Below are 119,837 nucleotides of genomic sequence, written 5' to 3'. Positions count from 1 at the left end.
ATTATTGTACTACATAAGTTGCAACGAATAGTGATTTGGCCGAATACCGAATATTCGGCATCGTTCTCGCCCGGAGTGCCGAATATTATCGGTTAGGTTATTAGGTTACAGTTAGTTTTAAAAGTTTAAATATTTTTTAAGGTTTTAACGAACGTGACCGGTGACGTCACCGATGACCAGTCTGAACAAGTCTGAAGCCTTTTTTTTCAACCGGTGCTGTATTTCGTATGGGAGTCGAGACGTTTTTTATTCTTAAAATTACCCTCAGATTACCCGCTTTTAACATCGAAGAACACCAGGTAAAATGTTAGCATCTTGTCACTAATAAAATTGTATTGAATAACAATTTCCCGTTTTGTATTATGTGTTGTACCTGCATTAAAATATTTTCTTCGGTTCGAATTAAGCTGGGTCCAGACATGTTCTTTTGTCCGTACCGTACCTCCGTTTCGTATCAGCGTCGCGATCAAGAACGCTAGTTTGGACGCCCGTTCGGTACGGTACGGTGGTACTGCGTCTCGATACGGATAGAGGTACGCTCCGATCCATCGCGAGTCGGTTTTTCGACCCGTTCAAAGGCGATACGGTACGGGTCTGCGCCAGTCTGGACGTGTTCGCGGCGTCTTAAGCTCGGTCCAGACATGTTCTTTTGTCCGTACCGTACCTCCGTTTCGTATTAGCGTCGCGATCAAGAACGCTAGTTTGAGCTGGGTCCAGACATGTTCTTTTGTCCGTACTGTACCTCCGTTTCGTATCAGCTTTACATCTTAAGCTCGGTCCAGACATGTTCTTTTGTCCGTACCGTACCTCCGTTTCGTACCAGCGTCGCGATCAAGAACGCTAGTTTGGACGCCCGTTCGGTACGGTACGGTGGTACGGCATCTCGATACGGATAGAGGTACGCTCCGATCCATCGCGAGTCGGTTTTTCGGCCCGTTCAAAGGCGATACGGTACGGGTCTGCGCCAGTCTGGACGTGTTCGCGGCGTCTTACATCTTTCTCTGTTTTTGAACAATTCTAACTCCCACCAACGTCGCCTTTTTTGTTTTTTTTTCGTTATATTATTGTGAATAACAATGAAGGACGCGCAAGCAATCGTCAAATTCTCAAACACTTCCGCAGTCGACGACATGGTGGGAGGAAATGAACACGCGATGATCGCAGCGACGTTACGGAGATACGGGCTCTTGATCGCGACGCGGATACGAAACGGAGGTACGGTACGGACAAAAGATGATGCGTCCAGAGTTTTTGGATCGCGACGCTGGTACGAAACGGAGGTACGGTACGGACAAAAGAACATGTCTGGACCCAGCTTTTGGCTGGGTCCAGACATGTTCTTTTGTCCGTACCGTACCTCCGTTTCGTACCAGCGTCGCGATCCAAAAACTCTGGACGCATCATCTTTTGTCCGTACCGTACCTCCGTTTCGTATCCGCGTCGCGATCAAGAGCCCGTATCTCCGTAACGTCGCTGCGATCATCGCGTGTTCATTTCGAAAGACAGTTCCTCCCATGCATCTTGCTTTATATTTTTATTGTAATAATTCCTGTTTCCGGGATCCCACAGAACTTCCCTGGCCCTATATCCATCGATAAGCTTCACAATATTAAAGTTATCCCACTGCATTTTTCACGCTGATTCGGGTAGTGACAGAGAACACGACCAATGCACGCCGCGAACACGTCCAGACTGGCGCAGACCCGTACCCTATCGCCTTTGAACGGGCCGAAAAACCGACTCGCGATGGATCGGAGCGTACCTCTATCCGTATCGAGATGCCGTACCACCGTACCGTACCGAACGGGCGTCCAAACTAGCGTTCTTGATCGCGACGCTGGTACGAAACGGAGGTACGGTACGGACAAAAGAACATGTCTGGACCGAGCTTTTCTCTGTTTTTGAACAATTCTAACTCCCACCAACGTCGCCTTTTTTTGTTTTTTTTTCGTTATATTATTGTGGATAACAATGAAGGATGCGCAAGCAATCGTCAAATTCTCAAACACTTCCGCAGTCGACGACATGGTGGGAGGAAATGAACACGCGATGATCGCAGCGACGTTACGGAGATACGGGCTCTTGATCGCGACGCGGATACGAAACGGAGGTACGGTACGGACAAAAGATGATGCGTCCAGAGTTTTTGGATCGCGACGCTGGTACGAAACGGAGGTACGGTACGGACAAAAGAACATGTCTGGACCCAGCTTTTAGCTGGGTTGATTTTGACTGGCGCAGACCCGTACCGTATCGCCTTTGAACGGGCCGAAAAACCGACTCGCGATGGATCGGAGCGTACCTCTATCCGTATCGAGATGCCGTACCACCGTACCGTACCGAACGGGCGTCCAAAGCTGGGTCCAGACATGTTCTTTTGTCCGTACCGTACCTCCGTTTCGTACCAGCGTCGCGATCCAAAAACTCTGGACGCATCATCTTTTGTCCGTACCGTACCTCCGTTTCGTATCCGCGTCGCGATCAAGAGCCCGTATCTCCGTAACGTCGCTGCGATCATCGCGTGTTCATTTCCTCCCACCATGTCGTCGACTGCGGAAGTGTTTGAGAATTTGACGATTGCTTGCGCGTCCTTCATTGTTATTCACAATAATATAACGAAAAAAAAAACAAAAAAGGCGACGTTGGTGGGAGTTAGAATTGTTCAAAAACAGAGAAAGATGTCGCACGCAGCGAACACGTCCAGACTGGCGCAGACCCGTACCGTATCGCCTTTGAACGGGTCGAAAAACCGACTCGCGATGGATCGGAGCGTACCTCTATCCGTATCGAGACGCCGTACCACCGTACCGTACCGAACGGGCGTCCAAACTAGCGTTCTTGATCGCGACGTTGGTATGAAACGAAGGTACGGTACGGAGAAAAGAACATGTCTGGACCCAGCTTAAAGCTGGGTCCAGACATGTTCTTTTGTCCGTACCGTACCTCCGTTTCGTACCAGCGTCGCGATCCAAAAACTCTGGACGCATCATCTTTTGTCCGTACCGTACCTCCGTTTCGTATCCGCGTCGCGATCAAGAGCATCCATCTTCTTCTTCATATCGTCGACACCGCACTCCATTTCGAAAGACAGTTCCTCCCATGCATCTTGCTTTACATTTTTATTGTAATAATTCCTGTTTCCGGGATCCCACAGAACTTCCCTGGCCCTATATCCATCGATAAGCTTCACAATATTATAGTTATCCCACTGCATTTTTCACGCTGATTCGGGTAGTGACAGAGAAGACGACCAATGCACGCCGCGAACACGTCCAGACTGGCGCAGACCCGTACCGTATCGCCTTTGAACGGGTCGAAAAACCGACTCGCGATGGATCGGAGCGTACCTCTATCCGTATCGAGACGCCGTACCACCGTACCGTACCGAACGGGCGTCCAAACTAGCGTTCTTGATCGCGACGCTGATACGAAACGGAGGTACGGTATGGAGAAAAGAACATGTCTGGACCCAGCTTTAGAAGTGAGTCGTTCGCGAACGAGTCGGCTCAGTGAACCGGATCTTTACGCGGATCCGTAAGATCCGGTTCCAAAATCAGCCGCTCACTCGTTCGGGAACGGTGAGCCGGTTCACTCGTTCGCCAACGATGAGTCGGTTCAACTCGTTCGCGAATGGTGAGCCGGTTCACTCGTTCGCGAACGGTGAGCCGGTTCACTAGTTCGCGAACGATGAGTCGGTTCACTCGTTCGCCGCGAGTGGTGAGCCGGTTCACTCGTTCGCGAACGGCGATGTAAAAATGTAAAGGTCGCCGATTAGGCTATTTTAGTTTTTTTTAATTTGAATGGAAAAATTTGAGGAACTTTATGAAACGGAATCCCGTAGCCACCCCCCCCCCCCCCATGGATTTCAAAATTTTTGCTGGGAGTACGTAAAAAAAACGTTTCCCTTTGTGCGGAATTATGTTTTACAGAATTTCTCTAACAACCCCCCCCCCACGGATTTCAAATATTTTGTGGGGAGTACGTACAACCCCCCCCCCCCCCCGTGGATTTCGAATAATGAAGGGGGAATCAAGCTCACGTAGAATATTTGTGGGGAATATGTGGGCAGAATTAGTGCAACTGAAAAACGGCGACATTAGGCCAAGATCCGTTGGCAACACTGCCGGTGACCCGCTCAATCGAGCCGGTTCACCGAAGCGGATCTTTCAAGTGAACGGGAACTAGTGAACCGGCTCCCTCAACTGAGCCGCTTCGCCCATCTCTAGTTCGAATGTAAATTTGGACCAGAGTTGCCAATGCAAATGTTCGAAAATAAGAGATGATGGAATTTTCAAATTCCCCACAAGTTCATTTATCTCCAAGATCTATTGTTTTTTTTTCTTATGTGGTGATTTTCGGATTTTCTTTTTCATTTGAACTTTAAAAATAGACTTCGAAATTTTGCTGCGAAATAAAATGAAATACATATAATGCGTTCTCACAAATATTGTAAATATTATTTTTCAAAATGTAATCTAGAAATGCCCAGATTCCACAAAAACCCCTATTATTCATGTATTTAATAACTAAATAAAAATATACACAAATAAATTCACCAGTTTCCAGAATGGATTACTTCTCAACTCAAGTCCTGTTCGTATCTTGACATTATCTTTATTGTTTTTGTGCTGTATTTTTGTCACAGCTCTAATTTTTTAATTATCCTGTATTGTAACGTGTCTTTTGTACAATATGTAATGTGTTGTAATTGGACATGGTCCTTCAACAAATAAATAATTAAGTGAAAACCAAGTGCTATTTGTTAATTGGTTGCGTACTTTCATACCCTTCAGTACGTTCAACACTTTTGTTCAGTTTGCTGTTTTCATCTTATTTTTTAAGAAAACTTTTGTTACTTAACTTTTATCTCGTTCGTATAATAAAAAAATATTTTTTTAAGATACCAATTGTTACAATAGTGATGCAAAATATGAAATATTCATTTTGGCTATTTTATTAATGGCATCGAGTAAAAATATTTGAGGCAAACTGGAAAGAATTATTATTTCTCTTTCTAATGTCAAAAAAATATTTCCACATGATGACCCTAAAACGCTGGAGGGGTTGAGTTTATCGTGGATATATAAAAACTTTTTTCCTGTTTTGACCACATGCATAGAAAAGTTTAGTATCGATCTTTAGATAGCCGTTCAGACATTTCAATTTTAGTTGATCAACTTGACACTTCAAAGTACATTGGCAAGTGTGAACCTTTCAAGAAAGTTGATCGTTTTCAGTTAGAAATCCGAAGTTGAAAGTTTTTAGTTAGAAATCCTGTCATTCAACAAAAGTTGATCAACTAAAATTGTAACATCTGAACCGCTTTTAAGAGATATTTACATCAGTCAAGTCGCTCTCAGGTAGGAGCCGTGGCTAGGTGAGCCTAGTGAGCAACTGAAATACCTGGACCGCTTATTGCATTGTTCAAATATTGTAACATTGGGTCTCCCACAACAATTTTTTTTCAAAACGGACAAAAATGAACCATTTTTATTTTTGAAAATATTTTGTCACAGGAGACACCTTTAAAATTCATTTTAAAAAGGTGGCTAGAGATACCCTGTAGGTCCAAAAATGAGTCACCCATACGCACAAGCGGGCCACAAACAAATCCACAGCCACGATTGACATGAAAGCTATGTGGCTTGATACAGCGATGTGGTCACACATTGCTAGCTGAGCTAAACCACGAAAATGCCCATTTTCAGGATGCTTTATCAAATAAAAAAACACTCAAGCGCTTGCCAAGTTTCAAGAGTGTGAAAGGCGGGGTGAGAAACATGCATAACGTAGGTCCCGCAAGCTACGCTCAGCCAGCACATATGTGTACCTATTAAGTTACATAACACAGCAGTGGCCCGCTATATGTGGCAGCTCACAGTGAATAAAGCCTAATTGCATGTGAAAATTAGCCCTTGCGCAGCTTTGTGTAGCCCACGTTGGGCTTCTCATAATAGTAATGTTGGCCTGGTCTATTACACCATATCGCTCACTATACATTAATTATCATTGGGAATGTGTGGCAAGCAGAATGGTGAATAATTTTAAGTACACATGATTACGAGAGCATATCGCATATCATAAATGGTAAAGCCCAGTTACACTACTCGCGAAGTTGACCGAATACGATAGTGTGGGCACGAACTTCACTTCGCTTGGCTTCGGCAGAATTCCGATTGTTGTCGGTAAATGCGCCTGAGTCAAAGGACTCGAGTCCGAGAGACTAAGTTACTCGCGAAGTTGCACGAGTGTGTGGGCACCAGAGATGTGCAAAATGGGTACCCAAAACCATTTGAAATGCAAAATGGAAATGGGTCAAAACTTTTCCATTTGAAAATGCAAAATGGTTTTTAGAAAAGCATTTAAAATGCAAAATGCAAAATACCTATTTTCAAAATGCATTGAAAATGCAAAATGGTTTCTCAAGTCAAAACAATTGAAATAATTATGGAATTTTTAAACAGTTTTGTCATTTAATAATGGACATCAATGTAGAACAAACATATTACATGATGGTAAATCAAAAAACACCACGACTACAGATTATGAACCACAAAAAATTTGCGCGGGACAAATGTTGCCAACGTAAAAACATAGAAACTGCTATATAACATTTAATATTACAGCGTCATGGCCCCATGTTCAGTATTTTTTGTAATGGTATCACTCGATTGCCAGGGCTTCTACCACAGGGAGCAACTTGAAAAATGTAAATTATCTCTCATAGCGAGGTTGAGGACCGACTGACATTTGGGGCTTTTGAAAAAAAGATGAGTGGAGATAGTAGGAAGAATGTTGCAAAAAAGCATTTAAAATGAAAAATGCATTGAGAAAAGCATTTAAAATGCAAAATGGTTTTTAGAAAAGCATTTAAAATGCAAAATACCCATTTTGCATTTCCATTTGAAATGGATTTATTTGAAATAAAGCACATCTCTGGTGGGCACGCACTTCGAACTTCGGCTAACTTCGTCGAAGCGAGTAGCGTAGCTGACACTTTTAGTTCCAAGTTCCTCGTGCCCTTTAAATTCTGAATGGTAGTTTGACTTAAGTCTGTTTATACCAAGTGGGGTAGGTACTCATAGCGTATTTGAATGTTGGGAGTAAAAATCTCAATATTTGAATGATTTGAAAAATGCCTCTTTTGTGAAAAATCACCTCGAGGGCACTGCACAAATATATTTCTACAATGCTCTATATTACTAACTATAGACTAGACAAACTATTATCAATGTATGGTTAACAGATTACTATACATATAATGCATTTGACCAATAAATTTGATATGAATGAATATTTCGGACAAGTAGACTAAATAATAAATGCGGTGTAGACTAAATCAGTTAATCCTAACATCTGTATTTGTGCAAAATGCAAAGTTTAGTAATATAATAGGAGGAAAGGCTTTTGATAAACATTTAAATGAAAGAATAATAATTTGTGTCCACCAATTTATTTCCGCATAAAATGTACTAAAATTAAGCGGGGGCAGTGGTGGTGGTAGCGGCAGCAGCCGTGGCGGCAGACTCTTCCTTCAGCCTGTCCTTCTTGAAAGTTCCCATGAAGGAGTTCTTGTCCAGTGGGGTCTGGAAACGTCCGTGACCGAACTTGGATGATGTGTCGATGAACTTCAGGTTGATCTTTTCCAAGGCAGCCTTCTTGGTGTGTACCCTCAAGGACTGAAATAAGTTAAATAAATGTTTAGCAAAATCACACTTTTTCATGTTAAATCAATGACATTGTCTATTTATTTTTGTCATTATTGTACATTAGATATTACATCCAATATCGCTGGTAAGTCAGCTATTATATGAGACCTTAAAACAACTTTGTAAAAATATACGACGCTCGTCTTTCGAAGAACACGCGGGAAAAGATCTTAGGTTAAGATAGACTAGATTTTGACAGGTGTCAAAGACAAGTTGGTGTTAACTGGTTCGACCTACTCGAGAATAAGATTCGTTCGTTTTTCATAATTACGCGCCTTATGAATTTACCCCACGAAATCGGCTACAATCGCATGTAGCTGATGTTAGTATTAGGTCTACCAACACAACAGTGACAAAATATGGCAGCGGACTGTCCTAATATGGTCATAATATCAGATCGCGAAGTGCAATTTTATTAAACTTTGATCGGCTGTATCTCCCTCAATTTATTCTTCCGCGCCTTAATTCTTTTTTTTTAACGAGTTTCTACACACTTTTCCCATCTAGAAAGTGCATTTTTATTCAATTCCCAGAGTTTGGCGTAATCTGCATTTCACCCTCGATTTTTAATAAATGAAACAAATTTATTTTTATTAGATACTATAATTGGTGTGTTTTAACACGACTGATCAACATTTGGTATTTTATCTGTCTGAAGATTTGTTACATTCCCTTTCAATATGGGCCCCAATTTAAATGATTCGGTAAAGTCTTTTTTTTTTTTTTTTTTTTTCAAGTGTGAAATCATTGTTTATTAAAGTAGGTGGGTATTTAAGTACCTACACACAAATCTTATGATTTCAGAGACCAATTTGAGTTTTGATTTAAAATTAGCAATTGAAGAAAGACATTAGCAATAGTTAAGCATTGCAAAGTCCGTGGTCAAAGGTTGTGAATAAAAATCTAATTCCATACAGGGTTCATTTTGCATAAAACAAAAGATACAAATAGTCAACATACCTTTCTGAGAGTGATAACCCTCTTCTTGGGTCCCATGCAGCATCCCTTGATCATGATGAAGTCATTGTTGACTTCTCCATAATGGGGGAATCCTCCCATGGGGGTGATAGACTTTTCAGACAGATCGTACTCAGTGGAGGCGTTGTTCTTGATAACCTTTCCATCCTTGGTGTGAATTCCTGCTCCGATACGGTAGATCTTCTTGTTCATCTCGGTACGGTGATGGTATCCTTTCTGACCAGCTCTGGCAACAGTGAAGGACACCCTGGAAGGATGCCACGCTCCAATACAAGCCACCTTCCTCAGACCCTTGTGGGTCTTCCTGGGCAGCTTCTTTGTGTGCCAACGGGATGTCACACCTGGAAATTAACACATTATTGTTAGGACATCTATATAAATATTTTTTTTAATTGCAAGGCAAGTAATAAATTTTGTCGGGTGGTTGTGGGCTGGTATTTCAGTTGCTTCAGATTCACAACATTAGCGAGAATATTCATTTGTGTGGGTTATTTAACTCCTAAAATACAGGTTATATTTTGTAAATATCTCTAAAGCCAAATATAATATTGAAAATCATAATTGACAGACTTTTAACCAATATCAACTTTTTATTTTGGAATTTTCTCGAATTGCGTTAAAAACTTCTAAATCCTAGCTCTACTCTACACAACTTAAGGTCATGATTTCACTGGACTGCTATCGGTAGCTTGTCCGGCCCTGGGAGTTAACGACATTTTGTCACTATTGTTTAAATCACAGTTCACAATTTTGTAGGAAATTTGCGTGAATAGAAGTAGAAAATAAGCTTACCTTTGTAACCCTTTCCCTTGGTAATGCCAATGCAGTCAATCATCTCATCGGCAGCAAAGACATTGTTGATGTTGATGGGCTTCTCGAAGTGTTCCTTGGCCCACTTGACCTTATCCTCGATGGATCCACCGTTGAGCTGGATCTCCATGACGTGCGCCTTCTTCTGACGTTGCTTCAACAGCTTCATCTGGGTATGGGCGATCACGCGGACGACAGTGCAGTAACGGACAATTTTCTTGAAGTCCTTTTCGATGGACTTGCGTCCGAGGTCATCCTGCCATTTCTTGCAAGACTTGGTAAAAGCCTTCTTCTTTGACTTGTACCTAATTCAGAGTAAACATTTTCCAGATAAGCCAACTGTCAGACTACCCGTTCACCTCTGTTTCAGTAGAGCTGTAAAACAAGCAGGGGTAGCATCTTCTACGAGCGGAAGCTAACACCCTTACTGGCTTTATACAAGCCAGTGCAATACTCTCATGCTGCCATAGGAGAGCTGATTGTTTTTCAATTAGTACACATAATACATCAATACAATGATTAACAGCACAGGTTCTTATCGAATGGGTCAAGAATTTAAAATTTAATTGATAATGAATGACTGGTTTGTTTTACTAAAATAGAAAATGACTTGATTAAACAATTTTTAAATCTCACCAGTTCTTGTAGAAGCGTCTGCGGCAGTCCTCAGACATATGCTCAGCCCACACGGTGCAAAGGGACCTGAGGCCATGGGGGGTCTCAATGTACCCTGTTACTCCCACCACCACCATGGGAGGGGTCTCCAGAATGGTGACCGCCTCGACAATCTCCTTCTTGTTGATCTCTAGAAAGTTGAATCACTATTAGTTAAATCGTTAAGTGGCTGCACAAATAAAATTCTTGCTCGACAGTTTGGCTGGATAAGACGTGTCGACTTTGAGGGTTTGATCGTCATTGCGTCCACACCTTTCAACATAGTCAATTCGTAGTGTCTCGAGCCATGGACATTCATCGCTGTATGACTTTAATCTTCATGATATAAATTGTTCAAGAAATCTATGAATAACCAAATAGGCACTTTTAATATTCCAACGGCATAAAAATAAGCTCTTTCTTCAACTAAATAATAGTGAGGCAAATGACATATGTGTGTCTGCTTCCCCATAAGAAATACGCAACAATCACATAGCTCCCTCTAACGTATTTTTCATAAGAAACGAAAGGCTGCATGCCTGCAAGTCGCCGTGGGAATATTAATAACGCAAATTAAAAATAATCGAGTGAGACATGTTCGAATGAGCGTAAAACCATCAGGCAAGAATGAGCTATACTTTTGTTTTAAAAAATAGCTGGTAAATAAGTTTGTGCAGGGCATGGCCGTTCCACCTATTCATCGTCCAATGGACTGTAGTAGGAAAATGGAATATGACAGGCTTACGCCTGCCCAAAAGGGCGGCGAATTTAATATACGACACGGAGTGCTTATCACTGCATTGAGGGCAGCTTTGCACACATTGAGAACGAGCATCTGGGTTGCCCCTAACACTCGCAATCACATGTCGATAGCATATTGACGGTAGGTATTTGTTGTACTTACTGGATCCAGGTCTGTCAGCTTCTCTGACCACATGGGTCATGCCAGCTTTGTAGCCAATGAAGGCGGTAAGATGCACGGGTTTGGAAGGGTCATCCTTGGGGAATGCCTTCACCTTACCACGATGACGACGGGACCGCTTCTTGGGGTAGAATCCCATCGAACCATGCCGAGGCGCCGAAAACTTACGATGAGACTAAAAAGAATAACAAAAACATTTAAAATAACTATTCACTGTTAACTTTGCACAATAAGAACTACATTTTCTCATTATGATTGTATAGATGAAATGAAATTACAGCGGAGAACTGCTTACCATGTTGGCGGAAGCGGAGAAATGAACGAGAAACGTGTGGCAAAGCAAAGCAGGGTTGCCAACCGTAAAAAAAATTCCCTCGTACGGATTAGCTAAAAATCTCGTACTTTGACTTTCAAACCTCGTACCAAGGATGGTATGCATAAAATAATTATTTCCCCAGATTTCGAGGCGAAATTTCCCTAGAATTTCCCTACATTTCGCAAACCTTGAACAAAACAAGATCTTGGCAAACAAAACCCGCTTTATGGGTAGGATTTAGGACTTTTTACTCAGTGAAATAAAGTATTGCAAGTTTCCTACTAAATAAAACATCCTTTTGTGTGGTATTAAAAAAAATCTTTATTCTTATTGTTTTCGTTGTTATCACTCATAGCGATTCTTTTATTACACCGCTAAACAATTGGACGAAACAACGAAAAGACTAGGTATTTAACAATAAAAATCTTCTTCTTTTCAAAAACTTCAATTAGCTACACGTACTAACGTAGTACAACTAAACACGGCCGGCATGCAACAAATGGAACTCGTAAAAAACAGAGATAGTAGAAATTTGCGCTCTGTGTCACAGCGACGACTAATGCGAAGAACGAACGAACTGTTTTATTATTCAGGAATTTCAATAATTTTATTATTCGGGGATTTCTCGGTTGATGGGATAACTACCATAGACAATCATCGCGCAAATACGGCAATGTAATTTTTGGTGTAAGAAGTTCCTACAAGTTCTGATGGCACTAGTTTTTACTGTTATATAATAGTAAAATGTTCGTATAGCCATAGGTATTATCAAAATCTCGTACATAATTGTACGAGGTTGATAGTCTCCTCGTACCTCGTACGGAAGGCCACAAATCTCGTATTTGTACGAGGAACCTCGTACGTTTGGCAACACTGAAGCAAAGTTTGACTTTTCAGTTTCAGTGTTGCCGCCCTGACGGCACAAAAATGCTGCCAGTAACGAAATAATTGATATGTTGCATGGACCTAATTTATTACCAGACTCAACCGAAAATTAGTATTTTTTAATAGAAATCTAAACATGTCAACTATTTTCTACAAAAAAAGCATAAGGTAAGCGACACATTACGCTGTAAGCATCATGGCTTGGCCTATTTCAGCATATCACTCTCCATACATTCCAACTGGTAGCCACCCAAATAAAGCGCACTTATGACTTGGTCTGTCACAGGCTTTAATTAATTTCGAAATATTGTAATTTTATCTAGAGAAGCAACGTTTTAAATTTTGGAAAAGTGTGTATTTTTAATTATAATTTTGTTACACCGTTGGTTGTTGCACAGGAGAGGAGGATCAGATCGATCGATTTTTGCGGGGAGAACCTTTATGTGGGGAAACCTTAAATGATGATAATTAAAAAAAAAAAATTCAATCAGGAATTTGAAAATCTCTTCATCTCTTGTGATTATCTTAGAACGTATGCTTTAAGGTGGTATATAATTGTATAGCACGAACCCCTAATAACATTATAGAAACATTATTTTAGTTTGTTGTTCTCCTGTAGGTTTTTGGCTTTCCAAAAAAGCCCCTCCAAGCTCAGTGTGCCCATGGGCCCTTTCGTGGCTTAAGTTGATACGAAGGATAATTCAATACATATAAATATATATTAATTTATATTGAATATGCCATTATTCATTTGTGTTCAGGAATTTTCGTTATAACATCGATTTTAACGATGAGATATATAATGCATCTTTACAACCCCCCCCCCCCACCACGAAATAAGTAATTGTTTATTTTAGTAGCTAATTAAGTTGTAATCAAGTGCTATTTTTTTTCAATTTTGCATTCTCAACTCTTTTTTATTTCATTACTTTTTATGTGAAACCTCACAAGAGCCCCAACTGCTCCCAACCGTCTGGAGCCAGTGAGACTATGAAATCCCCAATTGGGGTATGTTGTGAGGCAGAAGATAGTGGGGTGAGGAATGAGATGGGAAAGAGGAAGGTAGAGAAGTTCCTGACTATTCAGATATGGTCATCAAACACGGCAACGTGTTCAAGCAACTTTTCAAAACTTTTAATGGTGGTCTTATGTCAGGATGATACTTAGGGTATCTTCCACTGAAATAATAATACTAATTAAATAAAAAGAATTTGGCATTCTCAGACTATAAAAATATTACCATTCGTTATTTCGGCTACTGGCATTATACCTAGCTCTCTAATTAAAAATTTAGGCGTATTAGATCTATCAAAAAATTTATATATAAAGATGCAAAAGTCGGTCATTTTGAATACATGTAGGATAACAAAAGATTTTTTAAATATTTATGTTGAGGGATCAGTAGGATTTATAGGCCCTGTTAGAAGTTCTACCGAGCCGAACCCTCTGATATGAAAATATCTGGAGACGGTGAATTTTTTTTTTCCCATTTGATATCTGGTGATTTGACGTGTTGTTGTTCTTGTATTGTTTTGTATTTATTTTACTTATATAATGCACTTACATAGTGTTGATTGACTAGCTGATCATTTGTGGAAAAGTGAGTGGAAGGGTTAAGTTTTTCCTTTGGGGAAGACTTAACCCGGACAACTAAATCGGAAGTTTAAAAAAAAAAAAAAAAATACTTCTTGTTCATGGTTCTGATTGTTTTAATTTTATTTTTATGTCCCATTTCGAAAATAATACTAAATTATTCACATTTTTATTTTTTCGTATTGCTTGTTTTTGATCCCAAAGACAGGCATCGGTACATTTCAAATAAATTAAAAGTAAGACCAGTTGTTTTGAAGCAAATAATTTATTATTATCGTTGTCTTTTGGGGGGTCAAACACAAATTGACTTAAGGGAAGAATCGCCACTGCAAAGCACCTCGCTGCAAACCGTTGTCTTACTTTCGGACTTTCTGGAGTGGCGCGTGGTACCGACGCTCCGAAGCATAAATTAACCACTTAAGGCAAAGCAGCAGCATATTCAGTCGACCGCATAAATATACCACTCTCGTCGACCGGTTTGCAGAACTGCTAGTTTTTCCTTGCGCATGCGTACTGGCATAAATGAACCTACACCCGTACTGGTATATACTGCAGTATTTGCATTATCTTTGTCTATTAACCATAACATGACCATAACCAATCTGAGAGTGGTTTGTTTATGACTAAACTATTGTCTCTGCTCACGTTTGCTGTCATTTCGGGATGTGGGAGTAGGAGTTGATTGTTTTCCATTTGTTTCTGTCTTTTCTAACGTTAATACCAGTGTTATTAGTGTTTATAGCGCACACTTCTCGAGCAGTAAGTAAGAAAATTTTGTTTTTAGGTTTTATATTATAGATGCCTGCTAATTAGTTGGTCGTATTGGGCTAACAGATCTGTCATTATAAATTTATTTTTATATATTTATTCATTACTTTTTGATTAAAATAAATATTTGAACAGGGAATTAAGTTATTTGAACGCTTTAAATAATAAATAACAAATTGCGCTATTCCCCTCAAAATATTACGTGCTTTAGTAATTTTTATGTTTACATTTTTCCTTATTTATTCTCTATTTAGTAACTCCCAGTTAGTTGAACTTAATAAACAGCTTATCATGTTATGTGACATCTTTGAATTCAACACTATCTTCGCATCCTGCTTTGAGGTCAATTGTTAACCACACATTTATATTATCACTATTGAATGAAATTGACAAAACCTAACTAGGTAGTTATGTGATTCATTTTGAAGGAAGTATGCTATGCAGTGCTTTATTTTTTAACAGAAAACATTCCAACAAGTCTTTCATGTTGCCTGACTTGTTTTTTTGCGGAATAATAATATTATGGTTCCTAGAATAGCTAATGGCTGATTGTTTATTTTAGCGTATAAATATGTATTGATCATTTCCAAGTATTTACATTAATTTAGAGAAGAACGATTTCTTTGGTAAACTTTGTCTGTAATTTGATTTAAAAAAACACATTATTTGTTTTCAGCGAAGGCGGGGTGGGGTGGCTAGACAAGTAAATTACAATGAACCCGATGGACTTTGAAGGTTTTGTAGCCAAAAATAAAACCATTTTACATAATGACTCACTGAGGGAAATATTGGTCTACCCCACCGATGATGTATCAGTGAGTGCTTAAAATAATATAATTTTTTTGTTTTTACGCTATTATATTTAATAACTTTCCATGTTACTATAACACATATTTACCATACTTTCCATGTTAATATAACACATATTTTTTCTTTAAGCTAACCAGCTGAGGTCTGACAGCAAGAAATGTTGCCATTTTTTTAACCTGGAATTTATGGGTCAATGAAATTATTTTTAGCTCGCATCGTCACTTTGTTGGAGCTTAGATGTTTCTATGTAATTGTCAAAAAATAAGAGTCAACGCCATTTATTTATTCCACTCCACTTCAGTCTAGAAATTCATGGAAAGCCGTGTAACAACTAGTAGTGATATAAACAGGATAGGACTGATTTAATGAGGAACTGCAGTACATTTTTTAATATATTTTTTTTTTATCAATAAACCTTCTATCTTAAATACCTGTTTATATATTTTTTATTGTTATAGTTGGTTTTAATAGTAAAATTAATTTTCTAAGTTTTAATTTTTCGGGTCTCCAAAAAACGCATCAAATCTATTTACGTGACCTGTGACATCACCGATGACCAGTCTCAAGAAGCCTACTTTTTTTTTCTTTCGTCACTGAATTTTGTATGGAAGTCGAGATGTTTTTTATTCTGCGAAGAACACTAGGCAAAATGTTAGCATCTCGTCACTAATGATATTGTTTTGAATCAAAGTGCAAAGTTACATCCATGACCACACTGACAATTTACCGGTGTTTAAAAACCTACATATTATTTTCATCAGTTTAAATGCGAATGTGGACCAGAGTAGCCAATGAATATGTTCTAAAATACACAACAAGAGATGTAGAGATTTTCAAAATCCCCACAAGTTACCTCAAATTACCCTCAAAATGAAACAAAATTCCATTTAAATTAACATTTATTGTTTATTATTCCCTTTCGTTCAGCCTTTAAAAATAGACATTTTTTTGAAAATATGCTGTGTCGAAAACAAAGTATAATGCGTTCTCACAATAATTGTATATATTTTTTTCAATATGCTTGGATAATTAAAAAATGCCCAAAATCCCTGCATTTTCCCTGCAAAAGACCAAATAATTAAAAAAACTTTAATCTTAGAAATTCCCGGAATTTGGGGAATTTTACACTAATTTTTACAACCCTGATGTGGATGTTTTAAACCATAGATAAATTACTTAGGTAGACTGGTTGTGATGAAACTGTAGGTTCAGTAGTACCAACCAAACAGCGTGTTTTATTCATTTTTAAATGACGACTTATGAATTCTATCTATAATAAAAGTTAAATATTCAGATCAGCATTTGTTGATCTATACTAAGGCTTTAACCTTTTTAGCAGTTGGGGGGGGGGGGGGGGGGGTGTTATGTACAGTGGCGACCCCACCAACTTCACGGTTTGTTGAGAAAGTCAGTCCGTAAATCCTTGTATTTCGATTCTAGTGCGTGGTGTTGCCCATGAAGAAGATGATATTTTTCTTTTCAATACAGGAGCACATTTCTTTTTTCATTGCAAAACCAAACGAAATATCATCACGATAATTCAAAATGTCAACGATCTTAGTTTATTTTTACATGGGTTTAATTTACGAGTTGATTGGACATGGAGCTATATGAAAAGATACCAATTGTAAATAGTATTTCATGAAATTATGACGAACTAACTGCTGAAAATAAACTTTTTTGTTCAATGGTTAACGTCTTGTGTTATCGATCCACCCATCACCTGGTGGTTCGGATTACAGAGACTATACTGTATTATGATTCCAGTTAGTGGTGTTTACCAGAAGATGGCGCCTTATAATGTACCAAAATATGTACAGCGGGGACCTCACCAACTTCATATATGTGGTTAAAAAAGTCAGTCTGTTAATCTTTGTATTTGAATTCCAGTGCGTGGTGTTGCCAAGAAGATGGCGCACCGTCAACACCACGGTGCCGGACGCGCGCGTGGCTGCCACGTGTCCGCTGCTCACCCGCCAGGCCCTGCTCAGCTACGCGTCCAGCTGGAACCTCGTACACTTCAAATACAACGCATACTCAAGTTCCTATCTCGACTTGCCAAGGTTACTATATTATTTTATTTTAACCTGATGTATGCGGATGTCGCGTACATGATCTATCAGCGGATGACGTTTAATAATATGATCTATGACAAAATAGAACATTGAAGAAAAGTGAAGAAAACGAACACAAAACACACATAACCTATTATTTCATCATGTTCTGTTTTGTCAATGTTTTTTTTTGTCACTGCTCTATTTTTTCACGGTTCTGTTTTATCCGGTTACCGATCTACATTCACTTAAAAACGTACATTGTATCAAAATCTGCCACGTGGTTAAGAAGCTATATTCTGTAATTTACTGTACAGACCTTTTCACTAATCATAATGTCACAACTTCGACGGTTCCGAATTACAATGTTGGATGTACAACTTTTGTAGTTTAGCAGTAAAGCTGTTTAAAGTTTTGTTTCTGTATTTTGACTGGTTTTGATACTATATTTCTCCAATTATATTTAATTATAAGGGGTTAAGCCATTTTATGCTATGTTTTTCTTTTGCATCTTGAATTTAAACCTTATCGCCATCTACATAAGGGGTGATATTAGTGAATAGCGGATCGCCTTAATGCAAAATATCAAACAACATTGTTCTTCGGGACCGTCGACTTGTTCAGAAAAGGGAGTTAATTCGTAGGGGCCACAGACCAAAGAAGACGTAGACATGCCCTAACGCGAAATCACGATATCATTTCGACGAGCTGGAGGCAAACTACGTAACCATGTTACTGGCACCAAGAAGGTTCAAGCATGTCTTAAATAAACTATGACATCATTCATACTTTGACCTCCAACGAATGCACATCGAAAAAACAGTACACAACAATACAACAGCACATTGAGTAAATTATAAAACATTTGTAAAATTGTCTAACTGAATACTCTTAATAAAATATTCAATTTTGGTAACGAGCCGAATCTTTGTTCGCCTGATGTGATTTTCAATTTTGTGATTTGTTATGTGTATTTGTTATTTGTTACGTGTTATGCAGCGTGCAAATCTAAATAGTGATTCTAAAATGCTCAATGCCTGTAGACTGTCAGATTTATTTATTGACAAATCACTGAAAGGGACATGCCCACTCCACTTACCCGCTCAGCATAATTATATATATTTTTTTATCATATATTCACTTTATATTAATTACTACTAGCTTTTCGCCTGTTGCAGGCAACTAATGGGTAAAAATACTTTTGAATGTATGATTTGGCGTTGAATGCGGGTGAAGCGAGAGGTGTGTGCCTACTTTTATATTTATGATGTGATGTAATGCGTAAAAATGTGGTGAAAATGTTGAATTAATATATATATATAACCTAACCTAAATGTGATTTTCTTTAAAAAAAAATTGCCCCTTTAATAACGCCTGCTCGCGTCCCCTTTAGAGTTACATCCCAGTTTTCAAATAGTATGTGGGCTACGCTAGGTTTGTATAGACTGGTTTGTGATTTCATTCTAATACCAATTTTCCATGTTATTTTCTGTAACAAAAAATTGCCCCTTTAATAACGCCTGCTCGCGTCCCCTTTAGAGTTACATCCCAGTTTTCAAATAGTATGTGGGCTACGCTAGGTTTGTATAGACTGGTTTGTGATTTCATTCTAATACTTATTTTCCATGTTATTTTCTGTAACAAAAAATTGCCCCTTTAATAACGCCTGCTCGCGTCCCCTTTAGAGTTACATCCCAGTTTTCAAATAGTATGTGGGCTACGCTAGGTTTGTATAGACTGGTTTGTGATTTCATTCTAATACTTATTTTCCATGTTATTTTCTGTAACAAAAAATTGCCCCTTTAATAACGCCTGCTCGCGTCCCCTTTAGAGTCACATCCCAGTTTTCAAATAGTATGTGGGCTACGCTAGGTTTGTATAGACTGGTTTGTGATTTCATTCTAATACCTATTTTCCATGTTATTTTCTGTAACAAAAAATTGCCCCTTTAATAACGCCTGCTCACGTCCCCTTTAGAGTTACATCCCAGTTTTCAAATAGTATGTGGGCTACGCTAGGTTTGTATAGACTGGTTTGTGATTTCATTCTAATACCTATTTTCTGTAACAAAAAATTGCCCCTTATATAACGCCTGCTCGCGTCCCCTTTAGAGTTATATCCCAGTTTTCAAGTAGTTTGTGGGCTATGCTAGGTTTGTATAGACTGGTTTGTGATTTAATTCTAATACCTTTTCCCATGTTCTAACCTAACCTGACTGTGTGACCACAAATGTATTAAAATATATGTATGGTTAGAAAGAAATGGAAATTTTGAGAAAAAAAAGTGCCAAGGATTTAACTGATCATTTTTTCACCGAGCCATTCGGATTCTGTAAGTCGAGACGCGTAATTTGATACCCATATCGTATGTACGGTTTTTGTCACCAACATTCTTCAAAAGTCCCAGCGAGTTTTATTTTGGAAAAAAACATTGCTCTATAAACACGTAAAATGTAAAAACTTTTATTGGAAAATATTTTATTAAAAAAAAAACTTCAAACTTAATATATTCATTATCATAAACACCGCATACCTCGATTTATGTCAGGTCTTTTACAAACCTAGTATTCATTCAACTATTACTACACTAGTAGATATTTCTTTTAATTATGTATTGTTTAACTGCACTTCTATTAACAACTGTATCACTTGCAATAATATTTTTGTGTACACATTACTTGTTCTGTACTCTATTGTAAAAGCCATTTTATGGCGTTTAAATAAATAAATAAGTTGGTTTGTTCCTCTAGCCCTTAAGGGAAGGTCTATCTTTTCTTTGGTCTTAGTAGTAGCGTTCAAACTGTAGTAATTTTATAATTCAACTGAGTCTCGTTCGCCGTAGTTTTTCTCTGGGAGTTCAATGTACAACCGCTCATTAGAGAAAACCGCCACTGCCCGGGAATGATGCATATCTTGCTAGATATTTTGGGGACACTGTGACTTGTTAATCAATGTATTACTAGTGCTTGCACACAAATCATTATACAAAGGATTTTCCACAAATCTAAACTTAACTCGAGGTGCATTGTTTATACACGCGCTGTGCCAGCCCGAGCTTCCTCTTTTTTGTATCAGCGATATAAGTTTATTCGCATACTTTAGTCAAATGACCTGAAGATTTATCAATGCAATTTTTTTTTATGAGACATGTTTTATAAATTTTGCAGTTCTTTGATAAGAGTGACTTTAAATACATTATTTAAAATGCACATCACTTCAAAAAGATAATAATAGTAATGTAGAATTTATTGATGGATATAGAAAGAATTCTAATATTGTAAGGTTATTTGTGACGGTTATTTAAAAGGTTTTTAAAAAATAATTCATGTGTTTTGTAATGCCTTCATCTATTCATAATACAGTACGCTCTCGGTAATCTTCCTCTAGATTAACTGACAACTATGTACAATCTGCTGTTATTTATACTAGTTGAAAGTACTAAATCAAGCTCTAAAATTCACAGATATTTATGTAAAACTCATTAGCCCGCCGCATGCCAAAACTAGAGCGCCAAGCTTTGTACACTGACAGGTCGAGTTATCTTATTACATACTCAATTACTATACCGCCGTCTAGCTTGATCTCACTGTCCGTTATACCAGTCACCAGGGTTCATTATTGTTGTTATAGGACATTTCGGTTAGTCCTCTGTGTATTCTAGTAACTGTTGCATGCGTTTTTGTTTGTTTATTTCTGCCACATTTTTTGTTTGAATAAGTCTACAAAAAGGGGTCTTCTTGCAATCGTAAAAATGACATCTCAACTACAAACAAACAAAAAAAATTTTGATGAAAGATCAATAGCTGCATTTGTTTGTTTTTACGAAATACCTGTTTTAATATTTAGCATATTTTGTATGTGTGCTCTATAATTCGCTGCTTTCACTAATTGGACACTTGCCCGGTTTTTGGGAGTGACATATTGATTATACATTATTATTTTTTTAATAAGCAGGCAGTTTCTTTTTTTGATTTGATATTACGGATTGTATTTTTGTTGATGGTGAAGATTTCTTGGATGCCAGGGCAACTTTATAGTTGTTGTTTAGAAAAGGGAGTTGTAGAGATAAAATTTCGAAAGTCTCAATTTAGTCCCCTTTCCCTTGCGTTGGTAATCTTAGTTCCTTGAGTCTATCTTCATATGATGCTGGTCTTTCAAAACTCTTTGTATTTTTGTAAATCTTCTTTGTACTCTCTGTAATAGAGCTACAATATCCTTCACAAAATATGGACTCCATACTCCATATTTGGAAAGCATATTTCAGGAGAGGTCGCACTTATGTTTTGTATATTTTTAACACCATGTCCCGTTTTAGGTCAAGGAAGGCTTTCCTGATTGAATATGTTATTGGATTTGCTCTTTTGACAATCCCAGTGATACGCGTTTCTCATTTCAAGTAGTAATTATATTACACAGTTCATAAAATTAAATAAAATAATTGTTTATTTGTTACAGATTACCAAATATCCTTTCGATAAAAGAAGATATTTATGAAAGTGATATAGATGTCCAGATCCTTGAAAAGGACTCCAATAATACCAAGACTGCCTGCATTAAGAAACAGGGCTACCTGCTCAAAGGGCCCGAGATTGGGTCTGATCGGATGTTTATTAATTTAGCTTCAAAATCTTTTAAAAAGCGCTATTGCTATTTAAGGCAGCATGTAGATGGCTCATATATATTAGATATTCATAAGGACGATAAGAGAGAAGATGCTAAGCAGTCCATTATTTTAGATCTTTGTACGGAAATTGTAAAAGTAAGTTTGACTTTTTGTTTGTTTTATTTTTATTTGACAGTAACAATGTACCCTAGGACAGATTTGAAGCCACTTGTGTGCAGATCCAAATCGGAAATAATTTGTATTTAGTGTGCCACATTTCACTGACGGTTCCTATTCCTAATTCAGATTTGAGTATAAAAGTAACCAGCTACAGTATGATGCCTAGCTACTTTTATACCCGTATCTGAATGGGTTATTATGTATTGATTTTTGTTAGTATTGACACAATACATAATTGCTTTAATATTATGTATAAAGTTTAATATTTTACGGATAATGGTGTTGTGCTATAAGTTTGTATTGTTATGATTTCAGAACCCTAAACGCACACGCAACTGTTTTGAAATTCGCGTCGACACAAGCACAAAAGGATACACATTTGCCACTGAAACTGAATCCGAATTGGAAAGTTGGATGACTACTTTGAATTCTATTCTTCAACAAAATAAGTTGGAAGAAGTTGTGAATAAGGAAGATTTGGAACAAGGTTAGTGTAATTATTATTACTGTTAAGTTATTTAACCCTCAGCTGGTGTTCAAATACGGGGGTCATATATTTATCACCTAAAATACATAAAAAAAAACTATGGAAGCATCTGCCACCAAGACCCGGACAAACCTCACCACATGAACCAAAACATAGAGAACCAGTTGGGGTGTTGATTATCCAATAAGTGCTTCCCGAGGCAGCAATACCCATTCCTGCCTCCCAAATTATAATGTAATGTTTCTTTGTTTAAATATTGCTGGAATAATGTATTCTTACATGTATCAAGTGATTATTTTGGGAAGATCATCATTTGCTGCCAAACCATTAATTTACAGTAATTTATTTGTTTTTCAGATATTCCTCCTGCATCAATTTTCGGAACTCTCAAGGGCTTAGAGCACAGTATGAACCCACAGTTGATTAGTTACGCTAAAGAAACCAGCGCTACTATCGCCTCAGCCCGCGCCTATTCTCGCCGAAATCTCTTCATGCTCGCAAATAACTCTTGCTCCACCCCAGAACCTCAAGTGGAACCATTCAAGTTGGTATTTTTTAATAATGGTTGGTAATACTCCCCGACCGTTCCCCATTGTATCCTCTTCCATCTTAAACCATTCCATGGGCATCCATAATCTACCCTACAAAATCCAATAAATTATAATTTGAAAATATAAATATGTAAAATCCAACATGCCATCATAACGTTTTCCAAATATTATCTTACTTTTTGATTTGAACCTAACCATTTTATCAGCTCTACATTCGTAGCAAGACTACCTAGAGAGAACACAAGTGCTCGTCTCTCTTCGTCGTTCCTAACGTCCCCTCATTGTTCGGTCTCTCGGTCAGTTTTTTGTGTTCTAGTCACAAACCATCAGTGTGGAGGCTTATTGGTACAGTAGAACCCCGTTAATTCGAACCCCGATAATTCGAAAAAACGCGTAATTCGAAATTTTCGCAAAAAAAATTTCCGCTGAAAAATTTTTTCATACAAAATTTTTTTTAATTCGAAATTCGTTAATTCGTAATTCGAAATTTATTTTTGTCCGCGCACGAAAATTTGTTCGTGTAATTCGAAAAAATTTGATTTTTGCGAAAATAAATCATAATATTTCGTAAATCTGAATCTAAAAGTCAGCCGTGGCAGTAAAACGCCGAAAATTGTATTTTTACGTGGTTATACATCGTCCTAATTAGTATTATTATTTTGTAAATCTGAATCGATTTACACTGGAATGTCGTATTTTTTCAAATTTATTTCGAATATCCGAGGTTAAAGGGCCGAGAAAATACATTTTACGCGGATATATGTCGTAGTTTTACGAGTTTACGCCCAATATCTGCATTTAAAGTGTCGGCCGCGACGAAACTCGGCCGCGTAATTTCGATTTACGCGTAAATATATCGTATTTTTACTAACTTTACTTCGAATATCCGCGTTGAAAAAATACGGCGCGACGGAAATCGGCCGAAAAATTTCCATCCATGCCGAAATATGACATATTTTTACGAATTTACTTCAAATATCTGAACTTAAAAGGCCGGCCGCGATGAAAAACTGCTGACAAAATTCGATTTACGCGGAAATATATAATATTTTTTACGAATTTATTTCGAATATCTGAATTTGAAGAGCCGGCCGCGACGGAATACGGCCGCGAATTCTCGTTTTACGCGGAAATATATCGTATTTTTACGAATTCAAATTCAGATATTTGAAATAAAGGGCCGGCCGCGACAGAAAATTACCGCGAAATCTCGATTTACGCGGAAATATATCGTATTTTTACGAATATCTCAATTTAAAGGGTAGGCCGCGACCGAAATCGGCAGCGAAATCTCGATTTACGCGTAAATATATAGCATTTTTATGAATTTATTTCGAATATCTGAATTTGAAGAGCCGGCCGCGACGGAATACGGCCGCGAATTCTCGTTTTACGCGGAAATATATCGTATTTTTACGAATTCAAATTCAGATATTTGAAATAAAGGGCCGGCCGCGACAGAAAATTACCGCGAAATCTCGATTTACGCGGAAATATATCGTATTTTTACGAATATCTCAATTTAAAGGGTAGGCCGCGACCGAAATCGGCAGCGAAATTTCGATTTACGCGTAAATATATAGCATTTTTATGATTTTTTTTCGAATATCTGAATTTGAAGAGCCGGCCGCGACAGAATACGGCCGCGAATCCTCGTTTTACGCGGAAATATATCGTATTTTTACGAATTCAAATTCAGATATTTGAAATAAAGGGCCGGCCGCGACAGAAAAATACTGCAAAATCTCGATTTACGCGGAAATATATCGTATTTTTACGAATATCTCAATTTAAAGGGTAGGCCGCGACCAAAATCGGCAGCGAAATCTCGATTAACGGCGTATTTTTTTTTTTTTTTTTTTCACAAAATTTCGAATTACGTGGGAATTCGTTAATTCGAAATTTGATTTTTGATGTCCGCTGGATTTCGAATTAACGAGGTTCTACATGGGTAACGTAGCTACTACAAATAATAATAATAATAATAATTGGATGACTTGTACAGAGCCGTTTTTGTACAAAATCACCTCAAGGGCGCTGTACAAATTTATAATACATTTCTACAGTGATCGAGATAATATAAAGTACAATACTTACCTAGTAGGTCACTTGAGATTAACACTTAATTAACATTATCTAATTGTTTATTAGCGAAATTTAGATACAGGATTTAGGACATAATTGGAAAATTGAATATAACTGGACTTTCTCTTAGGAATGGTATATTTAATTTAAGGGTATGACAGCTTAAAAAGGTAAGTTTTTAGTTCAGACCTGAATTCTGTTGGACTTGTTATGGATCTTAGTTCCGGAGGGAGTTTATTTCAAGCTTTCGCCCCAGATACTCCGAAAGCGCGATCACCAAACTTGGTATTTGGCTTTCGCTTAGGTTCTATCAGTCTGCCTATAGCTGATGATGTTGCTGATCTAAGAGTTGACTGCCTCAGACCAGTGTTTTCCGGGACGCATAGTTGAGAGATGTAGGGTGGGGCCATTTCACTGATGGATTTAAACACCATCCAGCACAGTTTGTACTGGATTCTTTCAGGGCACTTGAGCCAGTGAAGGTTACGAAGGTGTTTTGAAATGTGCGAATATTTTGAAACCCCGGTTATGAGCCGTGCTGCTGCATTAAACACTGACTGAAGTTTGTCAATTTGATATTTTGGAAGGCTGGCATAAATGCCGTTACAGTAATCGAGACGTTAGACTACGTACGTTGATAAGTAGTTTTGTTGCTTCTGTAGGAAGGTTTCTTCGGACAGACTAAAGTTGTCTTAGGTGAAAAAAACCGGTGCTTACAGTCCTATTTATTTGACTTTTAAACGAAAAGTCTGAATCTAAATTGACACCGAGAAGTTTGACTGTTGTTTTTGGGATGATATTGCTGCCGGAAATAGTTACCAATAAAAATCCATACAAAACAAATAATAATCCAAACAAAAGCTGTTCGAATAGAGTAGCTCTGGAACTTCCTCGCCCGGGCACTTATCTGGGGAAATCTTCACTCAGCAGGCATACGGGCATTTTTGCCGTATTTTGCGTTTTTGTCTAGTCCCACGATTTCATTTGGCTTTTTCTTAGTTACGTATTATTATATATCGAAAAATTATATGTTTTTAACATGAAAATTTATTAATTTACTTTACTAGTCAGTTAACCCCTCAGACCTCTGGCATATATGAAAGTAGGAGAATTTGTGTGTATTTCCGCTTCGCAATAAAATCCAAATAAATGGTACATTTCTGGACGAATCTGAAAACTAAAAACTTTCTGTGAAAGGTAATGAAATATGCTTTCCAATTTTATTATTCTAAATAAACACATCATTTCTGAAATGAAACATGTTTTCGTCTAAACACTGAACTAAAATTACTGATAACAAAAAAAATATATTTATTTAATTTTATTTATTGATTTCGTTTATTTATTTATTCATTTTAAACATTATTGCCACATCACTTTTTTTTTCATTTCATGAAAAAATAATTGAAAACCAGTTTTTCAAATTGCAGTTGGAACCTTTGGTAGAGGTGTACATTTTAATTATTCTGTAGTTAACTTCTAGATTTGAGAAAATTACAACTGTCAGTTAAATTCAAAAAGGTAGTTTTTTTTTACCATGTCCCATTTCTACATTCAATGAAGTCTGATTTGGTAATTAACTTTGGGTGTGCATGATTAATTTGGAGGTTTCTTAAATAGCTTACATAGTATATAGTAATAAAAAAATATAAGAAAATAATTGAAAAAACATTACGTTTAACATTTCTGATATAGAATCCGTTAGTTCCATTCCATGACCATATATATTTTTTTAATATATGAATAGTTTATAAAATTACTTTATTATTGTACAGTTTTTTTTTAATATTTTTTTTTGTACATAACTGAACTGCCCCAGCAATAATAAATTGGGCATTAATGCCCAAGAAATATAAAAAAACTATTTAACAATTTCTAGACATTTTTATTTTATTTTCCAATGTACATTTGTTACTTAAATTTTGTAATTCAAAAATTAATTTAGTTAACAAAATAATAGCACCCTGTAAGTCATCTTTATTCACGATGTTTCCCTGTTTAGTTGACTCCTCCCACCTTTCTCGCCCCCTTCCCCCTCCCCCAAATTACCCCACCCACTACCCCCAGCTAATAAAATCTAATCTTTCTGTACTTGTTTAATTTTTAAGTTAGTTTTAAGATTGCTAGTAAAAAAAATCATTTTGTATTCATGTAATGAATTGAAAATGCTAATTGAAGTATTTATATTTTAACCCTTCATTAGTATTCTGAGCAATGAGAAATATGTATTATGGTAGTTAGTCCCAGAATTTCTGCTCTGAAAAATATCCTGACTACCAAAAATGTGGTTTTTGTTGGAAACTTAAAAATATAATGGAAAGCATAAAAAATGATAAAACTTTGGCAAAAATGCCCATAAACATTATTTAAAAAAATCATCTTGGAGTTACATAAATTAATATGTTATTTTTAGGGAGCAGTTTGGTCAACGCATCCTGCTGAAATGTGAAAGTTTAAAGTTTCGACTGCAAGCACCAATTGATGGTGATAAGGAGCTACTCTGCCAAGTGGAACCGTACTATACCTACTTGTCCTTATTTGATGCCAGAAATGGGAAGAAATTGTCGGAAAACTTTTATTTCAATTTAAACCATCCAGCCGTGAAAGATTTGATGGTTGAGGAAACTAATTTTGGATTGGGCCACGAACATTCTGAGATAGATCCAAGATTAGATCTGAAATTATTGCCTGATGATTGGTTTAAAAGCAAAAAGCAGGTAAGAAGAAGTAATGTGATCATAATTCCTGCCACTACTCTCTTTACTTTACTTCAAGATTGCTATTTATTATATTCATTTTGTGTTTCAGGCAATTCTATCAATTAACAATCCTCATCCTGATATTTTTATTGTGGTGAGAATTGATAAAATCCTTCAAGGAACCATTAATCAAGTGACAGAGCCATACGTCAAAGCTGCCAAAGATCCGAGGCTTGGTCTCAAAGTCCACAAAACTGTGCAGTCTTATGCCAACAGGCTTGCTTCCTATAAAATGCCATTTGCGTGGGCTGCAAAACCATTATTCAGGTATAATAATTATTTATTTTAAGAACTCACTGTTTAATGCATAAATGCATAGTTATTGTTTTGAGATATATTATTTGTTAATTATTTGTACAGATTATACAGCAATGAATTGGATACAGGACCTGATTTTCCAGCCATTTATCGCCAAGAGCCTGGCCGGATGTCAGACGAAGATTTGCTTAAAGTATTATCTGACTATCGTAAGCCTGAAAAGTTATCGAAGCTGACTCTGATTCCTGGTTGGATAAAAATCAACATTCAGTCTTGCTTAGAACAACCCCCTAGTAAGTTTCTTTACATTATTTTAATATGTAAAATCACACTCCTGAAATTTAATAAATGCAACAATTTTTTTCATTACTATGGCAACACCGATTTTAAAACAAACAAATATTTTAGGTTCAAATGTGATATTGTTACTATTGATTTCTGAATCTGGCAGGTTGACTGGAGGGAAAAAATGACAACTCAATTTTTATTTTTATTTAAAAAAAAAAACTCAAATTGAGCTCTTCTTCCGTATGGTTTTTAAAATTTTTGATTTAACATCTATTTTTGATAAGAGTTATGTAGAATCTTCTCCTATTTTTCAATCATCCTGGTGTTGACTTTTAAAACAATTTAAATTATCGCAGCACCCTCCGTTTTCACCTACTTTATTTTGAGAATCTGTACTTCAATCGTCTTTCAAGTGCTTAATAAATTTTTTCAGACAGTTTAACTTGCGGATGGGCTCCGGTGAAGTCATTTCCAATGCCCCCAACGGCTCCTTGCTCTCTAGAAGTGTCCACAATTAACACGGCCCTCGAACATCCTTTCACCTCTTACGTTAATCATCTGTATATTTATCCAATGATGTTGAATTTTGACTCTCAAAAATCATTTGCCAGAGCTAGAAACATAGCATGCTCGGTGGAATTGAAAGACAGTGATTCGAGAGAAGCAGTACCACTAAATGTGAGTTCAAGCGTACTTCCATTAACAAACAAAACATTTACTCACCATCAAAATCTTTTTCAATTGCCTACTTACCGTAGCTCTTTTGAACTACATATCAATGAATGTTTTATGGAAAGTGGTTAGTGTGTTTAATATGTAATTATTTCATTAGGCAATTTACGGGAGCAATGGATTAATGAATAAGAAGATGTGTTCCGTCGTCCATCACAATACGTGTCCAAATTGGTTTGAGGAAATCAAAATAAGACTACCTGTCATGCTAACCACCACACACCATATTCTATTTACCTTTTATCACGTTTCTTGTAATATATCCAAGAAGCAGGATTGCGGAGTAGAAACTTGCGTTGGGTAAGAACTAATTGTAAATATTTATGTCAGATTTAATCAGATAACAATCATATGACAAATAGACAGAACTGAAATTAATGGTTTCAGTAGGTATTATATTATGTACTCCTTTTAACACATTTACAGTTATTCTTGGGTATCTCTTCTCAACAAGTCTGGAAAATTGGTTGAAGAGATAATAAACCTTCCTGTTGCAACCCACCTGGCTTCGGGATACCTGTCAATTCAACCCTTGGGTTTGGGAAAAGGGGTAAGTGTAGTACATATTAAACAAATTCTCACCCTTTATCAAACGGGATATAATTTGTTGGCATATCGCTGATGGCTCTGTTATGACCTCTACCTCCTTATCATAAATGAAGCACTGTCAAAAAGGAACATACAATGGAGCTCTGAGCGATCAGGATAATTTGTGGTTTTTCATAAAATTATATGAACTTCGTAAAGATAAAAATACTTATTTAAATTTTATTTTTGGAATAAATTAATGAATAAACCTTCAAATTGTAATATTTCATCATTGGAAACAATATTAGCGACTCTCAAATGAAAATTCAGTATTAAAATTAATAAAAAAATCAAACCTCTAAATAGTATAAAACAAAGTCGCTATCTGCATCTGTCTGTTTGAGTGCTTAGTTCTTCTAAATTATGCAATGGATTTTGATAGGGTTTTTACTATAATTTAGAGAATTTCTTCCGTAAGTTTTACATATACAGTTGAACTTAGTTATAACGATCACGGCAATACAGTAGAACCCCGTTAATTAGAACCCCGATAATTTAAAAAAACGCGTAATTCGAAATTTTCGCCAAAAAAATATCCACTGAAATTTTTTTTCATACAAAATTTGTTTGTGTAATTCGAAAAACTTCGATTTTTGCGAAAATTAAAATATATAAAATGCCGAAAAATTTATTTTTACGTGGTTATACATAGCCCTAATTAGTATTATTATATTGTAAATCGGAATCGATTTACACTGGAATGTCGTATTTTTTTCCAATTTATTCGGAATATCCGAATTTGAAGGGCCGAGAAAATTCGTTTTACGTGGAAATTGACGTATTTTTACGAAATTTACTTAAAATATCTGAATTCAAAGGGTCGACTGCGACTGAATTCGAAAGCTAAATTTCAATTTACGCGGAAATACATCATATTTTTACGAATATACTTCAAATATCTGAATTTAAAAGGCCGGCCGCGTCGCAAATCTGCCGAGAAAATTCGATTTACGCGGAAATATATCGTATTTTTACGAATTTATTATAAATATCTGAATTTAAAGGGTCGGCCGCGACGGAAATCGGCCACGAAATTTCAATTTACGCGTAAATATAACGCATTTTTACGAGTTTATTTCAAAAATCTGAATTTCAATGATCCGGCGCGACTGAAATCGGCTCTGAAATTTCAATTTACGCGGAAAATATCGTATTTTTTACTAAATTTACTTCGAATATCTGAGTTAAAAGATCCGGCGCTACGGAAATCGGCCGCAAAATTTCTATTCACGCGGAAATTTGACGTGTTTTTACGAAATTTACTTCAAATATCTGAATTTAAAGGATCGGCCGCGAAATTTCGGTTTACGCATAAATATATCTATTTTTCGAATATCCGAGTTTAAAAGACCGGCCGCGACGTTAATCGGCCGCGAAAATTTGATTTACGCGGAAATGTGTGGTATTTTTATGAATTTGCTTAGAATAACTGAACTTGAAGGGCCGATCGCGACGGAAATCGGCTGCAAAAATTCGATTTAAACGGGAATAATTGGTATTAATACCAGTTTACTTCAAAGATACCACCCGAATTTGAAGGGGCGGCTGAGGAACTCACGAATTAACGAGGTTCTACTGTAGTGAGTTCACGGCTCACTTGTTGATGGCAACGTTATGCTGTATATATGAAAAAAATAATAGAGATCCCGAGTTCGATCCTGAGATCCTGGGTTCAATTCCTAGATGCGACTGAATCTTTTTTTTGTTTCAAAATTTTGTTTGAGAGTCGCTAACATATATTGTCTTAAAAGATTATGTACGTAATTCCTACAATTTACAGAAATTTATTCTATTTTTCTTACCATCAGAATTCAGGACCCGAGACAGTGTGGATCGATGGAGAAAAGCCACTATTCAAATGTTCGTTAATTTTGGACTCTACAATTTTATCTCGCGATCAACATCTCCACAATCTGTTCAGCCACGCTGAGAAATTAGTGAAATCACCAACAGGAGCTGTTCCTTCAGAAGTGGAGACTTGTAAAATACTTAAAGCTGCGCATGCGATGCATTCATCAACCCTGATTCAATTCTTACCAACCACATTGAACCAACTGTTTGAGCTTTTGGTAAGTACACAGTAAATAACCTCTTTTAACCTGATCTATGCTGCTGTTGCATATCTGTCCATCGGCAGCTATCCCCGTACGTGGATGTCGCATATGTGATCCATAGAGTTTCACTAAAACTCATACAATAGGTTAAAACCAATGACATTACAATACATCTGGACCCATGTTGTGGTCTGACAATGTAAATGTGACAAGTAACAAACACTCTGTTTCCAGTAAATTCTTAATTTATTTGCTGTTAATGTATGACAAAGATAAGCATTCAAAGAATATGTGCATATGAACATATTATACATGGCATCTGGCGGCGTTTTCGTATTTAAAACGATCTTCTTTCTACATCATGTGTTAAGATGACAAGATATGCTTACAGTAAGACGAATACGGAACCATGTACATACATATTAGGCAACCTACTGCCAATAGGTTGTCCTTCTTATACTTGTGTGTTGCTATGTTCACTATCTTGCTGTCTCTAACGGCGCTTCTTCTGGAAAATCTTTATAATAATAAGTAATTTGCATGTATTTACAAATTAAATGTTATTCCTTGGCTTTACTAGTGTTTTTCTTGTAATGGAAACACTTTCTCATCACACACAAAGACATTTTGGAACTTATTTACACATTTTGGTTAGAGATAGCACACAACCTCACGCAATGCATGACAGTTTGTTATTAAAACCACTAAATCAAAAGTACGACAATTACCGTGTCTTATGCTTGCCACTTTTGAGATCTCTACAACATGTCTATAGTTTGTAATGTCATTGGTTAAAACCGGCCGCATTAAGGGATTGCTTTGAAACGGCCAGCATTGTAAAAGTTAAATATCATCCGGTGATATATGATACGATGCTGATTTAGTAGCTTTTTTTAGTGTGAGTTTTTTTTGTTGATACATATACGTAGTTTAGAAATTAAAATTTTCATATTTTCATTTCAGGCGACAGTCAAAGGCACATCAGAAATAGGAGTTCATGTAGTCCGTTTAATGGTTCACTTGGTGCACATGATATACGATGTTGGAAGAAAAGATCTTCTGGAGAGCTACATCAAGGTAAAGGACTAAACCGCATCTACTCCGTTGTATCATAATATTATATATATATGAGATTTTTAAAGCATATAGTATAGACAACTTTTGCATATTTGATCCATTAAGTTCACAGTCGGTAAAACTGAAAATCTTTGACCATTTTTTACCTGGAACTCTAAAATCTGCTAAAATACGTATGAATAAAGAACAATTATTTATCGTTTTGTGCCCTTGGAACAACAAGGTTCCATCAGACCAAGCAATTTCATGCGATAATGGGCTCTAGAGAGAGTACTACTTTAGTGTTCAATATTGCATAACATTGCCAAGTCAGATGGAACAATTTCTTTGTTTGAATTTTTAATGTATTATTTTGCTTTATTTCAGTATGTATTTGTGTGTGTTGGTAACGGGGTTCACGAACACCTCATGGCCCCACTCTTTTCCTTTGTGGAGCCTTCCCAGCAGGACTTCCTCCTTGGCCACAAGTTCATGCAACACTCGGAGTTCTTCTTCCATATCATGACCAAAAGTATGGCACAGTACTTGTTTAACACTGGGAGAATCAAGGTACGTACACACTTTAGATTTGTAATAACTAATAACCAATCCCTCTTTCTTTAGCTCTCAGCTGAAGGACCAGATTTTATGTGAAACTATGACAATGTGCTTTCATTTTTAGATGTGCCGCAGTGAAAGATTTCCAGAGATCTTCAATACGCACATAGAGAAGCTAGTCATTGCTCTGGAGCCATCCTATATTCTTCAACAGCCAGTCCAAACTCACAGTATAAACAAGAATATTGCTATATTCTTAAAAGTATGTAACTTTAAAAAATAATTTCATTGTTTGTTATGCAGTATTTTAAATTGCAATGAAATTCACATTTACTATTTATTTATTTACAGAGATGTTTAACATTCATGGACCGTGGATTTATTTTCAAATTGATAAAGATATACATTGATAAGTTTAAGCCCGGCGATCCGAAAGCACTCTTTGACTTTAAATTTGCCTTTCTCCAAATTATCTGCCAGCACGAACATTACATTGCATTTAACCTTCCCCTGCAACACGATCGGCTTGCTGCGTCAGATTGGTGCGTCGGTAAGTAAAATATTAAATCAATATGTGAGTAAAATAAGTTGCTGTAAGTAGGAACCTAAACTATAGTGCTTATCTAGAAAAATAATAATGGATTTGTGAGCCACATTCCATTTTCAAAAATGCTTCAAACCAAATGATGGGGAGTTATGTCAGATTGAATATTGGGTGCGGAAAAAGGTATATCACAATGACGTTACAATATATTTAGATGCGCTGTAGAAATCTCAAAGTGGCAAGCAAAAAATACAATTGAAGTACTTTCGATTTTTGTAGTTTTAGTAATACTTTGGCATAAGTCATGTGTTTGAAGGACAGAATACGAAAACAGTGTGCAATATAGTTGTGATTGATGAATACTTGGAGCAGGTGGATGAGTTTGTGTATTTGGGAATTTTGGGTATGTTTACGAGAGATGGGAAGTCTGAAACAGATATTAAAAGAAGGGTAAATGCAGGTAAATCCATTAACGGATTTGTAGGATGCAAGGCCAAGGGTAAGGAATGGAGAATCAATTTCGTTTGAAATTGTGAATCAGATCGAGTTTGTCACAAGATTGAAATTCATTTAATTCATTCATTCAAGTTTTTCAAAGTCTGGTTTCCAGTAGTAATTAAGTTGAATTCAAGTGCTATTTTTTTTTAAATTGCGTGCGTGAGGCGGAATTCGGCAACTTTACCTTTTTTAAATGCATTAAATTTGCCATAAATATGTTTATAATTTATAGATACAGAAAATATGGCACCAAGTGAAGCATTTATCCAAAGGCATTTCTTGGCGGGAACTCTACTGAAACAAGTTCATTTGTCTCTGAATGAAGCTCCCCAGAAGCGGAAGTCGGCTTTATCCATTCTTAAAGAACTGCTGATAAAACATGAAATTGATGACAGGTATAAATGGAAAACTGCTAGAGCAAGGATTGCATCACTATACGCACCATGGTTACCCATAGTCTGTGGTCAGTATATATATTTTTTAAATTTTCTCAATTTCGCTAACATACAGGTGATAGCAGAGGGACATGAGAGAGCAGTCACCAAACCAGCGAATTCCATACATCAGCATGTTATGCCATCACATTGTCTTTTCGAGAAATAAAAATAAAATATTATTTAATGAAATAAATTAAAACACTTTGTTTTTACCACGATAATCTTTATTTTTTAAAAAATCGACATGTTTCGAGAACGATGTCGATTTTTTTTAAAATAAAGATTATCGTGGTAAAAACAAATTGTTTTAATTTATTTCATTAATAAAATGGTGCCACAAAGTGAATTTGCAAAATTTGAAGAAGAAAATATTATTTAATTATTCTTTCAACAACAACAACATTGTAACAATCTCAGATACCCTTGATAGTAAACTACAATTTAACCTTCATATACATCAAATCACAAATAAAGCTGCTAAAATGTTAGGCTTCTTCATAAGAAACACAAAACTTTTTAATAGCATCGATATAATGTAGAGTTGCTTAATGAAGCAACTCTACTTTGCCTAAGTACAAAGTCATCTGGAGTTTGCATTAGTTGTTTGGTCTCCATTTTACAAAATCCATATAAAAAAATGAAGCAATTCAAAACAAATTCCCAAAATATCTTTGTTACAAGTCATTTGTATGATTTAATAACTATGCAGAGGCAGCTTCATACTTTAAAATTGATTCACCAAGTGTACGGAGGCATCATAAGGATGCACTATTCCTGTATAAAGTAGTTAACAATAATATTCAATGCTCAGAGTTGCTAAATAAGATTCAATTCAATGTACCTGAGCGTTCAACACGCTCTTCTGTCCTGTTCAGGGTGGATCGATGCAAAACGAACTCTAAGCAGAATTCTTGCCTGAACGGACTCTGCAATAATTACAATAGCGTATTATCCAAGGTGGATATTTTCAATTGCGAACTTACCAAATACAAGAGGTCCATCAAATAATATTTCTCTGATGGTTTATGAATAATGTTATGTCTCTATTGTTTATATTTCCATTATGATTTGATTTATATTTACAACCTCTCTCTATGGGTATAAATGTATTGATAAATGTTTTGTTTGTAATGTTTCGTTTTATATAATCTTTTGTTTAGTATAAATTTTTGAATTCATATTCCGTTTTTACAAATTTAATTTAATTACATATTCCTTATTATGCTGTCTCAGTAGAGGTAAAGTCACAAGGAGGAAATCCATAATTGATTTTATTTTGGCTATATAATACTTATGTACAAACCGAAAGAAATGAAAACTGTCAATTTCCCGAAAATTAATAAATAAATAAATAAATTAGGCACATTGGCTACTTGAGTTCGGTGAATTGGTACATCGTCATCATAAATGTGGCAGTACGGCGCATGTACCAGTTTTAGTTTATTAAACCCCTCAAGTACATCTATTTGTATAAAGAATAGTGTTAGTGGCGGGTGGCAGTTTTATTTCGACATTGATGAAATTTTGCCCACTTGACCTTCAAAACTTGAGGAAGGTCACTGTCTACATTAGATTTTAAAAAAACTGCATAAAGCCCAGGCAATGCAAGGCTTTACGCAGAGTACGCAAAATTTTAGCTAGTGTATCATTAAATAATCATGCCTTCGTTAAATATGTACCTACATATTATTGAACTAAATGGAATTTTCTTTTCAGATAATATCCACCGATTGATTTTGAGAGACCCGTCTATTGAACACAACGGCAGTTTGAAAAAATCAAACGGTGATATAAATATTGTGGTTTCCGGAGCGCCCAACTCTTGCCAGCCTAAAGATTCCACTATTAATAGTAATATTTGCACACCAAAGAGAAATAGATTAACTTTACACTTTGACGAACCTAGTCCCGTTAGAAATTCTACTCTTATCAAAGAATCAACGTTTTTTATTCCATTGACTGGAAATCATGGCAACGGTAAGTCTGCAGTAAATTAAAATATATATTATTAACCACTGAACAGAAATTCCCCAGAAGTGTGATCTCTACCGATTCAAAAGAATACTGATGTCCTCAATTTACCTTTCGATTACTAGACCCAAGGCAGGCTAATAAAATTATTTGTTCAGAGAAATTCTATGTTTGACTGATTCCACCCGAAGTAAGATAAAATTGATCTTTCTCCGGGAACACCGGAGACACATCCACAACTCACTTCTATCAGTTTATCTCTTCAGTGTTATGCATTAAAATATTAATTTGATATCTTCTAATTCGGATGGAAGGTTTCTGTAGATATTGCGATTTCAATGTTTCATATTTTTCAGGCCTTTACAACGGAGCATCTAATGTTTCTCTCGAATCGGATGTTTCGACAATGTCAAATGATGGTTACACCGCTAACCATACTTCTGACACTACACATAGAATATTGGACAAAGAATCAGATTCTGTTAATCGGTATGCATCCAAAATACATATATATTTTCACTACATATACAAATTTCAATACATATACAAATTAATATTTTCATATCAAATTCGTCAATTACATATTATTTTCTTCAATTTATGTATGTATGTAAATTTACACAGGCATTTTGTGTACCCTTTGTTTTGCTTCATGCATATTTACAGATAGCTTTTTTTAAACAAATTTGTGTCTTTTGTTATCCAGTTTTGGGGTATTGTCAAAGAGTGAGATTCAAGATGTGTTGTTCTGCTTTTTGTTTGTGTTGAAATACATGGATGATGAACAATTACTGGAGTGGTGGAAGCAATGTTCCCAAAATCAACTTCATTCATTCTTCAGTGTACTCGAGTAAGTAATTTAAAAAAAATTGTTATTTTTTTTTTATAAGAACATTCCCGTGTTACGAATAATCTGAAGGGGAAGTAAGGGGAACAAGTTGCTTGTGCAACGATGGCGGACCCAGCTAGCAGCGGATCTAACCCGCAGCGCCTGGGTGGGAACTTCGATGACATTTTCCACTAGACTACTAATCTCTCGATCGGTTCCACACCTTCTCATCAATAAACTTATATTTCTACAAATTTTCATGCAGTTTTATAGAATGAATTTCAAAATGTCTTCTAAAAAAGTTTCAATACTTTATTGCCTTTTCACATTTTTTTTTATTATTTCAGAATTTGCATAGATAACTTCCGGTATGTTGGAAAAAAGATGATAATGGCTGATGTGAGGAACGGAACCCCGGAGAATGTGGCTAAAAGTAAACCATTGAAAGCGAGAACATTACCGGCCAGAATGAGTCCGCCTGATTTCTCTAAAGAACCTCCGTCACTTCCCGAAAAGAACAACACTGTTAACAGAGAAAAGCTTCTCTCTGTTAACAAAGGTAATTTTAATCTCTTACTTTACTTACTTTTTATTACTTTTCGGCATAAACAGTTGTGACATACACAACAAAAAAACAGACATAAATAATTAACTGATTTAAAACCAGCCTAGAAAATTTTATTTGCCGATTTCCACTGGCCAATAAGGATGCTTCATTTTTCTGTTACACTTCTGAAACAATCACAACTGGAATTTGAGCCGCTGGCATACCTAGGGTTAAGTCAGCTTGTATGTTAGGCCAAGCATGCAAGTCATGGCAACAGTTTCATCACTAAAAATATATATAAAGAACACAATTTTAAACTTTTTTCCACTTGTTTTTATTTGACCGTGACCGGTTTCAGCCTGTTAGGACCATCTTCAGACTGGTACAATTTTTGTCTTAAACTAGGGTTTATATACATAGGCAAATTACATTGAGGGGAGGGGTTAACATAATAGGTTGGTTTGAATTATGAAGGGTTTTTCGTGAAATATGATATTTCCCAAATAAGTATTGTTATTAAAATCAAATGAATTTATCTATAGAACTATGATAATTATGCCTATTAGGACTATCAATTCAATTCCACCACGAAATAACAGTTTCAAATATTAAAAAGTTTCATCACTGTTTTTAAATCCGTAAAATATCAAGTGCCTTGTGCGTGCCCACGGAGGGTGCTCCTCCGTATACTGCAATGGATTTTGAAACAGTGTCAAAACTGTTGCTGTGACAAAAGTCACCCATGTGCGCATGACCTTATTTATCTTAATTCACACGGTTAAAAAACTTTCAGATAAAGATAGTGGCGCGGAATCAGTGGTCAACATAGCTGGCTGGCTGGCCACTGAGGTGGGTGTGCTGGTATTGGACCGTGTGTGTCTGTACACGGAGCAGCGGGGGCCCCTGGGGGGCGTGGTGCTGCGCCCCTACCTGCGCCTGCTCACCGTGCCTCAGAGTGAGCTGCTCTACAGGCACCTGTTTGCTGCCATGCGGGCGTACATCAACCAGTTCTCTGAAACTCTGTTTACTGGTAAACCTACTTTATAAACCACCTACTTTGCTTTACCATACAAGAGTCCCAACAGTTAGATACTAACCGGATTCAGTGAGAATATGGCATTCCTATTAAAGAATGTTATTTGGCTGAAGGTAGTGGGGGGAAAGGAGATGTCGAAGTTGGGAATTTCCTGGCTATTCAAATCAGTCACAAAACATTGCTAAAGCCATTTCAAGCAATGTTTCGATTATGAATGGTGGTACGTATATCTACCACTTTAGTCACCAGCCCGAGATCTACACCTTATTGAACAATTAAAAAATATGAAACTAACACTACGGAGTCTGTGTCTTGTATTTTGGTAGTTAAATGTATATTTCAAACCCTATATCTCATGATGGAACTGATGTTACCAGTTGAAGTTATAGTTGCATTGGCATCGTAATCCCAGACATTCAAAGCCGTGTAAATCAAATAACAAACAATTGTCTCTCATTTCTAATATTATAAAATTATTGTAGAATTAACATAATACATATTATACTGTTGTTTAGCAATCTTCTAAGAAAGAAACAGTTGCGTATCTGCAAACATATGCTGTACATAATTCTTATGTTTTTTTAATATCTATTTGTTTTACATTGTTTGCAACTTGAAGCACGATTTTCATAATAACAATTTTTTTTCTGAATACCAAAATTTAAGATAATTTATGAAAATATAATTTTGCGTATTAATGTTTTAATGTTATTTCAACAGGTAATGGCCTCCTTTGTGGAAATCTAGTCAGCGTATTACTTAAAGGATGCGATAGTCATTTAGCAAGCCTCAGACAAGAGGCCACAGCCTTGCTCTACCTCTTAATGAGGGGGAATTTTGAATATACCCACAGGAAAGGGCTCACAAGAATTCATTTACAGGTAGATTATTTCATTTAGTTCCCATAAAAAAATAATTGTTTCCTTTTTAAATATACAGAATATTGTTTTAATAATATAATATGTATGTATTTGTTTTGTATTTCAGGTTATAATAGGAGTATCAGAAATGCTTGGGAGTGTAGTGAGTCTAAACAATACTAGGTTTCAAGAATCTCTATCCCTTATAAACAGCTACGCGGCCAGCGATAAAGTAATGAAGGGATCAGGTAAATAATTATGTATTACAATTATGATGAAGATATCTGGTTTCTCTAGTCATCACATGGACTCCAACTCCTGGCTTAATTGTACAATTTGTAAAGCTGAAAGCTAGTGGGCCCGGGCAGACGTTGTCCTGCCACAGACAGCCTTCTGTGTAGGGAAGTTAAAATTTGTGGTTTTATGTATTTTTGTTAACTGTTTTAATTTATGCAAGAAAAAACATGGCCAAAAAGTGCCTTTTATTTTATTTTGTGGATGTTTAGGCATGAATATTTAATTTTTTTTCAATCATTTTATAAATAACTTAATTTGCCACATTATACAATAAAATCATAACCGAAAATGGGTTCGTAAGTAGGAGATTTTGAACTTGAATTTTGAAGCAGTTTTCATGGGTCTTATACATTATTTTTTCTGGGCTTATAAAAAGATTTATCTAAAAAATACTCGATTATTTCAAAGGCCAAGATGTATTCTACTAGCAGTATTTAATTAAAGCATCTGAAACATTTCTAGGCGACCAAATTTTCAAACCAAAAACACATGATTTTGCATCACTACGTATGGCATCGCCTTAAGATCATTGGGATAATTGAACTGGATGACTTAAATTAAAGCGATAAATAAAAAAATTATATTTTGTACACAAAATTATAGTTTGCATAAATATTTTGGTTTGTACACAAAATTTGAATTTTTATTAAATATGTGTACTATTTATTGTTTCAGGTTTCCCTATAGAAGTGAAAGAATTAATGCGCCGCATCCGCACGGTGCTGGTGGCCACCGAGGAGATGGCGGTGCGGGGGGCAGTGGGCGGGGCGGAGCAGGAGAGGTTGGCCGAGCTGCAGCACACGCTGGCCGTGTCGTACAGGGCAACACCGCGCCTGCGACACGCGTGGTTACACACCATGGCTCAACACCACTCCAGGGCTCTCAACTATGACGAGGTAGATTCTTTATATTATTATAATTAAATAAGGTTTCCACGTAACAGTTTTCATTCTTAACCTTATTTACTCGGCTGTCGCATACGTGATCCTTCGGAGACTATCCCCGTACAAAAATGTCTCATATGTGATCACTTGAGACAAAGTTTCACTGGAACACATACATTGTTTCAAAATGTGCCGTATGGTGGGGTGGGATAGTTTGCGTTGAAAAGGCCAGCATTGAAAACTTTAAGATTTTATATTTGTTTTTTCGGTCCCTTTTAGAATGAAATGCAAAAATGCCCCAAATAATCCCACATGTATAATACATTATCAAACATACGTAACTTGAGCACACAGCAAAAACTGGCAAAGTCAATATTCTTGTTTGTTGGCCTATTTCGATTGAGAATTTTTGAATGGATGCGGGTTGATATTTCTGAAAGTTTTTTATTTATATTAATCCTAATTGTTTGCTAACAGACAGGGATTTTGACTTGGCCACTTTTCGCTGTATGCTCACGATGTAAGGTTTTCCAACATAAGAAGTTTTCTTTCCGATCCCTAGAAAAACTTTATAAAAGAGTTTCACTGTATTCTATTTAGCTTAACATTGATTATGTTTGTGTGATTTTGCAGGCAATGTGCTGTCAACTGCACATAGCGGCCCTAATAGCGGAGTACCTGCGCCTTCGGGGCTGCCAGACTTGGGGCGCCGAAGCTTTTAGATGTATTTCAACTAATATACCCAGAGATGAAACTGGCCTGAAAATAGATCCTGGTAAGTTTTCCATTACTGCCATTTGTATGTGTAAATTAAAGTGCTTCACTAGTTTATTTCAAACTGCAATACGGGGACGCCCGAGGAATACTTAACACAATATCTCTACACCGGAATGAAATGCAGAGTCGAATTAAAGTCAATGTAATGTAGTTTTTTTAACAGTAACATTATGGTATACAGTAGTGAATGGTGGAAGAAGTCAGAGACGCCTGAGAAAGACATTAGCAATTGCGGGAACCACTAGTACAAAATAAGAATAAAGAATGCAGCGAGTTCATAAGTTTGAGGCATACTAAAAAAGAAAACAAATTGACTAAGTATCATATTGATTTATCAAAATAAAAACATGATTGATTTGTGCTATTGGCAATCGGATAATTAGCGTAATTAGCTCTTCACAGTCAGGAGATATAAACTACCTTAAGTCTCTTGTGAGATGACTTTAATTTACCATAGCCTTGGCTTAAGGGAACTGCTGTGCGGCTCTTTTCATACAAAACATAAATTTGTATTTGAGTCCAAAATGCCCAGCTAAACTGAATTTTTTTTAATGTATGTATGCTACATTATGTATTTCTGTTTTAAATTACAAAATATAGGCCAATAAAGAATAAAAAAATTCATGATTTTAAAGGTAACTCGGGAGATTATTTGTGAGTTAATGATAATCGTTTAAAAAATAATTATGCTATATTTACAACATGAATACAATGAAATATATAATAAAAAAATGATTAAAAAAAAAAGCATTTTGATGGGCGTAAATTAAAATTACAATAGACCGATTTACTTTGGAAGACAAATTCGTTGTATATAAATTAAAATGTCTACCGAAAAAAAACTCCTTTTTTTGCAATTTTTTTTATTTATTTTTCATCATGCAGTAGGTAGGGCAAGATTAATTTTTAATAATTACAATTAACCCACATAAAATTCCAAAGTTGTCTCTAAAATCAAGCAAAATTAAATTCTTTAATGACCTGTATATCATAATTTACAATGCAAACAAATAAAATTACACATATTCTTTCTAGATATTTCAGTTTGAGTTTGAATGGGTGTTTTGGTCTTATATCCAAATTTAAGTTTTGTATGAAAAGGGCCACACGGCCGTTCCTCTTAACCCGTAAGAGTCGGTGAGAATATTCAATAAATAAATTACATAAAGGCTAACGTGAAGACAAATACCATACTCGATAAAGTGACATTTTGATGTTTGTATTTATCGAACCCAGTAGAAGTAATATCCAAAGGCAAAATAAATGTATAAGGTCGACACTGCAATTGCAGTGCTTCATAACGTGCAACGGCACAATTCTTCAACACTGCAATTGCTGTGCTCTGGCTCCTAAGGGTCAAAAAGCGTGTAGGTACCTATGTATATTTAAAACCAGTTTAATTGTGAATATGTAATAATAAATTTAGAAATTGAATAACAATAACAGTTATCCTAGAAGGTAATACATGTACTAAACTGGGTACTAGTAAAAAATAAATGTTTTTAATAAATAACGCAAAGTAAATAATTTAATATCAAATTATGTACATACATTGTGATTGAAGGTACTCATTTTCATTAGAATCACAGCTCATTTACTTTATTACTCAATCTTGTTTGCATTCTCCCTTATAATCTTTAAGTAAAAATGAACTCATAATTTTTTCAAATTCATCTACAGGACACATTTTTCCACAATTACCAATTTCTATGTCAATCGTCTCACCGTCTGCTCTGTAGAGAAATATCTGTAAATTAAAAATTAACTCCTTTGTAGCCTCATTTTGATTGTATGAAAATAAAATACTTTGTATACACCACTATTTAATCTAAAAAGATCCACATGTTTCGAAACCAATGGTTTCTTCGGCTCTTCATTTTATTTATTGAATATAATTTTGTATAATAATAACTAATTAATCACCTCTCATTATAATATTTTGTCTACAGGTCAATTTTTCAACTTGTCTAATTTTAAATTTGTTAATTTTCATTATATTATGTTTTTTTTTTTTTTTTTTTTTATATTAACCACACAGGAGGCCCTGAAAAAAATAATTTGGGGATGCTGTGTGGAGGGTCTTTTTGTGGAGAGGAAGGAGTGAACATGGGTCTTGAAGAGTCCCATGTTGTAGGAGGGAGGAAACACAGAGGCCGGCAGTTCGTTCCACAGCCGAGTTGTTGAACTTAAGAACGAATCGTAGAAGCGACCCGTTCTCATGTGACAAATTTCAACCGTGTACAAATGTTGGGCGCGCGTTTGGCGTGTATCCCGACTACGCACCGGTGCCGAAGGGATCAATGACGCTAGTTCCTCAGAGCATCTTCCATTGTAATACCGATAGAACAAGGACAGCATACCTACCTGACGCCTGTGCTCTAAAGATTGCAGTCCGCTTGTTAAGATTGAGGAATCTATCAAACGGACCGCCCGTTTCTGCACAGAGTCAAGGGTTTTTTTCAGGTATTTAGGGGCTCCGGACCAGAGATGGCTGCCAAATTCGACAGTAGGGCGCACTTGCGATTTGTACAGGGTCAGCAGTTGTGTACTATTAAAGTATCTGCGGGCCCTGTACAGTACGCCCAGCTTCTGAGAGGCCAACTTTGCTCTGGCTTCGATGGAGCCCCCGTACCTGAGCTGGTCACTTATAGTTACACCAAGCATATCAATGGAAGGCCTGTTCGGAAGATTGCTTCCGTTGAAGGAGACTAGATTATCATTTGGATCCCTTTTAGACGTAATCAGACAGCATTGGGTCTTTGAAACATTAAATTCGACGAGATTATTTTTACCTCAGGAGGAAATACTCTCGAGATAACCGTCCATTCTCTGCTTCAAAGCCCTCCGAGCCGTTGGAGTTTGTGTGCCCTTTGGGGGCTTGTCAAACAAAAAGCTATCATGAACTGTACTGTGCACATGTTAAAAGGTCATTGATGTGCAACAAAAACAAAGTCGGAGACAGAACCGATCCCTGTGGGACGCCAGCATTTATGGAGTGTGAGGAAGAGGTAAAACCGTCAGCAACCGCCTGAATCGACCTATCCCTTAAAAAGTCAGCAATCCACGTACACAGGGATGCGGGAAGTCCGTAAGAAGGCAATTTGTTGACAAGTCCTCGGTGCCAGACCCGGTCAAAGGCCTTGGATAAGTCTAGTGCAACCGCTTGGGTCTTACCGTGACGTTCCAGGCACCGCCCCCAAACATGCGTCACATACGCGAGAAGATCACCACACGAGCGGTTCCGCCGGAATCCGTATTGGCGGTCATTTATAATTTTGTTCTTCTCGAGGTATGTGAGCAGTTTGTCGTTGATCACACGTTCCATCACTTTGGACAGAACTGATGTGATCACTATGGGGCGGTAGTTGGCCGGGTCGGAGCGGTCTTGTCGGACCTTTCTTGGGAATAGGGTGAATGACCGCTTTTTTCCAACCAGAGGGCACAGTGCCTCACTTCAGGGACATTTTGAAGAGCTTTGTCAAAACTGGAACTATTTCCGCAGCACACCTCTGCAATACCAGGGCAGGTATTCCATCAGGTCCACTAGCTTTGTTAACATCGAGCCCCCGTATGACGTGGAGTACATCCCGATGCCGGATCCTCAGCTTTTTCATATAGAAGCCGCAGTGAGGAACCGACGGCGGAACAGCACCTCCGTCATCGAGGGTCGAGTTTTCCGCAAACATTTTCCCTAATAGGTTAGCCTTTTCGGTGGCGGTGTTTGCTAGTGAGCTGTCAGGTCTGGTAAGAGGTGGCAAACTGGGTTTGCAAAAATTCCGACCTATTGAGCCCGCAAGCGACCAGAATGCTCTGCTGCCATGCGGGCAGGCAGCCAGCTTTTTGCTGATCTGCAGGTCGTGTTCGAATTTTGACCTATTAATGATTCTCTTGCATTCCTTTGCCGATTTGTTGTATGCTGATCTGCTTTCGGGCGTTCGAGATGTGTTGTAGGCTCGGTAAGCCGCGTTTTTTCGTCGAACGGCTTCGGAGCATTGTCGACTGAACCACGGCTTTGAGCCCACACCAGTTTCCTTAGTAGTCCATTGTATGAAGTCATCCATCGCCAATTTGATGACTTCACCAATCTCCTGGGCACATCTTGAAGGGTCCGAAGTCCGAAAACAAACAGCTGACAACGGAAAAGCGTTGAAATGGGCCCGCATACCAAACCAATCTGCTGACCTATAGTGCCACACTTCACATGTTTATGCTGACGAAGAAACCATTGGTTTCGAAACATGTTGTTCTTTTTAGATTAAATAGTGGTGTATACATACAAAGTAATTTATTTTCAAATGATAAAATTTAAGTGGTCAGTAATAAAGATTTTTTTTTAATGCATTTAGTCATTATGCAATGTCTTGAAATTAATATTTGCAGGAATCACTCTGAAATCCCATTTGTGAGCCACAATATATGTAATCAGATTTTTAAAATGTATGGGAATAGTCCTATAAGTTTCCAATGTCTTCTAAATGTATAAAATCCCCACCCATCAGTCAGTAATTAATTACCACCATGTCAAAGAAAAACTATTCACAGACAAAATTATTATTAGTTAAAAATGATTTATTTACCTTCAATGCATAGTCGGTTGTCATCAATCTCAAATGTAATTCGATAACAAGAGATGAGCCAAAACTCTCTTCGTAGAGGTCCAAGTTTTCTGTAGCTGCCAAAACTGCTGCTATGTTGTGTGAATATGCGGAATAGATTAACATTTTCATTCCTTCAACTCCCTCGTCGTCTAATTTAATTTTTTCTTTAGAATCGTCAAGGACCTTTTCTAATATAGAACCTATAACAATAAAAGCAATACTATGTATGTATAATGTATTTAGTTAAAAGTTTTGATCAGTGGGGGAAGGGGTGCTATATGAATGTTTTAGGGGGCAATAAATAATTATTAATATTTGTTACAATGTTTTTTCTCTTTTAAAAAATCTTCTGTCATTTAAAAAAAAAAATAATTTGCAACCCTGACTTTCTAAGAAAAAAAGATGGCAACACTAGCACAATTATGAACACGTTGCGGATTGAAGTTATAGTTAATTTGTGTTTTTGGCAGCTTGTACTATATTCGTAATTAATGAACCTGTTGTGAACTTCCCCTTGTAAATATGCAAATTTCACTTAAAAGGTATTTTTTGACTCTGAACTAAGAAATGTTCACCTGCGGCGCTTTTCCCTGTGGTGCCGAATTATTTTTTTTCCTTCAGCGGGGTGCGTAGAGATTAACCTTTTGAACGCGTTAATTTGCTCCGTTTTATCTATACCCGTACGCGGTACATATTTTCAAATACCTATGCACGCAATTAAATGTCAAATTATAGCATTCTGGCATGATTTATTGGACTATATATATGTTTATAAAAACAAAAACATATAATTTCATACAAAGACGTACCGTATCTTTTGAATGTGGTCCCGCCATTCACTCGGCGTCATAAATAAACCACTCTCGGCGTGTGTGATCTTAGGCCACTGCGTTGATAGACACAAGTGGGACACCATGATCACTTATCATTCTTAGTTATGAAAAGTTGTGAATGACATACTAGTACTAACGCCATCCGTTGACAAAAATGTAAACTAAAGGACTAAAAGGCGCGAAGAGGCGCACTTGACTATCGATCTTTTTTTATGAAATAAAATTTTATTTTTGAGAAATTCTTGTAGATGTCAGCATCGTGATAGTTCTACGAATGTCCAAGTGAGCAAGAAATACATTTATGACGAAAGAGCGCTGGAATATCGGCCGTCAAAGTTTCCGTATCAACTGTTGATACAGCCGCGTGTGAGTATAGACTTTTTGCCGTAACAACAGTTGATACGGCCGCGTGCAAAGAGTTAACAAGTGGTGCTACAATTAGAGGAAAAATAATATCTCGTTGAAACTTGTTCCACTACTCGAATGCGATAAGCAGTGCTTGTAGACCAGATTCATTAGTTTTAGTTAGAGCGTTGGGAGAGTTGAAGTCAGTTGGAGGTAAAAAAGCGGAACTTATTTATTCACTTCATATCTCATCTAAATATAATACATCAATGGTTGAAGTAGGGCATTGTAAAAATAAGATTGAGAAACACTGGTTTTGATGAATTGTATTCTTATTTACCTGCACTCAATCTTCTCATATTTGTGTTGTAAAACATATTTTTATATTCCAGCTTAACAACATCCATTATCTCATGTTCTATTGTTTTAAACCACTCAGGGCCCGTGATGTCCATATTTTTCTAAAATAAACAAAATTTTATCAGATAGTACAACGATGAAATAAAATGGCATTAGTTATAATATGTAACAAGTTTGTTATTCACACCTCAGCCAATAAAAGGTTCCACAATTTCTTCACTTGAAATGGTTCCGTAATAGTGGCACCGGTATAATTACTTAAACCTTGGTACAGATCTTCGTATAGGAAATTGGTTTTTTCCAAAAAGTCTCTGTTCACTTTTTCCCTTTCTTTCATATATTTACCGCAATTTTCTGGATACAACATCTGAAGAGATACAAAGTAATCATTCCTTTTATTAGATTATAAAATTATTGGGATGTAAATATTATTACTGAATCAAGTTTAGTGCTAAGAACAGCCTAATCTTTGCATCAGTAATTATTTTCTTTAATTCATAAGATGAAAATATGCATACATAGTCTTCGCTCTTTTCCAAATTGAAAAAAGGTACCGGCTGCCAAGCCAAATCAGTCCACATTTCTTCACTGGGAACCGGCCACAATCCCGCAAGAACAAGTAATGCACTCATTTTGGTAATATCGTTGTCTGTGGTCTGCATAGAGAAAACGTTTTGCACATAGTCCTTGGTTAAAAAGTCATCGTACAACTTTCGTAATGCTGTTCCCGTTTTAAACATAGTCATCTTTCCTTTCTGAAAATTATAATTTTTATGATCTTAATAATATAAAGATGTTCCTAATTGAAGCATTGGATGAAAAAATGGTGTTATCGGCCAAACGCTGTTTATTTTGTTATTAGCTCAAACGATAGTCTGTTTTCTGTTTTACCGCCTGACAAAAACTCATCTCAATCTGACATTAGATATGTATTTAGATAGATTAGTGACGTACGCAGTTCTTCCGTCCACCCGGTTCACCGCAAAACTTCTGCCGGGCAATCGGACGGTGTGAAGTCAACTTGTCATTTCTTGCGATGTTTTGTTAAAACCAAAAAAATATATACATGTCAACTTTTTTGTTTTTATGTTAATGTTTATTTTGCATATTGTATACTTCTTTATTTTTGACTCTAATGAAATAATGTTTCTACTTTCTCATTAAATTTGTTTGATTGTTGGAAAAAGTGCATATGGGGCCGTTCAAGTATTACGTAAGCAGATTTATTACAATTATTTACCCCCTCTCCCCCCTTGTCACCAAAAGTAAGCAAAGCTCTTACCCCCCCCCCCATGCTTACGTAAAAATTGGTACCTATATGCATTTTTCTGTAAATGTATTCTGTTTTTGTATTGATTCATAAGCAGCACTTATAAAATAGACTTAGGGTAGAGGACTTTAATGCACATAATATTCATTTAAACAAACTAAGCGAGTACCTAAACGTATCAATTATTTGTGGGAATCCCCGAATATGTACATATTCGGTTTTCAAACATAGACAATGTGTGGGTTGCCAATGTGTAAAAAAAAAATAACTACTGCTGAGCAGTGCTGACGTAATCACTATCTCGACCCCCACACCCCCCATGTCATCAAAAATAAGCAAAGCAAAGACCCCCCTGCCCCCCTATAGTGCTTACATAATACTTGAATGGTCCCTATGCAATAAAATGCATTTTGTGAATATTTAGGACGGGTTGTTTCGGAGAATTTGAACAATTCATCAAATTTCCACATTCATTTCCGGGTTCTGTGAAAGTCCTATTCAAGTTCTGTTATTATATCATTATAGGCTAGTTGCTTGACAGAACTGAAATAAAAACAGAACTTGAAAAAATCTTTCGCATAACTGGAAAGTGAGCATTGAAAAATATTTTCAAAAAAAGTCAAATTTGTTTTCATTTTTACTCCAAATATTGTCAGGAATGACTGGTTAAAGTATGTCAAATACGTCCCTTAACTCTTTGCACGCGGCCGTATCAACTGTTGTTACGGCAAAAGTCTATACTCACACGCGGCTGTATCAACAGTTGATATGGAAACTTTGACGGCCGATATTCCAGCGCTCTTTCGTCATAAATGTATTTCTTGCTCACTTGGACATTCGTAAAACTATCACGATGCTGACATCTACAAGAATTTCTCAAAAATAAAATTGTATTTCATAAAAAAAGATCGATAATCAAGTGCGCCTCTTCGCGCCGTTTAGTCCTATAGTTTACATTTTTGTCAACGGATGGCATTAGTACTAGTATGTCATTCATAACTTTTCATAACTAAAAATGATAAGTGATCATGGTGTCCCACTTGTGTCTATCAACGCAGTGGCCTAAGTACACACACGCCGAGTGAATGGCGGGACCACATTCAAAAGATACGGTACGTCTTTGTATGAAATTTTATGTTTTTGTTTTTATAAACGTCTAAGAGTGTTGACACACGAGGATTTGTTTTCATATTGTGGAGAATAATCTGTTCTGTCTATATAGTCCAATAAATCATGCCAGAATGCTATAATTCGACATTTAATTGCGTGCATAGGTATTTGAAAATATGTACCGCGTACGGGTTGTTTATTGTTTATTGTGGTATTTTAAGTAGGTACATAGTTATCTATGTCCTAATACAATCCTTATATACATATAAATATACATATAATTATGGTAACACATTTAAAATGAATCAATCACATATTTTCTTAATTTAATTTTAAATGTTTTTATGTTTTCTTCTGATTTTATTTCTTCTGATAGCTCTCCAAATATCTTCAACGCTCCGTACATCAATGACTTTTGACTCTGTGTTTTTTTCCTGAGGGGAGTCTCAATTCATTTCTTTTCCTAATTTTGGGTATAGATAAAACGGAGCAAATTAACACGTTCAAAAGGTTAACACCCTGTATATCGAATAATAGATAGTTTTCCCTTGTTTTGGAATCATTTTCAATCACCTAACATAAAGATTCATTGAAATGTAATCTGGTAAAAACTTTGAATGCGACTATCTCAGAATGCAATTTTAGGTGACTCCTCTTTTCCGCCCAATGCTTCAATTGATAAGATTTACAAACATATTATGTTTCTTTCAATATAACTACAATCTACCACTTACATTAGTCAAAGCATTGTATCCATGCGGGTAGAACTTGTCACTATGATTGTCATTACGTGGAAATATTTCCACCTCATCAACAGTCGGCGTTCTCTCTCCATGGCTGAAGATCTTCCAAATTCAAGTAAATTATTAATTTATTTATGCACTTATTTTGATTTGTATCACATTAAAAAACTTAATTAAAAGTAATTATTATTCTTACCACATGGACCTGGCTCAATTTAGTGTTTTCCCCTGAAGATCTGTTCACAATGAACACCCCACATAGAGCTATAAAAATTGTATATATTTATTTTTCATTTCAATATTATTTGTGGCATTGTTAAACGTAACTTGCATTATAACAACAATTGAACAATAATTACATAAGCGGAAGTCTGCATTATAGGTTACACATTGATAGAACATGTGCCGTGTTTGTAGTTAATTACTTTATACTTTGTTGTTAGCATGTGCTGTTTTATTTCAATAATTTTTTAAATATTTTTAGTACATTTTTTCATTAAATGCTCTCGCACTGTTGTGAATAAATTTAATATCACTACACATTATGTATTAATTTGAACAATAAATTAATGAACAATCACATGGCAAATAATTAAAAAATTCCATCATAAGAACATTGCAAAGTTGTTATTTTTACTGTTCCACTGCATAATAATGTGATAAATACTTAAAACTTGTAATGTAAGATCATTGTTTACTTAATTGGTATTGATCAAGATGCACAAACCTCCAATAATGCCCACTATAACAAGTCCAGCCACAAAATAGCACGAACGGTCTGCTTTCATCACTGCTGTTAGTAGCCAACTACTTCCTTTAATTAATCATCACTGCATTTGACATTCGCGTCCCTGCTTCAGGGTGACCATCCACTATTCTTCTCTCTTGCAATAAATTATTATGAATACACAGATACGATGATGTTTGTTACGTCATGTCATCAACTTATTTAGGGCTAGCTGATATTTATACAGTTGTCGAAAAAAAATGCTGACAACAAATAATTTTATTTATTGAAATGATTGTTTTCTTTATTGACTCATTACCAACTACTCATGTATGTCTGGCAATAAATTAATTCACAATGCGAGATTTTTTCCTTTGCTAAAAAAAAATTTTTTTTTTTCTTCATTTTTAGAAAAACTTTCTGCCAATCACAATCTGTGTGAACAACTTGATGAAATCTTCTTGGTTAAAGATTTATGAGCTTGCTATCACAATGCCAGGCAATTGTGTGTGCAAATAGAAAATTAAGCCTGCTGAGTGTTATTTTTGTCGCCTACAAGCTGTGGGACATAATTACTACTGAATTTTAAAAACTTTAAGTCAACAAACAGAAAACATTATCTTTTGAACTATTTGTTCAACTTTATTTTGCAAAAACCATTTCAGATATCACAGAGATAATATCTTAAAGTTTCTTTTATGAAATAAATCCGTGATGATGTTGTGATGCTACACTGTGTTTGAAAACTGATTCAATAAAATAATTTTTTTGCCCGGCATTTTCGGTAATATGTTTACTTAAAATTTTGTATAAGTACAATTTGATTTAATGTGCAATACACTTTTGAACTAATTGCCAAATAACACAAATAATAAAAAAAAATTTTTAAGGAAAGTGTTTGTAACCTTTGCAGAAATGCATTTAATTTCCTTTGCCTGTATTTGGTAATTTGTACAATTCAATTTTGAAAAATGATTAAAAAAATCAGATCGAAATTCTTCCAATGTCTTTCCACACTTTTCGCAGTGCCATTGCAAAGCAATGTAGAGAGATTGACAACTGTTGTCAACCCAGGTACTTTTTCATAAAAATCAAATTGCAAAATATAACTTAAAAAATGTATTTTACTTAAAAAAAAAACTGACTTTTAAGTTATATGTACAGTGAATATATAAAAAAAGAAAGTTGACTGGAATTCCTCATTGTCTGGAAAACATTATACTTCATCACTAACCCGTTCACAGTTGAAGTAGGCTTCATGAAAACAGGGCGCTTCTTTGACTCGTTTTTGTGTAAGACGGCTCGTACGTGGAACGAGCTACCGGCATCTGTATTTCCTCCTTCATATAATCCGGGCCTCTTAATGACCTGCCTTAATAAATCCCTTCCTACAGCCCCCACCTTAACCTGCCTCACAGCGCTGCCCAACTGGGTGGCCACATAGCTCACCTTTACACTGTACAGAGAGGGGCACTTGTGAGGTGTCACGTAAAAAATAATATAAATTTAGATAGTGAATTGTTTCTAATTCATTGTAGAAATCAAATTACATAGTAGACGTTAATACATTGTTAAATAGTGAGTTACGGTCTTTGTTGTGGTTTATTACTTATACATGTATGTTTTATTAGAAGTATCCTTAAAGAATATAACCCTACATGAGTCAACCAATATTGCCGTCATTAGCAAACAGGCAGCTAGGAATTTGCAAAAGTCACATTCTGATGTACTTTTCATTAGAATTTGTTGATAAATTAACAAGCTATTGAAATAATATAAAATAAATTCTTATTTTCTAAGTTCTAACACTTCCAAATAAATATATATAGTTTTAAGAAGGGTATTCCAGCAATTTGGTTGAACTATAACAATCTTTTTAAGCATATTCATTTATGACAATTTGTCAGACAGATGGATTTTCACTGACTTGGTATTTCTATATAAAATTCTAAATGATGTAATACTAGAAGTCGGGATTTATTTCAGTGCAGAAATTCTGGGACTAACTACCATATGTATTCCTCATTACCCAGAATACTGATGGGAAATAATTATACCGAGTCATTGGACATCTTCAACTTATCACTTAAAAGATACAAAAGATTGTTACCAATTCAGTTTAGTTATGTATAATTTTTTACTATTCATATGTAAAAGCCCCTAAAAAGGGAGTTAATAAATAAATAAACACAAAAAGTCTTGTATGTCAGAATGTGACAAATTCCTAGCTGCCTTTTTGCTTATGACGACAGAATTATTGATTAGATTTCTATGATACATGTACATATCATGAACTTGTATTCCAATTAAGCCAATTAAAATAATATGTCATTATTTAGGTAGGGTAGTAAAAAAAATAAACAGTTATAAAAAAGTTTTATTTAGGTAATGAAAATAAATTATGTTTAAAATTTCAATTATAATAAATTAATTAATTATAGAATATGAATATGGCAAGTACTATTAATTCATTTTTTATGCACCCCAAAGGCGAAGCTTGTATAGTTAAACGTTTTTGTTTTGTGGCCCTATGTGAAGAAAGAATGGGTGTTGAAATTTCTGTTTGGTAATTACACAGATATGACGGCACACATGAAACAGCCAGTGTGTTGAATAGTTAGTTGGTGGTAAAGTTCTTGACCAATTAATAATATCTGATTGAGTCAAATGGTATACGATTCAATTGAAGTCATTCAACCATGTTGTAGCTCGCAGTCTTTTTTTATTGTGTTTGTAACTGTATTTTTTGTAAGTTGAACAAATTTATCAAATGGGCAAAATTCACCACAATCCGGAATTTGTAATACTTCTGCTGGTTTCGATGTGTCTCGGATGTATAATATCTGCAAGATAAAAAAATAATTAGTTTTATTTGGTAACTAGCTGTACCCAGCCATGCATTGCTGTGGCTCAGTTTGTCTGTGCAGATAGAGAAACAACAGCGCATTTTACTTTTACCTCCTACAGATGGGAGCGTTTAAAAAAAACATGTTTTTACTTGTCACAGGTGACTTTTGTTTGATATGGGTATATAAAAACATGCACGAATTTGAAAGCAACGTTGTGTCAAAATTTCAAAGGTGTCTGTGAAGAAATTTCGTAGATTTAAGATTTTGAACATTTTTATTTATATTTATTTATTTCTATACAAACATTACAGTGTCTACCAAATATTTACATTTGTATATAATACATAAATTTAGAACTGTTGTTAATATGGTGTTTTATGCTGGGTGTGAGGTAGGTTTGAGTAGGTGACACTGTGGTGGGTAATTAATGTTATATGTTTCGTGAACACCTCACTGGGAGAACCTGTGATGAGGTGTTTACGTGGTTATGATTAAATGGTACATGTATTTATGTGTATTGGTTAAATTTTCTTATATAAGTGTAAGTTGGGATTTTAAATTATTATTTTTTTAAATGGTTATTGTACATTGTTATTTAAAGAAAAAGGAAAAAAAATATTTATTTATATGCACATATATACATACACCCATGTATACATACATAAATACACATATATGCATGCATACACACATAAGTAAACACATGCATACATACATACATACACATTCATCCATGATTATGTTTGGTTTGGTGTTATAATGTTTTGTATAAAATGGATATCTTGTTTTTTGATCCAGGCTGTGATCAGTTTTTTGTGAATGTTATATAATATATAGATAGATTATGAGCATGCTGTTGTGATAAATGAACTTTTTTTCATTTTATTGCTCTTAATTTACTTTATCATTATCTTAATTGTTATGCGGCAGATTAGGTGTACCACCCTCCACCCAATTATATAGGGGTAACAAAAATTTTTTGAGTGTGCACTTTTGGATAATATATTTAAAAAATAGTGATTATACAACATTTAAGTACCTTTTTTTCGTATTCTTACTACTCAAAATGAAAAGGATCGTTTTATATAATACACATAACTAGCTTTGCCTGGGCTTCACACAATGTTTTTCGAAATTCATGAGGACAGTGACCCTTTTCTTGTTTGAAGATTAAGTGTGTAAAATTTAATCAAAATCGGAATAAAACTGTACATTTGTATCACTTATCAAGCTGCCAACTGGCAGCTGCTTTATTAGGAGAGTGATTGAAATATTGGTGTTTATATTGTCATTAAATTGTAACCTTGTTTATGTTTCAATAAAAAAAATAAAAAATTTAAAAAAATCAACTATCAGCCTGCCCAACCACTACAAACGGACATTCTCTGTTATATATTAATTATGCACATAAATATTTATAAGGCAAAAAAAGTCTGATTAAAATTGCCTCTTTTATTTATAACTAGATGACGTGTACCTTGCGTTGCTTGTCTTTTCTCTACTTTCTATAATTAGAATACGCATGACGGCCGGCATAGTCCAGTGGTAACGCATTGGACTGCCATTCCGAAGGTCGCGGGTTCGAACCGGGCGTGCGCAAATAAATTTTATTTGATTAATTTGTGTTATTTCACAATTAATTAATTAAAATAATATATAGTATATTTGCGGCACGTTCCAGAGTGGAAGATACTACCAGTATCGCCCTGGTGTAAGACCACCATTCAGAATTGAAACGTTGCTCCAAATGGCTTTAGCCGTGTTTAGTGACTAGATCTGAATAGCCAGGTACTTCCCCACCTTCCTCTTTCCCTTCCCCACTTACCTTCAGCCTCACAACATCCCCCAATTGGGGATGCCATAGTCTCACTGGCTCCAGACGGGAGCAGTTGGGACTCTTGTGAGGTATTCACTATAAAAAAAAAGAAAAAAAAAAGTATTATATATATAAACCATCCTGAAGAAATTCTCTACATGATAGTGAAAACCCTATTAAAATTCATTGCATAGTTTAGAAGAATTGAGCGCAAAAACAGACGGATGGATTGGTTGTTTCACACAATTTCAAAAATTCATCAAATTTCAAAATTAAATTTCTGGTTCTGTTCTTATTTCATTATGGGCCAGTGGTTTCTCAAAACTGAAATAAAAACAGAACTTGATAAAAACTTTTGCTGAACTTGAAAATTAACTTTGAAATTTGATGAATTGTTCAAATTCTGTAAAATAACCCGTCCTGTACATTCATAAAAATGCAATACTTACTCTGAAGACGTAGGCTTTGGACCTGATTTGTTGGTGTAGTTCGAGAATATAAGTAGAAGCGTACTGAGGCTGGTGCGCCTCAAATACGCCGCTGCAAGCCAATAAGGCTGCCACATTGTTTTCGTGCCCCGAGTACAGGAACATCTTCCTTCCTTTTGGCTCCTGTGTTCCCTTAATCGTGGCATATGAGTCCCTCAGCATCTTCTGCAGAAGTGTGCCTGTTGGGCCATTCTCGTTACTTTTTTAATATGTATTATAATGCAAAGATATATTTATTAATACAAATTCCATTTATTCCTCCACACGGCAAAAAATAATAAAATAATAATTAACCCCTTGGGTTTTTTTCGTCCTTTTGTACACAGAATACCGACAGTAGTAGAGTATTCGTATGTATTTTACGGCACAAGCTTATATTTTATTTTATTTGGTTTTACGCCCAGACGAGCTTTTACATGGATTTTAAGAACAGAATATACCTAGTGAGCTATCGAAAATTACACTTTTTTTTTTAAAGCATGGTGATATGGCCCCATAAAAGTCTTATTTCATGTGCCAAATATTTGCCAAAGTTGGTGATTTTTTTTATAAATTTTTTTTTTTAAAAAATCAACGAAAAGGGTATTAACAAAAACCTTTATATGTAATGCGTTTGTGTAATTAACATGTTGTATTTATAAATAAAAGTGGTATTTTTACAATTTACAAGAAAAACCACAATTTGTAAGCGACAAAAAAATCTATTTAGAAATCAAAATATAATTGGTATTTTAAATAGCATATTATGGCCAATTATAATATTATGATCTGAAAGAGTCTTTCAAAATTATATCTCGTTTTGGAATACATTAAAGAACAGACAATCTATTTGCAAATGAATCTCAACTTGAAATATTTCTAAATAACTAATGAATCTGGCAAATCTTTTAAAGTAAGTTGACAACAAAATTTCAAATGACCCCAGTGGTAAAGTTCTCATAAATTATTTTTTTTTAATTCTTGTAAATAATTCACTAGAGAGATGCCCTAAAAATGCGGGAATTATATAGAATATATGAATCCTATAATTTCTATACCCGCTATATCCGATTTTTTGACAAAATGATCTGAGTATGACATCTTGTTCACATTTTTGCGAGCAACAAGAGGAGCCTAAAATTGAGTTTCAAAACCCTCCTTTTCGCGACCAAAAACCATGTTTAAACTGCGAGTGAGAAACCAAATCCGCTATATCATACAGAAAGTTACTATCAAAACCCGCTATATCGGATTCAACGAATCACAAGCAGTTATTTTGCCAAAATACAATATGGCCGCCGCTCTGACGCCACGCTCGTGTGTCAAAATGATCTACGCGTGAGTTTCTAAACCCGCCATGTCGGCTCAGTTGACTATCAAAATCACGAAGTGAGTATCAAAATCCGCTATATCCATTTTATTTATCGAAATAACTTAATTATTGCTAGACATATATAGAAAAATAAATGCTTTTCGAAATTTTATTACTCCAATTCATTATATAAAAAATTGTAATGCTTTTACTTATGTACGCTAGAGATGTGACAGTTTTTTGCAGTTTTCTCCAAATCAATGAAAGTTGATATAGCGGGTATAGAAATTACACGACTCATATAAGAATTGCACTTGGCACATTTGTGTGTTATATTATATTTTTGATATATTATGTTTTGAATGTTATGTGTTTTTTTGAATTGGCAAATTAGATTTTTAACAAATTGTCCAAGGTTTGACCCGTGTTAGTAATTATTACTTGACCATTATTGAATTTGAACTCACCTCCTGAAATTTTTTTGAGTTCATCTGTTGCAAACTGAAGCTGGTACTCGATTACTGTCATCTCCTTTATCTGATCCATCAGAGGTACAGCCCACTCTGGCGGGGGAATATTGTAGTTTTTCTACAAATTAACATGAACAACATTAGAAAAAAAAATCACATGTATTTCAAACATTTTCATGTTTAAGATGTGTTTTTTCAAACCCAGAAGTCCTAGAATTAATTTGACATCGCTCTTAAAATGATGATAACATTATGTACATACCGTTAAATATTACATACTAATTTTAGTACAGAACACATGACATTGTATTCCATTAATCTTTATTTATTTCTGGTTTTCATCTCCCCCAGTAAAATGCTGCTCTATGTGTGCTATGTTTCGTTATTTGTTCAAAGCAATTAAATAGATATACACATCACGTAATTGGAAAATATTCAATTCTTTTTACAAAAGAGATATTCAGAGACAAAGTTGTTTTCTGAACATTGAATATTCTCTAGTAAAAGGTGATTGGTACCTATGAAGTTTTCAAAAAATTCAAAAGTAATATTATAGATAGAATAACAGATTTTGTAAAACTTTTTAATTAACCTTGTATCGCATTGCATTATCAACCTACTAAACAGTATCAATAGATTTATTCAAATAGCACAGTGCCATTGCCATTGTGTGCTTCTGAAGGCCTAATCATGAATCTAAGCCCGTCGTCCCACGGGTGGGTAAGCAATCGACATAAACCAAATGCACCCTGTGCAGAAAATGAAGTTTGCTATAGTAAGGTTACGGTTTGCAGCGCAGTTCAGTGCAGAACTTTTGTGCGCAGAGTCTTGCAGCATTCGGTTTATGTCGATTGCTTACCGACCCGTGAGACGACGGGCTAAACGATTTAATCGAATAGATACATTGTGAAACCATTAACAATTACCTCGGCCTGAAATAAGTTATCTATATAAAATATCTCTTCAGGTGTAGTTAAGTTGCGTCCTGTGTGGTAGTTCATTTTGTCAAATAAACCTTTGTAAGGCTCTAATAGCTTTTGGAATTTGGGAGAGTGCAGCTCGTCTAACCTTGCCTCCAAGAATCTGGGACATGTATAGTAATACAGCATCTGAAATTAAATACATGATATGAGTGCCTTTTTTTGTTTTTCACTAACTCCGCACGTAAGGCCCTGAGGAGAATAATTTCCCTCAGGCCTTATGTTATTTTTGAGGATGCTGTGTGGAGGGTTTTTTGAGGAGAAGAAGGAGTGAACATCGGTCTTGAAGAGACACGAGAAACATAGAGGTCAGCTAATCGTTCCACAGCCGAGCTGTTGAAGTCCAGAACGAGTTGTAGAAAAAATGTGACCGATGTCAATCGTGAATAAATATTGGATGAACGTTTGGCATGTTTCTCGACTATACACTGGTGCTGAAGGGATCAATGACACTGGTTCCTCGGAGAATCTTCCTATGAAATACAGGTAGAACAAGGACAAAATTCCTACCTGAAGATTTCATTCAGACAGGGGATTCAATTGAATGTATTTATTCGAATCTAAGTAAATTCAAAAGTAATATTATATATAGAAAAAATAAATTTAAATGAATTCTGTGTAAATATTACCTTTACTGTCGTAATATATCATATACGCCGCTACGTGTAACGCTACACCAACCACATTATGTTTTAATTTTCATATAAAATGTTTGAATTTCATAAAGACGTGCCTCACACACCCATATCGTATATATTCCAGGAACGCTTGATAAGGTTAAGTACTTATTTCCATCATATTTAATTTTTTTGATAAATTAGTTTGTGATAAAATTATCATAACTCTAAATATTATAAATTGTATGTTAAATAATATGAGAGCAATTAAATCAGGAGCCATTTTTCTGTCTAATGAATCAATTAAATATGCTCAAACCAGATTTGTGCAGTTCGCTAGTTGAATAACTTGCATGTTTGAATGTTTACATAACACACATGTGTTTTGACTTATTAATCCAGCAATATTCGTATATATGCAGAGTTAAAAAAATATATTTAATGAAATTCTGAAAGCCACATTAAGTTAACTAATCAATTTACCGAAATACCGGCCCTAAGATGATAGAACCGCGCAACACGTATCACCTCTACATACATAAACACACACTTCCTCACAATCTACACATCTGCTCTGATGATGGACACCGTAAAGCTGTCCGAAACATTGGCTAAAGAAGGGGGGAGCAATACGGCATAGTAACAACAAATAATCACGGTAATACTTTTGGCCCTGGAACTCTCAAATAATTACATATTGAAAGAACTTTGTAATAAATTTACTGCGGAGTAAAAAGTGGTTATTATATTTTTATTTTTTAACAGCAAAATATTGTTATGTTTTTGACAATAACATTATCAACAATTCTGCTTTGAAATTATAAAAACACTTTTAGTATTACATATTTATTTAAACCTCGCAAGTTTCCTAGAAGTAATCTCCTTAGGAGGTCTGTTTTTTTAACCATTATCTAACATCGAAGCCGTCTACCGAATGTCTGATGATAAATAATGTCCTTAACACAATGATCTTAGATGACATTGCTTTTGACCTTTACCAGGAAAATGATATTACAAAAACACGAAATGGGTTGACCCAACCAATGTATTTGAAGGTTCCATTGTGATTGAATAAAGGGAAAAAAAATAATAAGAAATAACAATATATTGGACTCTCTGTGTAACAAATCGTGATATAACAGGAAATTGAAATGTTATTATTACATTCAACACAATTGCTTGAAGTGAGCATTCGGCATTATTTAAGGAAAAAATGTTTTTCTGCTTGTGGTGTGGTAGAAGGAATAATAATATCATGAAATCATGAAAACTTAGCCCACTGAATAGATAATACACACTAGAAATGCCTTCAGTGTAGATTTGAGTGGAAACCGATCTTCCCACTACCTTTTGCTTCTAGCGCTTTTAACATACGCTCTGTCATTACATTTGATCAAAATGAAAATTTCGTAATGATGAAACACAGTTCTACATTTATTTAAATTTACATCCAAACTGTCTGACTTTTGGATCAAGAAATACACCCCCATCGTATTTCTCGTGTTCTTCGTTATTCTATAATTTAACCCTACAGCACTTAAAGAATCATCAGCTGCTTCTGAAACTTCTTATGTGTGAAAACCATGTGTTATGGGTGTTCCGAATGAGGTAATTTTTTAATTTTAATTTTCAAGGGATTGGAAAAACAAAACTTCGTACTTATGGGAACCTGGTAAATGGAATGTTAAACTTGGTAACTGATAAAAATAGAATAGTGACAAAACAGAACATGATAAAAGAATGGTTTAAGTTATTTTTTTTCAGTGTTCTGTTTTGTTATATAAATGTAAAACTTACATCATCGTCTTCAATTGGAGGTGTGTTGTATGGAATGGGCTGCCAGTTGATGTGCGGATGCCACTGCTGCTCCTCCTGCGGTGGGTAAAGTCCCGCTAGACAGGCCAATGCGCTCATCTTCGTCCGGTCAAAGTCCGTGGTTCTCACGTAGATCTCTTCAGGAAGATAGATGCCGTTCAAGAAATCTTTGTAGAACCGTCTTAAGATTTTTCCAAGCTTATACTCACGGAGTTTACCTTCCTGAAATGCAATGACATCTGTGAGAAGCACCACATATATTGGACGTTATTTATTCAAAGGCATTCAGGCTCTGGTAAACGAGCAACTTTATACGTATTTCTGTCAAAACTGTCATCATTTTGAACTCGATTATTATTGATATATAATTTCGCAATTATTTTTTCAAGTTTGTACGAAGTATGGTGATGTTATTTGCAGGAGATCGTTTTTTGTGTTGTGAATTTGTCCTAAAGGGAAATCTCGACGGGACACAACGATATTGATTGAAATTGCTGAAAATATTGTCCTTATAGAAACCATAAGAATTGTATAAATCTTCTATCTATGTACTGTGATTTTCCTTGATAACCATGATTTTCTATTTCTGTCAATTAGAAGCTTGTTAACGATAATCAATCATAAAAGTGCATAGATTTGCATACATAGGACACTCTTAGTACAGCAGGCTTTTAAGATTACTTATTTAAAAAAATAAAAAAACAAGTGCATCTATTTTATTATTATTATTTTTTATAACTGGAAAAAGTTTTAAATTGTTTCACCATATCAATGGAAAATTTTGAAAGATTTTCAGACAGCTAATATTATGATCACAATTTAAAAACAATTTTATTCTTGTTGCATAAACACACAGTTTGTCAAAAAATTTTTGCGTAATTCGCTTGGAAATTTTCCAACTTATAAATTAATCATGTTAAACAGCCAGCTAAAAAAAAAAACATATTCATACTGCATTCCCTGCAGTTGTTCATTCTATGAAACTTAAAATGTACATTTTTTAGTTCTGTAGATAACGAAGTTTGCATTATCACGCTAAATAACAATTAGTTTGGACATAGGTAGGTATATTTACGTTGGTGAGCGCCTTGAGCCCGAATGGATGGAAGTGATTGTCAATGTTGGGGTCGGCCGGGTAGAGCTCCATCTCCTCGCGGTCGGGCGTCCTGTCTCCGTGCCGGAAGAGCTACAAGTACATCATGTCCATCATTGTAATTTATCTATTAGCTCTTATGGGGTTACGTACAAGCAGTACAAGCCCTGGTACAAGCAGGTACACACTCCATGGCTGAATATAAGCAGTCCGCCAAAGAACGGGAGCGAATTCTTAAGTGTTGGAAAATCAACCAATTTAATGTCCTTTTCAGTCATCAATGTTTAGGCCTTACAAATCAAGGTGTGATAAAATAATAATTGATTTTTTATGTAAAGATTCAAACAGTATTCTGATCAATGTACTGTATGCAAACATTTTTTTTTATATTCCTCCTACTAATAAATGTGTTTTAAATTTTACACAACTGATGGAACATTTTAAAAACTTATTCTCGATTTAAAAAAAACATTTTGTAGAAGTGACATCATTAAAAAGTTGACACGCTGAAAAAAATGGAATGTTTAAAATTTCATTAATAAATAAGTAATTTAAAAAGAAATTCACATAAAACATGAGCGATTCCACATACAATATTCCAACAATATTCATGGACAGATTATGTTTCCAATGATGGATTCAAGGCAGCAGTTTCCAATAGAAATCCATTCATGGTTGTCCACGCAGGGTTCTGGTTTCGGTCGAAAATAAATATAAATATTTTTAAGCGAGGTTAATAACTATGAACTATCCTGTTCCCGAGGATCTTATTATTAAAATTAATTGTTAATTTTTTTTTAATTGTGCGTTCACTCAAGCTCGAAATGATAATTCGTATACTGCCGTCATAAGGAAAAAGGCAGCTATTTGACAAAACTTATTAATTGAACTAAATGTGAGAAAGTGTCTGAAACCCTCGTAATAAAGCAAATAACAGTATATAATTTAATTAATTATTTTTATATGTAATGAAAAAAAAGTGAGGTGGCAGTAATGTTTATAATACATTTGTCTAATAAAATTTGTATTTTTTTTCATTATCAATAACATAAGGTGAGCCATTTTTAAAACTTTTTGTGTTTGTTTTCAAAATTATATGTATTTAAAAAATTATATGTTTATTCCTAATAATAAAATTTGAAGCCATATTTCATCACTTATTTAAAAAAAAACGTTATTAGTTTTCGGATAAATTCAGAAATATCCCATTTATTTGCATTTTATTGAGAAGCTTAAATACACACAAATTCTCCGACTTTTCAGACATCATCTTTAAGAAGTATAACCGTCATTATGCCAGAGGCCTGAAGGGTTAAATCAAGGCTGCCCAACCTTTTTAACAGTTGGGCGAAATTGACGATTTAAAAATCACTGGCGGGCCACTGAATACTGACGGTTCTTAAATCCATGGGGGGGGGGGTGGCTACAAGATTCCATTTCGGACGCAAAAAATTTATATCAAAAACCGTTGTGTTTTTTTGTTTGTTTTTTAAATTACTATTTGTGATTTGGCTGATTTAAATAACTTGTCTCTGAAGTAGCCTAATAGGCGACCAGTCGCCTTTTAGATTTTTTCGTCGCTGATTCTCGTTCTGAGTAGCCTAAATAGCGATAAATCGCCTTCGTTGGCAACACTGGTGACCGCGCGCAAGCTGCATTGTTTGTTTTACCGCGGGCCCGCTACACTTTTTCAAATTGGCGGGTTTTTTGAAAATGGTTCACGCGGGCCACTTATAATTCATTCACGGGCCACAATGTGGCCCGCGGGCCTGGGGTTGGGCAGCCTTGGGTTAAATAATCTTTATTGTAATTTTTTAACAATGTGTTTTTCATATTTCCATGGTTGTTGGTTCTGGTAATTTGGTTTTATAACAAGATTGTTTGTGTTTGACATTCGTGTTGGTGAACACTTATTTAAAACGGTTGACACTGCTCGGAAATGCAGATCTAAACGACATACATTGTAAAAAAAGTGTTAGTAATTGAGTCCTTATTGAGTATCTATTCTAGAAGGTCGTCACAACTCATAATGTGCATATATTATCTAAAATTGTTGTTTTGATTTAGATTTATTATCTTAAGTACCCGTGACAAGTGCTACGCTCAAGATAAATTACTTGATTGCCGAATAGAAAAATATCTAACTACATAATGATGTTGAGGTGTGTTTTAGGTATTTTGCTACGGTATAACTACATCCTCAATTGGGACCAACTTCCAAATCAAAACAATGTAATTATTTGTTGTGTTAATTTCATTTTTAATATTACTCCTATCACACCACTTTGAGTGACTCCTATGATAGCCGATGGAATCATTCTTTGACAGCACATCGGATGATTTCTATGACACCACATCAAATGGTTTTATCAATTGCAATAAGTATTAATTGAGTGACCTTGAACCCTCATTTAGACGGGTTAATGACCTCAAATTGTTATTACATTTGTATTTTTCAGGCGGTCTGATCAGATGTGGCGTAACTCACAAAATGTCGAGCTGAGATTATTTTGTTTAAAGTTTTAAAATGTGGAGATGGTTCAAATAAAGGTGGAAAGAAAGAAATCGAATTAACATTAAATAATATTTTTTTGGTTGATTTATCCATTTGTATTTGATGAAACATATCGAATGTGTTTTGGTAAAACCCTTAAAGCCACATTTTTTTGGGAATGTCCATTTTCGGTGGTTTCGTATAGAATAGTTTTCAAAGCACAACATGGTAAAGTAATTTTTTCTGATTAAGGCATTTTCAACACTAAAAACTAAATTTATACATTATTCTTTTTAGAGTTTTCGAAAAAACCGTAAATAAAATTACGTGTTCCTCAAATTTCACAAAATTATAAATATAATTAAAATATTTCACATACAAATTTTAAAAAAATCATATGGACTAGAAAGATTTTTGTGTGCTAACCGCCTCAAATATTCATTTATAGTTTTGAAAGTTTTTTTTTTTTTTAACAGAAAGACAAACATTCCAGGGTTACGAATAACCAGACAATATTTGAAAATCTCCTCCTACCACCATAGTAAGTGGAAAATGTTGCTTGTGTTGTGATGGAGGACTTAGCCAGCCAATGAATTGAACACACTACACCTGGGTGGGACCCAAACGCGATGCCAACTCAGCCACTGACCGGTAATTGATTAACCGTGAAAGAAATTTTTTTTTGATCAATTTCACCCGAAGTAAGATAAATTTGACCTTTCTTCGGGCACACAGACACACCAGCAAAACATTTCTATTAGCTTATACCTTCAGTGGTGTTTCTAGGTATGTTTCAGAATCAAGTATAATATAAAATTAATGTTTTTACTCCTTACTATTTTTCCAAGTAATTCAAGTAAAACAAGTATTTTGTTTTTATGTTCTTTTGCATATTTAAATGTTCTGTCTTAAAAAAAATTAAACATGTAAAAGCCCAGCTGGGTATAATAAAAAAAAAAGTACATACATAAAATAGTAACTAAGTATCACAAAATAATGATTTTTTCAGATTGTGTCTGAAATTGCTTATTGTTGCAATATTTCATTGTAAATAGTACTGTAAAATAATGCTTATTTCAATAATGTTGGCAAATTAGTAAACAAGGTTCATTATTTGTATGTATATACTATTTTCACTTCAAAGAAAATTCATGACACAAATCAATTACTAAGAAATAGTATTGACACGAGAATGTAATAAAAATTACGTTCAACGAGTGTAAACACAGATATGGAACTCACCACATGCACAAGTTTTAATTCTGTTTGGTCTTGTTGGTTGGCGTCATCGGTGGGTTCTGCTTGGTAGTTGTTGTTGTGGATAGGAGTGGAAGGCTCCCCATCGACGTGACACACTTCGTTGCCCAACACCACCCACACGGCCAGGATGTAGCAGACACAGATAGTGTGTACTTGCACCATGACTGCCAGGAGCACTACTCGCAAACCTGCCAGCCGACACAGCTATATTTATACACCTTTGCAAGGCAGCATGCTCACAGCTCACATCGCTCTCAGGACAGTTTGTCAACTGCTACTAGCAATGCCTGTGCTGACAGCACAGCTAATGTTGGCAGCTAATCATTCATTCCACTACACTCTTGTTCAATGCATACATAAATCACCTTTTTATGAACATTCATTTGCAATATTTTGTTTGTGTTTTTTTTCAAGATTTGCTATAGAATTTGAGTCTATAACATCCATGTAGTCCAGATTATTTACTGAACATTCTTTAAAATATTCATAATTCCTTGGTAGGTATATAGTTGAATGTATATATAAAATCTTGATATGTAAATTTAGAGCACTGTTTCTCAAACTAGAGACATCAAAATATTACAGTACCTATTTCATAATTAAATCTACTATTATTTTATTTTTTTAAACTACCACTCATAAAATGACAACACACGCACCCATTTTAACCCCTTAGGTTAATTTATTCAGTTTAGGGAACAAACAGCTATTACCCAAAGAGCTAATTTGTTCGCTTTTGGGAACCGCTCATATGGTCACTCAGAAATCGTGGTCTCCCTTATTGTCGTGGTGAGAAATATGATATAAACGGTATTAGAAAGAGAAAACACCCCACTTTATATTCAAATCTAGAAGTTAACCGCTGAAGAATTTAAATGTATACCTCTACGAAACCAAAGGTTCCAATTGCAGTTTGAGATAAAATTTTGAAACTTTGCAAATTTTTTATAAATATTTTTTTATATGAAACGACAGTAATGTTTACAATACATTTATTTGTCTAAAGAAATTTGTGTTTTTTTTTTCATCAGTAATTTTAGTTCAGTGTTTAGATGAAAAACCATTTTTTTTTTTAAGTAAAAATTTATGTTTACCATAGACATATGAATATTAGTAGACCTGCCCTAAGTGATTAAAAGCGTATTATCCCCACTCCCCATACCGGTTCCATTGAGCCGGCTGGGCTCGCATATGGCCTCAAGTGAAATTTGAAAACGTGACGTCATCATTCTTTTGCGAACTATGGTCGAGGCATCATCGGTTCATTTTACGAAATAACATGGCAAAATGTTGACTTGTACTATGAAAACTTGTAAAAATAGATGTGAAAAAGAGAATAAACCCAATTGTCGTATTACATTCCATATATAAGAATTATTTTACTTTATTTTAAGCATATTCACATCGTATAATATGAATCAGTTGTTACTATCACATCGAGAAACGTCTGGACGCGAAACACAAAGCTGGTGGGTTGCTGGGAAGTAAATTATGAACATTTATAAAAGTGTCTTAACTAAATACTCTGAAACTAACTACGACTCTGCAAACAGAAGAAATTTACTTTGCCGAATTTGGACTTCGCAAATTAGTTCATAACGTGGCGAGTAATTTGCGCTCCCATGTAAAAATGTCTATTCATTCAAAGGCAGATTTTACTTTTAAGAACTAAATGGTGATATTATAATGCGAGATGCCTATTTACTGTCAGATTGATTTATTGACGAATCACAGTCAGCTTAACCCCCTTCGTTCTTCAACAGTTGATTTTACCCCTCGCCATTATCTTCTCGTCTATTAATTCCTATGTCTGTGATGTTTACTAATAAAAATAAATAATAAAATGGATAAAGCTTATTCCACCACCTAACAAAGACAGTTTTTGGTTTTCGGAAAATTTCAGAAATATTTCATTTCGTTCGGTTGATTTTATTGCAAAGCGGAAGCACACACAAATTCTCCAACCTTTTGACATTCTCGACTTTAAGAAATATTTAGGGAATTATTCCAGAGGCCTGAGGAGTTAATTTTTCGCAAAATGCAGATTCGATTGTTTTTGTGTGTACATGAGGTAAAAAAATATAGTAAGCTAGTTGTATTTCTCCAAGTTCTCTCTGACAAAACCACATGCTATTGGCAATATTAGAAGTCAGTAGGTATTGGCTGTGATGGTACGGCATTAATTATTCAAAAAGATTATTGGTTTCTGAAGAAATGTCAGGTTCAAATAATGTACCATTCTAAAATAACGAATTATCTAATGTTATAAAGCTAATTAACTAATTGACACTGTCTGCATAACGTACCATACATGCTTTTTAACTGTTTCCATTTTTGAACCATCATTTGTCAGGTTCAAATAATCTACGATTCTAAAATAACGAATTATCTAATGTTATAATGCTAATTAACTAATTGACTATCTGCATAGCGTACCTTACATGCTTTTTAACTAAATATTAATAAAGATATGTGATTATTTTTATTAAAAAAAATTATTAAGTTATTGAGACCAACTATGTTACTGTCAATCGCAAGATCTGTAGATAAATTCATCGTTATTAACTTGGAAGTAGATAATTTACAGGTTCTTCAATTAAATCAAGACTTCGGAGCAAATTCTGAGAATCAGATATTCAATCTTTGATTTGTTCACAATACAAACACTTAACTAGCTGTAACTTGTTTTTGTGAGCTATTATTAGAATATGGGATATTTCTCCATCCTCTTGATAGTTTTTCATAACATATACAGTCGAACTTGGTTATAACGATCATGGCAATAGCGAGTTCACGGCTATAATGAGCAATTACAAAATGATATTTTAGTTCAGGCTTATCTTCATGTGATTGACTGTTATAACGAGGTCGATTCACTGATATACGAAAGTCATGCGAAATTTAAGCTTAGCAAATTTGTTCCCTTTTTACGTCTTCTTTTGTATTACAACTCATCGTCAATTTTGTTTTAAAAACCAATAAATGTGTTAATGAAAGTACATTGTTACGCGCTATTATCCCTCCACGGGGTAAATTTATGATAGCGATGAACATCTTTTTCAGTACAGAGGCCGCATTGTCTATTTTTCAAAATATGTCAGCCAGGGTTTTCAAGAATTACTCTAAAAATTTTGATTTTTCTCTATAGCCAAGTGGGCCGTATGAAACTGACACTGGTTTGTGACAAGTAAAATTTTACAGCCGAAAACTAAAACAATCCCGCAAGCTAGTTATTTGTGACAAGTGCGATTTTACAAGCGGTAGGTACAGTACGCGTAAGGTAGTGATAATTAGATGGACAATTTAGTGATATTTTTCTTGGAAGCCTTGAACCAGGTGATGATAGTAATAATGCGTTGATTGTTTTGAAGAGGAAATTGAGAAGTATGAAAGTGAAATCTTTAAAACAATCATTGATGATAAATTTGATAAATAAAAGTGAATTTTTCTAATTATTCTTTTAATAAGTAATACCTTCTCGTATTTTGAAAATGTATTGTAATTTTGAATATATTGATAGTAGAGGCAGGTAGGTAGGTTACATACGACTTCTAAAAAAACCTATTTTGGATATAATGATTAATGGCTATAAGGAGCAAATTTAGTCAGTCCCCCCGTGCTCGTTATAACCATGTTTGACTGTATCAATAAATACTTGCAATAGCTAGGAAACCTGGCTAACTTATGCAATATATAGCCACTATTCATAGGGTTGAGTACCCAATAGCAAACTCCGACTTAATAAATGAATGTTATCCTGTGGATAAGCTATCAAGAGGATGGTGAAATACCCCCTGTGTAGTTTTACTTTATTTGCCAATATGTTATACAAAAATATAATGCTCATTTGGATAAATAAAATAATGTTTAAAATTAAAATTAACAATTTTGAGAAGCACTGATCTAGAGAAATAGAGTAAAACAGTTGGAGGTTTTTGTGTAATTGGACTTTACCCTTTCCTGTTAAATCTTTTCATAGTTTGTTGTATGTTATTTTGTTTTTCTTATTAAATAATGCAATAATAGTATATTTTACTACGCTTTTTAATACACATTATCATGTTTGTATTAAAAAATCGGTACTTATTTTTTTAAGTACAGCGTTAGTTCATAAAACAATATTTAATTAGTTGTTGATTAGCCATGTGATGTACTAGAGTACATTAACATTTGTGTCAGACTGTATTTGTTATCTGCCCGCATCACGCCATCTATTATATGTCAGTGTTTTTATAGACATAAAAATTATTGAGCAATTTGAATGCATAGTTTGTTTCCTGTTTAATTTTTGTTAAATATAACACTTGTGAAGGAAATAAAATAGATCATAAACTTTAATTTTTATCGACATATTAGTCCCTTTTTACATTGGAATTTAAAAAAATATATTGTGATAACCCAGTGGGAGGTAGCTCGGTTTGCTAGCCATGTCTGAAGGGTCGAGTTTTATTCACATTGGGTTCTGACTTGTTATGGTTGTGAAAAATTGAACTGTAAGAGCCTGAGGTCATGTCTTTAAAACCCGACCCAATGTAAATGATGTTTTATTGGGGATCAATTTGATTAAGTTAGTAATAATACTGTCCTTGAATCGAATTTAGGAGGCGGGTTTGGGTACCGCCAACCCGGCAACCATTTATTAGATAACCAACACCTCTGCCATAGGTCACCCCAAGTGGTTCGCTGCGTTTGGTGGTTTAGCAGGGGTGCCCTGATTCAATGGGTGAGGTGTGTTCAGGATGCGCCTACCCATCAGTTGTGTGGCGTACCAGATCTGGAGAAGCTAAGCCCTGAGGGAAAATATTTTCCTGTGTGGGGTTGATGTTAAAAAAAATAAGTTCAAAAGATGTTTTTGTAGAATGTCTAACTGTAAAAGGGGTGACCGGATAAATCATCAAAATGATAATTCATCACATTTTTAAAAAGTTATATAAAGTCATGGAAAGTGATAAAACAAAAACTTTTTTATCTGGGTTAAGTAGGTTAGGTTAGGTGAAAAAAAATCATTTATTCATTGTTTTTAATGACTTTATATCACTTTTTAAATGTGTGTTGAATAATATCTGTGTTGAGTTATCATGGAACCTTAAAAGGATATGGGTAACAATTCAACAACAAAATTATTTTTCACAATAAATATTGCATCATATGAATAATTAATTCTGCTTTAATATATCTTAATTATCTATGATTAGTGATGTAGACCCGGGAATATTCCCCGACCTGAAATAAATTCCCGAAAACGGAATTTATTATATTTTTAATAAAATGGTTTCTGCACTTCACTTGGATGCTTTATTGAGTGTTAGCAGTTATCTAAGACGACATCCTCTGATCTAGGGACTTCCCTACCACTTATGCCCCCCCCCCCCCTTTGAGGATATTGAGAGCAGTCTAAGTAAAACTCTTCCAGCGTCTCTACTGTCACATGCCGAAGAGAAGCAAATACTGGAAAAGGCGGCGCAGCGCAAAGAATTTGCTATTGCTCCAATATATCTGGCTGCTGCCCTACTAGATCCAGGTTCCCAAGGACATCTGCTAAGCCACGCACAGTAACTTGAAGCACTTGAATTCATTGACCAAGTAGCAAGTCATATGCAGAGGCGGCTCGTGACAGAATTTGCCACCAGTGCATTTCACAAATAATGGTAACATGTAAAATAGGAAAATATACCCAGTACAAATAATTCATTTGTAGAGAAAATCCATTTGTCGCTCTTTCATTTGAGAAAATTCTTCAATTACAAGATTATTAAAGTCTGGTATAGACGAGATCAAACTTTTTTCGATGCTCATCATTGATAAAGCAATGAGACGATCTTGGGACATTTACAGTATTCCTCAGAAATGTTTTTACACGTTTCAACGTAGAAAAATACCTTTCGCACTCGACAGTTGTCATCGGAATAGTACAAATTATTTTTAACAGTATCACTATTTCACTAAAACACTCCACCAAGTTACATTTGTAAAATAATTGTAAAATTGATATTGCTCCGTCAGCAATCGCAAAATCATCTCTAGTTTGTTGGGATTAAATGAACTTCGGTTACTTTTGATAAAATCAATGTTAACCGCAATGTTTTCATTAGCACTCATTTTTAAAAACCTTTTGGCAGAGCAAAACTCGCAAAAACCGTTAAAACGTCGCGTCAATCGCCAATACTGAATAGTGAATACTGTCAAGTTTGCAGATATGTAGATCGCGCCGGTACCGCTAGAATATTATAACATTGTTAATTAGTTCGAAATCTGTCAATCCTAACTAATGCATTCCAAACGTTTTACGCATGTTTAAGGTATTTGATAAAGATCAGGATGTTTCGGCGCATGCGCCGATAATGCACCGACCACCTTCTATCTCCACTGCTCTAACACATCAACAGCCGTTATGGGTCTCTACCTGTCTCACTCATTTCACGGTTCCGGCCTCTAGAGATAGTGCCTATAGAAGGTACATGGCATGCCTCGGCAAAGCGAAATATGCACGGGTTGATACCTATATTACATTGTTTTTCGCATGCGCGGGAGTCTAGTACAAACTTTGATTGGTAAGAATATTATAATGATCTGGCGGGAATTCTTCGTGAGTGGATATACGATTTTACATTTCTGACGTATATCGATGTTTGGCAGTGCAGTGCACAAATGCACTAAGGCAGGGACCGCCTCTGCTCATATGGAGACTGTTGTTAGTGCAAATGTTCTTGTTGATTTAGCCAATTATAGGGCTAAAGAAGAATCATGGAGCAAGGCATTCCTATGGAAGTGTGTCGATAAAATCACGCCAGTGACCTGGTGGAAGGGGATGTGCGGATTTTCTGATTTGTCACAGGTTGCCATAAGAATATTGACTGCTCCCATTACTTCAGCAGCCACTGAGAGATCTTTTAGCATGTTGAGTCGCATTCATACAACACGGAGGAATCGTCTAACAACTCAAAGAGCAGGGAAAATAATATTTGTGGCACACAATTGGAAACTTCTTTCCTCTGAAAGAGGCTCTCAAGTTGCTCCCAAGAAAACCCTTTCTTCCACGGATGAGCAGATTGCTTCGCATCATAACGTTTCAAACCTATCTGGTAATCGCAAACGCAAACATCCAATTGACTGTGCTGAGGAAGAAGAAAACGTAGATAATCCTGAGTCGGCAACAACTTCGTCCGGGTCGGATGAAGAAGAAGAAGAAGAATATGAAGGTGAAAGTGGAAGCGAAGTTGATAGTGTCAGTGTCCAATCGGTATCATCAGATGAATAGTAACGATTTGTGAAGTTGTGTCATTTTTACAGTTTTACGATTGATTTTTTTATATGTACCGTTTACTAGCATAAAGTGTATATAGGCTACTAATACTGTACAGTATACAATTATACAGAGATACTACTCACTTTAAAATAATTTTGATCGGTGTTTTTTTGTTATTTTTCTCTTGGATCCTATTCCTATATATATGGGAATAGTTTTTATGGATCTATCCTGCTCTATATGTACCATATGTGTGTATATATATATATTTTTTTTTTGATAAATATTATTCTTTTTGAGGTATTATGTTGTTAAAATCAAAATTCCAAAAATTTCCCGTCCAGGGGAATATTCCCCAGAAATAAATTCCCGGGAATTTATACATCAATATCTATGATTAATTATTTTAGATATGCCACAGTTTGGTTCTGGAACCATAAGTGAATAATAATTTCAGTATTGCCCTTTTTATATACCACCATTCGGAAATAAAATCTTACTTGGAAATGGGTTTGGCTATGTTTAGTTACTGGAATCGAATAGCCAGACACTTCTCGACCTTCCTCCCTTTCCTTTCATTTATTTTCTTTCCATCAGAATGTTTCCTGTACAAGAGAGCTAACACACCAAAGAAAAGATGGATCGTATAATTCCTTAGTTCCATTACATACGGCAATTGATTGTGAATATTACCATTATTATAGCTTATTCTGTCAAGATGTTTCGAAATGTCCAAGATTGGAAGAGAAATAAAACTTAAATTTATTATCTGGTGGATCCTACTTGACACCAGATTTTCAAACAGCCGTACGTAATGGATATAAGAAATTGCACCATCCATCCTTTCTTTGGTGTGTTAGCTCTCCTTGTGCAATATTATACATAAATAAATACTAATTAATATCACATCACATACCTTAACTAGTTTTAACTTAACTCAATTTCCATAATTATAAGGAATAAATAAATGACACAATTCATTGCGAAGCAGTAAATTATGAAACAATTGTAAAAAGGTAAAATTGAATGTTAACGAAGTATTTAAATTTTAGCATAAAATATGGATTTTATTACAAGTTCAATTTTTATTAGTTCTCGTGTTAGATTTTTTCTGAATATAAAAACTATTCAATAAATCAAATGTAATTGTGGATGAGTACCTACGTGTCTTGTTTACTAGATAAAATACTACTGCGCAAAAGTCCCTCAGACCAGTGGATCGCTTGTTGATATGTTCTATACCCCTCGTCCTTCCTGTGTTGTCCCATTTCCTATTTACCCGATCTCATTTACTCTCGTTTGCTCCGCTGGAGATACTATTCACTCGGGGGAGCCTGGCTCCGGGAAATGCAATTCTTGCATTATATTGACTTAACACATCACATTCCTCATGCGGGCAAAAACAAGGGTCTATTCGAGAAAATGGATTTAGTTTTAAACTATATCTTTGAAAATAATACATGATTGAATGAAGATTTTTTACATAGTACTACAACTATAAAATTATTTGTCTGAAATTAAAGCCTACTTTTGTAATAAGACTCCATAGACGATGTTTTATGCCACGCACCGGCAGCTGAACTTTGCACTACATAGTTTTTTAAAGTTTAAGTTATTCCTGTTAGTTATACCTAATATTATATAATGGCGAAATATAGTGTTGTTTACATAAAAAAAAATGTTGCGAGTTGGTGTGAAAAAGGGCTTGAAATTAAAAATCAGAGAAATCTGTAAAATTTGATGAAACAGGTTTATACATAAGTCCTCTTGATATTCTGAACCTCCAGTGAAAAAGACCACGAACCGCCACTGGTCAGAATACTTAGCAGTTCCCAATGAGTCTAAAGTACAATATTGCCACAAGATTTTTATCTACGTATTCAAGACCAATACTTAATAAGCTATAAAAATGGGTAGCAGTTATTAACACGTGGTGATTACTACTCGAATCTGTCATTAATATATTATGCATATTGAAAAAATAATAGTGGCATAATGTATAAAATTAATTCAATAATTGAATGTATTATTTTTCCAGGTATGGTGGATATCCAGTACACTGAGCAGGGTCTGCTGGAACAACTGGAAACCTGTACAAGTTACGTGGACAAGGCTGAGCGATATGAACTCCTGGGGCCGTTCTACCGGCTGATACTCCCCTTCTACGAGAAACAGAGGAACTTTGAATCCCTAACACGATGTTACCGACACCTTGACACGGCCTACACCAAAGTATTAGACATCCGGGATACCGGGAGGCGATTGCTGGGAAGATACTACCGAGTTGCATTCTTCAATCAAGTCTACTTTGAGGATGAATGTGGGATTGAATATATATACAAGGAACCAAAAGTCACATCCCTCAGCGAAATATCAGAACGCCTCTTTAAATTGTACGAACAAAAGTTTGGCGTAGGTGTTGTAAAAACAGTGATGGATTCTGCCCCGGTAATTATTCATTTTTAAATAAATTATATTAATTTTACTTGGTCCTATTATCTTCCAGTATGTATTTAGGTTTTCCATTAGTAATTACTGTAAAATACACAAAAGGGTAAACGCAACATATGTTATAATCTAGACGTTCATAGATAGCGTTAATTGAATTATTTTATGAAAATATACTTTTTTCAAGTTATCCTTTAAAAAATTAAGACATTATTTGTTTGCGCCCGTACATATGTAATATGAATATGAATAAATAGTTTTGGCTGTGTAAAAACACAATTTTTTCAGTAAGGATTCCCAATACAATATTGTAATGGTGATTCAATCCAATATTGTATTTGTATGCTTTAAACACATTATTTTTTTTATTTCTGCACTACCATTGGATGATGTATCCAGGGGGTTAGGAAAAAACTGGGATTCTAACAAGAACTGATATTATCATTTTCCTTGGTAGAATGTATTTTTTCAAAATTGTCTAAAAACAGAATTGACCATCCAAATTAGCTTAACCACTCGAGAAAACCGGTTGCCATTTATACATACAGGTTGGTATACATACATTGTGGCCGGGGGTAAAGTGCGCTAACTTCGGGGGGTGATTTTACATGATAGTACAAGTAAATAAGACAAATAACGATTTTTTTCATGATACATATTAATTAGTTGGTTTTTAATTGCTGTGCAGGTACTAATATTCCTTTGATTACATGATTTATACACTGGTATTACTGTGCCTAGTTTAAGTAATGATGGGAATAAGCTTTCTTTAATGGATCTATATATTTTATTATGAATGGGGTCAATGAGTTAATCTCGTAGATATATATATATATATATATATGAATATCTGTTATCACTGATATATATATATATATATATATATGAATATCTGTTATCACTGATACGGTACGCACGTCTTACTGTCGCGCTGTCATTAAAAAAATTTTTTTTCGCGAATTTTGTTCACTGCTGGATCGAATAATGAGTGACGTCGTGCTCCTAGAGCTGAAGAGCATCATTCTCGAACAAAGTAGGACGATTAACGAGTTGTTGGACCGTGTAAAGGCCGTGGAAGCGACATTAAATCGGCAGGTAACAAGCAAAAGTGACAACAAAAATGCACTACCTACAAATCCCGCGACTCAGCGCTGGGCTGACGTAGCGGCCCCCGCTGCACCGCACACCGCGCCCGCTACCCTGTCAGCAGTAACGCAAACCAAGGAAAGGATGAGAACTAGAGCGGCCACCAAAGCAAAAAATGACGCCGGTCAATTTGAAACCGCATCTTTTAGCGGCGCGATCCCCAAAACGCACGCCACGGAACCACACGTTCCAATTTCCGAGCCGGAATCAAAAACCGCTCCTAATACGGAAGATTGGATAAAAATTAAACGCAGACAACGCACAGTGAAGAATTTAACTATCGGTAACTCCGATAAGTCTTCGAGTATAAAATCATATCCAAGAATAAAGAATATTATCGTGTCTAGATTACATAAGGACACAACAGTAGAAGAGATCCGGGCACATCTGGAGAAAAACGAAATAACAAAAAGTGAAATAGAAAAATTCATCGCACATTCTCAAGAATACGCGGCTTTCCGTATAGGTGTAACGGAGGATCTATACGAAAAACTTTTACGGGAAGATTTATGGCCTCGAGGAGTACCGGTAAGACATTATCGGTACTTAAAACCAAAACAAAATCCTATTGATGATAATCAAAACCGGACCAAAGTGAATGAAAATGCCGCCGCGAAATGACTAGAGAACCCCCTAAAAGTGAATTCTCTCCCTTGCACAATTTTTTACCAAAATGTACGGGGATTAAGATCCAAAACCGATGATTTCCTACAAAGTGTAATAATACAGAACAACGATCTTATATTACTATCAGAGACATGGCTTAACGACAGCATTTACAATAGTCAACTCTTCGATCAACGGTATGACGTGTTCAGAAAGGACAGAACCTCGGGACATTCAAGGGGAGGAGGAGTACTGCTAGCCGCGAGACGTGACCGTGCAACTCAAACCCAGAGACTTACCTATCTGGAAAGTAAAGACGAGAATATGTGGATAAAGACATGCCTAAATGATTTTGGTGTTATTTACATATGTGTTGTGTACATTCCACCGGCATCGCCAAATAAAACATATACCGATTTTTTTGATAAGGTTACTGAGAATTTTAATTTTTTAATCAATAAAAAGATTATTATAATAGGCGACTTCAATCTAAAATCTAGTAACAAAGGCACCGAAATGGATCTCATATATTTTATGAATCTTTTCCAAATGGAACAAAGCAACTCTATTACAAATGTGAAGGGAAGCACGCTGGACATTGTTATCAGCAACATTGATTTAAAAGTATATAAATCCTTATACTCACTAGTTAAAGAAGACGCTTATCATCCATCGTTGTGTATAGAGATTTCGCCGAACAAAAACACAACCAATTGTCAAACACGAAACTTGTGGAATAATATTGATAATAGTGTTAGGCGAGGATGGAACTTCGAACATGGCGATTTTAAAGCTCTTTATTGCCATTTACAATCTCATGACTGGCAACCTTTGAAGGACATAAATGATGTTAATTTAGCGACACACTTTTTCTATTCCATAATTTATAAATATTTTGATATGTGTTTCAAAATTAAGCGCACTCCGAGGAATGGTAGAAAATATCCTAAATGGTTTTCTAGTGAGATTGTTAGCGACATAAAACTCAAATTCAAACATTACAAAAAATGGAAGAAAACTGGAATGGTGAGTGACCGGGAAATGTTTTGTCTACTTAGAACAAAAATAAAACGCAGTATTCGATTAGCACATGTGCAATATATTAATTCTATTGAAAAAAATATCAAATGCGATCCCAAATCTTTCTGGAAGTATATCTCGTCCAGAAGAAGTGATGGCGGGTTTGTTGACCATGTTACTTGGAATAATCAGTCTTTCTCAGGAGCAGATATTCCAGAAGCATTTGCAGACTATTTTAAATCAACTTATAGTAAGGAAGCTGCGGACTTGAAATCTTTTATACCTGGAAAAAATACGCCAACAAAAGCACAGAATGTTGATATTCAAAATATTACAAACACTGACATCACCGCTGCTGTTAAAAAATTAAAATCCAAAACTTCTTTTGGACCGGATCTTATTCCGTCATTCGTGTTAAAGGGATGCTTTGAGCCCTTATTAACACCTCTCGCGTATATTTATAATCTCTCACTTAACTCCGGAATATTCCCAGACCTGTGGAAAATCTCTAAAGTTACACCGTTACATAAAACTGGTGATAAGGCTTCAGTCTCTAATTATAGACCAGTGGCGATCCTATCCTCTCCAGCCAAGTTGTTTGAACTAATAATTCATAAATGCATTTATACCCAAGTTGAACCCTTTATAATTGACCAGCAACACGGTTTTAGGTCTGGCAGATCTACTGTGTCTAATCTAATGGTTTTTACGGAGTACATATCTCAAGCTCTTGATAGTAACAATCAAGTAGATGTATCATACAATGACTTCGCAAAAGCCTTTGACTCAGTAGATCCGCTTATTCTCCTAAATAAACTCGACCAATTTGGATTTTCAGCGAAACTTCTATGTCTATTTGTAAGTTATTTCTCAAATAGACAACAATACGTAACTTATGATATTTTCCACTCTTCCAACTTCATCACAAACTCTGGAGTTCCACAGGGGTCGAATCTTGGACCCTTACTTTTCTCGCTATTTATCAATGACATTTACCATTGCATAAAATTTTCCAAGTTTCTCTTATTCGCGGATGACATGAAACTATTCCTTTTAATAAAATCTTTGGAAAATTGTTTGCAGCTACAAAGTGATATAAATTCTATCGTCGAATGGAGTCATACCAATAAATTAGGGTTAAAGAAATGCTCCATTATGTGCTACACCAAGGCAAACAAAACGATTTACTATAACCACAAAATGTCTTATTCATCTCTTCAGCACATTGTTATTTCAAGAGATTTGGGAATCGCATTTGATACGCACTTAACATTTCACGTCCACATAGAAACGATATGCAACAAAGCTTTAAGAATGCTAGGATTTGTGCTAAGCAACTCCAGACATTTTTGCAGCTCGGCCGCGATTCGTGTGCTATACTATAGTTTAGTACGTAGCATTTTGGAAAGTGGTTCTGTAATATGGGGACCAATGGATTTAACTTACTCTCAAATGATAGAGAAAGTACAAAAGAAGTTTCTGAGATATTTATATCTTAGAGACTTCGGATATTATCCCTGGTTATATCCATCAGCCTTTTTGTCCGGCATGCTGGGTATTAATAGCCTCACCGATAGAAGGAAAACTGCTTTGCTGATAACAGCATATAAACTTCTAAATGGTAACGTCTGTATTCCCGATATTATAGAAAAATTTGAGTTTTATGTCCCCGACAATTATACAAGAGCGCGCAGGCACAGAACCTTTGTCGTTCCAAAATGCAGAACCAACTTACCATTAGTAATGCCGCTCGGAAAAATGATTATGTTACTAAATTACCTGTCCCCTGATATAGATATTTTCCAACTTAATATTCACCAGTTCAAAAACGCTATTATTACTTAATAAATTAAAATAAAATGTATGTTTATTATTGGTTATGTATAACTGTAAATGTGCATTTAAAATAAAATAAATAAATAAATATTTTTTATTGAGAATCCATCACCTGATCCTTATGAGGATGTGGGTTTATAATTAAATAAGAAATGAGTTAATTCACATTTGGTAGTAAGTTTCATAGAGACGTGGTTTAAATTCGTTGAATCCACCTAGATTTTTCCCTTTATCCCATAATTTTAGGTTCTATAAATTTAGCAAATTATCGACAAGCAACCACTCAAAACGTTTTGCAAACTTGCCATAATTTGCCAAAAATCGCTCGAGTGATTAACTCGATAGACGCGACTGTCCCAAATGAGATCACAAAATTGGAATTCTTTTGATCAATATTAGTTAGACCTTATTATTTATTTATTTCACCATGTCAGTGATATCCCTTCAAGGTTATATTTATAATTAATGTGATAATAATATTTTGCCTAGATTGGCCTATGTTGAGAAGATTCATAAGATCTTTGTTCTTGTTTTATTGTTATATCTATTATATTATTAAATTAATATTGTAAAATTTTCAGGTTGTTGTGAGTGACCTAGACGAGCGGTTTGCCTACATCCAAGTGACATCTGTCCAGCCCCATTTCGACTGTTCCGAGTTGTCTCAAGAGCGCATAACAGAGTTTGATAAGAACCACGATGTGAGGAGATTTATGTACGAGACTCCGTTCACTAAAGATGGCCGAGCCCGGGGCAATGTAGAAGATCAGTGGAAAAGGAAAACTATTCTTACAAGTATGTTATTTCTTCTTTAAAGTTTGTTAATAACTATTATTTATGTATGAGACTCCATTCACTAGAGATGGCTATAGTGTGTTTGAGCCCGGGGCAATGTAGGAAATCAGTGAAAAAGGAAAACTATTCTTACATCTCCTTATCTCTTCTTTAAAGTATGCTAATCTTCCGTTATTGTTAATGACTATTCTTTTTGCATGGAGCATTCACTAGAGATGGATGTATTATGGTCGAGCCGGGTCAATGTAGAAAATCAGTGAAAAGGAAAACCAGTCTTACAAGTTTATCTCTTCTTTAAAGTATGCTAATCTTCCGTTATTGTTAATGACTATTATTTATGTTCATGTTAATAACCAGTGGATTGAATTCAAAATGAGTTATGAGTAATAATGCTGCCCTTACAAATCATGTTATTGTAAACCATATTCTTTAAAAATGATAGATTAAGTTTAGATGGAAATTAATAATTTATTTATACCTCTGTGGTCCAGCGGTTAAAATCCTCGACTGCGAATCTGGAGATTGGGTTTTCAAAATCCCGGCGTGTGCAAATAATTTTTATTACTGCATTTAATAATAATACATATTTGGATGATTTACATAGCCTTAAGGGTGCTGGTATGATTTGTTTCCTGCAAAGTGGAAGATACTCTCAGTATCACCCTAGTGAAAGATCACGATTCAGAATCGAAATGTTGCTTGAAATGTTTGGCGACCAGATCTGAATATCCAGGTATTTATCAATCAGTAGCTGAGTTGGCATTGCGTCTGGGTCCTGCCCAGGCGTCGTGAGTTCAATTCCTCGACTGGCTAAATCCTCCATCACAACACAAGCAAAATTTTCCGCTTACTGTGATGGCAGTAGGAGATTTTCAAATATTATTATCAGGTTATTTGTAACCCGGTAATGTTTGTTTAACTTAAAAAGAAAAAAAAAAAAAATTATTATAACATACCCCAATCGGAGATCTCATATTTCCACAGGTTCCGGACACTTTGGAGCAGTTAGAACTCTTGTGCGGTATTCCCATAAATAAATTTAAAAAATGTTTTTTTTATACTTTTCAGCTGAGTCTTCATTCCCTTACGTCAAGAAACGTATAATGGTTGTAGACACGAGTATTGAAGAGAAAGGGCCCATTGAAGTAGCATTTGAAGAAATGCAGAATCGAGTAACAGAGCTGAACGAGATTGTCAATGCCAAAACGTGTGATGCCAAAAAACTACAACTCAAGTAAGATTCTCAATATCCTACTTATGTTCATTTTGTATCCCTTATGAAATAAACCACCGGGCAAGCCTTCGCCTCCCTAAAGTATCTGAACTTATTGAATAACAGAAGAATTTAAATTACCCTAACGCTTTCGTAAAATAAGTTGACTAATATATTTTAAATTATACTACAGATTGCAAGGCAGCATATGCGTTCAAGTAAATGCTGGTCCATTGGCGTATGCTTCGGTGTTCTTGGAGCCAACTTTATCAAAGATGTACCCAGACGATAAAGTTAAACAACTTCAGGATGTTTTTCGGTAAGTATTATTAAAAAATATTCGCAGCTTAGGAATTAAATACTTAAAAACAATACAAAAAGTCTCTTCCCCTCTATGTTTCAAGTGTACAATTCTATTTTATAAAACTTGTGCCTTGTACTGATTGCTTCACACACTTTGTCTCACATCTTTAACCTCTTAAACGCCGGCGTATCCATATAGATATGTTTAAAATATCATTTCTCTGAATATAACTAGCTGTTTTGGGGAAACTACACAGGATAGATTATATCTATCATGCTAAGCATAAAGAGTACAAGTCAAAAACAACGTCTTTTCAGGTGAACCATATCAAACAATTTATAAACTTAATATATACATCTATTGAGTGATTGATTGATGATGAAGTAACTGTGAAAATGCCTGTTTTTGACTGTAAAATATTTTTTATTTTGATACCAGATGAAAATATTGTCCCAAAAGTTGAAATAATAAAAAATAAAATAATCAAATTTTTTTTTTTTTTTTTTAAACTTTTTTTATTCACTATACCTAGCATTGTAGACATACATTTTTTATAAATATGTATATACATGTCATCTGGTAAGAATGTACAATTTACAAAAACATTAAGTCATGATGAAAATAGAATTAGATGACGCACTGCGAAAATCTTGCAGCGGAACACCAAGAGTTAAACCGACAAAAAAAAGTTTTCCAAATGTCTTAATCTAAATTATTGGTCATTTTGTATCCGATGGCGCTCATATCAGCTTATATTTCCAGTTGCATTTGAAATAGAATACGAAATAAGTTATTATTTAAATTTTAGTTTTAAAAGACCTCACCATCATACATTGTTTATTTTTACTTCCTTTTTTCCCTTTTGCAGAGATTTCATTAAAGTTTGTCACACTGCATTGAAAATAAACAGCAAGCTCATCTCATCAGACCAGTTTGAATACCAAGAAGCTTTGGAAGATAACTATCACAAGTTTTGTGATTCTCTATCGCAATTGACCGGGGAAAATATGCGGAAGATGCAAAATGGAAGCCTCACTCCTCGAACTACCGTCAGTGGGGCACAAGTGGATTCCAGCACCGCTTGATAAGTCTTCATTACTAGGATTATAATCAACATAATATATGTACCTACTATTATTAGTGTCTGTATTATGTACATGATAACCAATCTGGGGAAAAAAACAGGATATTTATTTATTAATTTATCACATCATTATCATAGGAAAACTTACTTAAGGGGAAACATAACATGCGTTATAATATACTTCATAGATGGCATTAATTTAATTATATTATGAAAATACACTTTTTGCCGGTTAAGCTTTAAAATATTAAAATTAATAATTATTTGTTTGCTCCCGTGCATACGTAATATGAATTAATAGTTTTATCCGAATAAAAACTCTTCTCGTTCTTTCAAGAAAGGTATACAGATACAATATTGGATTGAATCATCGATGCAATTTTATATTTGTATGCCTTTTTTTAATGAATTAAGTTTGTATACTGACAAAACTATTTATTCATATTTATATTGCGTATGTGCGGGCACAAACAAATAATTCATCTTAATATTTTAAAGCATAACTTGTAAAAAGTATATTTTCATAAAATAATTAAATTAGCGCCATCTATGAACGCGTAGATAATAATGAACATTACGTTTAACCTTAAGAAATACTTTATAGGATTTTGTTTCTCATTATATGTAAAATTAGATATTTGCATTATAGGTTGGAAGGATTTTATCCATTTTAACCACATTATAAACAATACAAGTGGACTCGCACAATACATATTAGTGAAATTTTTAACCTAAAAAGTCAGAAGTCAGAGCTTGGTATACACACATGCTCAATAATGGCTAACCATGCAACTGATAAGGATTTACATTATTACATATACGCGTACCATTAAAGCAAGGCTCCGTAGAGGCAGGGAGTGATACTGTTGCTCATTTTATAAACTAAGCGTAGCATTATAAATAAATACGGTTTTGTAATACGGGACATTGTTCACCAGTATTATTATATTCCAGTCAGAATGCACGGTTATTTTATATTATTACAAATTTAATATTCCTACCAATAAAGTAGTCAATGCCCTGTATGCCAGTAAATTAATTTTTAATATTGTAATTTATTGAAGTAGAATATGATAATGTAGATTTGATATTAATCAGGTAGTTAGTGATAATACCGATAGTCTTTTTTACATTTGATAAATATAATATATATACCTACTCCAAAACAAAGTTAGTTCACTGTAGAGAATAATATTAATGAAGTACCTAATAGTATTTATTATTGTGGCAAAAAATACAAATTCAATACATTTTCAACTCCATATTTTTTTGTTGCAATTAATTACATGAAAAATAAATTAATTTCATGCAATTTTTATTTCACCCCTAAGGCTAATTTTTACGGTTTTTGGAACAGACAGTTATTATCTTTTGAGCCAATTTGTTCGATTTTGGTAACAGCTCATATGGTCTGATAGAAATCGTTTTGTCTCCCTTACCATCTCCTGTCATAGTGAGAAATATGATTTAAACAGTGTTGGAAAGATAAACTAAGACATTTTATATTCAAATCTAGAAGCTAACCATACAATAATTGAAATGTACACCTCTGTGAAATTAAAAGTTCCGACCGCAATTTGAGAAAAATTTAAGAAACTTTGTGAATTTTTAATTAATTATTTTTATATGCAACGACAAAAAAGTGGGATGACAGTAATATTTATAATAGATTTGTCTGATAGAATGTGGTTTTTTTTTTGTTATCTGTAATTTTAGTTCAGTGTTTAGACGAAAATACATAAAGTCAGCCATTTTTTAAACTTTTTTATGTTTGCATTCAAAATTTGAATGTATCAAAACTTATATGTATATTTTTCTAATAATAAAATTTGAAACCGTGTTTCAACACCTTTTTTTATCACAGTTTTTATTTTTCAGATACATTCAGAAATATGTATTACCTTTATTTGGTTTTTTATTGCAAAACGGAAATACAATCAAATTCTCCGACCAACTGACAGCGTCTTTAACCTTTCCGGGAGTATGGACGCGAATGAACGACGGTACACACTTTCGCCAAAGGAGTATGGACGCCTATGGACGACAGGGGTCGCGTATTCATATTCGATGCATATTCTGTAAATATGCACCGAATTGCCATCTATGGGCATATTCCTATGACTTTACACCAATTTTAAATGTATCTTACATCATTATCGACAGAGATATCGGCTGTTATTTATTTTGCATACTATCATAAAATTTAATCAAAAAATATATATCTTTATTTATGTAAAAAAAACTCACTCCCCAGAGCACAGCCAGAATTACGTAACTTACTCCCGGAAAGGTTAAGAAATATAATAGTCAATATGCCGGAGGCTTGAGGGGTTAAATTACATGTTTAATAATTTTTTTGAAACATCTCTTTGTTTACTTTAAATATGATACCATGACAATGCGGGCTGTGCTTGCTTACCCAATGTAAATGCAATTTACTGAGCCAAAGTTGACAAAAGTTGGATATGAAAAAGTTGCATACTGTCAACTGTGTCCAAATGCTATATGTACTAGATTGCCATGGTTGTAATAATTTGTGATTGTTTTGTATTTTATAATGTAATAATGTCTCTATTTCGTTGCTGTTGGTTTGAGTTGAGAAGAGTTTTGACATAATCTTTATGTATAATTTCACATTTTTATTCTATTATTATTATGTTGTACAAATTAAATTATAATTATTTTTAATTTGTTTACGCTATGTGTATATATTTTTTATAATTTATATGAATATAATAACAGTTTTGATCCATTGCAGTTTTAACCACTAACTTTCAATTTTAATGTTTTGTGAATTTATCATAGTTATTAGTACTGACTGTTTTTCAATGTATAAATTTCTTTCTTATAATTTTAAGAAAATACTTGACAATTAAGTATAGAACTATTATTTTTCCGTCCCAATGAACGAGGTTTAAGATAGTATCATAATATCTTTCCCTCTGATAACGGCATAATCCGTAATTTTTACAATTTTACTACTGAAAGATTTTCATTTTTAAACTACCTTTGTGTGCTCAATTAGCCAAAAACATGGTCATCAAATATACAAACCTAGTACTTTACTTGTTATATATTTGTTATACAGACAGCGCTGCCATCTCAGTTAAATCGACTTGTAGTTTGATTTTATCACATTAAATGCTGCAATCTGTAACTGTAATCTCATTTTCATAAACATTCATTAAGAAGTATCTAAGACTTATGAGGAGTATGAAAAAGAAAAGTTTGGTTAGGATAGGTTCCTTCACCCTCATTGAAAAAATTAACAATGTTAGTAGGTATATAGTTTTGTTTCTTTGTGAACAAAGAACAGCTCTACTCTGAACCACAAAAGTTGATTGTGATTATGAATCCACCCGTGCCACTGACAGCACATTGCTGTGGATAAGTAGTTCAAATGCGTTCATTATATTTTGTAATAAAACTAATTGTTTTGGTTCTATGTGTTCTTATTGTGAACTTGTATGATATTATTATGTTTTATTTTTTTTAGTATGATTATTGTGAAAAAAGAATTAACTGCTCCTGCTTACAATAGTCATTTAGATCTTATTGAGAGTAATTATTGATTTCCAAAATTCCCGTAGATTCTAAGGCGGAGTTTTAATCCCGAAATTGCCAAATTCATTGTCATATTTCAAGCTCAGCTTTAAAAGCGGCGCCATTAAAATTGCCATTAATCTTTAAAAGTGAAACCATTTTACCGTATATTTTATTAGTATGAATATTGTTTTTTTATATACTACTGTAAAGTGGAAGAGCTAAATTGGTAATTGCATATAATTCAACACTCCAGCGCTACGCACTGTACATGTTAGTTTTCAAGGAGATGTATGTTTGTCAAAAAGAGTGCTACATGACACCCTTGCTAACCTATTCTTCTGCAAATTCTATGACCTCAGTGGTTTAACAGGTGGTGGTTTTCATTCAATTATTGTTACCCTGTGACACGAGAGTACACATTTATAGCGAAAATTTGACTCATTCAACGCTATTCACTTACACTTTTGCATCAACTGTGTTTACCGTTTTGGAGCAGCTTTATAATAATCCACAATAGAAAATGAATACAACAATATGTAACCAACATAATTTCTATGTACGAAGTTTTATAAATAATAGATTCCGCTTTTTAAATTTATTGTACAATCCAAATATTGGTTCATAGGTCAATTAAATTTGTTTCTGTGAAAAAACAAAATGCTTTTTTTGTTTATGACTACCCCATATATATGTCTACTGAATTACTGCCGAATAACTCAAAACTCCCTTAGCGCAGCGCACTCCCGTCCTTCCTAACTAAAATACCTTTACTGAGACTTGTTTTGCATGGACTTAAGATCGGAATTTGTCCCAATTAAATGGAATGGCATCCCAGATAACCGAAGTAAATTAGTACAGTGGAACCCCGTTAATTCGAACCCCGATAATTCGAAAAAACGCGTAATTCGAAATTTTCGCAGAAAAAATTTCCGCTGAAAAATTTTTTCATACAAAACTTTTTTTTAATTCGAAATTCGTTAATTCGTAATTCGAAATTTATTTTTGTCCGCGCACGAAAATTTGTTCGTGTAATTCTAAAAAAATTGTTTTTTGCGAAAATAAATCATAATATTTCGTAAATCTGAATCTAAAAGTCAGCCGTGGCGGTAAAACGCCGAAAAATGTATTTTTACGTGGTTATACATCGTCCTAATTAGTATTATTATTTTGTAAATCTGAATCAATTTACACTGGAATGTCGTATTTTTTCAAATTTATTTCGAATATCCGAGTTTAAAGGGCCGAGAAAATACATTTTACGCGGATATATGTCGTAGTTTTACGAGTTTACGCCAAATATCTGCATTTAAAGGGTCGGCCGCGACTCGGCTGCGTAATTTCGATTTACGCGTAAATATATCGTATTTCATCACCGCGACGGAAATCCGCCGCGAAATTTCAATTTACGCGGAAATATATCGTATTTTTACTAACTTTACTTCGACTATCCGCGTTGAAAAAATACGGCGCGACGGAAATCGGCCGAAAAATTTCGATCCATGCCGAAATATGACATATTTTTACGAATTTACTTCAAATATCTGAACTTAAAAGGCCGGCCGCGACGAACAACTGCCGACAAAATTCGATTTACGCGGAAATATATCATATTTTTACGAATTTATTTCGAATATCCGAGAATTTGAAGAGCCGGCCGCGACGGAATACGGCCGCGAATTCTCGTTTTACGCGGAAATATATCGTATTTTTACGAATTCAAATTCAGATATTTTAAATAAAGGGCCGGCCGCGACAGAAAATTACCGCGAAATCTCGATTTACGCGGTAATATATCGTATTTTTACGAATATCTCAATTTAAAGGGTAGGCCGCGACCGAAATCGGCAGCGAAATCTCGATTTACGCGTAAATATATAGCATTTTTATGAATTTATTTCGAATATCTGAATTTGAAGAGCCGGCCGCGACGAAATACGGCCGCGAATCCTCGTTTCACGCGGAAATATATCGTGTTTTTACGAATTCAAATTCAGATATTTGAAATAAAGGGCCGGCCTTGACGGAAAATTACCGTGAAATCTCGATTTACGCGGAAATATATCGTATTTTTACGAATATCTCAATTTAAAGGGTAGGCCGCGACCGAAATCGGCAGCAAAATCTCGATTTACGCGTAAATATATAGCATTTTTACGAATTTATTGCGAATATCTGAATTTAAAGGGCCGGCCGCTACGGTAATCGACCGCGAAAATAAAGAAAGAATTGGTATTAATATGAATTTACCACTAAAATACCACCCGGATTTGAAGAGGCGGCCGAGAAAATCGATTTTCGGCGTTTTTTTTTTTTTTTTTTCATAAAATTTCGAATTACGTGGGAATTCGTTAATTCGAAATTTGATTTTTGATGTCCGCTGGATTTCGAATTAACGAGGTTCTACTGTATTAGTTTCTTTTTTTGGTTTATGTTCCTTCGGTTTTGGCCTAAATAACCGGCTGCTCTGATAAACCATGTACCAATTAAGCGGAATCAACTATATTTAGACCAGTGGTACACAACCCATCTTGTGCAACCCATTTCTAACCACTAGTACTCCATGCGGCCCACAAAGGACTGAAAAAACAGTAATGCCGCCTGCCTGCTAAGTAGGTTGTGCATCACTGATTTAGATTTACATTGTTCAAATGTCTCGAGAAACTCCGCACACGTCAATTAGTGTGTGCGTCATTACAACGTTCAAGCTCAGTGTAAATCAGTTGTTATTATGCTGGCCCAGTGCTTGAATGAATCAAAAAAAAAAAAGTGCAAATTCGGTTTTTGACTACCTAATCTAGTTTTAAAGTTATAGTGTGTTGAACACGGGTGACAGAGCTTTCCAAGTTTACATGTCCGAGTTATCCAAGCCATCACTGTCCAAGGCGGGCAGTGAATGTGTTATCAGAATAATAATTACTTTTTATTTATTTTTCGGAATAACTTTATTGAGTAAAATCTCAAATTGTAATATTTAAATATTGAAGACAATATTAGTGATTTCTAAACGAAAATCTGAAACAGAAAAATCAGAAATGGAAACGGTCACATCTGGGACTCGAACCCAGGACCCTTGTCTTTCCGGGAAAGTGCTCTACCAACTGAGCTAATGGGACCCTATTCCCCTCGGTCACTTTTAACTGTATCATACTTCGAATAAGAACTACTAACATTGTCTTCATTTTTTTTCTTTTTTTTCACGGCACATTTTTATTGGCAACTATCTTTATGTATGATCGCAAGATTCAACCCGAACTAAATGCAATCCAGACAGCGTCTTTTTAGATAAACCTATCTTATTTTTTAATGTGCGACATCTGTTGACTTTTCTGCAAGTCTAGAATGAATATTTATTTTTCGGAATAACTTTATTGAGTAAAACCTCAAATTATAATATTTAAATATTGAAGACAATATTAGTGATTTCTAAACGAAAATCTGAAACAGAAAAATCAGAAAAGGAAACGGTCACATCTGAAATCGGAAAAAAAATGAAGACAATGTTAGTAGTTCTTATTCGAAGTATGATACAGTTAAAAGTGACCGAGGGGAATAGGGTCCCATTAGCTCAGTTGGTAGAGCGCTGTCCCGGAAAGACAAGGGTCCTGGGTTCGAGTCCCAGATGTGACCGTTTCCTTTTCTGATTTTTCTGTTTCAGATTTTCGTTTAGAAATCACTAATATTGTCTTCAATATTTTAATAATTACTTTATACCGTAATGTTGCTACTTGTATTGAAAACATCTAGATTCTCAGCAAGAACATTTAAACCTCAAGAGTAATATCCATCTCTCGGTATTTGAATGTCATTTAATGTCAATTTAACATAATAATGTTTACCAAGTTGATAGTTAATTATATAATATACTTATAATTATAAAGTACCTATAATACATTTATTTTGGCCTCTGTATTTTTAGTTTTGGTAAAGTTTCCTTACTCCGCTTACTTCTTAACCCTTGGGGCCGGAGCCCTGCATTTGCAGTATTGAAGAATCGTGCCCATGCACAGTACGAAGCACTGCCATTGCAGTGTCGACCATATACATTAATTTTGCCTTCAGACCTCTACTGGGTTAGTTAAAGACAAAAACAAAAATGTCACTTTATTAAATACGGTATTGTCGACGTGTTGGCTTTAACAAAAAAATATTTTTATTTATTGAAATTTCTAGCCGGCCCCTATGGGCCCCCTCCACACCAGAGGGGGGTAGTAAGTTGCTTTTTTTTACATTCTCTATAATTTAGGTAATTCTAAAAAAACTATTTGGTAATCGATCTGCATAAAAATTTATCCTGCTGCTATTTTTAAGATATTAAATAATATCTTTAGAATCCCGATGAAATTACTCTCCCCTCCTTCGCGGCCGGATCCCTATTCCTTTTTTTATATTCCTTGACGCAAGTGCTGATGTAGCAAGTGAATTTTACTAAGTAGGGCTACAATAATGTCTTTCGAGTTTCGCTCGTTTGATCGTTTTGCATTACTTAATGATTGACTGTTGGGCGAAGGTAAGCGATGTCCGGTTAAAACGGTAAGGATAAAAAAAATAGTTGCTAAATCTGAGTGTTACCGGATAGGCAAAAGGAAGACACAATTGCTCCACGATATATGGGAGACCCTAGTGACCCCTTCGGGTGATATGTGATTTTTACCTTCAGGTACTTGAAGGTTAATTATTACAATACACAACTATTTACTTTAGGGTAGGTGTTAAAAGATGAAGTTTAATTTTTTTTAGTCAAAGTTCAAAGTTTCCAGTGTCAAAAGATGTTTTCCCTCAATGTTGGATTTTGTTAGTATGAAGTGAAGTTTGCCAAAAGGTTCCGCTTCAATCTAAATACGCACGAATTATGTAAATAACCCAAATTAATAACCTAATTTGTGCATGTTTTTCCATCTTCCCTGGTGTAAATAGTTGTTTCTTGTACAAATTCAGTTGAAACAAAGTGTTACTTCAATAATTTGGGCTTATTTAGCAGTAAGTGAAGTAAAGAAACTTTATCTTAATTTTTTTCATAGTACCTAATTTATTTATTTACAGCTTTTACAAATAAAAACCATTGTCTTTATCTTGAATACTTTTTGTTTGATTGGGCCTGATTGCCTGTTCTTGTTTCCACCCTATTCCTTCAAAAATAGTTGTACAGATCTATACACAGTTTGATAATAAATTGTAAAAAACCAAAACATATTTTTTTCCTCCAAAATTTTTACCTAAATTTTTGTTACGCGGTATTGCAACTTGAGATTACGCCGATTTGAAGTATCACCGAAGATAACAAGTTTTTATTATTGTTTTGCTTTCTGTGGATGTTTCTCAAATAGTTTTTATTTTATAAAATTACTTCTTTATAGACAAGCATAGTACTCGTAGTTTACATTCCTGAAATTTACAACAATATTATTTGCACCATATCTTTTATCAAAGTAATGTAAATAATTAGTTGTGTTGAGTAGAGGTCCCAAAAAATTTTCTAGTAAATTTTTCAATCTCCCCCTCACGAGGGTTGAAACTGATAGCACTTTTTTAAAGTTGTAACCTTTTACCTTTGAACCACCTTGGTGTTGCCATTTAATGCAGCTCCCTCCATTTTTGTAAGTATGTATTTATATAATGTTTAATTATTTACTAATAAAATCAATTATTATAATCACAATAATAAACCACTTTCCACAGCCTCTACCTCAACCCGCCTCACAACGTTGCCAACCGGGTAGCGATATAGTTCTCTTGTCTTTACGCAGTGCAGAGAAGAACGCTCTTGTGAGGTGTCACATAAAAAATACTCTACTATTTGAATATCTATTTTACAAATTAATTCAATCAGTAATGTCGATACTGTTCCATGAAATTCTTTGAATTTCGAAAAAACATTTTTTTTTAAATATTGTCTGTTGTTTTTAACCCACTATTTAAAATTGACTCAGAGACCGACCCGCTAGACTGTTTGTCTATGTTTCTATTGTTTTGGTTTTGTCCACTTTTGACGTAAGGTGCCGTACGGACGTATGGACTGATTTATGCGTATGGATAGTTCTCAGTTCTTACCAAAAATTTACCGATAATATTAACTGTGTTTTTATCACGGAAAGTGATATGGAAGACGAATTAGAAGACAGATTGTTCTATCAAACCTACCTTTCCCACATGAAGCTGTTATCAAGATTTTCATTCGGCATATCGATGAACCACCCTCTAAGCTATTTATGGAAAATAATACGTGTGTACTTATTACGGTCGGAAGTAATAATTTTCAGCTTGGCTTTGTTTATTTTTCTTATGTACATCCAAGCCGTCGATGTATGGAGTCGAACTCTCTTAAGTCGCTTAGGATATGCTGTGGGACGTTCAACTGCCGGTGCACGAAGATTGAAATTGTTGGAACCAGCGGATTCTGACAAACAAAGTTGGGAAATAAAGGAAAGCACCAGTGCCGCCTATGCCCTGAAAGGAAGACGGCCCGGTATGGAAGACAGGTTCATTGTGAATGAAAATATCAATAAAACTGGTGTTTCCTTGTATGCCATATTTGATGGCCACGGAGGCCAATTTGCAGCTGACTATGCAAATGATAAGCTAATAGACATGTTGTATAAAAAAATAATCGCCATCAAAAATGTTATGGCTGGTAAAGCTAATGAAAATCCAGATTTTGAAGCTGAGTTAAATAAAAATGATAAAAAAGTAAATTCGGATGTGGTTGAAAGAAAGAAAAGCTTTAAAAAAATGACTAGTACCACAGACGACTGCACTAAGAAAGATATAACAGATGTAGAGCTTTTGAATAAGTTAAATATGTCTCGCACTGTGACCAGGGAGGTACGCCCATCACCGGTTCCTTCCAAGGTAGCCAGCATTCCTATTTCCAGTTATATTCAGGGTGATAAAATTAACTACGGTCAATTGTTAACTGATGAAGTTTTGGCAGCTGATAGACTGTTAGTTGAAGAAGCCAAGAAAACAATGGATGTTGCCGGCACCACTGCTTTGATTGCAATTCTAGAAGGCAACCTGCTGACTGTGGCTAACGTCGGGGACTCTCGGGGAGTGATGTGTGATGCCAAAGGAAACGTCATTCCTCTCTCTTTCGACCATAAACCTCAGCAGGTAATTATGGCTCAATTTATTTTATTTGTTTCAAATATGTACAAGTGATCAAAATAATGTATGTTGTTGATTTAATATATTGTAGACAAAACATGTCTGATAAACAAATAAAAACTCATAAATAAATCACTAACAGAATGCTAGCATTACGAAATTCAGTAGATTTTAATAAAGGTCTAACAATTTTAACTAAAGAACTCTGAATTTACTACTTAGACTTCATACTAATATATCATGATTATCATATGTATATTGCAACATGTGAGCGTGTACCACAAGTTTGTTACCTTCATAAATATTATGTAATAAGCAATACAAACTGTTAAAAAATAACAATGTTAGCATCACTAAATCCAATTGGATTTTAATTATCTAAAGATATATAGGTTGGGCTGTTTTTAGTGCTTTCCTCCATTTTTAATATTGATTTGGTGTAGGGTAAACAATTTTAATTTTCACACATTTTTAATTACAAATTTTTAACAAATGTAAATACAAAAATCGACAAGACAAAATTTGCACGAGCCGAACCACGAATTACCGGAAAGGAACGAAGCAACCACAACAAACGGTTGCTTCTTGCTTGGTTTCGGCTCGTGTAAATTTTGACCTGTTTATAGGCAGCCTTATAGGTAAAACAGTGATGAGAGTGGAACTGCTTTACCAGCTGCGTTACAGGATCCCATTATTGTATGCGTCACACCTTTTTTTAACAAAGGAGAACCTTTAGAAGCTGTTAATATATCAGTGTCGAAGATCCTGCTATGTAACGAAGAACTACAAATGTTGGGCCGGTCTCGTCACAGTTGTAAATTGCACCAGGCTGCTCAAAAACATAGAGTTTTTTTAGGAAGTATTTCTAATTTTTAGAAGTCTTCAATATTCTCCTTATTTGATGTTACAAAACAGCAAGCTGCTATTTTTTCAGGCAATCTTCAGGTCTAGATCAGTTGCAACATCGTAGTTGCGGCGTTTCCATCCCCACATTTGACGTTTCTTCTTTGCTACTCCTTCATTTCTCTAAGGAGCAATATCATGATCATAAGCTTCTGGTTTACAATAAAATGAAAATAGATTAAAATATCCATATTTGACCCCATGATTCGATAACAAGGAACAGAAATGAGAAAATTTTAGTAGTTTAAAAATTCCAAGCAAAATCATAACCAAACATTTCGGGGCAGGTCACAGAAATCGATGCATTTGCAGTGGTGCCAGGATGTGTACTAAATAGAGAAAGAAACAATGAAACGAACAAACCTACATACAAACACCAAAAGCTCACTGGATAATAGAGGAAGAGCTTTGAAACAATGTATCACCATATTACCTACCTTTGCCCTATATAATGTTTCTGTTTTTTTTTTTTTTTTAATATTAAAAACCGAGTTGAATGAATTCATATTATTAATATTTGAATCATTGTGTTAACCATTTATGTAATAAAATAAACTTATTTTGTAATAGTGGATTTTGGAATGTTCATAGATGAGAGAACAGAAGAGGATCAAGGAAGCCGGGGGTTTCATAGCTTTCAACGGAGTGTGGCGAGTGGCGGGAATCCTCGCCACCTCGCGAGCAATGGGAGACTACCCGCTGAAGGATAAGAAGTTTGTTATTGCCGACCCCGATATCTTAACCTTTGACGTTTCTGACCACAAGCCTTTATTTATTATTTTAGCATCCGACGGTCTCTGGGACACTTTCAGCAACGAGGAAGCGGTCAATTTCATTAAAGAGAGACTCAACGAACCGCATTACGGTGCTAAAAGCCTCACTTTGCAGTCCTATTATAGGGGCTCTCTTGACAACATATCTATCATCGTTATTAACCTTAAAGATAGAGAATACGCAGAAAATGCACTGTAATGTGTCTAGGGACAAATTTTGCATATCAATAATTTTGTATATATACCACAGTCAATATTTTTATACGCAAAATATTTCAGGGTACAAATAATTTTTCTTTAAATTAAGAAATGCCATCCTTTGCTTCGGTTAATGTTGTAAATAATTCTTGGTGCTTGTTTTCCGTGAATGAAAACTCTACAATATGTTTGTTTCAATGTCGGTTTAGGCTGAAATTTTGGTCACCTGACAATTCAGTTTGATCGTCCAACTATACGGGAAAAGACTGAAGTCAAGACAATGGCAGAGTCTCAGATGCAGGACTAAAGTAATTTCTAGGTTTGAGTCCTCGCTTATTGCATACAAGCAGGTTACAGAGCCGGCATTTATTTGTAAAACTTCCCATATAATTCATTCATTCATTAAAATTATTTGTTTATCTTGAGTAAGGATTCAAAGCGATCGAAGCCGTTTTTCCTTTTCAGCTCTTTCAAATCTCCTACGTCTTTGGATGATTTGGCATTTGTTAATTTATTCATTTTAATTGCAAAACTAATTTCGCTGGAATAAATATAAATATTTAATATACCGATTTCATTAAAGCTGTTAACCTAAAAATTGAGATTTACATCCAGTGTTACATTTATCGCACAGTGTTTAGTTTCATGTTTTAGATGATTTAAATGTTAGTCGAAGAAATATATTATTTTAAATATAATTTGAATTATAGTACGGGGGCTAAGGATCACAGGGGCCTAACTACAAAATCGGATGTTTTGAATTAAGCTTTGTTTCGGAATTACATAATTATCCTGTACATACAGCTGTTTAAGAGATACGGTTGGGCATACTGGGAATATCAGTTGGGCATAAGAGCATGCCAATCCTTATTTGCGTTTATCTCAAAACTATGTTTTTGTACATAGGCCCCTCTGATCTTAATTCCTCGAGTAGTGCACATAAAACTGAATTTTAATTATATAGATTCAAATCTTTAAAAAAATGTGATTTCTGTAATCAAGCTAAAAAAAAATATTTTTAAGATTGCACATAATATAAATGAGTTCATAAAAAAATTCTTATGACACAGATGCTCAGATCAGGTAATATTTCAAACACAAACAGACGTAAGTACCTCCCGTTAGAGCGAGGTCTGTACTCAGTGATGTTTTATCTGCTGTATTTCATTTTATTTAATATTATTAACATCATCTCAAAACAATTATTTGGTGTTATTTATGGATGCTTCATTTGAGCGAGGTTTATACACAAGAATGATCTTTTGAAATAAATAATATTATTGACTGGCGAAACAAAATGAAAAAATGCTCTGAGTGTTAAAATTGTAATGCAAATGTTTAATGCTGAATTATAATGATTAACTGTTAGGAGTTCTACCGACCCGAACCCTCTGATATGAAAATATCTGGAGTCGGTGAATTATTTTCCCATTTGATCTCTGGTGAGTTGACGTGTTGTTCTTGTATTGTTTTGTATTTATTTTGCTTATATAATGCACTTGCATAATGTGGATTGACTAGATGATCATTTGTGGAAAAGTGTGTGGAAGGGTTTAGTTTTTCATATGGGGAAGATTTAACCCGGACATAAAGTCGGAAAAATTAATTATTATGTAAGACATATAATTTAATGCTGGCTATATGCATTTTTAGAAAAGTCATTTGGGTTTTTCATATTTTCCACTAAATTCATCACCATGGCAATGTTGTAACTTGCAAACATGTTCCTGCATTCATATTTCTACCCGTACATGGTAATAATTACTTATAGAATAAAAATTTGGTAAGGTCAGTGTGTTTCATTGTATAAAATTTTTGAATCTCCCTAATTTATTATTGTATCATATACGTCCACAAATGAAGATGGCTGTCGCACAAGATTTGGCCGTGCTGTATTTTAATTCATTTTTATTAAATTAACTTTTCCATTATACTCAGGTATATATATAATCAAAATAGATCCTTTTTATATATGTATATTATATTGTGAAAAAATAGGTCAGGCTGTAAACAAAATACGAATCTGAAATTATTTTTAAACATAGAATAAAGAATAACACGAGAAGTGACTTTAAATGGGATGGCGATATACACTTTCAGGCAAGTGTAAGAGAGACAGCACGCTAAAAGGTCTGAACCAAAAGATACTGTAAAGTCAGTGGCACATTTGTTTCCATTAAAATTTGTATTGAAGGTATTTCTAGTTTTCTTCTTTATTCTATGTTTGTAATGATTGATTTCCTACAATGCTGAACTAGTCGCAGCGAAAGCTCGTGTGGGCGTTATCAAAGTTCATCCTCTTACTTCTCACGTGTCTTGTTTGAAAACGTAAAAGACAGAAGATACTAGAACGATGACGTCACATACAATCTCTCGCTTGGACTAGTATAACACTAACAATCCGATTTAATTATATTTTGCCAAATTTAAATGTTCTCAGTAGTACATAAATACAATTCCTGCACCGTTTTACACATTTAAATGATTTGGAAAATCTAAATTCACCGATTCTAGTCACTAAGTGAATTTGTTTTCATATACATAATTAAAATAATATTTGGCTAATTTATATAGCACCGTTTTCGTGAAAAATCACCTCAGGTGCGGTGGTGTCAGATATGCCAGTGTTTCTTATAATTCGCACCAAGTTTTCACGTTTCCAGTGATTTGTGTATTGCATTCATTGTGTTGTTAAAAACTATCATGTTGTAGTTATGTTTGTTTTTTTTATATTGTGTTTTATTTTGTTTTATTTTTGGTTGTGATTTTCGTATTTTATATTAGAAGTTTGTATTTATTATTTATAGCTTCGCTGTGTGCCAAATATTATGACAATTTATTTATTATTTGTTATTTCATTTGTAAAAGTCGCCCACAATTTTTCAATAAAGTGTTAAAAATGATCATTTTTGTTTAGTATAGAACCATCATCATCCATCCCCAAGAGAATTATTATTATCGAGGAAAAGTCAAAATATAGAGAGCAATTATGAATTCAACACCATCAGAACTGGTATTTATAGCTGATCCACATTTTTTATCTATATAAATAGATACATTGTATTTATTCCGCTACAAGCTGCTTGCCCTGGCCGCAACAGGCCACGTCTACAGCATGGTTCAGAAGAAATTAATTATGATGAATTCTCGGTTCCAGAATGTTACCAAATAACTTGTTGGACAACGAAGTGAGTAAACACAAAAAAGAAAATAAACAAATATTTTACATTTTAATTAATATATTTTATAATCAAAAACATAACAGGATTATTCGTGACAGGTAAAAACATGCTTTTTTTGTAAAACAGCGCCATCTGTTGGACGTAAAAGCAACACACGCTATTATATCTCCATCTGCACAGACTGAGCCACACCAAAGCGTGGCGGAGTACAGCGAGTAAATAATAACTGTTCATTCCAGAATGAATGCGACAATACCAATTGCAAATAATTTAGACAGGATTAATTTTCCCATCATTTTCACGACAGAATATTTGTTTCCCACATCTGCAATGTAAAATCCCAAATGAACATATAACAGCCTGGTATATCATAATTTAATGTCCTTCTAAGATTAAAAATTATTTGACCAGAAGGGGTAATCTAGTACCTACCAGTAAACTTCAGCTGCGGCTGATAGTCTGTAATATTTGTGTTTATACTATTTAAAAATAAAACTGATGTGAAGAATAAACCGAAGAAAGTGTTTAACTGCCCACCATCAGGGATCTTGTACTGAGATAGTAGAAACAATAATAATATATACTTGGATGATTTATATAGCATCTTTTTGTGAAAGGAACAAGGCTAGAAATAAAAGCAATAACTAAAAAGCACGTTAAATTTTAGTTATTGTAATCTACTTGGAAGATCCTTCCTAGCATTACAATCAGCACTGAGTTTTCAGCTCCCTATGTACATGTTTTTTAAATCGAATCTTGGAGAAGTCAGAGAGTAAAGGTAGTACATAATATGGTTTCTTATATTAAAGCAATAAGCAGGGCAAAAGGCCTCAGAAAATGTGAGGCACAGGGCACACGATTTTTGTGATGTTATTTGTGTCAGGCATTGAATAGAGGATAACAAATAAATTACTTTTTTTTGTATTTCTTGGGCATTAACTATTTAAAAATTTCTAGACATTTTTGTTTTATTGAGTTTAATTTTCCAATGTACATTTGTTACTTAAATTTAGTTTACTTTGTTACCAGTTTCCACACAACCGTGTCATTAACTAGCAATCTACAGAAAGATTAGATACCACCTAATAAAATCAATGATAATAATCTTAATTACCAATGGCGGAGGATTTTATTCATCAATAATTTTTCCACTTAAGTGTAAAAAATCTTCCATCTGAAGTCAGACCGTCTTTTTATACAAATAATAATATAGGTAAATTTCTAATTAATTTAAAAGACAAAGATGAAAAACTGAGTCATTCCGGTATTTACAAATTAAATTGTAATAATTTTTCATCTTTTTATACCGGTAAGACAACACGTTTTGTTAATATTAGGATAAAAGAACACCTTCGCTGCCTAAATAATAACGGCTTTTCAGAATTCGCTAATCACCTGATTGATAAGGATCATACTTTCTGTCATAGCACCGGCGCTAATATCCTACATAAAAATGGGCATGGTATCAGATTAAATAATTTAGATATCATGTAATTAAAAAAGCCGTAAAAACCAAAAGCAGCTAATATTTGTAAATATCTCAAAGCCAAATATAATATTGAAAATTATATTTGAAATAATTTACAGGCATCTACAATGTCATCGTTTTACTTGGGAATTTTCATGGACCTAACCATAAACCTAGCTCTATGCACTGCACATTAGAGGTGGGCAAAATTGAGAATTAATTCAATCTTGTAACACAATCGATCTTATTCTCATTTTCAAAAGGAATTGAATCTTAATTCCTTATCGTTGGCATTTTTTTCTTAACATTTTACAATCAAATTATTTAATGATAATAAGGTAATAATTAATAATGATGTGCACTTTAAATGATTTAAATATTATAGTGTTTCATAGAAATCTAATTAAATATTATTACGGTACTATGGCGGAGTTTATATGTACTGTGCCCTGTCGCACTAAATCGCGTATCTAGTATCCCGCGTCCCGCGCCGTAATCCAAAAGACTCTTTTCATCGAGTCCCCAGTCAAGGAATTAATGAATTTATTCCGTTTTCAGTTGTGACGTCACGCGTCGTGACACAAATCCTATGTCCCATGTACCGAGTCTGTCCGGACAAGCGCTCAACTCAGTCTCAGGGAATAAGTGAAACAGGACAGAGACAGTGACACTCGAGACTCAAGTTCCCAATTCCCTATTCGTTATAGAGTCCCTTTCCTTACTAGTTACAGGTCCGTCCGCACCGTCTGCAAGAACGCAAGTCATTAAAATCGCAGATAGACACAACACACTTACTAGTCAGAAGTTCCTAATTCATTGCACTATGTCAGCCGTCAATCGGTTCGTCGTTAGTTCCCGCGTGGCTAAACCTTCGATTTAGTACCTAGTCAGGTGAAAACTTTCTACTTCGGAATCTGAATTCTAATAAAAAAGCGAAAGTATCTCCTGTATTCTTCTCCTTTCCACATGCGAAAATAATGCAATACGCTTAGAAACAAAACGATGTTTACGTTATTGTTCTTATAAGTATGTTTTTTTATGTACCTGCCTACTTGTAGAAGTAAAACGAGATCAGTTGACTGTCGAATTGTGGGTGATGATAACAAGTAATTTGTTTTGATTTCTGTATTTTTGTACTGAATTGTATGCCACTCAATTTCAGACTTTCAATCAGTTTTATTTGGCGCATGGATTTAAAATTACCATTGAGGTAAGTACCTGCAAACATTAAAATAAATAAATATAATATATATGTGGTTGAAGCTTATTCCAGGTGAACGGGTCGGATATACAAAAGTGGGATAATAATAATATAGTTCTTATAATTGCTTTAAGAACGTATATCATTGCCCCTAAAATAATATATTTTTATGTAAAGGTTATCTTAACGTACCTACCTTTTGTAGTAAATATATAGATAGTTTTACGAAGAAAGATAATAATAATTTTTATTCTGGGATTCAGTTTGCCAGCAAAAATTTTCTATGCAAAAAAAGAAAAATCTCGTGGGACTTTTTATTTTTGGTATCGTTTAATGATGTTTTACCTTCGTTTTTTTATAGGAAAAAGCAACATATTGAGTAGCCAAGATGTCTTCCAGAAAAAGGATCGGACTATGGTGTTACTTTTCTGAAGTGGAGTGGAGTGGAGTTTTCTCAATGGAGGGATGCATTGCTCCACAATTTAGAAATGGCAGTTAAAAAATAAACATCCGACTATTCCTGTCCAGTTCCAGCGCCCTGCGCCTTCCGTGTCCTTTGCGGCACCCATTTCAACGATTTTATTAGTGACTTGTAAAAATTACTTTTTATTTTTGTTTGTAAAATAACATATTTATTAAAAAGTTTGTAAAATGTTTATTTTGTGGAACGACATATCTTTTTTTACTAAAGTTACTCCAAAGCTTTCCTCGCTTTAAGAACTCTGTGCTATAAAGTGTAAAGCTTACAAATACAGGTTTTCTAAGTAAAGTTATAAATGTACTTCTGCAATGTACAAAATAAATCCAATATTTGATATTTTTTGTGTATTTATTTAAATTGTTTTTTTCAAAACGAACACATTTATGTGAATGTGAAAAAATGGTTCATTATTGCTTTCTTTAAGTTTCCTAAATGTGAGCAATCTAGGTACAAAACCAAAATGAAATGTCGAATCAAGGAATTAAATGAATGAATTTAATGAATTAGTTCACTTGACCAGGTGAATAAGACTGAATTGATTCATTATTGTGAATGAATCTGCCCATGTCTACTGCACATTGCAGTGCGCCTGAAGGTAATGATTTCACTGAACTGCTATTATAGTTGGTCGTATTCTAAGGGTTAGTAATCAATTAGACGTGTCCAGTAGCCTAATTGTAGATCTGTTTCCAATAAACCCTAAAAATTTCCCAGTTCCCCGAGTCAGTTGATGCTTTGTCTCTTCCAATAGATTATTTTAACCCATTAGTATACATACTAGGTCTGTTGGTTTTTTCTCCATTTCTTTTGTATTAATATAAATTTATTCTACTCACTGTTTTGTTATATCTTTATCTCGTTGTCTCCCTCTACATCTGTCTTTTTAAATACAAGCACACATTTTATGCTTCTTGTTTAGTATTAATTTGCACCCTGATGATGTTTGAGCTAAACGAAACCGGTCGGTCAATAAATTAATAAAAAATCGTGGTTAGAGAAAAAATATTTTAGGGAACCAGCACAAATCTAGGGAAATTTCGAACAGAGGCAAAACTTATTTTTACAAATGACAATATTACTTGGATTGCTAATAAACATGTTTGTATTATATTTTGCAACATAAAGTATAAAATAATATTTAATCGTCTAATTTGGTAAAGGTACCTAGTACAAGAAATATTACTTTACGCACATAAAACAATAGCATTTTTTAGGATTCCCAGTAACCAGTAACCCTAAATAATGTTGACGTAAATCAAGCAATGTTTTTTAACATTAACAACTCAACATGATATTATGTTTGGAGGATATATATACAATTAATTATGTACTTTATTAACAAAAAAATAAAACCATTCACGGGAAACAATGAATTTTGAATAATAGCTTCGTCTGACAGAGTAAATAATTACCTATTCTTTGTACCCAAACCTCTATTTACCTGACTGTACGAAATGTACTTCTTGTATGTTTGAAATTATTTAAATTTTATTGATAGAATTTTTTTTTTTTTTTTAAAGAAAGACAAACATTCCCGGGTTACGAATAACCTGACAATATTTGAAAATCTCCTACTACCACCACAGAAAGCTGAAAATGTTGCTTGTGTTGTGATGGAGGACTTAGCCAGCTGAGGAATTGAACACACTACGCCTGAGTGGGACCCAAGCACGATGTCAACTCGGCCACCGACCGGTCAATACAGCAACATTATAGGCCATATAACATGTAATGGCAAAAACCAAAACTCTGCGTAAAGCAGCAAGTTATGGGTCATCTCCAAGTGTGAGACTCCTGCATTTATTGAATAACCAACACCTCTGCCATAGGTCACCCCGAGTCATTGTTTTAGAATAACACAAAACTGTTATGAAACCTTGCTCGATCTATGAATTTTATTCATTATAAATAATAATGCCTTGCGCTGAGCATTATTTGAACATTTATAAAAAAGCCAAACAAATATTTTACCAGAATCACAATTCATTTCATGCAATCTTTTGACATTTTTACTACAGACATAACTACTTTAACTTACATAATCAGAAAGTGCTGAAAGCGTGCTTGACAAAAGTATATCGGGACTGCTTACACATGAGCGTGTCTCATTCTAATCTACCAATAAGCCAGGAGTACCTATGTATATTGCAGGGTGCGTGTTTCCGCTAGCAGTGTCACCAACACCTAAATAAATGGGATGAAAAATAAATACTTTTGCTAATGTAATTTTATAAGTGATATAACAATGAATTAGTTACTTGCGCCAAACTCATTTTTAGTATTATTTTTCAATACCAAAATAATTATAATAATATTGGCTATTTTCGAGTGGGGCATGCAAACAGATTGAATGAGAATCGTTGCTTCCGCTTCACCTTAGCAAAAAAGTTATCAGGACATTTTGACCCGAAATGTCCATAATTTTGAAAGAATTCGATATTTAGAAAACACATTCCTTTATTTATTTATTTATGTATTTAATACAGGAAATATATATTGTACTTTTGTAAAATGTTTTGGCTGTCCAACTAGGAGGAATTCTCGTTTTAGGACCGGTTTGTGTAGGTAATTAGTAAGAAAAATGTTACTTCACTTTTTACATTGTTTATAAAATAAAAAAAAATGTAAATGATTTTTTAATTTTCAACTGCCAATGAACAAATCCTCCCAATTTGTAGACACAAATTTTGACAATTTTTTTGGATTTCATCCATGTAATCGGGTATGAATATTTAAGACAAACTGAGAAGAACAATTATTTATCTTTCCACCAATGAACAATTCACATATCTAAGCATTATAGAAAATAGATAAAGATACTTTTATAATGTATGGACGCCCCGATCGGATCTGTCCTTCAGAGCCTCGAATGGAATATGATGTTTGTGGCTAGTAATGTCCTTCCGAGGCTTGAAAGGTTAAAAACGATATAAATTTTAATACATAACAAAATAAACAAGTGTTCAGCCAATGATAAACAGTGACTCTTGTTTTGATTGTCAAGTGTGCAAAGTTTCTTCAACCGCGGAAAAAAACTGTATTTGCGTAAAAAACGGTTCCATGCTAACTCAACACGGTGACTATTCAACACACTTTTAAAAAGTGATATAAAGTCATTAAAAACGATGAAAAAAAATAAATTTTAAACCTAACCTAACCTACTTAACCCAGTAAATAAAGTTTTTTTTTCATCACTTTCCATAACTTTTTAAATATGTATGTGATGAATTATCATTTTGATGATTTATCCGGTCACCGTAAAAAACAAGGCCTCACCTTTGCGATTTGCATCAAAACTCTGCTAAGGGGTGGGAAAAAAGAATGGGGGTAGTTTTTTGAAATCTCAAAATACAGTGACCTTTATCTTGGTTCGAAGGTTAAGTGTGCGAAATTTCATCGATCTCGGAATAAAACTGTAGCTCTGTGTATAAACTTTATATATTAGAAAATAGTGGACCCTGCAATGCTTCACTATTGCTAATCTCTTTTTCGGACGTCTGCCACTTCTTCCACCAATCACTACTGTATAGAGATATTGCGTGAAGTATTCCTCAGGCATCCCTTACTTCTTCTACCATTAAAACCAACCAAAAAAACAATCCTGGCTATGAACAAAATTTGAAATTTTCAGCGATATCAACTACTACTTTTCAGTCAACTACTTTTGAGTTTTGCAAGCGCAAACATAAGCAAGCTAAATTTTTATTTATAAAGATAGAAAGAATTTTTATGCATAATGATGATAACATATTTTCATTTTTTTTTATTGGCAACATTTTTTGATACATACAGGTACATATATAATTATACAAAATATAAGACAGTAACAAAAAAAATCACACAAAGGCGAAGCATGTGCGTGGGCATTATAAATTATGTATACAAAACAGTGGTGGTAAAATAAAGAAAAAAAATATAGTACCTATAGATAGATGGATGAATGTGATTTTACTGGAGTTTCTGCAAATTTAATAAAAACAGTTAAAGTTAAAGTAATTTTAAAAGTTTTGTTTTTTTTTTTAATGTAGATGGTATTGCCAATCTCTAATGGGTAGTTTATTATAACACCTTGACATTATTATTCATAGAAATATTAATTAAGCACCATTCAATGATTTATCACATACCGGCAATTAACATTTAAGACCATTGTGAAAAAGGTTAAGCTAAGCAAAGGAAATTACTTTCTTTTCTTTGTTACACTTGAAGAATGGAATATTAGAAAATCACTATTACAACTGTTGGTGAAAGTTCCTACCCACGTTGCGTTACGATTTATTTTGTTTAGTACCTTCCATATTCATAGGTATATGTACAACACGTTTGTGATAAAGCGCACTTTTCAGGTTTCCAAGTGGTTCCCATAGAAGCAAAAAAAAAGGTGCTTCAAAGTTTTGCGACCTGAGGGTTGAAAGTCAAGTAAGAACTCTTCTGTGTTCAAAACATTTTGAAGAACGTTTCGTCAACAGAACATTGAACGTAACTCAATGGATGAAGCAGTGCCAACGACATTATATGTAGGTATAATTATGATTATTAGATTATGGAGTAAAAATTAAATAAAAAGTACATAATATGAAAAATTATGTATCCACCTCTTGAAAATTGATTATTTTTTCCATGATATTTACTACATACAGAGTTCTAAGCTTGCCAGATAAATTATTATACATAAATACATTACTGTAGTTACAAAAATGCGTTTTATTTAAATGGAATGGGTTACGATAAGGAAGAAATAATTGTTGTTTCCCCAAAGTGTCAAGCCACTAAATAATAACCTGGCAGCCATTGGTGTCGGGTATGTTTTTTGTGTAAAACTGTGCAATCGTTCCATTTGAAATAAAACAGCTAGTAAAATGTTCATTAATTTGTATTTAGTCTCCAGTTGAACTATTTACATATAATAATATGCGCTCACGAAAGATAACTTCACACAAGCTTTAAAATATGCCGAAAACAATGATAAAATTCCTTAACTATGCTTAAGTGACTTAAATTGTGTATAAAATTGTAAAGATAGGTACATAATATTTATTATTATTATTTCTCTTAATCGTTGCTATCAAAGTATTTCAAATTCATCATCAGAGTCGTCAAACTGCCGATCCAGCTCATCGAAATCTGGAAGAAAGAAAATTGCAATATGTATTTGTAAAGCAGTGGGGTACCAACCACAACCGAGGGGACAGGCTTCCAAATGTTCGACCAAAGTACAAAAAAAATATTTGTGTAACGTATGACAATTTTTTTTCTTACTGAGAAAATGCATTCAATTGGGTTATTTCAACAGCAAACCCAATCAGTTCCTTGTTTCGGTTGATAATTTTTTTGGCAGGAAAACATTACACAATAGTTTCATCTCTTGAACAAATATGACTTAATCTTGTCTATTATGGAGACCAGAAGTTAGGCCAGCATTCATTCTATTAATATAGAAGTTACATTTTAACAATATTTCCTGACGCGGCTGGGACTAAAGAGTGACGTTTATGTAATAGGAATCAGCAGTTTAATGATTCGAGAATCTTAGAATCCGTCCGTAAGAGTCTCAATATAAAAAAGGGGCCAGAAAGTATATTGAGGCTACTGAGAAATGGTATAAGTCAATTTGCCAGAATTCTTCATCCCAAATGAGGTACTTTGGACGTGTGCTTAGGATGCCTGCAGAGCAACAACCGAACAAAATTTTAGAGGTAAGAGTTCAGTTGTTTGAGGTGAATACAGCCGGGAAAAATACATACAGGAGAAACTGGGTCTACAAAGGACTGAGGCCATACTATACAAGACGAAATAATAATTTCGACCCTTGCCAACATGAGTCACAGTTACTCATTACATATACAACTGGATATAATTATATGAAGAGAAAATAATAATGATACCGTTGAGGGCAGTTGCTCCCAGCTGTTGTTCCAGGTCTTCGTTGTTGGGTCCCCAGTGCTTGGGACGCTCGTTGCATATTTCAAATAGAGGTTGGCTTTCTTTCATGATGCTGCTTTCAAATTCTTTACAAAGGTCGTTAAATTCTGCTTGTGTTTTGCAAAGAAAGCACTGAAATTTAAAAAAAATTGCACTCTTTATATTATGTATATGATACAGGTTAAAATTGCAGAAGAGAAATAAATGGTGGTTTTAGTTTTTTTCGAGAGAGACAACATTCCTGGGTTAAGAATAACCCGAAAATTGTAAGAGGAAAATTTGCTTGTGCAATGATAGAAGATTTAGGACTAGCAGAGGGATTGAACCCACGATGCATTTGTCAACTCGGCTACTAACCGGTCTAATAAGAGATATACTCACAACTGCAACCGAGGGATCCATATCCATAATGGGAAATCTTTGTGCAAATTTACAATGGTAAGTAAAGTCGACATCTTTTTGGTCTTCAGTTTCTTTGTTCTGAAAATTATGAAATTAAAAAATATATATTATTGTAATAATAACTACATAGACTGTCTTTCAAAATGGCATAAATTAATAATAACACAACAAATAATAATCCTAGCAACAACTACTCAATACTAGATTAAATAGGTAGCACTCTTCTTTCAAAGCAGATAGTAGAGCAGGCATATAATTGGTTAAAGAAAAGTCACCATCAAAGAAAACAATAACACTTTTTTGTGGCTCCAGAACGTACTTCAACATATCCGGCTTTCTGAGTGGTGTGTGGATCTAAATAAAGAACTTCGTCTTCAACACAGCCAATTAGGTATAACGCTTGATTCGGTTTACCACCGATAACGCCGAGAGATTGAGGTAAGCAAAAACACATCTGAAAAGAAAAAAAAATTAGATATATCAAAATAGCCTACCTTGTTATGAAAAAAAAAAACAAAATTAATAATAAAATGCTTTTTACTATAAGGCTAAGGACTCACGGAGCGATTTTTACCCGCGTCCGCTGCGGTGGCGGAATGGAGTTTTATTTTCAAAACTCACGAGACCGCTCTTTTTTGCGGTGACGCAGCCGCCGCGGTCGCGGTTATCGCCCGCAATCTTGGCGGTTGATTATCGCAAGACGGGCGGTTGCAAGACTGAGTTCCACTAACTCGCCCGCCAACCGATCGCAGAGCGCGCGGGGGCAACCCGCCGCGGCCGCGGGACCGCGGCCGCGCCGCCGGTACAAGATGACCGCGGGTGCAGCGGGCCCCGCAAACAATCGCACACGCCGCGGGCGTAAAACGCGTCGTGAAATGTGCTTTAATTTTTTACATACATATCTGCATTCTACAGAGGCTGCGGGCCCGCAACCGCGGCGGGCGCGGGTAAAAATCGCTCCGTGAGTCCTTAGCCTAATAGGGCTAGGTTTTGTCGATGTTAAGTTTAAAATGATTCTCAAGTATTTGTCATCTATATAAATGTTTTATAATAAAAAAATATTTACACATTATATTATCTGCATGGGATCGGTCATAGTATACACATGATTAGTTAGAGAGAATTTAAGTACTCTTGTAAACAAAACGTATTCTATGAATCCTCACCTTAAGGCCATTTATATAAATAGGGTTTATTTCACAGAGCCCCAATCTCAAGGGAATAATAAGAAGTAAAGGTTTCCACTCTTCTGGGTGATGAGTTGTTTTGCTCGAATCAGGTACGGGTGTATTTGAATGTTTTGATTTTTTATGATCTTTGTTCTTTCCTTTCTTACTTTCTTTTTTATTCAAACATAATTTCTCTAAAAAAATAATAATGACATAAAATCAGGCTGCAGATAAGGTTTTTCCATTGAAAGATTAGAATTAAACATGAGGAATGTTTTTGTAACTTTTATCTATTTATATTAGTCCTAGGGAGAGATTGTATGCACGTCATCGATGATCGTCCTAAAAGCCGCTTTTAAAAATCTTCCATCTTGTATGCAAACGAAAAAGAGAGAAGATACTAGAATGTCTTTAATCATATTCCTATAGACATATCACAAACGTATATTTCTTTCGATTCGTAAGACTATTATGGTATTGCCAGTTATTATTACGTTATTTTTATTTTCATTCCACATATTTACGCATATAAATATTACCTAGGTACTTATCGATACTACATTATTAATATATTGAAAAGGTCCAGTCAATTATGCAAGAATTTTTTTTTTTTTTTTTTAATATTTACTCCACACAGGAGGCCCTGAAGAAAATAATTTCCCTCAGGGCCTATGTCATCTTTGGGGATGCTGTGTGGAGGGTCTTTTTGTGGAGAGGAAAGAGTGAACATGGGTCTTGAAGAGTCCCATGTTGTAGGAAGGAGGAAACACAGAGGCCGGCAGTTCGTTCCACAGCCGAGCTGTTGAACTTAAGAACGAATCGTAGAAGCGACCCGTTCTCATGTGACAAATGTCAACTGTGTACAAATGTTAGGCGCGCGTTTGGCGTGTATCCTGACTACGGGCCTATCAAACAAAAAGCTATCATGAACTGTACTGTCATCCGCGTAACAATGAATCGGTGCACATGTCAAAAGGTCATTGATGTGCAACAAAAACAAAGTCGGAGACAGAACCGATCCCTGTGGGACGCCAGCATTTATGGAGTGTGAGGAAGAGGTGAAACCGTCAGCAACCGCCTGAATCGACCTATCCCTTAAAAAGTCAGCAATCCACGTACACAGGGATGCGGGAAGTCCGTAAGAATGCAATTTGTTGACAAGTCCTCGGTGCCAGACCCGGTCTAAGGCCTTGGATATGTCTAGTGCGACCGTTTGGGTCTCACCGTGACGTTCCAGGCACCGCCCCCAAACATGCGTCACATACGCGAGAAGATCACCGCACGAGCGGTTCCGCCGGAATCCGTATTGACGGTCGTTGATAATTTTGTTCTTCTCGAGGTATGTGAGCAGTTTGTCGTTGATCACACGTTCCATCACTTTGGACAGAACTGATGTGATCGCTATGGGGCGGTAGTTGGCCGGGTTGGAGCGGTCACCTTTCTTGGGAATAGGGTGAATTACCGCTTTTTTCCAACCAGAGGGCACAGTGCCACACTTCAGGGACATTTTGAAGAGCTTTGTCAAAACTGGAACAATTTCCGCAGCACACCTCTGCAATACCAGGGCAGGTATTCCATCAGGTCCACTAGCTTTGTTAACATCGAGCCCACGTATGACGTGGAGTACATCCCGATGCCGGATCCTCAGCTTTTTCATATAGAAGCCGCAGTGAGGAACCGACGGCGGAACAGCACCCCCGTCGTCGAGGGTCGAGTTTTCCGCAAACATTTTCCCTAATAGGTTAGCCTTTTCGGTGGCGGTGTTTGCTAGTGAGCCGTCAGGTCTGGTAAGAGGTGACAAACTGGGTTTGCAAAAATTTCGACCTATTGAGCCCGCAAGCGACCAGAATGCTCTGCTGCCATGCGGGCAGGCAGCCAGCTTTTTGCTGATCTGCAGGTCGTGTTCGAATTTTGACCTATTAATGATTCTCTTGCATTCCTTTGCCGATTTGTTGTATGCTGATCTGCTTTCGGGCGTTCGAGATGTGTTGTAGGCTCGGTAAGCCGCGTTTTTTCGTCGAACTGCTTCGGAGCATTGTTGACTGAACCACGGCTTTGAGCCCACACCAGTTTCTTTAGTAGTCGATTGTATGAAGCCATCCATCGCCGATTTGATGACTTCACCAATCTCCTGGGCACATCTTGAAGGGTCCAAAGTCCGAAAACAAACAGCTGACCACGGAAAAGCGTTGAAATGGGCCCGCATACCGAACCAATCTGCTGACCTATAGTGCCACACTTTTCTCCTCAGTCTCTCATTGGTTGGTCTGAGGCTAACGGGGATTGATGTCGTCACTAGGCAGTGGTCAGATGATCCCAGAGGCGCTGTGACGTCAATCTTATAACCGTGTGGCACAGTAGTTAAGAATAGGTCTAACAGATTGGAGCGGTGAGTCTGGACATCAGGAACCCTTGTAGGCTCCTGAACTAATTGCTCTAATCCGTAGCAAATGGCAAAGTATTCCGCCTGTCGGCCAGCCGAGTCCGTTGGGCCTGAGAACTTCAACCATGGTTCGTTATGAACATTGAAGTCCCCCAGAACAACAAACTCGGCCGAAGGGTAGCGGGGCAAGAGATCATCAATAGTATCGCTCAAATGTTTGAAGAGCTCGGAAGTGTCTGATTCGCTATGGTTCGGTGAGCGGTATAGACATGCGTAGAATCTTGCCGTACTGGCAAGATTGACGCGCACCCACATTACGTCGAATCTGGAGTTTTCCAGACTCAATAGTCGTACACAGTTGACGTCAGCTCGACTATAGAGGCAGACTCCTCCTTTCAGTCGGAATTTGCTTGCGAGGGTAAAGCCCGGGCAGCCCAGATAGGAGGAGTCTGGCGGCTCGGCTATCTGAGTTTCGGATAGGAAAAGAAGGTTGGGACGTTGGGACAAAAGATGGTGATGGACGGAATTTAAATTTGTGTGCAGGCCGCGAATGTTGGCAAAATTTACCAACAATTTTGGCCCGCACCGGGGACGCCTGCTACTTGCCGCTGTAATGATGTTAAAATTGTTGTGTTGTATGTTCATGAATTTAAAGTTTTTTTTTTTTTTTGTTAGGGTAGGAGGTGAAAGGAAAGGTCTGGAAAGGAAAGGTATGAGGGGTGGGTAGGAATCTGGGGTTCAGGCTGTCCAGGAGTGATGAGCGTTTGGTTCCAGCCCACCCACTGCGGTGCTAGGCGATAGGCTGGGAGAGTCCGGCTGGAGAGGGCATCCAATGCGCCCCAAACGCTGCTGCTGGGTCCCCTCCGGTCACGAACCGGCACAACAGCAGTGGCGGGGTTTTTTCACTCGCTGATGGGGCAGCCCACCCTTAGTCGTGAGCCTGAGGGTCGGGCCCCTGTACTATCGAGCGGCCCGGACAGCGGTAACCGGTTGTAAAGGGTCTCCCTCAACCAGCATCTCCCAACCGGCCCGCCACGCAGAAGGTGGGCCGTCGCACCCGCCACCAAGACCCGGGCAAACCTTAACCCATGAACCCGGGCACCCCTGCTAAGTCACCAAACGTAGCGAACCACTTGGGGTGACCTGTGGCAGAGGTGTTGGTCATCCAATAAATGGTTCCCAGGGCGGCGGTACCCATTCCCGCCTACCAAATTGTAAATTTAAAAGAATGATCACTGTCACCCATCAATATTATAAGAAGCAAGTTATTATGTAGGTTCCTTTCGAATGCTACATGATAACGTGCATACAAGCTCTGCCTGGGAATACCCCAGTCAGACTGGAATGCTTGTGCTGTAAAAATCATATTAAGCCAGTCATCTCACGGGTCGATAAGCAATCGTTATAAACCAAATGCTGCAAGACCCTGGGCAGAAAAGTTCCACACTGAACTGCGATGCAGATCGTTAACTTTCTATAGTGAACTTAATTTCATGCGCAGGATCTTGCAGCATTCGGTTTAGGGTGATTGCTTACCGACCCGTACGACAACGGGCTAAGGTACAGGTGGAAAATCAGACAAGATTGCACCCTGGTCATCAGAGTACAATTCAAGTGCATTTGCACTCATAATTTAAAAAAAAAATAACATGGTAATTTAGTGAATACATATCTGACCACACCTACTTACTTATGTCATCCTTTACAATAGTATTATCAAGTGCCACATGTATAGCCAACGAACTCCAGTTATCATAGACAACTAGTTTCCTACAACAAAAGTAGATTATTAATAAGGTCACATTTAGAATGTTATAACAACCGTCTTTTATTATAACAGAGGTCAGCTACTTCCTGAAGAGATAGAAATATTTAGTTAATCGCCCGACACCTACCTATTCTTTCATTTTATATATTATAATATACCGGGGAAAACTATATTATTGGCATATCTCGTATATTATAGATAAGAGTCGAGTGTTTGCCTTAATCTTCAAAAAAGTAGATGGTACATTAAAAACCATAAAATTTCTGTGTTTTATCTAGTCATAAGAAGATTTTGTGATATGGGAGCTAATTTAAAACTTTGAAGACTTAATTAATGTATTTTGAAAGAATAACACAGATTAGAATAATAATATTAGAAAATAATAAAGCGCACTTCAAGACTTGTGCCACAGTATTTGGGCCGAACCATTGGCCGACCTCCTTGCCTTCGCACGCACCCATCAAGGCTATCTGGTGGATGGAGAATGGGGATTGACGGCGCTCTTCAAACCTCTGAATGATCTTTAAATATGTCGGGTCTCTGTAATAATAATAATACATAATTATGTTTCATTCACTTTAAACGTTTGCAGTTAAAATGGTAATTTCAGCAATCGTAAATCAAAAGACTATTTACCGCGTTTCAACATTCCAATACCAATCTTCCTGCATATGAACCCTTACAAGAGATTGGGCAAGAGCCATTTGACCACATCTCAACATGCAGCCCCAGCCTTTGTCAGTTGTCAAACCATCATCTCCAATTGGTATAAAACCCTTTCTATATGTGAACCATATTATTGAAGTTATGTCTCTTCGTATCTTTTCAATGTCTAAAACAAAGGAAAATCAATGGAGAAAATAATATTTAGATGTGACTCATGAAGTGTTTATGTAAACAACGTATTTACCCACCTTGTACTGCACTGTATCTCTTTCCCAAAACCCACACTGGCTCCTTTGTTAATGGTATATCATTCGGTTCTATAGCAGTCGCATCCTGGCTTAAATATGATATATCGAACATTGCTTCCATTTTTAACTCTTCAAGCGACCTTTTGATCTAAATAAATGTTTCAATGTCGTCGGAAAGCATGTTTATAACAAAGAAAATCACAACTTTTCTTTCAATGACAGTCAGCTGTTGACAAAAACACACAAATAAAGATGCAAAAACACAAGGCCATAGAAGAATAGACAAACATAGAAATTCACAGAACAAGTAATAGACAAAAAGCATTTTGATAACCAGTCTATACGGTTCCATGATAACTCAACACAGTGACTATCGAACATTCCTTTAAAAAGTGATATAAAGTCATTAAAACGATGAAAAAAATAATAATTTAAATCTAACCTTACCTAACCTAACCTACTTAACCCAGTTAATAAAGTTTTTGTTTCATCAGTTTCCATGACTTTATGTAACTTTTTAAAGATGTGATGAATTATCATTTTGATGATTTATCCTGTCACCGACTATATTTAGCACGAGAGTGGTTTATTTATGCCTAGCGTGGTTTTTATTTATTTGTGTCTACTGGTCTACCTGCCCAATTGTGTAATACATAAGTATGCGGTGACCGTCTTACACAATTATTGGAGACAAATAATATTATTTTCTAATATTCTTAATTGAAAAAAATGTGGTATTATCACAGACATAGGAATTAATAGACGAGAAGATAATGGCGAGGGGTAAAATCAACTGTTGAAGAACGAAGGGAGTAAGGCTGACTGTGATTCGTCAATAAATCAATCTGACAGTAAATAGGCATCTCGCATTATAATATCACCATTTAGTTCTTAAAAGTAAAATCTGCTTTTGAATGAATAGACATTTCTACATGGGAGCGCAAATTACTCGCCACGTTATGAACTAATTTGCGAAGTCCAAATTCGGCAAAGTAAGGCAGCTTCTATTTTCAGAGTCGTAGTTAGTTTCAGAGTATTTAGTTAAGACACTTTTACAAATGTCTCATAATTTACTTACCCCAGTAAACAACGATGAGCACACTTGAGAATCGCTACATTGTGATGTGATAGTATATGTTTCTAAAACTGATCCATATAATACGGTGTGAATAAGCTTAAAATAAAGTAAAATAATGCTTACTTATGGAATGTAATACGACAATTGGGTTTATTCTCTTTTTCACATCTATTTTTACAAGTTTTCATAGTACAAGTCAACATTTTGCCGTGTTATTTCGTAAAATGAACCGATGATGCCTCGACCATAGTTCGCACAAGAATGATGACGTCACGTTTTCAAATTTCACTTGAGGCCATACGCGAGCACAGCCGGCTCCAATGGAACCGGTATGGGGAGTGGGGATAATACGCTTTTAATCACTTAGGGCAGGTCTACTAATATTCATATGTCTATGGGTATTATCGTATTTTTATCTTAAATCGTAGAGCTACGAGTACAAGTAGTAGAGTAAAAGATTGTTTGGTTTACTTTAGTTTTTTTTTTCGGTTTTTGAAATAAAATAAAATCATCCAAAAATTCTCTAAAATATACGTACAATTCGTTTCAGTTTAAGGCTAAGGTTTTTACCAGTATTTCATTATTATTAAGAACCCGCTTAATTAATGTTCGTTTTGTGCGACACGCCGTAGCAAATTATTTTTTCGGAATTTTTTTTTTTTTTTTTTACAGTGAATACCTCACAAGAGTCCCAACTGCTCCCGTCTGGAGCCAGTGAGACTATGGCATCCCCAATTGGGGGATGTTGTGAGGCTGAAGGTTAGTGGGGAAGGGAAAGAGGAAGGTGGGGAAGTACCTGACTATTCAGATCTAGTCACTAAACACGGCTAAAGCCATTTGGAGCAACGTTTCAATTCTGAATGGTGGTCTTACACCAGGGCGATACTGGTAGTATCTTCCACTCTGGAACGTGCCGCAAATATACTATATATTATTTTAATTAATTAATTGTGAAATAACACAAATTGATCAAATAAAATTTATTTGCGCACGCCGGGTTCGAACCCGCGACCTTCGGAATGGCAGTCCAATGCGTTACCACTGGACTATGCCGGCCGTCAAATACCCAGAGTTATAGAAATATATTATTAGAAATATTGACCCTTCAATATCTTAGAAAATCAAGTATTTTAACATTCATTCATTCACAAGTCATTCGCTGTACATGCACATGTTTTTTCATGTAAAACATGTGACCACATAAATAGTTATAAAAAACAATGTTATTTTGCAAAGAAAATGATTCATATAGGTAATAAAAATATATTTAATACAAACAATATTTCTCTTTAACAAAGATAATAATGTGACTACACTAAAAGTATTGCTTAGTACAGGGTGAACAAAAAGATGTGGGGTGCAAATTCATAATAAAAGGTATTATAATTGCCACAATTTGAAATCTTAGGTTGCAGAAAAAAAACGACACACTTTTAAAAATTTATTTATTAATATTACAAGTTATATTTTAGACCTCTCTAGCTATAACTAACTTTTGGAGACGGGTCTACGTATCGACGGCTGTAGAAAAATATTAACTCTGAAGCGACGTATTTTTTTAAATTTGACCTAAAAATTTCCCAACTTCGGACTCGATTTATTCGAAAATGAAAAATAAGTTATTCTAAAAAATCGACTCAAAAATATGGTGCATATTCATCAATTTCCCGCTTGTACTATGATTTTTCGGAAATTGTGTATTCAGTGGCGGACTAAGCCCGTCAGAGGCCCGGGGCGGCAAAGATGAATGAGCCCCCCCCACAGTTTAAAAAATTTATGTAATTTTAATGTGTTTTTTTTTAAATTTATTTAGTTGAAATGTTGCAAGCGAAATTTAAATACGGGTATGTACAAGGAAACTAAAATTCGAATCGATCCGCAAAAAAAAAATCCGATTTGCACTGTTTGAAAATCCAGTCACTATGGTCAGGGCCGTATTATGCGTAAGGCAGTAGGCAACTGCCTAGGGGCCCCGCATCGAGTACGGGCCCCTAGGGTAAAGGGGCCTCGAGACGACCATTGCCTAGGGGCCCCGAAATGTTTAATCCGGCCCTGGCAGGGCCGTATTGTCCATTAGGACCTAACGATTAGGCAGTGTAAGCCACTGCCTATGG

At 35.2% G+C, this 119,837-nt stretch overlaps 6 protein-coding genes across 7 annotated transcripts; 2 read left to right on the top strand and 4 right to left on the bottom strand.

Moving 5' to 3' along the window:
- Positions 1–7,437: 7,437 nt before the first annotated feature.
- Positions 7,438–11,418, bottom strand: LOC149424284 (large ribosomal subunit protein uL3). The gene is made up of 6 exons (XM_089651413.1): positions 11,369–11,418; positions 11,056–11,248; positions 10,134–10,302; positions 9,480–9,802; positions 8,670–9,028; positions 7,438–7,679 (listed from the first exon to the last, which is right to left on the bottom strand). The coding sequence occupies exons 1-6, from the start codon at positions 11,369–11,371 to the stop codon at positions 7,479–7,481; spliced, it is 1,248 nt and encodes a 415-aa protein (XP_089507539.1). The 5' UTR covers positions 11,372–11,418; the 3' UTR covers positions 7,438–7,478.
- Positions 11,419–14,519: 3,101 nt separating this feature from the next.
- Positions 14,520–85,555, top strand: Ziz (dedicator of cytokinesis protein Ziz). 2 transcript variants are annotated; one of them, XM_089651414.1, is made up of 32 exons: positions 14,520–14,626; positions 15,312–15,450; positions 17,336–17,508; positions 21,954–22,257; positions 22,597–22,768; positions 23,126–23,312; positions 27,818–28,121; positions 28,213–28,430; positions 28,524–28,714; positions 29,143–29,387; positions 29,542–29,741; positions 29,868–29,991; positions 31,838–32,098; positions 33,047–33,160; positions 33,527–33,709; positions 33,822–33,959; positions 34,049–34,247; positions 34,972–35,202; positions 36,893–37,153; positions 37,504–37,636; positions 37,854–37,997; positions 38,324–38,535; positions 39,317–39,553; positions 40,280–40,440; positions 40,547–40,667; positions 41,392–41,612; positions 42,234–42,375; positions 76,821–77,230; positions 82,420–82,633; positions 83,702–83,867; positions 84,040–84,165; positions 85,019–85,555. In XM_089651414.1, exons 2-32 carry the CDS (start codon positions 15,349–15,351, stop codon positions 85,233–85,235), a joined length of 6,111 nt encoding a protein of 2,036 aa, XP_089507540.1. In that variant the 5' UTR covers positions 14,520–14,626; positions 15,312–15,348; the 3' UTR covers positions 85,236–85,555. The 2 variants fall into 2 exon arrangements, with proteins under 2 accessions (XP_089507540.1, XP_089507541.1); XM_089651415.1 differs by having other exon boundaries at positions 14,520–14,630.
- LOC149424283 (venom acid phosphatase Acph-1-like) lies at positions 43,888–52,563 on the bottom strand. The gene is made up of 8 exons (XM_089651417.1): positions 52,364–52,563; positions 51,833–51,900; positions 51,628–51,738; positions 49,032–49,268; positions 48,701–48,880; positions 48,494–48,614; positions 46,955–47,175; positions 43,888–44,124 (listed from the first exon to the last, which is right to left on the bottom strand). The coding sequence occupies exons 1-8, from the start codon at positions 52,422–52,424 to the stop codon at positions 43,984–43,986; spliced, it is 1,140 nt and encodes a 379-aa protein (XP_089507543.1). The 5' UTR covers positions 52,425–52,563; the 3' UTR covers positions 43,888–43,983.
- Positions 54,725–67,803, bottom strand: LOC149424282 (venom acid phosphatase Acph-1-like). Its single transcript, XM_089631259.1, has 7 exons — positions 67,519–67,803; positions 63,765–63,875; positions 62,672–62,911; positions 60,204–60,386; positions 59,275–59,395; positions 57,478–57,695; positions 54,725–55,206 (listed from the first exon to the last, which is right to left on the bottom strand). Exons 1-7 carry the CDS (start codon positions 67,696–67,698, stop codon positions 55,057–55,059), a joined length of 1,203 nt encoding a protein of 400 aa, XP_089487385.1. The 5' UTR covers positions 67,699–67,803; the 3' UTR covers positions 54,725–55,056.
- A 9,224-nt stretch (positions 85,556–94,779) lies between the features above and the next one.
- LOC149424280 (protein phosphatase 1L) lies at positions 94,780–100,854 on the top strand. Its single transcript, XM_089631258.1, has 2 exons — positions 94,780–95,887; positions 97,376–100,854. The coding sequence occupies exons 1-2, from the start codon at positions 94,877–94,879 to the stop codon at positions 97,754–97,756; spliced, it is 1,392 nt and encodes a 463-aa protein (XP_089487384.1). The 5' UTR covers positions 94,780–94,876; the 3' UTR covers positions 97,757–100,854.
- An 8,090-nt stretch (positions 100,855–108,944) lies between these two features.
- Positions 108,945–116,906, bottom strand: Atg4a (Autophagy-related 4a). Its single transcript, XM_089631257.1, has 9 exons — positions 116,646–116,906; positions 116,368–116,563; positions 116,125–116,271; positions 115,654–115,733; positions 111,578–111,774; positions 110,731–110,865; positions 110,391–110,489; positions 109,973–110,141; positions 108,945–109,211 (listed from the first exon to the last, which is right to left on the bottom strand). The coding sequence occupies exons 1-9, from the start codon at positions 116,764–116,766 to the stop codon at positions 109,153–109,155; spliced, it is 1,203 nt and encodes a 400-aa protein (XP_089487383.1). The 5' UTR covers positions 116,767–116,906; the 3' UTR covers positions 108,945–109,152.
- Positions 116,907–119,837: the final 2,931 nt, after the last annotated feature.

The sequence above is a fragment of the Hesperophylax consimilis genome, chromosome 4 (assembly GCF_061612785.1).
Source record: "Hesperophylax consimilis isolate HC1 chromosome 4, BYU_Hcon_1.0, whole genome shotgun sequence".
Lineage (NCBI taxonomy): Eukaryota > Metazoa > Arthropoda > Insecta > Trichoptera > Limnephilidae > Hesperophylax > Hesperophylax consimilis.
Note: the sequence above shows the minus strand (reverse complement) of the source record. Positions and strands in the feature narration are given on the sequence as shown.

Excerpts from the sequence above, each read along its gene's own strand:
- Atg4a (XM_089631257.1), bottom strand. The coding sequence starts at position 116,766 with ATGGAAGCAATGTTCGATATATCATATTTAAGCCAGGATGCGACTGCT. Across the intron at positions 115,734-116,124 it reads ACTGTGGCACAAGTCTTGAA|GAAACTAGTTGTCTATGATA; the intron begins GTGCGCTTTATT and ends CTTTTGTTGTAG. Across the intron at positions 110,142-110,390 it reads TGGATCCCTCGGTTGCAGTT|TGCTTTCTTTGCAAAACACA; the intron begins GTGAGTATATCT and ends TTTAAATTTCAG.
- Ziz (XM_089651414.1), top strand. The coding sequence starts at position 15,349 with ATGAACCCGATGGACTTTGAAGGTTTTGTAGCCAAAAATAAAACCATT. Across the intron at positions 17,509-21,953 it reads TCCTATCTCGACTTGCCAAG|ATTACCAAATATCCTTTCGA; the intron begins GTTACTATATTA and ends TATTTGTTACAG. Across the intron at positions 33,710-33,821 it reads TTAACACTGGGAGAATCAAG|ATGTGCCGCAGTGAAAGATT; the intron begins GTACGTACACAC and ends TTTCATTTTTAG.
- LOC149424282 (XM_089631259.1), bottom strand. The coding sequence starts at position 67,698 with ATGGTGCAAGTACACACTATCTGTGTCTGCTACATCCTGGCCGTGTGG. Across the intron at positions 59,396-60,203 it reads ATAACTTATTTCAGGCCGAG|AAAAACTACAATATTCCCCC; the intron begins GTAATTGTTAAT and ends GTTAATTTGTAG. Across the intron at positions 55,207-57,477 it reads CCAAAGCCTACGTCTTCAGA|ATATTATACATCCGAGACAC; the intron begins GTAAGTATTGCA and ends TTTATCTTGCAG.
- LOC149424284 (XM_089651413.1), bottom strand. Across the intron at positions 9,029-9,479 it reads CAAGGGAAAGGGTTACAAAG|GTGTGACATCCCGTTGGCAC; the intron begins GTAAGCTTATTT and ends GTTAATTTCCAG. Across the intron at positions 7,680-8,669 it reads GGGTTATCACTCTCAGAAAG|TCCTTGAGGGTACACACCAA; the intron begins GTATGTTGACTA and ends AACTTATTTCAG.
- LOC149424280 (XM_089631258.1), top strand. The coding sequence starts at position 94,877 with ATGGAAGACGAATTAGAAGACAGATTGTTCTATCAAACCTACCTTTCC. Across the intron at positions 95,888-97,375 it reads TCGACCATAAACCTCAGCAG|ATGAGAGAACAGAAGAGGAT; the intron begins GTAATTATGGCT and ends GAATGTTCATAG.
- LOC149424283 (XM_089651417.1), bottom strand. The coding sequence starts at position 52,424 with ATGAAAGCAGACCGTTCGTGCTATTTTGTGGCTGGACTTGTTATAGTG. Across the intron at positions 51,901-52,363 it reads TATAGTGGGCATTATTGGAG|CTCTATGTGGGGTGTTCATT; the intron begins GTTTGTGCATCT and ends CAATTTTTATAG. Across the intron at positions 48,615-48,700 it reads GGAACCTTTTATTGGCTGAG|AAAAATATGGACATCACGGG; the intron begins GTGTGAATAACA and ends TGTTTATTTTAG.